We start from the raw sequence: 124,266 nt of genomic DNA, 5'->3' as shown, positions 1-124,266 counted from the left end.
ACCCACACTATTGAAGAGCAAGCATAGAAACAGTATATCATCATGGGTCTTCATATCATTGTCATGGACTTCATCAAAGAGAATGGGAGAGCACTTCTGTAATCAGGAAGAAATAGAGTTGGAAAAATCACCACCTTTAAATGGTGGCATGAAATCATATTTTCTTTGTGACTCATTCCCTTGGCTCCAAACCCCTGGCTGGGAGCAATGGGGGTGGATACTAGATACTGGATACCTGAAACAGGCAACAGGCTCCCCCCTGTGGTCAGATAGCACACTGAACCAGCATACTGTTTGTCTTAGAATACCTTTTCTACTCAAGATGAAGCAGGGGTAAAATAAATGCCTGAGCGGAGTTCCCACATCCGATTTTCAGGGCAAACAGAAGCAAAGATGGTGGATAACGATGGTGATCCAGCTTTTGTCAAATTAACAAATGACTTTTTAGCATTTCAGCTAACCTTCCTAACCTTAACCTGCCATTTACCATTGAAAGAAAATGGACAATAAGTAGTCCAGAGTGTCCTCTCCCCGATCATAAAAAAGTGAGGGAATGGGGTGTCACACTTAATGGTTGTGTTTGAGAGCATCAAAACTGTAATATATCATGGGTAAATTGTGACTCACTGACGGATCGACAAATAATGAGTAGTTGATGCAAGGTGATTTGTAGATCAGTCAGTCGGCAGCCGCCTGCATCGTCGGCTGAGCTGTAGTCAATGAATAGCATTCTCATGTAGGTGTTCCTTTTGTCCAAGTGGGAAAAGGCCGTGTGGAGTGCAATAGAGATTGCATCATCCATGGATCTGTTGGGATGGAATGCAAATTGGAGTGGGTCTAGGGTTTCTATTGCATCATCCGTGGATCTGTAGTGGCGGAATGCAAATTGGATACTCGGAGTACACGTCCTGGTAATCTGTCTGGCCTGCGGCCTTGTGAATGTTGACCTGTTTAAAGGTCTTAGTCACATTGGCTACGGAGAGCGTGATCACACAGTCGTCCAGCACAGCTGATGCTTTCGCATGCTTCAGTGTTGCTTGCCTCGAAGCAGGCATAGAAGTAATTTAGCTCGTCTGGTTGGCTCGTGTCACTGGGTAGATCACGGCTGTGCTTCTCTTTCTAGTCTGTAATAGTTTGCAAGCCCTGCCACATCCTACGAGTGTCGGAGCCAGTATAGTACAATTCAATCTTAGTCCTGTATTGATGCTTTGCTGGTTTGGTGGTTCGTCTGAGGGCATTGCGGGATTTCTTATACAGGTCCGGGTTAGCGTCCCGCTCCTTGAAAGCTGCAGCTCTACCCTTTAGCTCAGTGCAGATGTTGCTTGTAATCCATGGCTTCTATGTTGTCTTGGCTGTGTGCTTATAGCTGTTATCATTTTGGAAGGTGAACCTTCACCCCAGTCTGAGGTCCTGAGCACTCTGGAGCAGATTTTCATCAAGGATCTCTCTGTAGTTTGCTCCGTTCATCTTTCCCTCGATCCTGACTAGTCTCCCAGTCACCGTCACTGAAAAATATCCCCACAGCATGATGTTGCCACCACCATGCTTCACTGTAGGATGGTGCCAGGTTTCCTCCAAATGTGACACTTGGCATTCAGGCCAAAGAGTTCAATTAGATCAGAGGATCTTGTTTCTCATGGTCTGAGAGTCCTTTATGTGCTTTCTGGCAAACTCCAAGCGGTCTATCATGTGCCTTTTACTGAGGAGTGGCTTCCGTCTGGCCACTCTACCATAAAGGCCTATTGGTGGAGTGCTGCAGAGATGGTTGTCCTTCTGGAAGGTTCTCCAATCTCCACAGAGGAATTCTGGAGCTCTGTCAGAGAAACCATCGGGTTGTTGGTCACCTCCTTGACCAAGGCCCTTCTCCCCCAATTGCTCAGTTTGCCCGGGCGGCCAGTTCTAGGAAAATTCTTAGTGATTCCAAACTTCTTCCATTTAGGAATGATGGAGGCCACAGTGTTCTTGGAGACCTTCAATGCTGCAGAAATGTTTTGGTACCTTTCCCCAGATCTGTGCCTCGACACAATCCTCATGGCTTGGTTTTTGCTCTGACATTCACTGTCAACTGTGGGACCTTACACAGACAGGTGTCGGACTTTTCAAATCATGTCCAATCAAATTAATCTACCACAGGTGGACTCCAATCGAGTTGTAGAAACATCTCAAGGATGATCAATGGAAACAGGATGCACCTGAGCTCAATTTCAAGTCTCATAGCAAAGGGTCTGAATACTTATGTAAATAAGGTATTTCTGTTTTTTATTTTTAATACATTTTCAAAACTTCTACAAACCTGTTTTTTCTTTGTCATTATGGGGTATTGTGTGTAGATTGATGATTTTTAATATTGAATCAGTTTTCGAATAAGGCTGTAACGTAACAAAATGTGGAAAAAGTGAAGGGGTCTGAGTACTTTCCGAATGCACTGTACAGTCACATCTGGAATTATTTCCTCCCTTGATAAAGTTTAGCAAAAAATACTGAGCTGTAGGCCTTTTGTATACAATTTGTTGTGGGGAATTAAATTATTTTATAGTAAAACAATTGCTCAGAGAAATACATTGGATTTAACAAGTTAAAAATAAAAAAAAATAAAAAAGATAGGTGTCAAAATTGTTGGCACCCCTAATGATTATCATAAATACATTTAATAAAATGTACTCTGCATTAACATTCTACAGTGGCAAGAAAAAGTATGTGAACCCTTTGGAATTATCTTGATTTCTGCATAAATTGCTCATAACATTTGTTCTGATCTTCATCTAAGTCGCAACAATAGACAAATGCAGTCAGCTTAAACTAATAACACACAAATTATTGTATTTTTCTTGTCTATATTGAATATATAATTTAAACATTCACAATGTAGGTTGGAAAAAGTATGTGAACCCCTAGGCTAATGATTTCTTCAAAAGCTATTTGGAGTCAGGAGTCAACAGAAGAAAATAAGCCTTCTGGAGTGGCCCAGTCAGAGTCCTGACTTCAACCCAATTGAGATGCTGTGGCATGATCTCAAGAGAGAGGTTCACACCAGACATTCCAAGAATATTGCTGAACTGAAACAGTTTTGTAAAGCGGAATGGTCCAAAATTCCTCCTGACCGTTGTGCAGGTCTGATCACAACTGCTGAAAACGTTTGGTTGATGTTATTGCTGCCAAAGGAGGGTCAACCAGTTATTAAATCCAAGGGTTCACATACTTTTCCCACCCTGCACTGTGAATGTTTACACGGTGTGTTCAATAAAGACATTAAAACGTATAATTGTTTGTGTGTTATTAGTTTAAGCAGACCGTGTTTGTCTATTGTTGTGACTTACTGTAGATGAAGATCAGATCAAATTGTATGACCAATTTATGCAGAAGTTCAACTTTTCTTGCCACCGTATTTAAAAAAAGTATTCTCAGTTTAAGGAACTGTGGCCTTTCCTGGCTTCTTGTTTCACTGGGGTATAAAATTAATTGTTCTCGATATTTTCTTAGTCACACACACACCCATTTTAACTTGTCTCGACCAAACCTTATTAGACTGATGTTTATCATTCTAATTCATTATACATGTTAAAGAATCTAATAATTACTAATAGTTACGTTTGTCTAATTATTCATTATATATGTTACATAATGTCATAATTGCGTTTCAGGGTGTAATTCTTTAGTCATTACCTTTAAACATATAAATTCCCTTATCAACATGTAAAATCCATTTGTCATCCATCACCGTGGGGAAAGGCAAAGAACTCAGAAAATGAAAAGAGACAAATATACCAATTGCACACTATTATGGTAACAATTAAAACCACTGAAACAGTGATAAACTTGCCTGGTAGAGGACCCAAGTCTATCTTGTTTTTGTGTAAAGATCAGTATTTGTATTATCTATTTTATACAGTATTTTTTTCTTACCTTTATCAAAGGTGCCAATAATTTTGGATGTGACTACAATACATTGCATTGCCATAGTCAAATATGGGTAGGAAGGTGTCTTGTACAAGTCTTTTCTCAATGTAATATGAGGGAAGGGTCAATGCCGCGTTGGTTCTTTTTTATTTAATTCCATTTTCCTCCAAGTGTTGCTGAATCTCCCTTCTACTTAATTTAATATGAGAAACAAGACCCCCCCCCCCAAAAAAAATTATAGTTGGACTTTTAGTTGCTTCAAAGACAGTTTATCATCTAACCATTGTGCATGCTGCAAGTCTTGCAGTCACTTGACAAAAAAGTCATTGTCCAACTGCCCACATAACTGAAAATAACTGCTCAGTTGTCATAAACCTTAGTCAACTCAGATAAATGTCAAATTTCACTCACATCTTATAATATACAATTATTTCAACTTCCAAATGTATGTTTTATCTCAAATGGACCACCCCACATAGGTAACAACAACTAATGACAGATTTAATTTGTAACCCTAATGTACAGCAGTCAAGTTCTGAAACTTTGGCAACAACTTGTTTTTCATCACAGAGTCAAATGATGATGAAGAACAGCAGACGATTTAATCCTTATCAGGACATGACACAACTTCCTGTTTCTCAAGAATCTGAGAGAAAGAATAAAGGAGGAAGAAGGTGATCTCAAATAAAATAAAATGTTATTTGTCACATGCGCTGAATACAACAGGTGTAGTAGACCTTACAGTGACATGCTTACATACAAGCTCTTAACCAACAATACAGTTTTAAGAAAAATAAGTGTTAAGTAAAAAAATAGATAAATAAATAAGTGTAAATAAAAATAAATAAAGAGCAGCAATTAAATAACAGTAGCGAGCCTCTATCCAGGGACTACCGGTACAGAGTCAATGTGCGGTGGCACAGGTTAGTTGAGGTAATTGAGATAATACAGTGGGGAGAACAAGTATTTGATACACTGCCGATTTTGCAGGTTTTCCTACTTACAAAGCATGTAGAGGTCTGTCATTTTTTATCATAGGTACACTTCAACCGTGAGAGACGGAATCTAAAACAAAAATCCAGAAAATCACATTGTATGATTTTTAAGTTATCAATTAGCATTTTATTGCATGACATAAGTATTTGATCACCTACCAACCAGTAAGAATTCCGGCTCTCACAGACCTGCTAGTTTTTCTTTAAGAAGCCCTCCTGTTCTCCACTCATTACCTGTATTAACTGCACCTGTTTGAACTCGTTACCTGTATAAAAGACACCTGTCCACACACTCAATCAAACAGACTCCAACCTCTCCACAATGGCCATGACCATCGGGTAGTGTAAGGACATCAGGGATAAAATTGTAGACCGGCATAAGGCTGGGATGGGCTACAGGACAATAGGCAAGCAGCTTGGTGAGAAGGCAACAACTTGTTGGCGCAATTATTAGAAAATGGAAGACGTTGGGGTGTTTACAGACCTCTACATCCTTTGTAAGTAGGAAAACCTGCAAAATCAGCAGTGTATCAAATACTTGTTCTCCCCACTGTATGTACACTACTGTTCAAAAGTTTGAGATCAATTAGAAATGTCCTTGTTTTTGAAAGAAAAGCACATTTTTGTCCATCAAAATAGCATCAAATTGATCAGAAATACAGTGTAGACATTGTTAATGTTGTAAATGACTATTGTAGGTGGAAGCAGCTGATTGTTTATGGAATATCTACATAGGTGTACAGAAGCCCATTAAGAAAATTATGTTCTCAATGTTCTTAAACTGAACTTCAATTAAAGTACTGGTTGAATGAAACAGACAGAGTCCCAGCCTACAATAGCCAACATGTTTATTCACGAGAGCTAAAATATCATACCATGTACATAGCCTTTTATACCTCACATTTGGTCATATAAATGCCCCTCCTCTCTAACACTGTCAATGCTGTTTACACGTTTTCTCCAACACATACATATATTTAATTTGTAACCCTAATGTACAGCAGTCAAGTTCTGAAACTTTGGCAACAACTTGTTTTTCATCACAGAGTCAAATGATGACGAAGAACAGCAGACGATTTAATCCTTATCAGGACATGACAAGACTTCTTGTTTCTCAAGAATCTGATAGAAAGAGTAAAAGAGGAAGAATGTGATCTATATAAACCCAGTGATGTCTAGATAGAGGTATTGCTCCTGAATCACACTCTGAAACCCCTCTTCAGTTCATCGCCTGATTTTGAATCCAACCAGGTGAGTAAGTCTTCTTCTAATTGTCCAATTCATCCAGATGTGTTATCTTTATTAATCCTCTCTGTCCCATTTTCCCTCTCTATGCATATCTGCTTTTTACACTTGAATACTTGATTACAGTAGTTTAAAAGTGTCAGTTCACAGATCACAACAATCACATTTTTGTTAGTGTACTGTTCATCAAATAATTATTATGTTTCTCACAGCTGCAGCAATGGGAAATACAGGTACCCACATTGCCAATGCAACAGACGACAACATTAAGATTTTCTGCAAAAAGTCAAAGTTGGAACTCCAAGACACCACTGTTGCAATTGGTGGAGAAATCCTTATAGGGCTCATGGACACCCATGCCAAAGCTACAACAGCATCAACGTTGAACTTCGCTCGCAGTAAAGACGTTTCCATCCAATTCATCCCAGCGAGAGACTACATCGACTGCCCTGCCTTCGAGGTCATGTTTGTCACTGGAAAAACAGACAATGGATATCTCTTCCAAAACTACAAGGCGGTTAATGTAATTGAACAGCCTAGATCCTTCATCATCACCGCTAACAAAGCCATCAAGTATGCCAAGTCAGGAGAGATCTGGGTGGATGACCAGGGAAAAGATCACAAGCCTAAAACAGCATTTGACGTTTCTACTCAAATTAAACCAATAACAGAAGATAAGGAAGTACAGATGTCTGAAAAATAATATCTATTCTGCAATCCAAGCCAGAGATTTGCTCCAAAACCTAAATTTGTAAACATTTGTCAAATGAATTTTTCAGTTGCATGTGTAATTTGGGAAAATATATGCTTAATAAACACTATCAAGATGATCTTGCATTCTTGATAGTGTCTGTGATATTGTCACCACTTGAAATTCTAGCTAATAAAAACATTTATGATAAATGTGTGTAAATGTGTTACTCTTAATAATGTATGTCCAACAGGAAATACAGTGCATTCGGGAATGTATTTAGACCCCTTGACTTTTTCCACGTTGTGTTACATTGCAGCCTTATTCCCCTCATCAATCTACACACAATACCCCATAATGACAAAGCAAAAAAAGGTTTTGACCCAGATGCAGACACAGGAGGCGGATGGTTCAGTTCTCAGATAATTTATTATAACACGGGGCAGGCAAAGGACAGGCAGAGGTTTGTAACCAGGTCCGACAGGTACAGGACGGAAGACAGCTCAGGGTCAGGGCAGGCAGAAGTTCATAAACCAGGTCAGAATCAGGCAGGTACAGAACGGCAGGCATGCTCAGGGTCAGGGCAGGCAGAAAGATCAGAACCAAAATGAAACAAGACGAAATGGCAACAGACAAACAGAAATCAGGAGACAAAGGGCTGTAAGACAGAAGTTTAATCCTAGACATGTGAAAGTTGGGATGTATACGGAGGGTGCGGGGCAACAGAAGATGAACAGCAGAGGGGCTAAGAATCTTAGAGATTTGGAAAAGGCAAATAAAATGGGGGGAAAGTTTATGGGAATCCACCCGGAGGAGCAGATCCCGACTGGACAGCCATAGCCTCTGCCCGAGACGATAGTGGAGTGCAGGGGTCCGGTGGCGGTCCGCCTGTCGCAGATACCTGGTGGTGGTCTTGAGAAGAGGGGTGGTGTTGCTATCTGATGGAGGGAGACCAGTAACGAAGTCCAGGGATATATAAAGACCAGGGGCATTGAGGAACAGGTGGCAGACGGAGCTTGCTGCAGTCTTATTCTGAGCACACACAGTGCTGACGGCGACGAACACGGAGACATCAGGAACTATGGTGGGCCACCAAAAACGTTGTCATGAGAGGCCAGGGTCCGACGGGAGCCAGGCAAGTCTGGAGGAACGAGCCCATTCCAGGACCGGGGAACAGGGCAGAGTCCAGGACAAACATCCGGTTAGCCACCCCCCCACCCAGGGAACGCTGCGCCTCACAGACCTGGTTCTCTATACCCCAGATGAACGCAGCCGATAGACAAGAGGTAGGGAGGGTGGTCTCTGGGTCCAACGGTGTAGCAGCGGGGCTATAGAGGTGTGAGAGCGCATCCGGCTTCACATTCTTGGACCCCGGACGGTAGGACAGTTGAACTGAGTGAATAGTGTCGTGGAAATAGTTCTTAAAAATATATCTTAAACACTGGAGTTTGTGAGTTCAGAATAGGCTTTATTTCAAAGTAACAAGCCGAGCTGTTCCGCGGGCAACTGCCGGTCCCAGACTCGGAGATCTCTTTATATACAGTTTCAGTTTGACACATCATACATAGTCACTCCTCTTTATGTAAATGACCAAAACCTTTTGGCTTTCTGCCACTATTGTTTCCTAGTCTTACTTCTAATTTATCTAAGCCCATCGTTTCTTGGTTTCCCCTCCTCTTATTAGTACATACTCCAGGACGTAGATTTTATTGGTGGCGTGACCATAGTAATGATACAAAAAATAATACACATATACACACATAATTTTTTATTTATTTATTTTTTATTTCACCTTTATTTAACCAGGTAGGCAAGTTGAGAACAAGTTCTCATTTACAATTGCGACCTGGCCAAGATAAAGCAAAGCAGTTCGACAGATACAACGACACAGAGTTACACATGGAGTAAAACAAACATACAGTCAATAATACAGTATAAACAAGTCTATATACAATGTGAGCAAATGAGGAGAGAAGGGAGGTAAAGGCAAAAAAGGCCATGGTGGCAAAGTAAATACAATATAGCAAGTAAAACACTGGAATGGTAGTTTTGCAATGGAAGAATGTGCAAAGTAGAAATAAAAATAATGGGGTGCAAAGGAGCAAAATAAATAAATTAATTAAATAGAGTTGGGAAAGAGGTAGTTGTTTGGGCTAAATTATAGGTGGGCTATGTACAGGTGCAGTAATCTGTAAGATGCTCTGACAGTTGGTGCTTAAAGCTAGTGAGGGAGATAAGTGTTTCCAGTTTCAGAGATTTTTGTAGTTCGTTCCAGTCATTGGCAGCAGAGAACTGGAAGGAGAGGCGGCCAAAGAAAGAATTGGTTTTGGGGGTGACTAGAGAGATATACCTGCTGGAGCGTGTGCTACAGGTGGGAGATGCTAAGGTGACCAGCGAGCTGAGATAAGGGGGGACTTTACCTAGCAGGGTCTTGTAGATGACATGGAGCTAGTGGGTTTGGCGACGAGTATGAAGCGAGGGCCAGCCAACGAGAGCGTACAGGTCGCAATGGTGGGTAGTATATGGGGCTTTGGTGACAAAACGGATTGCACTGTGATAAACTGCATCCAATTTGTTGAGTAGGGTATTGGAGGCTATTTTGTAAATGACATCGCCAAAGTCGAGGATTGGTAGGATGGTCAGTTTTACAAGGGTATGTTTGGCAGCATGAGTGAAGGATGCTTTGTTGCGAAATAGGAAGCCAATTCTAGATTTAATTTTGGATTGGAGATGTTTGATATGGGTCTGGAAGGAGAGTTTACAGTCTAACCAGACACCTAAGTATTTGTAGTTGTCCACGTATTCTAAGTCAGAGCCGTCCAGAGTAGTGATGTTGGACAGGCGGGTAGGTGCAGGTAGCGATCGGTTGAAGAGCATGCATTTAGTTTTACTTGTATTTAAGAGCAATTGGAGGCCACGGAAGGAGAGTCGTATGGCATTGAAGCTTGCCTGGAGGGTTGTTAACACAGTGTCCAAAGAAGGGCCGGAAGTATACAGAATGGTGTCGTCTGCGTAGAGGTGGATCAGAGACTCACCAGCAGCAAGAGCGACCTCATTGATGTATATAGAGAAGAGAGTCGGTCCAAGAATTGAACCCTGTGGCACCCCCATAGAGACTGCCAGAGGTCCGGACAGCAGACCCTCCGATTTGACACACTGAAATCTATCAGAGAAGTAGTTGGTGAACCAGGCGAGGCAATCATTTGAGAAACCAAGGCTGTCGAGTCTGCCGATGAGGATGTGGTGATTGACAGAGTCGAAGGCCTTGGCCAGATCAATGAATACGGCTGCACAGTAATGTTTCTTATCGATGGCGGTTAAGATATCGTTTAGGACCTTGAGCGTGGCTGAGATGCACCCATGACCAGCTCTGAAACCAGATTGCATAGCAGAGAAGGTATGGTGAGATTCGAAATGGTCGGTAATCTGTTTGTTGACTTGGCTTTCGAAGACCTTAGAAAGGCATGGTAGGATAGATATAGGTCTATAGCAGTTTGGGTCAAGAGTGTCCCCCCCTTTGAAGAGGGGATGACCGCAGCTGCTTTCCAATCTTTGGGAATCTCAGACGACACGAAAGAGAGGTTGAACAGGCTAGTCAGATCATTTTAGAAAGAAAGGGTCCAGATTGTCTAGCCCGGCTGATTTGTAGGGGTCCAGATTTTTCAGCTCTTTCAGAACATCAGCTGAACGGATTTGGGAGAAGGAGAAATGGGGAAGGCTTGGGCGAGTTGCTGTTGGGGGTGCAGTGCTGTTGACCGGGGTAGGAGTAGCCAGGTGGAAAGCATGGCCAGCCGTAGAAAAATGCTTATTGAAATTCTCAATTATGGTGGATTTATCAGTGGTGACAGTGTTTCCTATCTTCAGTGCAGTGGGCAGCTGGGAGGAGGTGTTCTTATTCTCCGTGGACTTTACAGTGTCCCAGAACTTTTTTGAGTTAGTGTTGCAGGAAGCAAATTTCTGCTTGAAAAAGCTAGCCTTGGCTTTTCTAACTGCCTGTGTATAACGGTTTCTAGCTTCCCTGAACAGCTGCATATCACGGGGGCTGTTCGATGCTAATGCAGAACGCCATAGGATGTTTTTGTGTTGGTTAAGGGCAGTCAGGTCTGGGGAGAACCATGGGCTATATCTGTTCCTGGTTCTAAATTTCTTGAATGGGGCATGTTTATTTAAGATGGTTAGGAAGGCATTTTTTTTAAATATCCAGGCATCCTCTACTGACGGGATGAGATCAATATCCTTCCAGGATACCCCGGCCAGGTCGATTAGAAAGGCCTGCTCACTGAAGTGTTTCAGGGAGCGTTTTACAGTGATGAGTGGAGGTCGTTTGACCGCTGACCCATTACGGATGCAGGCAATGAGGCAGTGATCGCTGAGATCTTGGTTGAAGACAGCAGAGGTGTATTTAGAGGGGAAGTTGGTTAGGATGATATCTATGAGGGTGCCCGTGTTCAAGGCTTTGGGGGAGTACCTGGTAGGTTCATTGATAATTTGTGTGAGATTGAGGGCATTAAGTTTAGATTGTAGGATGGCTGGGGTGTTAAGCATGTTCCAGTTTAGGTCGCCTAGCAGCACGAGCTCTGAAGATAGATGGGGGACAATCAGTTCACATATGGTGTCCAGAGCACAGCTGGGGGCAGAGGGTGGTCTATAGCAGGCGGGAACGGTGAGAGACTTGTTTTTAGAGTGGTGGATTTTTAAAAGTAGAAGTTCAAATTGTTTGGGTACAGACCTGGATAGTAGGACAGAACTCTGCAGGCTATCTTTGCAGTAGATTGCAACACCGCCCCCTTTGGCAGTTCTATCTTGTCTGAAAATGTTGTAGTTTGGAATTAAAATTTCGGAATTTTTGGTGGTCTTCCTAAGCCAGGATTCAGACACAGCTAGAACATCCGGGTTGGCAGAGTGTGCTAAAGCAGTGAATAGAACAAACTTAGGGAGGAGGCTTCTAATGTTAACATGCATGAAACCAAGGCTATTACGGTTACAGAAGTCATCAAAAGAGAGCGCCTGGGGAATAGGAGTGGAGCTAGGCACTGCAGGGCCTGGATTCACCTCTACATCGCCAGAGGAACATAGGAGGAGAAGAATAAGGGTGCGGCTAAAAGCAATAAGAATTGGTCGTCTAGAACGTCTGGAACAGAGAGTAAAAGGAGGTTTCTGGGGGCGATAAAATAGCATCAAGGTATAATGTACAGACAAAGGTATGGTAGGATGTGAATACAGTGGAGGTAAACCTAGGTATTGAGTGATGAAGAGAGAGATATTGTCTCTAGAAACATCATTGAAACCAGGAGATGTCATAGCATGTGTGGGTGGTGGAACTAATAAATTGGATAAGGTATAGTGAGCAGGACTAGAGGCTCTACAGTGAAATAAGCCAATAAACACTAACCAGAACAGCAATGGACAAGACATATTGACATTAAGGAGAGGCATCCTTAGTCGAGTGATCAAAAGGGTCCAGTGAGTGGAGAGGTTGGTTGGGGGTCACGGGGATTTAAACAGCTAGCCAGGCCATCGGTAGCAAGCTAGCATAGGATGGAGGTCTGTTGTTAGCCACCTCTTGCGTTCCGTCAGTAGATTAGTGAGGTTCCGTGTGGTAGAGGGGATTAATCAAAATCACACAAAACATTAAAAAAATAAAATAAACAACAAATAAAAAAAAATAAAAAAAATAAACATTAGATATAGTTATAGAGGCCCAAGAAGAAACATAATAATAATACAAATAAATAAATTGTCCGATTGTCTATTCTGAGAGCAGCCGGTAAGACAGCTAACGGTTAGCAGGCCGCAGATGGGTGTCCAGGTAACGTCGCGACGGAGGAGCCAGCCGGATCTCCTTCGGGTAGATAACGTCGGCAGTCCAGTTGTGAAGGCCCGGTGGGGCTCCGCGTAGGCAGTAAAACGGGTCCGGATAGGTGACTGCAGCCCAGGAGTGATTGATGGAACTCAGGAGTGATTGACGGAGCTGGCTAGCTCCGGAGTAATTGATGTTTGCTCCGGAATCGACGAAAGCAGATAGTCACACGGATAGCAGCTAGCTAGCTGTGAGATCCGGGTATGAATGTCCAGAGAGCAGTTGAAATCCAGGGACATGGAGTGAAAAATTGGTCCGGTATGTTCCGTTCCGAGCTGCGTTGCGCCGTACAAAACTGGCGATAGATTTTCGAGCTAAAGGATAGCTGATGACCACAAACCGTGGTTAGCTGAAAACTAACGATTTGCCAGTAAAGAAGCTAACTAGCTTCTGAACTAGCTTCTGATTAGCTTCTGGATTAGCTTCTGGGCTAGCTTCTGGCTTGCTCCTGGCTAGCTTCTGGCTAGTTTCTGGCTAGCTTCTTGGAGTTTCTGGCTAGCTTCTTGGAGGATTGCAGATTTGAGGTAAATAATACTTATTTATAAATATAAATTGGTGAGGCGGGTTGCAGGAGAGTGTTTTGAAGATGAGTGGATGGAAAATAAAAATAAAATGTATGTGAAAAAAGTTGTAAATATATATATATATATACAGGACACGACAAGACGAGGACAAAAGACGTCTGAACTGCTATGCCATCTCGGACATACACAATAATGCAGGTGCATGTGTGAGGATAATTATAAGATTATGTATTAGCTTCCCTTAAACTCATAATGATTCTGTTTACTACTTTAAGATTTCACAATACATGTACTGGAAAATTACCCATAATAGCAGGGCCCATCGAGCTTGCCTAGAGCCTCCACTCCTCCAACACCATTTTGACGTAAGTAGTTCTCGATTTCCCACGTCGTAGTTTCTCTCAGCGGGGTTAAGACAATGGGAAAGGAAAGCGCAGGGATGCAGCTTTTGGTCCAGGGCAGAGCGCTGGGACAGGACGGCCCCCCCTCCGACGTCCGAGGTGTCAACCTCCATCACGGAAGCTAAGGTGTTGAACCTGGGAGTAAGCGGCGGTAGAAATGAGCAAACCCCAGGAAACGTTGCAGCTGCACTCTCGAGGTGGGTTGAGACCAATCCCCCACCGCTCTCACCTTGTCAGAGTCCATCTTAATATTTCCAGCAGCAATGGCCTACCCTAGGAAGGAGATGGTGGAGTGATGGAATTCCTAATTTTCTGCTTTAACAAAGAGCTGGTTCTCCAGGAGATGCTGAAGGACCTGTCTTACGTGGAGGACAAGTTCTTGAACTGACTGGGAAAAAACAAGGATGTCGTCAAGGTAGACAAGCACGAACCTGTTCAACATGTCATGGAGCATATTGTTGACTATGGCCTAGACAACTGCGGGAGCATTGATCAGTCTGAATGGCATAACAAGGTACTCGTAGTGCCTGCTAGCCATGTTTAAAGCTGTCTTCCATTCGTCTCCTTCCTGTCTCTGAACCAGATGGTAGGTGTTCCAAAGGTCCAACTTTGAGAAGTATTTGCCCCCTGGAGAGGCACGTTTTTTTTAACCATGATGTCATTCAGGCCCAGGAGGTCGATACACGGGCGCAGGGTTTTGTCCTTCTCCACAAAGAAGAACCCTGCGCCGGCGGGGGAGGCAGATGGACGAATACTCCCTGCAGCAAGAGAGTCCCCAATGTACCTTTCCATGGTCTTGGTCTCTGGACCCGACAGGGAATAAAGCCGCCCCCGAGGAATGTGTAGTTTCCGGGAGAAGGTCCATAGCGCAGTCGTAGGGTCAATGCGGAGGGTGAGATGTAGTGTGGGCCTTGTCAAAAACCTCCCGGAGGTCCTGGTACTCTGCGGGAATGGCGGAGAGATCCGAGGAAGACGTCCCGGGGCAGGCTGCGCCGACTTCAGACCAGTAGCCCAGTCGATCAGAGGATTGTGCCTCTGGAGCCATGAAAACCCCCAAACTACAGGTGCGTGAGGGGATTCAATGAGCAGGAACTGCATAGACTCACTGTGATTACCTGACACTCTCAGGTTAATGGGAAACGTATTGTGAGTGACTCTGCCAATAGAGCGCCCATGTAGCACTCTGATGTCCATGGGAATGGAGAGGGGTTGTGTGGGGATTCCCAGCTCCGACACCAGGGTAGCGTCTATAAAGCTCTCTTGTACCCCAGAGTCAATGGGCACCCGGAGAGATTTGGACTGGTCACCCCAAAACAGGATAGCATGGAGAGGGGTACGAATAATGGAAGATGGGAATCTTCCCGTACCTGTACGGCTCAGCAGCGTACCTACTTGATGAGCCTGGTCTTTTAATAGATAGATTGATATGTCCTGTTGTCCACGATACAGACAGCTCTTGGTGTTCCGTCTGCGTAAGCGTTCAGCAGGAGACAATCTGGCCCTGCACAGTTAAATGGGCTCCGGAGGAAGCGATTCGAAAGCACCTTTGTTATTCCCAAGGGTACTCAGGTGACATCGGAATCTCCGGGGACTTCTCAGATTCCTCGGAGGTGAGGTCGGCACAGTGGATGAGCGAGTGTGACCGGGAGCAGTCCTCCTCTCCCTCCTATGTTCCCGTAGCAGCCCATCGATCCGTATGGTTAAGGCTATGAGAGAGTCGAGATCCATGGGAAGCTCCCAGGCTGCGATCTAGTCTTTAAACACCTCCGATAATCCATGCAGGAACATGTAGAACAGAGCTTCAGGGTTCCAGGTACTCTCGGCGGCCAAAGTGCATAAATCTACAGCGTAGTCTGCCATACTACAGGAGTCTTGACGCAGTTGCAGAAGCTTACGAGCAGCCTCTCTCCTGGACAACGAAGAATCAAACACCTTTCTAACCTCCACCACAAACGCCTCCAGACTGAGGCAAACAGTGGATTGTCGTATCAAGTACGCTATCCTCAAGCGATCCGAGAGAAACGAAGAGGGCTGCAGCTCAAAGATGAGAGAACACTGGGAGAGAAATGCATGGCAGGATCCTGGATCCCCAGCGTAGTGCTCTGGAGGAGGTCAACAGGGTTCTCTGGAAGCCGGGGTAGATTGGGGAGAAGCGCCACTGGTAGCTGGGTAACTGAGTCTGGGGGGTTTCTGTTGTGGCTTGCTGCTTAGTAGATAACCCACATAATTGCTCCAGCAACGCAGTGAAAGCGTGGCATTCTGCTGGAGTCCTTCCATAAGGTCTTGAAGTACTTCCTCGTGTTACCAATGGTGACTCCTTGGACGGAGACAGCGTTGCGGAGCTGGTCCGAGTCTGGTGGGTCAGTCATGGCCAGTTCGTACTATCACGACTCAGGATATGACCCAGATACAGACACAGGAGGCCGATGGTTCAGCTCTCAGATAATGTATTATAACACGGGGGGCAGGCAAAGGGCAGGTTGAGGAAATGCAGAGGTTTGTAACCAGGTCAGATTCTGACAGGTACATAATGGCAGGCAGGCAGAAAGGTCAGGTCAGGCAGAAAGGTCAGTACCAGAAAGGCTAGAAACAAAGAACTAGAGAGTAAGGAAAAATATTAAAACAAGATGAACTGGCAACAGACAAATAGAAAATGCAGGTATAAATACACAGGGGAAAACGGGAGCCAACTATTGGGGGTGGAGAAAAGCACAAGACGGTTGAAACAGATCAAGGTTTGACAGGTTTTTAGACAATTTAGCAAAAAAATAAATAAAAACTGAAATATTACATTTACATAAGCATTCAGACCCTTTACTCAGTATTTTGTTGAAACGCGTTTGACAGAGATTACAGCATCGAGTATTTTTGGGTATGACACTACAAGCTTGGCACACCTATATTTGGGGGGTTTCTCCCATTCTTCTCTGCAGATCCTCTCAAGCTCTGTCAGGTTGGATGGGGAGCGTCGCTGCGCAGCTATTTTCAGGTCTCTCCAGAGATGTTCGATGTGCTTTGGGTCTTTGTCTTGTTGGAAGGTGAACCTTCACCCCAGTCTGAGGTCCTGAGCGCTCTGGAGCAGGTTTTCATCAAGGATCTCTCTGTATTTTGCTCCGTTCATCTTTCCCCCGATCCTGACTAGCTCTCTGTCCCCGCCTCTGAAAAACATCCCCACAGTATGATGCTGCCACCACCATAATTCACTGTAGGGATGGTGGCAGGTTTCCTCCAGACGTGAAGCTTGGCATTCGAGTTCAATCTTGGTTTCATCAGATCAGAGAATCTTGTTTCTCATGGACTGAGAGTCCTTTCTGTGCCTTTTGGCAAACTCCAAGATGGCTGTCATGTGCCTTTTACTGAGGAGTGGCTACCACCTGGCCACTCTACCATAATGGCCTGATTGTTGGAGTGCTGCAAAGATGGTTGTCCTTCTGGAAGGTTCTCCCATCTCCACAGAGGAACTCTGGAGATGTGTCAGAGTGACCATCGGGTTCTTGGTCACCTCCCTGACCAAGGCCCTTCTCCCCCAATTGCTCAGTTTGGCCGGGCAGCTAGCTCTAGGAAGCGTCTTGGCTCCAAACTTATTCCATTTAAGAATTGTGGAGGCCAATGTGTTCTTGGGGACTTTCAATGCTGCATACATTTTTTGGTACCCTTCCCCAGATCTGTGCCTCGATACAATCCTCATGGCTTGGTTTTTGCTTTGACATTCACTGTCAACTGTGGGACCTTATACAGACAGGTGTCTGACTTTACAAATCATGTCCAATCAATTGAATTTACCACAGGTGGACTCCAATTATTTTTAATACATTTGCTAAAATTCTAAAAACCTGCTTTTTCCTTGTCATTTTGGGGTATTGTGTGTAGATTGATGAGGATTTTTTGTATTTAATCAATTTTCGAATAAGGCTGTAACATAACAAAATGTGAAAAAAGCGAAGGGGTCTGAATACTTTCCGAATGCACTGTACAGTCACATCTGGAACTATTGCCTCCCTTGATAAAGATGAGCAAAAAATACTGAGCTGTAGGCCTTTTGTATGCAAGGGGAGGGGAATCATATTATTTTATAGTAAAATAAGAGATTTATTTAACAAGTTTTTTTTTAAATCCCCAAAAGAAAGGTGTCAAAATAGTTGGCACCCCTAATGATTCTTATAATTCAAATTAATAAAATGTACTATACATGTCACGTGTGCTCCCTTTCTGGCCTCGACGTTACCAGGCTGCTCCTTATGGCGCACACCTGGCACAATGGTTACGGGCATCTGTGCACAATGAAGCTCATCTGGACTCCATCACCTCCTTGATTACCTGCCTTTAAAATGTCACTCCCTTTGGTTTCTTCCCCAGTTGTCATTTTTTCTGTATCATGTTGGTGCGCTGTTCATGTTTCTTGTTGTGTTTATTTATTAAATGTTTCTTGTTGTGTTTATTTATTAAATGTATTCACTCCCTGAACTTGCTTCCCGACTCAGCGTACATCATTAAAGAATGACGACTCAACAAAGGGAAGCATCAGGGAGTGTTTTTTTGTTTGTTTGGTTTTTGTGTTGGACGTGATGTTGGGTCCGGGTATTGGAGCCGGAGCTACCTGGGAGGGCTCAGTGGGTTTGTGGGCTCCCATGCCTCAGCTGGTTGAACAGGTTCCTGTGCCTCAGCCGGTTCATCAGACTCCCACTCCTCAGCCTGTTCGTCAGGTTTCTGCACCTCAGCGGAGGCGATCGGCTCACTCCTGATCCCCGGGATCGTCCCTGTGGTTGGCGTCCTGCGGCTGGAGCCGAACGCACCGGGAGGGGGTACTGTCACGTATGCTCTCTCTCCAACGCTCTTGGTCTTCATGCTCCCGCGCCTCAGCCGGATCGACAGGTCCCCGAGCCTTAGCAGAGGTGACTGGTCCGCTCCTGATCCCCGGGATTCGGCGTCCTGAGGCTGGGGCCGAGCGTCGGGGAAGGGGTACTGTAACTTGTGCTCCCTCTCTGGCTTCTAGGTCACCAGGCTGCTCGTTATGGCATACACGTGTTACCAGCGTTACGCACATCTGCGCATAATGATACTCACCTGGACTCCATCACCTCCTTGATTACCTGCCCATATGTCACTCCCTTTGGTTTCTTCCCCAGTCATTGTTTCTGTATCGTGTTGGTACGCTGTTCGTGTTTCTTGTGTTCGTTTATGGGGCAGTAGGGTAACCTAGTGGTTAGAGCGTTGGACTAGTAACCGTGAAGGTTGCAAGTTCAAATCCCCGAGCTGACAAAGTACAAATCTATCGTTCTGCCCCTGAACAGGCAGTTAACCCACAGTTCCTAGGCCGTCAATGAAAATAAGAATTTGTTCTTAACTGACTAGTTAAATAAAGGTAAAATAAAAAAATATTTATTTTTCAATCCCTGAACTGAGTACATCGTTATACTACATTAACATTCTACTTTTAAAAATTAATCTTAGTGGGGGGATCACGTGACCCTTGAACGAGATGGCCGCATGAACTAAGAGCTCCGCACAAGCAGTTTCCAATTCCTAATCTTACCTCCACTCCAAGTTCAAACTCATTTAGCTTTAGTAAGAAAAAGTCATGGCGGCTACAAAAGGTGACACTACAGGTGACATTTTTACCCGGACTCGAGTATTAGCGACGAAAAAAGCCTCCAAGAAGAAGCTAGCTTCAGAAAAAACTAGCGCCATTAGCCAGGAGCAAGAGAACCCGCTCCCCCCCGAGGCACAACGAATGCCAACCTCGCACTCTGTCGAAGACATCCTTTCTGAGTTGAGATCCCAACATACAGAACTAAACACTAAATTAGATGCCATTAACTCTCAGCTCAGTGCGATAGGAGGCAAGGTGACAATCCTGGAAAACGCTTTGCCTGACATCAACAACAAGAACCATAAACGCGGGGCGCCTGGACGAGGCAGAGGGGCGAATCCTATCCATGGAAAACTTATTGACAGATGCCATGGAAACAATAGCATATGCTAAAAAGAAAATCGAGCATCTGGAAGAGAAAACAGAGGACCTGGAAAACAGGGGGCGAAGGAATAATTGTGTTCTATTCAATCTGGGCGAAAAAGAAGAGGGAAACATGCCACTGATCCGTTACCTGCAAGACACACTTCCCGAGTGGCTCCACATGTCCACCGACAGGCCCATAGAACTCGAGAGAGCTCACCGAGCACTGAGGCCCCCACCAGTAGCCAGACAACCACCGCGCCCAATCACCATACGGTTCCTGAGATTCACCGACAAGGAACGAGTCCTACAGGCGGCGAAAAACAACACCATCACAGTGGGAAACGCCAAACTCGCTTTACACCAGGACCTGTCAGCTGGAATACGCCGAAAGCGGCGAGAATTTGACGAAGTGAAGAAATACTCCATCGACCGTGGAGCCACTCGGGAAGTTTGTCTTGCAGGTAGCGGATCAGTGGCATGTTTCCCTCTTCTTTTTCAGGGGATTCAAATACCCAAACGAGCTCAGGATTCTTCACCAAGGAGCCTTGCGACACTTCAAAACTCCCGAAGAGGCAAAACGTTTTTTGAAAGACAATCCTGGCCAATGAGAAACAGACCAATGACTAAATGCGATTAATTCCATTACTAAAGGAGGTAAGACGACATATAGCCGATATCCAGAGACCCACCCCCTAAATGTCATTATAGCCGTCCAATTTATACTTATTTTCCTTTAACTGAGAGGGATGGGCTGTATAGCCTAACCTAGGCCTACTAATGTTTCAGCCTACTTTTATTTCCCTGTTATTTTGTTGCTATTATTACTTGGGGTTCCCTATGTCCCTTGGGGGAGGTATATGTAGGCTGGGCTATTGATTTTATTTTTCTCCCTCTTTTACTGTGGTCTGGACGAGGGCAACTGTGTCATTTACTCAATGCGGGGTGGAGAGGATGAGGCATTTCTTTGGTGGGGAGAGGGAGATGTTGTGCGTTGCTATTACAAGAGACACACCTCTGTGATGCTGAACATGCCAAACTCCCCAGAGCTTGGGTGGGACAGGTGTATTTCTCATCTTTCAAATCAAACAGTAGAGGCACAGCCATACTTATCCATAAAAATGTTCCATTCATAATTGACAAAAACATATCTGATCCGGAGGGGAGATTTATTTTGATAACTGGGTCACTATTTGGTCAACCAATTACTATATTAAACATATACGCCCCTAACACAGATACTCCTGCCTTCATGTCAAAAATTATAACCCTGTTCAATGAGCATTGTGTCTCCTTTGGCGTGGTGGCCGGAGATTTTAATTGTACCCTTAACCCAACCCTAGACAAATCATCTCAAGTCCCCACCACAAATCCTAGATCTGCAAAGATGTTGAACTCTCTTACTAAAGAGATGGGACTGATAGATATCTGGAGAGAGACTAATAGCTCATCTATGGACTATACATACTACTCTAATGTCCATAACACCTACTCCCGTATAGATTACATTTTTATCCCAAAGAGTTTCATAAATTCAGCCACTTGTACAATCGGACCCATAGCACTTTCAGATCACGCCTTTGTCCACCTCCGCTTTGACCTCTGCAAAAACATCCCGAGGTCAAAGAGCTGGAAATTCAACACCTCCATGCTATCAAATGACGCATTCCATACATTGGTAACTACATGGATAGACAACTACACACAAGACAATAAAGATTCTCCTGTTTCTCCGGCCACAATGTGGGACGCTGCTAAAGCCACACTAAGAGGTCATCTAATTGCATATGCTTCCTCTAAGAAAAAGCAATGGAAGCACACAGGCTAGATCTTGAGAGGGAGCTGGAATGCTGTGAAAAAATACATAAACAATCCTTAGACAGCACCTCCTGGAGTCATCTTAAAGCAGCCAAAGCCAAACTGAATTTGGACTACACTCGGGAGATAAAAAAAAGAAGTTTTCTTTACTAAACAGAAATACCATGAGTATAGCAATAGGCCCAGTAGATTGCTTGCTTACCAATTAAAAAAGGAGCAGTCAGAGCGTACAATCATGGCTATCCGAACAGCAGAGGACGAGGTCACATATGACCCAAAAAAGATCAATTTAACTTTTCATGATTTTTACTGCAAACTATATACCTCTGAGAGAAAACACACGGAGGCAGAACTCCACTCTTTCCTAGAGGGAATCTCGCTACCTAAACTATCAGAGACCGACCAAGAAGATCTCAACTCCCCTTCACTCCTGAGGAGATCCTGGAGGCAATTACCTCCATGCCACCTAATAAGTCCCCAGGCCCAGATGGATTCCCCAGAGAGTTCTACAAAGCTTTTGGCCCCAGCTCAGCCCTATCTTCATGCCAATGCTGGAGGATTTTTGCAAAAACGGAGTTCTCCCAGACTCAATGCACACAGCTCACATTACAGTGTTGCTAAAAAAGGACAAGGACCCCCTATCCTGCTCGTCCTTCCGGCCCATAAGCTTGTTGGATTTCGACTATAAAATAATTACCAAATTGCTCGCCAAAAGACTAAACACTCTTCTTCCCAAAATAATAAAAGCGGACCAAACTGGATTTATTAGAGACAGATACTCTTCTGATAACATTCGCCGTCTTTTTGATATTATTGATCAAGTAAACGCACAGAAGACCCCTGTCCTGCTGGCTTCACTGGATGCTGAGAAGGCGTTTGACAGGATGGAGTGGAGCTTTCTGTTTTCAGTCTTAGAAAAGTTCAATATGGGCCCAAATTTTATTAAATGTATCAAATCACTATACTCTCATCCAAATGCCATGGTGACTACTAATGGACTGAACTGATAAGGAGCAATCCAAGTATTATGGGTGTTTCTGCAGGCAGCCTGCAGCACAAGATTTCGCTTTACGCGGATGATGTCTTGCTCTACATATCCAAACCTGAGAAATCCCTCCCTCTCATTTTAGACACAATTGCTCAGTATGGCAAGTTTTCAGGTTATAAGATCAATTTTAACAAATCCACTGTCTGCCCTCTCAATATTACACTCACCAGCTCTATGAAGACACTTTGTCCTTTCCAATGGAAAACACAGGGGTTTCAATACCTCGGGATCTTCATAACACCAGATCTGAATAGCCTTTTTAAGGAAAATTATCTTCCACTCCTGGATCGAATCAAGAACGATCTCCAAACCTGGATCTCCCTCCCAATTAGCTTAGTAGGAAGAATGAATGTAATCCGTATGAACGTCCTCCCTAGACTGAACTACTTATTTCAGATGCTCCCATGCTATCTCCCAGTTTCCTTCTTCAAAACAACTAACCAAAGCATCACCAAATTTATATGGGGCAATAAAAACCTAGGATCAAGTTTTCCACTCTATCGAAACCTGAATCTAAGGGTGGTCTTGCCCTTCCCTCCCTTCAATTGTACTACTGGTCTGCCCAAATCCGCAACATGCTAACATGGATCACAAACAGACAAGAGTCAACGTGGATTCAGATAGAAGCCCAATCCTGTGGTTCATTGCCCTTAAGCTCAATTATATTCTTTCATAACTTTAGTGAAGTGGGCAACATAGCCAAAACCTTTGTGATTTACAGAACCCTACTAGCGTGGAAGGACTGTAAGAAATACCTGGGCATTTCCTCCCAAATATGTTCTCACTCGCCTATAGTAGGCAACACAGACTTGCCAAAAGCCCTGAGGGATGCCAACTTTAATCTTTGGCATACTCTAGGAATCAGGACCTTTTCAGACCTATTTCATCAGAAAACCACTACACTGAAATCCTTTCAAGAGCTCTGCAGTGAATTCGATGTGCCAAGATTCCATTTATTTTTAAATATCTTCAAATTAGACATGTCATTTCCTCACCTACCTCCAAGAAGAGGTTTAGAACTCAGTTGAATGAAGTTGAAGCCCTTCTTGTCACAGCACAATCCATTAAAGGCTAAATATCTTACATCTATAGACTCCTTTCTGAGAAAGGAAGCTCCTCCTTTACTCCTTTGAAAATAATCTGGGAAAAGGACCTTGGTCTGACTATCAGCGATGAGTTATGGGCGGAGGTTTGCGACAGGGTATACTGCTCCTCTACCAGTGTAAAAATGAAAGAATCTAATTACACATTTTTGTTATACTCCTTTGAGACTCCATAGAATGAAAACAGATATGTCTCCTAACTGTAAAAGATGAACCTCTGAAAGTGGAACCTATATGCATGTATTTTGGAGCTGTAGAGAGATTGCCAGATTCTGGCAATCTGAACATACTGCTGCACAGAAAATACTAGAGGTACAGTTTGATATGACCCCGTGTATCTATCTTCTTAATGCCCAGCAGGACTTTGTTCTTGATCCTGACAGAGAAAATTTGCTTATGACTATTATATACTTTGCTAAGAAATGTATTCTTCTATTGTGGGCCTCTAATACCCCTCCTACATTTAAAATGTGGATTGACCAGATTGTTGACTTTCTTCCTCTTGAAAAGCTCACTTATGACCTCCACAAGAGACAGCCCAAGTTTGATGGACTCTGGTCTCCACTATTCAACTATATTTCAAACTGGACAGAGTGAACGGGGTGACTAGGGAAATGCGCAGATACATGTTGTGTAAGGTACTGTAAAACCTAAAAACAAATTATTGGCCCATCGTCTCAGCGAATGCTTGAAATAGCTGATAAGAACCTTGATAGTGCTGCTGCAAGTGGTATGTTTTTTTTTTGTGTTTTTATGTTAATTTCGTTTTTGAGTACGTGTGCGTGCGTATGTGTGTGTGTGTATGTATATATATATGCACCAAGGAAAATAAATAGATTAAGAAAAATAAATGTTTTTATTTGACTTTAGCATTCATTTTAATTGTATTTTTATTTTTTCAAATGTATTATTACATTTGAATGTGGAATGTGTTTTGTTGGTTGATTGAAAAACAAGAAAACTTTAAATTGGAAAAAAATATATAAAAAAATAATCTTAGTTTAAAGGAACTGGCCTTTCATGGCTTCCTGTTTCACCGGGGTATAAAAATGAGGTAACACATGTAAAATCCATTTGTCATTCATCACCATGGGGAAAGGCAAAGAACTCAAATGAAGAGACATGCCAATTATACACTGGCAACAATTAAAACAACTGGAACACCACTTGCCTGGTAGAGGACCCAAGTGTATAGATCAGTATTTGTATTAACTATTTTATACAGTATTTTGTTGCTTATCTTTATCAAGGGTGCCAATCATTTGGGATGTGTCTGTACAGTACATTGCCATATTTAATTATGGGTTGGAACCTTCCCAACAAGTCAGTTCATCACATTTCTGTCCTGCTAGAGCTGCCCAGGTCAACTATAACTACTGTTATTGTGAAGTGGAAACGTCTTGGAGGAGCAACAGCTCATCCGCTAAGTGGTAGGCCACAAAAGCTCAGAACTGGACTGCTGAAGCGAGTAAAAATCGTCCGTCCTCAGGTGCAACACTGACTACAGAGTTCCTGCCTCTGGAAGCAACGTCAGCAAAATAATTGTTCATCGGGAGCTTCATGAATTGGGTTTCCATGGCCAAGCAGCCCCACAAAAGCCTAAGATCGCCAAGCGTCAGCTGGAGCTGACATTGGACAAAATGCGTTCTCTGGAGTGATGAATCACACTTCACCATCTGGCAGTCCGACAGACAAATCTGGGTTTGGCAGATTACAGGAGAACACTACCTGCCCCAGTGCCTAGTGGCAACTGGAAAGTTTGGTGGAGGACAAATAGTCTGTGGCTGTGAAATTCTAGACGATTCTGTGCTTCCAACATTGTGGCAATAGTTTGCGGCAGGCCCTTTCCTGTTTATGTCAATGCCCTGTGCACAAAGCGAGGTCCATACAGAAATGGTTTGTCGAAATTGGTGTAGAAGAACTTGACTGGCCTGCAGAGCCCTGACCTCAAAGCAATCGAACACCTTTGGGATGAATTGGAACGCCAACTGCAAGCCAGGCCTAATCGGCCAACATCAGTGCCCAACCTCACTAATGCTCGTGGCTGAATGGAAGCAAGTCCCTGCAGCAATGTTCCAACATCTCGTGGAAAGCATTCCCAGAAGAATGGAGGCTGTTATAGCAGCAAAGAGGGGAACCAACTCCATATTAATGACCATGATTTTGGAATTAGATGTTCGATGAGCAGGTGTCCACATACCTTTGGTCATGTAGTGTATACTGTATATGAAATAGAAAAACATAGTAATCTAAAACAGATGTTTATACACATGAATCACTTTATTAAGGGAATGATTAGAGAAATGTGTTGTAGGGCTGATTTTACATGGTAAATATTTCATTAGACATGACACAGCCAAGCAGTGACCCTTCACAATGCCCATCTTAGAGTTCTGGCAGGGTTTGGAATGGTACAGTACAGGTGGCTCCTTACAGGCTACAGGCCTGCAGCTTCTTGTCAGCCTGCTTCAGAGACACCCAGGTGTTGAGCATGGAGGCCCGCAGTTTGGACCACACCAGGTGGTCACTGAGCCCAAAGATCTGAGCTGCAAACTGGGCTGCAGCGTCAGGGGAGAGGACTGTGGAGCAGCCAAGACCTTTGGGAGAGAGGAGCAGTCAGGGTTAGGGTAAACACACAGATTCATTTCAAGGAGAATAACCATACATTACTGTACACACACAGCAAGACAGACCACATGGAGGGATGTACTCACCGCTGGGCATGCGAAGAGATGACCAGATGTCCTGTGCCCCCCAGTCAGGGGTGATAGGAGGGCAATTGATGACTGGGTAGGCGGTGTTTCCTGACATCACTGGACCAAGACCATTGCTTCTGCCCGCCACAGCCACAAACATAGTCGGTACTCCATCTCCTGGGAAAATACTGCACATTAGCCCACCCATACAGAAGAGTAAAATGTATAATGTTTTATATTAGATAGGCATTTTAGCCAGTATACTGCACAGTTACTCCACATACCGAGCCATTATTCAAAATGTATGTACCACATAATCTTCCACTTTCAATAAACATAAGCAGGCAACGGCTTGTACAATACTTGAACAATCTATGTAGAGAGGGGTAGCTATGTTCTTGTTTTTTTGTCCACCCACACCAAACACAATCAGGACACGCAGGTTGAAATATCAAAACCAACTCAGAACCAATTATATTAATTTAGGGACAGGTCAAAAGGCATTAAACATTTAGGGAAATTTAGCTTGCTTGCTGTTGCTAACTAATTTGCCCTATTTAGCTAGCTAATTTGTCCCCGATGTTACAGGAAGGCCATAAAGATCATCAAGGACATCAACCACCCGAACCACTGCCTGTTCACCCCGCTATCATCCAGAAGGCGAGGTCAGTACAGGTGCATCAAAGCTGGGACCGAGAGACTGAAAAACAGCTTCTATCTCAAGGCCATCAGACTGTTAAACAGCCACCACTAACATTGAGTGGCTGCTGCCAACACACTGTCATTGACACTGACCCAACTCCAGCCACTTTAATAATGGGAATTGATGGGGAATGATGTAAATATATCACTAGCCACTTTAAACAATGCTACCTTATATAATGTTACTTACCCTACATTATTCATCTCATATGCATACGTATATACTGTACTCTAGATCATCGACTGCATCCTTATGTCACAAGCCACTTTAACTATGCCACTTTGTTTACTTTGTCTACATACTCATCTCATATGTATATACTGTACTCGATACCATCTACTGTATGCTGCTCTGTACCATCACTCATTCATATATCCTTATGTACATATTCCTTATCCCCTTACACTGTGTATAAGACAGTAGTTTTGGAATTGTTAGTTAGATTACTTGTTGGTTATCACTGCATTGTCGGAACTAGAAGCACAAGCATTTCGCTACACTCGCATTAACATCTGCTAACCATGTGTATGTGACAAATAAAATTTGATTTGATTTGATGTGTCCTGAAATGCACAAGGTTCTATACTCTGACAATTAGTCCACAGATAAAATGGTCAACCAAATTCATTTCTCGTCATCTCCCCTCCTTACTTCAGGCTTCTTTTTCTTTGGACTTTATATGGCGATTGGCAACCAACTTTAATAAGGTGCATTACCACAACCGACCTCCGTTCATCTTTCAATCACCCACGTGCGTATATACTCCTAAATTCCAACGAGGAGATGGGAGAGGCAGGACTTGGAGCACATTGAGCGTCACAAATAGAACTAACTTCTATTTTAGCACCTGGCAATGCAGATGCTCGTTGGCGCGCGCGAGCAGTGTGTGCAATGATCGAATATCATGTATGTGTACATTTATTTTGCAACGCTCGCACATGCAACACAAGCGGCATGGTCAGCATGTTAGGGGTTGCCAGTAAGGTTAGGGCTATAAGGCCCTAACCTTCGTATTCAGCTTTGATGCGAAGAGTCTCGTCTGGTCCTTTGTGTGCAGAGGTGACTCGGAGGACACAGTGGATTCCGTAGGAGCCACAGGCCTTCCTGATCTTCTCACAGTGGGCTAGGTCAGAGGTGGAGCCCATCAGAACCACCACTCTGCCACAGGCCTTGGGCTCCAGCAGAAGCTAGGGACACACACAGACACCCCATCAGTCTCTACTGAATGCCAGACCTAAACTATTTCACTATGGGCTGTACTTGTATCATGTCTCTGTGTGTGTCATGTGACAGATTAAAACAAACTGGGTTAAAATTGACAGATGTTGTGAGGGAGTATGCAAATCTGAGATTACTCGGGTTGATCAAAGACTGGTCACAAAAAGGTTGAGCTATTTTAAATGCTGGGATTCACGTGAGAATCGCATAATGTCTAGGTTATAACACTGGAATGGACCTCAATTAACAGACAAGTTCATGTTAAACTCCCTGGGCCCAGATTCACAAATTTCTTAACTGCCATTTTTTCCTTAACAATAGATTTAAATTACTATTCTTCAAAAAGGTTCTTATGTATTTACATTTCGCCTTATAAATTAGATTATTGAAAATAAAGTTATTGGAAATGTTAATTCCAAGATAGCTAAACCCTTGTCTTAAACTAAGGGCAGTGAGATAAAAAGCTCATGAAAGCAATTGTTTAATTCAAACTTAATCTGAAAGTTTCAGTACTGATCATTTTAAACCCAAGAACATGTTTTAGAACAGTAATCTCAGTAAGAAATAAGATAACATGATTGCCATTGCTAGCTAAAATAGTTGAATAAATGCATTCAATTATGTGTTTGTGTTTGTCCTAGGGATAGTAGTCTGTAATGACAAAAAAAATCCAGAGAGGCAGGGATGTTTATATTGTAGTGTTCCTGAGGTCAACCAGAGGGGAGCTGGGCTGAGTCACAGCACAGAGTCACAGCACAATAAGAGAATAAGAGGTGCTTCAACATGTAACTAATATGGATGAACCTGTGACAACAGCACATCACCGTGTACCCAATCTCATCCGCAATGCCCTCATCCTAAATGGGTAATGCGTTTACCACTGACAACTGTGCTTATTCTTATTCTCTCTCTCTCTCTCTCTCTCTCTCTCTCTCTCTCTCTCTCTCAGAGGCCTTCACCAGTGCTACTCTGTTTGACTGTCTGTATGTGGAAATGTCAACCTCTCTGGACCACCGCACAGTGGAGCTCCTGGAGTCTGCTGTGAGGTTAGCCAGAGGCCTCAGTCCGGTGCCCCCAGGGGCCTATGGGCACGACATGGCTGGCGGCCTGGAGAGCATCACCCACCGGGCCAAGCGTTTCCTCGCTAGCCTGGTCCCACGCTACCCCCGCGAGAGGGAACGAGACGGGGGCAAGTTCTTCAGACAGAAGTCCCGCTCCTGCCATGACCTGGGAGCCCTGTGATCAGGGATGAGGGAAGGATAGAATGAGGGATGTATAGAAAGAGAGAGGGGTGGCTAGAGAGCGAGCAAGAGGGAAATAGAATGTAAGCAATTGCAAAATAGAGAGAGGGGTTCAGAGGTAAATTACGGTGAAGAGAAAAGTTAATGTAAAAGTGAGTGATGAGAGGAGGATACAGTAATGGGGATGACACATGGATGAAGAGAGAATGGCATTAAAGGAGCGATGGACGTATCTGGGTTGATTCATGTAGAAATGTTGTAGTAGAGAACCATAGAGAATAGAGAATTAGCTGTTGAACCCCTGTAAATACAACCCTAAGCATCATACTGCAGTAGTTTGACTGATTCTCCATCTCCATTCCCATGTGATTTCATTGAGGGCCAAATAAAATACTCTGAGAAGTCATGAGAAAGGAAAGTGACTCTTTTTTATCTGGATATGTATCTCTGTGTGTTGTGATACTTCAAAGCCCAGAAACTTAATTGCATGCTTTTTGCAAGTGCAAGAGAGCAATCACAGTAACAGCCCTGATATAACATGGTTTTCACAGTGATTCAGATTTTGAGGATTCACTTGCTTTTTTTAGTATCCAGACAATCTTGTATCCATGGGGATACAGAGAGGGGGTAGAGAAAGGGCCAGAGAAAGACTAAACTTAGAAAAGGCATAAGATAGAAGGATTGAGGCGATGGAGAATGGAGCCAGGATTTATTGTATGTAGAGTGATCATTGCCAGGTTACTGTTGTCAAGGAGACAAGGAGAATCTTTGTGCCATATGAATTTTGTGTTCAACATTTCCCTTATAAAATTAGGGTACACTTTAAGGAGAATTAATTACATTTCAGAATGTGTTTATTTTGGGGAGGAGGAGTGCCAGATGGCACTTTGTCAGATATCAGTATCACACAGCACCACTGTACCACCCTTAGTTCCACTCTCCATTCAATCCCACTCACACCCACACTATTGAAGAGCAAGCATAGAAACAGTATATCATCATGGGTCTTCATATCATTGTCATGGACTTCATCAAAGAGAATGGGAGAGCACTTCTGTAATCAGGAAGAAACAGAGTTGGAAAAATCACCACCTTTAAATGGTGGCATGAAATCATATTTTCTTTGTGACTCATTCCCTTGGCTCCAAACCCCTGGCTGGGAGCAATGGGGGTGGATACTAGATACTGGATACCTGAAACAGGCAACAGGCTCCCCCCTGTGGTCAGATAGCACACTGAACCAGCATACTGTTTGTCTTAGAATACCTTTTCTACTCAAGATGAAGCAGGGGTAAAATAAATGCCTGAGCGGAGTTCCCACATCCGATTTTCAGGGCAAACAGAAGCAAAGATGGTGGATAACGATGGTGATCCAGCTTTTGTCAAATTAACAAATGACTTTTTAGCATTTCAGCTAACCTTCCTAACCTTAACCTGCCATTTACCATTGAAAGAAAATGGACAATAAGTAGTCCAGAGTGTCCTCTCCCCCGATCATAAAAAAGTGAGGGAATGGGGTGTCACACTTAATGGTTGTGTTTGAGAGCATCAAAACTGTAATATATCATGGGTAAATTGTGACTCACTGACGGATCGACAAATAATGAGTAGTTGATGCAAGGTGATTTGTAGATCAGTCAGTCGGCAGCCGCCTGCATCGTCGGCTGAGCTGTAGTCAATGAATAGCATTCTCATGTAGGTGTTCCTTTTGTCCAAGTGGGAAAAGGCCGTGTGGAGTGCAATAGAGATTGCATCATCCATGGATCTGTTGGGATGGAATGCAAATTGGAGTGGGTCTAGGGTTTCTATTGCATCATCCGTGGATCTGTAGTGGCGGAATGCAAATTGGATACTCGGAGTACACGTCCTGGTAATCTGTCTGGCCTGCGGCCTTGTGAATGTTGACCTGTTTAAAGGTCTTAGTCACATTGGCTACGGAGAGCGTGATCACACAGTCGTCCAGCACAGCTGATGCTTTCGCATGCTTCAGTGTTGCTTGCCTCGAAGCAGGCATAGAAGTAATTTAGCTCGTCTGGTTGGCTCGTGTCACTGGGTAGATCACGGCTGTGCTTCTCTTTCTAGTCTGTAATAGTTTGCAAGCCCTGCCACATCCTACGAGTGTCGGAGCCAGTATAGTACAATTCAATCTTAGTCCTGTATTGATGCTTTGCTGGTTTGGTGGTTCGTCTGAGGGCATTGCGGGATTTCTTATACAGGTCCGGGTTAGCGTCCCGCTCCTTGAAAGCTGCAGCTCTACCCTTTAGCTCAGTGCAGATGTTGCTTGTAATCCATGGCTTCTATGTTGTCTTGGCTGTGTGCTTATAGTTGTTATCATTTTGGAAGGTGAACCTTCACCCCAGTCTGAGGTCCTGAGCACTCTGGAGCAGATTTTCATCAAGGATCTCTCTGTAGTTTGCTCCGTTCATCTTTCCCTCGATCCTGACTAGTCTTCCAGTCACCGTCACTGAAAAATATCCCCACAGCATGATGTTGCCACCACCATGCTTCACTGTAGGATGGTGCCAGGTTTCCTCCAAATGTGACACTTGGCATTCAGGCCAAAGAGTTCAATTAGATCAGAGGATCTTGTTTCTCATGGTCTGAGAGTCCTTTATGTGCTTTCTGGCAAACTCCAAGCGGTCTATCATGTGCCTTTTACTGAGGAGTGGCTTCCGTCTGGCCACTCTACCATAAAGGCCTATTGGTGGAGTGCTGCAGAGATGGATGTCCTTCTGGAAGGTTCTCCAATCTCCACAGAGGAATTCTGGAGCTCTGTCAGAGAAACCATCGGGTTGTTGGTCACCTCCTTGACCAAGGCCCTTCTCCCCCAATTGCTCAGTTTGCCCGGGCGGCCAGTTCTAGGAAGATTCTTAGTGATTCCAAACTTCTTCCATTTAGGAATGATGGAGGCCACAGTGTTCTTGGAGACCTTCAATGCTGCAGAAATGTTTTGGTACCTTTCCCCAGATCTGTGCCTCGACACAATCCTCATGGCTTGGTTTTTGCTCTGACATTCACTGTCAACTGTGGGACCTTACACAGACAGGTGTCGGACTTTTCAAATCATGTCCAATCAAATTAATCTACCACAGGTGGACTCCAATCGAGTTGTAGAAACATCTCAAGGATGATCAATGGAAACAGGATGCACCTGAGCTCAATTTCAAGTCTCATAGAAAAGGGTCTGAATACTTATGTAAATAAGGTATTTCTGTTTTTTATTTTTAATACATTTTCAAAACTTCTACAAACCTGTTTTTTCTTTGTCATTATGGGGTATTGTGTGTAGATTGATGATTTTTAATATTGAATCAGTTTTCGAATAAGGCTGTAACGTAACAAAATGTGGAAAAAGTGAAGGGGTCTGAGTACTTTCCGAATGCACTGTACAGTCACATCTGGAATTATTTCCTCCCTTGATAAAGTTTAGCAAAAAATACTGAGCTGTAGGCCTTTTGTATACAATTTGTTGTGGGGAATTAAATTATTTTATAGTAAAACAATTGCTCAGAGAAATACATTGGATTTAACAAGTTAAAAATAAAAAAAATTCAAAAAGATAGGTGTCAAAATTGTTGGCACCCCTAATGATTATCATAAATACATTTAATAAAATGTACTCTGCATTAACATTCTACAGTGGCAAGAAAAAGTATGTGAACCCTTTGGAATTATCTTGATTTCTGCATAAATTGCTCATAACATTTGTTCTGATCTTCATCTAAGTCGCAACAATAGACAAATGCAGTCAGCTTAAACTAATAACACACAAATTATTGTATTTTTCTTGTCTATATTGAATATATAATTTAAACATTCACAATGTAGGTTGGAAAAAGTATGTGAACCCCTAGGCTAATGATTTCTTCAAAAGCTATTTGGAGTCAGGAGTCAACAGAAGAAAATACGCCTTCTGGAGTGGCCCAGTCAGAGTCCTGACCTCAACCCAATTGAGATGCTGTGGCATGATCTCAAGAGAGAGGTTCACACCAGACATTCCAAGAATATTGCTGAACTGAAACAGTTTTGTAAAGCGGAATGGTCCAAAATTCCTCCTGACCGTTGTGCAGGTCTGATCACAACTGCTGAAAACGTTTGGTTGATGTTATTGCTGCCAAAGGAGGGTCAACCAGTTATTAAATCCAAGGGTTCACATACTTTTCCCACCCTGCACTGTGAATGTTTACACGGTGTGTTCAATAAAGACATTAAAACGTATAATTGTTTGTGTGTTATTAGTTTAAGCAGACTGTGTTTGTCTATTGTTGTGACTTACTGTAGATGAAGATCAGATCAAATTGTATGACCAATTTATGCAGAAGTTCAACTTTTCTTGCCACCGTATTTAAAAAAAGTATTCTCAGTTTAAGGAACTGTGGCCTTTCCTGGCTTCTTGTTTCACTGGGGTATAAAATGAATTGTTCTCGATATTTTCTTAGTCACACACACACCCATTTTAACTTGTCTCGACCAAACCTTATTAGACTGATGTTTATCATTCTAATTCATTATACATGTTAAAGAATCTAATAATTACTAATAGTTACGTTTGTCTAATTATTCATTATATATGTTACATAATGTCATAATTGCGTTTCAGGGTGTAATTCTTTAGTCATTACCTTTAAACATATAAATTCCCTTATCAACATGTAAAATCCATTTGTCATCCATCACCGTGGGGAAAGGCAAAGAACTCAGAAAATGAAAAGAGACAAATATACCAATTGCACACTATTATGGTAACAATTAAAACCACTGAAACAGTGATAAACTTGCCTGGTAGAGGACCCAAGTCTATCTTGTTTTTGTGTAAAGATCAGTATTTGTATTATCTATTTTATACAGTATTTTTTCTTACCTTTATCAAAGGTGCCAATAATTTTGGATGTGACTACAATACATTGCATTGCCATAGTCAAATATGGGTAGGAAGGTGTCTTGTACAAGTCTTTTCTCAATGTAATATGAGGGAAGGGTCAATGCCGCGTTGGTTCTTTTTTATTTAATTCCATTTTCCTCCAAGTGTTGCTGAATCTCCCTTCTACTTAATTTAATATGAGAAACAAGACCCCCCCCCCAAAAAAAAATTATAGTTGGACTTTTAGTTGCTTCAAAGACAGTTTATCATCTAACCATTGTGCATGCTGCAAGTCTTGCAGTCACTTGACAAAAAAGTCATTGTCCAACTGCCCACATAACTGAAAATAACTGCTCAGTTGTCATAAACCTTAGTCAACTCAGATAAATGTCAAATTTCACTCACATCTTATAATATAAAATTATTTCAACTTCCAAATGTATGTTTTATCTCAAATGGACCACCCCACATAGGTAACAACAACTAATGACAGATTTAATTTGTAACCCTAATGTACAGCAGTCAAGTTCTGAAACTTTGGCAACAACTTGTTTTTCATCACAGAGTCAAATGATGATGAAGAACAGCAGACGATTTAATCCTTATCAGGACATGACACGACTTCCTGTTTCTCAAGAATCTGAGAGAAAGAATAAAGGAGGAAGAAGGTGATCTCAAATAAAATAAAATGTTATTTGTCACATGCGCTGAATACAACAGGTGTAGTAGACCTTACAGTGACATGCTTACATACAAGCTCTTAACCAACAATACAGTTTTAAGAAAAATAAGTGTTAAGTAAAAAAATAGATAAATAAATAAGTGTAAATAAAAATAAATAAAGAGCAGCAATTAAATAACAGTAGCGAGCCTCTATCCAGGGACTACCGGTAGAGTCAATGTGCGGTGGCACAGGTTAGTTGAGGTAATTGAGATAATACAGTGGGGAGAACAAGTATTTGATACACTGCCGATTTTGCAGGTTTTCCTACTTACAAAGCATGTAGAGGTCTGTCATTTTTTATCATAGGTACACTTCAACCGTGAGAGACGGAATCTAAAACAAAAATCCAGAAAATCACATTGTATGATTTTTAAGTTATCAATTAGCATTTTATTGCATGACATAAGTATTTGATCACCTACCAACCAGTAAGAATTCCGGCTCTCACAGACCTGTTAGTTTTTCTTTAAGAAGCCCTCCTGTTCTCCACTCATTACCTGTATTAACTGCACCTGTTTGAACTCGTTACCTGTATAAAAGACACCTGTCCACACACTCAATCAAACAGACTCCAACCTCTCCACAATGGCCATGACCATCGGGTAGTGTAAGGACATCAGGGATAAAATTGTAGACCGGCATAAGGCTGGGATGGGCTACAGGACAATAGGCAAGCAGCTTGGTGAGAAGGCAACAACTTGTTGGCGCAATTATTAGAAAATGGAAGAAGTTGGGGTGTTTACAGACCTCTACATCCTTTGTAAGTAGGAAAACCTGCAAAATCAGCAGTGTATCAAATACTTGTTCTCCCCACTGTATGTACACTACTGTTCAAAAGTTTGAGATCAATTAGAAATGTCCTTGTTTTTGAAAGAAAAGCACATTTTTGTCCATCAAAATAGCATCAAATTGATCAGAAATACAGTGTAGACATTGTTAATGTTGTAAATGACTATTGTAGGTGGAAGCAGCTGATTGTTTATGGAATATCTACATAGGTGTACAGAAGCCCATTAAGAAAATTATGTTCTCAATGTTCTTAAACTGAACTTCAATTAAAGTACTGGTTGAATGAAACAGACAGAGTCCCAGCCTACAATAGCCAACATGTTTATTCACGAGAGCTAAAATATCATACCATGTACATAGCCTTTTATACCTCACATTTGGTCATATAAATGCCCCTCCTCTCTAACACTGTCAATGCTGTTTACACGTTTTCTCCAACACATACATAGATTTAATTTGTAACCCTAATGTACAGCAGTCAAGTTCTGAAACTTTGGCAACAACTTGTTTTTCATCACAGAGTCAAATGATGACGAAGAACAGCAGACGATTTAATCCTTATCAGGACATGACAAGACTTCTTGTTTCTCAAGAATCTGATAGAAAGAGTAAAAGAGGAAGAATGTGATCTATATAAACCCAGTGATGTCTAGATAGAGGTATTGCTCCTGAATCACACTCTGAAACCCCTCTTCAGTTCATCACCTGATTTTGAATCCAACCAGGTGAGTAAGTCTTCTTCTAATTGTCCAATTCATCCAGATGTGTTATCTTTATTAATCCTCTCTGTCCCATTTTCCCTCTCTATGCATATCTGCTTTTTACACTTGAATACTTGATTACAGTAGTTTAAAAGTGTCAGTTCACAGATCACAACAATCACATTTTTGTTAGTGTACTGTTCATCAAATAATTATTATGTTTCTCACAGCTGCAGCAATGGGAAATACAGGTACCCACATTGCCAATGCAACAGACGACAACATTAAGATTTTCTGCAAAAAGTCAAAGTTGGAACTCCAAGACACCACTGTTGCAATTGGTGGAGAAATCCTTATAGGGCTCATGGACACCCATGCCAAAGCTACAACAGCATCAACGTTGAACTTCGCTCGCAGTAAAGACGTTTCCATCCAATTCATCCCAGCGAGAGACTACATCGACTGCCCTGCCTTCGAGGTCATGTTTGTCACTGGAAAAACAGACAATGGATATCTCTTCCAAAACTACAAGGCGGTTAATGTAATTGAACAGCCTAGATCCTTCATCATCACCGCTAACAAAGCCATCAAGTATGCCAAGTCAGGAGAGATCTGGGTGGATGACCAGGGAAAAGATCACAAGCCTAAAACAGCATTTGACGTTTCTACTCAAATTAAACCAATAACAGAAGATAAGGAAGTACAGATGTCTGAAAAATAATATCTATTCTGCAATCCAAGCCAGAGATTTGCTCCAAAACCTAAATTTGTAAACATTTGTCAAATGAATTTTTCAGTTGCATGTGTAATTTGGGAAAATATATGCTTAATAAACACTATCAAGATGATCTTGCATTCTTGATAGTGTCTGTGATATTGTCACCACTTGAAATTCTAGCTAATAAAAACATTTATGATAAATGTGTGTAAATGTGTTACTCTTAATAATGTATGTCCAACAGGAAATACAGTGCATTCGGGAATGTATTTAGACCCCTTGACTTTTTCCACGTTGTGTTACATTGCAGCCTTATTCCCCTCATCAATCTACACACAATACCCCATAATGACAAAGCAAAAAAAGGTTTTGACCCAGATGCAGACACAGGAGGCGGATGGTTCAGTTCTCAGATAATTTATTATAACACGGGGGCAGGCAAAGGACAGGCAGAGGTTTGTAACCAGGTCCGACAGGTACAGGACGGAAGACAGCTCAGGGTCAGGGCAGGCAGAAGTTCATAAACCAGGTCAGAATCAGGCAGGTACAGAACGGCAGGCATGCTCAGGGTCAGGGCAGGCAGAAAGATCAGAACCAAAATGAAACAAGACGAAATGGCAACAGACAAACAGAAATCAGGAGACAAAGGGCTGTAAGACAGAAGTTTAATCCTAGACATGTGAAAGTTGGGATGTATACGGAGGGTGCGGGGCAACAGAAGATGAACAGCAGAGGGGCTAAGAATCTTAGAGATTTGGAAAAGGCAAATAAAATGGGGGGAAAGTTTATGGGAATCCACCCGGAGGAGCAGATCCCGACTGGACAGCCATAGCCTCTGCCCGAGACGATAGTGGAGTGCAGTCTATAGCAGTTTGGGTCAAGAGTGTCCCCCCCTTTGAAGAGGGGGATGACCGCAGCTGCTTTCCAATCTTTGGGAATCTCAGACGACACGAAAGAGAGGTTGAACAGGCTAGTCAGATCATTTTAGAAAGAAAGGGTCCAGATTGTCTAGCCCGGCTGATTTGTAGGGGTCCAGATTTTTCAGCTCTTTCAGAACATCAGCTGAACGGATTTGGGAGAAGGAGAAATGGGGAAGGCTTGGGCGAGTTGCTGTTGGGGGTGCAGTGCTGTTGACCGGGGTAGGAGTAGCCAGGTGGAAAGCATGGCCAGCCGTAGAAAAATGCTTATTGAAATTCTCAATTATGGTGGATTTATCAGTGGTGACAGTGTTTCCTATCTTCAGTGCAGTGGGCAGCTGGGAGGAGGTGTTCTTATTCTCCGTGGACTTTACAGTGTCCCAGAACTTTTTGAGTTAGTGTTGCAGGAAGCAAATTTCTGCTTGAAAAAGCTAGCCTTGGCTTTTCTAACTGCCTGTGTATAACGGTTTCTAGCTTCCCTGAACAGCTGCATATCACGGGGGCTGTTCGATGCTAATGCAGAACGCCATAGGATGTTTTTGTGTTGGTTAAGGGCAGTCAGGTCTGGGGAGAACCATGGGCTATATCTGTTCCTGGTTCTAAATTTCTTGAATGGGGCATGTTTATTTAAGATGGTTAGGAAGGCTTTTTTTTTTTTATATATCCAGGCATCCTCTACTGACGGGATGAGATCAATATCCTTCCAGGATACCCCGGCCAGGTCGATTAGAAAGGCCTGCTCGCTGAAGTGTTTCAGGGAGCGTTTTACAGTGATGAGTGGAGGTCGTTTGACCGCTGACCCATTACGGATGCAGGCAATGAGGCAGTGATCGCTGAGATCTTGGTTGAAGACAGCAGAGGTGTATTTAGAGGGGAAGTTGGTTAGGATGATATCTATGAGGGTGCCCGTGTTCAAGGCTTTGGGGGAGTACCTGGTAGGTTCATTGATAATTTGTGTGAGATTGAGGGCATTAAGTTTAGATTGTAGGATGGCTGGGGTGTTAAGCATGTTCCAGTTTAGGTCGCCTAGCAGCACGAGCTCTGAAGATAGATGGGGGACAATCAGTTCACATATGGTGTCCAGAGCACAGCTGGGGGCAGAGGGTGGTCTATAGCAGGCGGCAACGGTGAGAGACTTGTTTTTAGAGAGGTGGATTTTTAAAAGTAGAAGTTCAAATTGTTTGGGTACAGACCTGGATAGTAGGACAGAACTCTGCAGGCTATCTTTGCAGTAGATTGCAACACCGCCCCCTTTGGCAGTTCTATCTTGTCTGAAAATGTTGTAGTTTGGAATTAAAATTTCGGGAATTTTTGGTGGTCTTCCTAAGCCAGGATTCAGACACAGCTAGAACATCCGGGTTGGCAGAGTGTGCTAAAGCAGTGAATAGAACAAACTTAGGGAGGAGGCTTCTAATGTTAACATGCATGAAACCAAGGCTATTACGGTTACAGAAGTCATCAAAAGAGAGCGCCTGGGGAATAGGAGTGGAGCTAGGCACTGCAGGGCCTGGATTCACCTCTACATCGCCAGAGGAACATAGGAGGAGAAGAATAAGGGTGCGGCTAAAAGCAATAAGAATTGGTCGTCTAGAACGTCTGGAACAGAGAGTAAAAGGAGGTTTCTGGGGGCGATAAAATAGCATCAAGGTATAATGTACAGACAAAGGTATGGTAGGATGTGAATACAGTGGAGGTAAACCTAGGTATTGAGTGATGAAGAGAGAGATATTGTCTCTAGAAACATCATTGAAACCAGGAGATGTCATAGCATGTGTGGGTGGTGGAACTAATAAATTGGATAAGGTATAGTGAGCAGGACTAGAGGCTCTACAGTGAAATAAGCCAATAAACACTAACCAGAACAGCAATGGACAAGACATATTGACATTAAGGAGAGGCATCCTTAGTCGAGTGATCAAAAGGGTCCAGTGAGTGGAGAGGTTGGTTGGGGGTCACGGGGATTTAAACAGCTAGCCAGGCCATCGGTAGCAAGCTAGCATAGGATGGAGGTCTGTTGTTAGCCACCTCTTGCGTTCCGTCAGTAGATTAGTGAGGTTCCGTGTGGTAGAGGGGATTAATCAAAATCACACAAAACATTTAAAAAAAAAAAAAAAATAAAATAAAAAAAAATAAAAAAAATAAACATTAGATATAGTTATAGAGGCCCAAGAAGAAACATAATAATAATACAAATAAATAAATTGTCCGATTGTCTATTCTGAGAGTAGCCGGTAAGACAGCTAACGGTTAGCAGGCCGCAGATGGGTGTCCAGGTAACGTCGCGACGGAGGAGCCAGCCGGATCTCCTTCGGGTAGATAACGTCGGCAGTCCAGTTGTGAAGGCCCGGTGGGGCTCCGCGTAGGCAGTAAAACGGGTCCGGATAGGTGACTGCAGCCCAGGAGTGATTGATGGAACTCAGGAGTGATTGACGGAGCTGGCTAGCTCCGGAGTAATTGATGTTTGCTCCGGAATCGACGAAAGCAGATAGTCACACGGATAGCAGCTAGCTAGCTGTGAGATCCGGGTATGAATGTCCAGAGAGCAGTTGAAATCCAGGGACATGGAGTGAAAAATTGGTCCGGTATGTTCCGTTCCGAGCTGCGTTGCGCCGTACAAAACTGGCGATAGATTTTCGAGCTAAAGGATAGCTGATGACCACAAACCGTGGTTAGCTGAAAACTAACGATTTGCCAGTAAAGAAGCTAACTAGCTTCTGAACTAGCTTCTGATTAGCTTCTGGATTAGCTTCTGGGCTAGCTTCTGGCTTGCTCCTGGCTAGCTTCTGGCTAGTTTCTGGCTAGCTTCTTGGAGTTTCTGGCTAGCTTCTTGGAGGATTGCAGATTTGAGGTAAATAATACTTATTTATAAATATAAATTGGTGAGGCGGGTTGCAGGAGAGTGTTTTGAAGATGAGTTGATGGAAAATAAAAATAAAATGTATGTGAAAAAAGTTGTAAATATATATATATATATACAGGACACGACAAGACGAGGACAAAAGACGTCTGAACTGCTATGCCATCTCGGACATACACAATAAATCAGGTGCATGTGTGAGGATAATTATAAGATTATGTATTAGCTTCCCTTAAACTCATAATGATTCTGTTTACTACTTTAAGATTTCACAATACATGTACTGGAAAATTACCCATAATAGCAGGGCCCATCGAGCTTGCCTAGAGCCTCCACTCCTCCAACACCATTTTGACGTAAGTAGTTCTCGATTTCCCACGTCGTAGTTTCTCTCAGCGGGGTTAAGACAATGGGAAAGGAAAGCGCAGGGATGCAGCTTTTGGTCCAGGGCAGAGCGCTGGGACAGGACGGCCCCCCCTCCGACGTCCGAGGTGTCAACCTCCATCACGGAAGCTAAGGTGTTGAACCTGGGAGTAAGCGGCGGTAGAAATGAGCAAACCCCAGGAAACGTTGCAGCTGCACTCTCGAGGTGGGTTGAGACCAATCCCCCACCGCTCTCACCTTGTCAGAGTCCATCTTAATATTTCCAGCAGCAATGGCCTACCCTAGGAAGGAGATGGTGGAGTGATGGAATTCCTAATTTTCTGCTTTAACAAAGAGCTGGTTCTCCAGGAGATGCTGAAGGACCTGTCTTACGTGGAGGACAAGTTCTTGAACTGACTGGGAAAAAACAAGGATGTCGTCAAGGTAGACAAGCACGAACCTGTTCAACATGTCATGGAGCATATTGTTGACTATGGCCTAGACAACTGCGGGAGCATTGATCAGTCTGAATGGCATAACAAGGTACTCGTAGTGCCTGCTAGCCATGTTTAAAGCTGTCTTCCATTCGTCTCCTTCCTGTCTCTGAACCAGATGGTAGGTGTTCCAAAGGTCCAACTTTGAGAAGTATTTGCCCCCTGGAGAGGCACGTTTTTTTTAACCATGATGTCATTCAGGCCCAGGAGGTCGATACACGGGCGCAGGGTTTTGTCCTTCTCCACAAAGAAGAACCCTGCGCCGGCGGGGGAGGCAGATGGACGAATACTCCCTGCAGCAAGAGAGTCCCCAATGTACCTTTCCATGGTCTTGGTCTCTGGACCCGACAGGGAATAAAGCCGCCCCCGAGGAATGTGTAGTTTCCGGGAGAAGGTCCATAGCGCAGTCGTAGGGTCAATGCGGAGGGTGAGATGTAGTGTGGGCCTTGTCAAAAACCTCCCGGAGGTCCTGGTACTCTGCGGGAATGGCGGAGAGATCCGAGGAAGACGTCCCGGGGCAGGCTGTAGCCCAGTCGATCAGAGGATTGTGCCTCTGGAGCCATGAAAACCCCCAAACTACAGGTGCGTGAGGGGATTCAATGAGCAGGAACTGCATAGACTCACTGTGATTACCTGACACTCTCAGGTTAATGGGAAACGTATTGTGAGTGACTCTGCCAATAGAGCGCCCATGTAGCACTCTGATGTCCATGGGAATGGAGAGGGGTTGTGTGGGGATTCCCAGCTCCGACACCAGGGTAGCGTCTATAAAGCTCTCTTGTACCCCAGAGTCAATGGGCACCCGGAGAGATTTGGACTGGTCACCCCAAAACAGGATAGCATGGAGAGGGGTACGAATAATGGAAGATGGGAATCTTCCCGTACCTGTACGGCTCAGCAGCGTACCTACTTGATGAGCCTGGTCTTTTAATAGATAGATTGATATGTCCTGTTGTCCACGATACAGACAGCTCTTGGTGTTCCGTCTGCGTAAGCGTTCAGCAGGAGACAATCTGGCCCTGCACAGTTAAATGGGCTCCGGAGGAAGCGATTCGAAAGCACCTTTGTTATTCCCAAGGGTACTCAGGTGACATCGGAATCTCCGGGGGACTTCTCAGATTCCTCGGAGGTGAGGTCGGCACAGTGGATGAGCGAGTGTGACCGGGAGCAGTCCTCCTCTCCCTCCTATGTTCCCGTAGCAGCCCATCGATCCGTATGGTTAAGGCTATGAGAGAGTCGAGATCCATGGGAAGCTCCCAGGCTGCGATCTAGTCTTTAAACACCTCCGATAATCCATGCAGGAACATGTAGAACAGAGCTTCAGGGTTCCAGGTACTCTCGGCGGCCAAAGTGCATAAATCTACAGCGTAGTCTGCCATACTACAGGAGTCTTGACGCAGTTGCAGTAGCTTACGAGCAGCCTCTCTCCTGGACAACGAAGAATCAAACACCTTTCTAACCTCCACCACAAACGCCTCCAGACTGAGGCAAACAGTGGATTGTCGTATCAAGTACGCTATCCTCAAGCGATCCGAGAGAAACGAAGAGGGCTGCAGCTCAAAGATGAGAGAACACTGGGAGAGAAATGCATGGCAGGATCCTGGATCCCCAGCGTAGTGCTCTGGAGGAGGTCAACAGGGTTCTCTGGAAGCCGGGGTAGATTGGGGAGAAGCGCCACTGGTAGCTGGGTAACTGAGTCTGGGGGGTTTCTGTTGTGGCTTGCTGCTAGTAGATAACCCACATAATTGCTCCAGCAACGCAGTGAAAGCGTGGCATTCTGCTGGAGTCCTTCCATAAGGTCTTGAAGTACTTCCTCGTGTTACCAATGGTGACTCCTTGGACGGAGACAGCGTTGCGGAGCTGGTCCGAGTCTGGTGGGTCAGTCATGGCCAGTTCGTACTATCACGACTCAGGATATGACCCAGATACAGACACAGGAGGCCGATGGTTCAGCTCTCAGATAATGTATTATAACACGGGGGGCAGGCAAAGGGCAGGTTGAGGAAATGCAGAGGTTTGTAACCAGGTCAGATTCTGACAGGTACATAATGGCAGGCAGGCAGAAAGGTCAGGTCAGGCAGAAAGGTCAGTACCAGAAAGGCTAGAAACAAAGAACTAGAGAGTAAGGAAAAATATTAAAACAAGATGAACTGGCAACAGACAAATAGAAAATGCAGGTATAAATACACAGGGGAAAACGGGAGCCAACTATTGGGGGTGGAGAAAAGCACAAGACGGTTGAAACAGATCAAGGTTTGACAGGTTTTTAGACAATTTAGCAAAAAAATAAATAAAAACTGAAATATTACATTTACATAAGCATTCAGACCCTTTACTCAGTATTTTGTTGAAACGCGTTTGACAGAGATTACAGCATCGAGTATTTTTGGGTATGACACTACAAGCTTGGCACACCTATATTTGGGGGGTTTCTCCCATTCTTCTCTGCAGATCCTCTCAAGCTCTGTCAGGTTGGATGGGGAGCGTCGCTGCGCAGCTATTTTCAGGTCTCTCCAGAGATGTTCGATGTGCTTTGGATAAGAGCGTCTGCTAAATGACTTAAATGTAAATGTAAATGCTTTGGGTCTTTGTCTTGTTGGAAGGTGAACCTTCACCCCAGTCTGAGGTCTTGAGCGCTCTGGAGCAGGTTTTCATCAAGGATCTCTCTGTATTTTGCTCCGTTCATCTTTCCCCCGATCCTGACTAGCTCTCTGTCCCCGCCTCTGAAAAACATCCCCACAGTATGATGCTGCCACCACCATAATTCACTGTAGGGATGGTGGCAGGTTTCCTCCAGACGTGAAGCTTGGCATTCGAGTTCAATCTTGGTTTCATCAGATCAGAGAATCTTGTTTCTCATGGACTGAGAGTCCTTTCTGTGCCTTTTGGCAAACTCCAAGATGGCTGTCATGTGCCTTTTACTGAGGAGTGGCTACCATAATGGCCACTCTACCATAATGGCCTGATTGTTGGAGTGCTGCAAAGATGGTTGTCCTTCTGGAAGGTTCTCCCATCTCCACAGAGGAACTCTGGAGATGTGTCAGAGTGACCATCGGGTTCTTGGTCACCTCCCTGACCAAGGCCCTTCTCCCCCAATTGCTCAGTTTGGCCGGGCAGCTAGCTCTAGGAAGCGTCTTGGCTCCAAACTTATTCCATTTAAGAATTGTGGAGGCCAATGTGTTCTTGGGGACTTTCAATGCTGCATACATTTTTTGGTACCCTTCCCCAGATCTGTGCCTCGATACAATCCTCATGGCTTGGTTTTTGCTTTGACATTCACTGTCAACTGTGGGACCTTATACAGACAGGTGTCTGACTTTACAAATCATGTCCAATCAATTGCATTTACCACAGGTGGACTCCAATTATTTTTAATACATTTGCTAAAATTCTAAAAACCTGCTTTTTCCTTGTCATTTTGGGGTATTGTGTGTAGATTGATGAGGATTTTTTGTATTTAATCAATTTTCGAATAAGGCTGTAACATAACAAAATGTGAAAAAAGCGAAGGGGTCTGAATACTTTCCGAATGCACTGTACAGTCACATCTGGAACTATTGCCTCCCTTGATAAAGATGAGCAAAAAATACTGAGCTGTAGGCCTTTTGTATGCAAGGGGGAGGGGAATCATATTATTTTATAGTAAAATAAGAGATTTATTTAACAAGTTTTTTTTTAAATCCCCAAAAGAAAGGTGTCAAAATAGTTGGCACCCCTAATGATTCTTATAATTCAAATTAATAAAATGTACTATACATGTCACGTGTGCTCCCTTTCTGGCCTCGACGTTACCAGGCTGCTCCTTATGGCGCACACCTGGCACAATGGTTACGGGCATCTGTGCACAATGAAGCTCATCTGGACTCCATCACCTCCTTGATTACCTGCCTTTAAAATGTCACTCCCTTTGGTTTCTTCCCCAGTTGTCATTTTTTCTGTATCATGTTGGTGCGCTGTTCATGTTTCTTGTTGTGTTTATTTATTAAATGTTTCTTGTTGTGTTTATTTATTAAATGTATTCACTCCCTGAACTTGCTTCCCGACTCAGCGTACATCATTAAAGAATGACGACTCAACAAAGGGAAGCATCAGGGAGTGTTTTTTTGTTTGTTTGGTTTTTGTGTTGGACGTGATGTTGGGTCCGGGTATTGGAGCCGGAGCTACCTGGGAGGGCTCAGTGGGTTTGTGGGCTCCCATGCCTCAGCTGGTTGAACAGGTTCCTGTGCCTCAGCCGGTTCATCAGACTCCCACTCCTCAGCCTGTTCGTCAGGTTTCTGCACCTCAGCGGAGGCGATCGGCTCACTCCTGATCCCCGGGATCGTCCCTGTGGTTGGCGTCCTGCGGCTGGAGCCGAACGCACCGGGGAGGGGGTACTGTCACGTATGCTCTCTCTCCAACGCTCTTGGTCTTCATGCTCCCGCGCCTCAGCCGGATCGACAGGTCCCCGAGCCTTAGCAGAGGTGACTGGTCCGCTCCTGATCCCCGGGATTCGGCGTCCTGAGGCTGGGGCCGAGCGTCGGGGAAGGGGTACTGTAACTTGTGCTCCCTCTCTGGCTTCTAGGTCACCAGGCTGCTCGTTATGGCATACACGTGTTACCAGCGTTACGCACATCTGCGCATAATGATACTCACCTGGACTCCATCACCTCCTTGATTACCTGCCCATATGTCACTCCCTTTGGTTTCTTCCCCAGTCATTGTTTCTGTATCGTGTTGGTACGCTGTTCGTGTTTCTTGTGTTCGTTTATGGGGCAGTAGGGTAACCTAGTGGTTAGAGCGTTGGACTAGTAACCGTGAAGGTTGCAAGTTCAAATCCCCGAGCTGACAAAGTACAAATCTATCGTTCTGCCCCTGAACAGGCAGTTAACCCACAGTTCCTAGGCCGTCAATGAAAATAAGAATTTGTTCTTAACTGACTAGTTAAATAAAGGTAAAATAAAAAAATATTTATTTTTCAATCCCTGAACTGAGTACATCGTTATACTACATTAACATTCTACTTTTAAAAATTAATCTTAGTGGGGGGATCACGTGACCCTTGAACGAGATGGCCGCATGAACTAAGAGCTCCGCACAAGCAGTTTCCAATTCCTAATCTTACCTCCACTCCAAGTTCAAACTCATTTAGCTTTAGTAAGAAAAAGTCATGGCGGCTACAAAAGGTGACACTACAGGTGACATTTTTACCCGGACTCGAGTATTAGCGACGAAAAAAGCCTCCAAGAAGAAGCTAGCTTCAGAAAAAACTAGCGCCATTAGCCAGGAGCAAGAGAACCCGCTCCCCCCCGAGGCACAACGAATGCCAACCTTGCACTCTGTCGAAGACATCCTTTCTGAGTTGAGATCCCAACGTACAGAACTAAACACTAAATTAGATGCCATTAACTCTCAGCTCAGTGCGATAGGAGGCAAGGTGACAATCCTGGAAAACGCTTTGCCTGACATCAACAACAAGAACCATAAACGCTGGGCGCCTGGACGAGGCAGAGGGGCGAATCCTATCCATGGAAAACTTATTGACAGATGCCATGGAAACAATAGCATATGCTAAAAAGAAAATCGAGCATCTGGAAGAGAAAACAGAGGACCTGGAAAACAGGGGGCGAAGGAATAATTGTGTTCTATTCAATCTGGGCGAAAAAGAAGAGGGAAACATGCCACTGATCCGTTACCTGCAAGACACACTTCCCGAGTGGCTCCACATGTCCACCGACAGGCCCATAGTACTCGAGAGAGCTCACCGAGCACTGAGGCCCCCACCAGTGGGAAACGCCAAACTCGCTTTACACCAGGACCTGTCAGCTGGAATACGCCGAAAGCGGCGAGAATTTGACGAAGTGAAGAAATACTCCATCGACCGTGGAGCCACTCGGGAAGTTTGTCTTGCAGGTAGCGGATCAGTGGCATGTTTCCCTCTTCTTTTTCAGGGGATTCAAATACCCAAACGAGCTCAGGATTCTTCACCAAGGAGCCTTGCGACACTTCAAAACTCCCGAAGAGGCAAAACGTTTTTTGAAAGACAATCCTGGCCAATGAGAAACAGACCAATGACTAAATGCGATTAATTCCATTACTAAAGGAGGTAAGACGACATATAGCCGATATCCAGAGACCCACCCCCTAAATGTCATTATAGCCGTCCAATTTATACTTATTTTCCTTTAACTGAGAGGGATGGGCTGTATAGCCTAACCTAGGCCTACTAATGTTTCAGCCTACTTTTATTTCCCTGTTATTTTGTTGCTATTATTACTTGGGGTTCCCTATGTCCCTTGGGGGAGGTATATGTAGGCTGGGCTATTGATTTTATTTTTCTCCCCTCTTTTACTGTGGTCTGGACGAGGGCAACTGTGTCATTTACTCAATGCGGGGTGGAGAGGATGAGGCATTTCTTTGGTGGGGAGAGGGAGATGTTGTGCGTTGCTATTACAAGAGACACACCTCTGTGATGCTGAACATGCCAAACTCCCCAGAGCTTGGGTGGGACAGGTGTATTTCTCATCTTTCAAATCAAACAGTAGAGGCACAGCCATACTTATCCATAAAAATGTTCCATTCATAATTGACAAAAACATATCTGATCCGGAGGGGAGATTTATTTTGATAACTGGGTCACTATTTGGTCAACCAATTACTATATTAAACATATACGCCCCTAACACAGATACTCCTGCCTTCATGTCAAAAATTATAACCCTGTTCAATGAGCATTGTGTCTCCTTTGGCGTGGTGGCCGGAGATTTTAATTGTACCCTTAACCCAACCCTAGACAAATCATCTCAAGTCCCCACCACAAATCCTAGATCTGCAAAGATGTTGAACTCTCTTACTAAAGAGATGGGACTGATAGATATCTGGAGAGAGACTAATAGCTCATCTATGGACTATACATACTACTCTAATGTCCATAACACCTACTCCCGTATAGATTACATTTTTATCCCAAAGAGTTTCATAAATTCAGCCACTTGTACAATCGGACCCATAGCACTTTCAGATCACGCCTTTGTCCACCTCCGCTTTGACCTCTGCAAAAACATCCCGAGGTCAAAGAGCTGGAAATTCAACACCTCCATGCTATCAAATGACGCATTCCATACATTGGTAACTACATGGATAGACAACTACACACAAGACAATAAAGATTCTCCTGTTTCTCCGGCCACAATGTGGGACGCTGCTAAAGCCACACTAAGAGGTCATCTAATTGCATATGCTTCCTCTAAGAAAAAAGCAATGGAAGCACACAGGCTAGATCTTGAGAGGGAGCTGGAATGCTGTGAAAAAATACATAAACAATCCTTAGACAGCACCTCCTGGAGTCATCTTAAAGCAGCCAAAGCCAAACTGAATTTGGACTACACTCGGGAGATAAAAAAAAGAAGTTTTCTTTACTAAACAGAAATACCATGAGTATAGCAATAGGCCCAGTAGATTGCTTGCTTACCAATTAAAAAAGGAGCAGTCAGAGCGTACAATCATGGCTATCCGAACAGCAGAGGACGAGGTCACATATGACCCAAAAAAGATCAATTTAACTTTTCATGATTTTTACTGCAAACTATATACCTCTGAGAGAAAACACACGGAGGCAGAACTCCACTCTTTCCTAGAGGGAATCTCGCTACCTAAACTATCAGAGACCGACCAAGAAGATCTCAACTCCCCCTTCACTCCTGAGGAGATCCTGGAGGCAATTACCTCCATGCCACCTAATAAGTCCCCAGGCCCAGATGGATTCCCCAGAGAGTTCTACAAAGCTTTTTGGCCCCAGCTCAGCCCTATCTTCATGCCAATGCTGGAGGATTTTTGCAAAAACGGAGTTCTCCCAGACTCAATGCACACAGCTCACATTACAGTGTTGCTAAAAAAAGGACAAGGACCCCCTATCCTGCTCGTCCTTCCGGCCCATAAGCTTGTTGGATTTCGACTATAAAATAATTACCAAATTGCTCGCCAAAAGACTAAACACTCTTCTTCCCAAAATAATAAAAGCGGACCAAACTGGATTTATTAGAGACAGATACTCTTCTGATAACATTCGCCGTCTTTTTGATATTATTGATCAAGTAAACGCACAGAAGACCCCTGTCCTGCTGGCTTCACTGGATGCTGAGAAGGCGTTTGACAGGATGGAGTGGAGCTTTCTGTTTTCAGTCTTAGAAAAGTTCAATATGGGCCCAAATTTTATTAAATGTATCAAATCACTATACTCTCATCCAAATGCCATGGTGACTACTAATGGACTGAACTGATAAGGAGCAATCCAAGTATTATGGGTGTTTCTGCAGGCGGCCTGCAGCACAAGATTTCGCTTTACGCGGATGATGTCTTGCTCTACATATCCAAACCTGAGAAATCCCTCCCTCTCATTTTAGACACAATTGCTCAGTATGGCAAGTTCTCAGGTTATAAGATCAATTTTAACAAATCCACTGTCTGCCCTCTCAATATTACACTCACCAGCTCTATGAAGACACTTTGTCCTTTCCAATGGAAAACACAGGGGTTTCAATACCTCGGGATCTTCATAACACCAGATCTGAATAGCCTTTTTAAGGAAAATTATCTTCCACTCCTGGATCGAATCAAGAACGATCTCCAAACCTGGATCTCCCTCCCAATTAGCTTAGTAGGAAGAATGAATGTAATCCGTATGAACGTCCTCCCTAGACTGAACTACTTATTTCAGATGCTCCCATGCTATCTCCCAGTTTCCTTCTTCAAAACAACTAACCAAAGCATCACCAAATTTATATGGGGCAATAAAAAACCTAGGATCAAGTTTTCCACTCTATCGAAACCTGAATCTAAGGGTGGTCTTGCCCTTCCCTCCCTTCAATTGTACTACTGGTCTGCCCAAATCCGCAACATGCTAACATGGATCACAAACAGACAAGAGTCAACGTGGATTCAGATAGAAGCCCAATCCTGTGGTTCATTGCCCTTAAGCTCAATTATATTCTTTCATAACTTTAGTGAAGTGGGCAACATAGCCAAAACCTTTGTGATTTACAGAACCCTACTAGCGTGGAAGGACTGTAAGAAATACCTGGGCATTTCCTCCCAAATATGTTCTCACTCGCCTATAGTAGGCAACACAGACTTGCCAAAAGCCCTGAGGGATGCCAACTTTAATCTTTGGCATACTCTAGGAATCAGGACCTTTTCAGACCTATTTCATCAGAAAACCACTACACTGAAATCCTTTCAAGAGCTCTGCAGTGAATTCGATGTGCCAAGATTCCATTTATTTTTAAATATCTTCAAATTAGACATGTCATTTCCTCACCTACCTCCAAGAAGAGGTTTAGAACTCAGTTGAATGAAGTTGAAGCCCTTCTTGTCACAGCACAATCCATTAAAGGCTAAATATCTTACATCTATAGACTCCTTTCTGAGAAAGGAAGCTCCTCCTTTACTCCTTTGAAAATAATCTGGGAAAAGGACCTTGGTCTGACTATCAGCGATGAGTTATGGGCGGAGGTTTGCGACAGGGTATACTGCTCCTCTACCAGTGTAAAAATGAAAGAATCTAATTACACATTTTTGTTATACTCCTTTGAGACTCCATAGAATGAAAACAGATATGTCTCCTAACTGTAAAAGATGAACCTCTGAAAGTGGAACCTATATGCATGTATTTTGGAGCTGTAGAGAGATTGCCAGATTCTGGCAATCTGAACATACTGCTGCACAGAAAATACTAGAGGTACAGTTTGATATGACCCCGTGTATCTATCTTCTTAATGCCCAGCAGGACTTTGTTCTTGATCCTGACAGAGAAAATTTGCTTATGACTATTATATACTTTGCTAAGAAATGTATTCTTCTATTGTGGGCCTCTAATACCCCTCCTACATTTAAAATGTGGATTGACCAGATTGTTGACTTTCTTCCTCTTGAAAAGCTCACTTATGACCTCCACAAGAGACAGCCCAAGTTTGATGGACTCTGGTCTCCACTATTCAACTATATTTCAAACTGGACAGAGTGAACGGGGTGACTAGGGAAATGCGCAGATACATGTTGTGTAAGGTACTGTAAAACCTAAAAACGAATTATTGGCCCGTCGTCTCAGCGAATGCTTGAAATAGCTGATAAGAACCTTGATAGTGCTGCTGCAAGTGGTATGTTTTTTTTTTTGTGTTTTTATGTTAATTTCGTTTTTGAGTACGTGTGTGTGCGTGCGTATGTGTGTGTGTGAATGTATATATATATGCACCAAGGAAAATAAATAGATTAAGAAAAATAAATGTTTTTATTTGACTTTAGCATTCATTTTAATTGTATTTTTATTTTTTCAAATGTATTATTACATTTGAATGTGGAATGTGTTTTGTTGGTTGATTGAAAAACAAGAAAACTTTAAATTGGAAAAAAATATATAAAAAAATAATCTTAGTTTAAAGGAACTGGCCTTTCATGGCTTCCTGTTTCACCGGGGTATAAAAATGAGGTAACACATGTAAAATCCATTTGTCATTCATCACCATGGGGAAAGGCAAAGAACTCAAATGAAGAGACATGCCAATTATACACTGGCAACAATTAAAACAACTGGAACACCACTTGCCTGGTAGAGGACCCAAGTGTATAGATCAGTATTTGTATTAACTATTTTATACAGTATTTTGTTGCTTATCTTTATCAAGGGTGCCAATCATTTGGGATGTGTCTGTACAGTACATTGCCATATTTAATTATGGGTTGGAACCTTCCCAACAAGTCAGTTCATCAAATTTCTGTCCTGCTAGAGCTGCCCAGGTCAACTATAACTACTGTTATTGTGAAGTGGAAACGTCTTGGAGGAGCAACAGCTCATCCGCTAAGTGGTAGGCCACAAAAGCTCAGAACTGGACTGCTGAAGCGAGTAAAAATCGTCCGTCCTCAGGTGCAACACTGACTACAGAGTTCCTGCCTCTGGAAGCAACGTCAGCAAAATAATTGTTCATCGGGAGCTTCATGAATTGGGTTTCCATGGCCAAGCAGCCCCACAAAAGCCTAAGATCGCCAAGCGTCAGCTGGAGCTGACATTGGACAAAATGCGTTCTCTGGAGTGATGAATCACACTTCACCATCTGGCAGTCCGACAGACAAATCTGGGTTTGGCAGATTACAGGAGAACACTACCTGCCCCAGTGCCTAGTGGCAACTGGAAAGTTTGGTGGAGGACAAATAGTCTGTGGCTGTGAAATTCTAGACGATTCTGTGCTTCCAACATTGTGGCAATAGTTTGCGGCAGGCCCTTTCCTGTTTATGTCAATGCCCTGTGCACAAAGCGAGGTCCATACAGAAATGGTTTGTCGAAATTGGTGTAGAAGAACTTGACTGGCCTGCAGAGCCCTGACCTCAAAGCAATCGAACACCTTTGGGATGAATTGGAACGCCAACTGCAAGCCAGGCCTAATCGGCCAACATCAGTGCCCAACCTCACTAATGCTCGTGGCTGAATGGAAGCAAGTCCCTGCAGCAATGTTCCAACATCTCGTGGAAAGCATTCCCAGAAGAATGGAGGCTGTTATAGCAGCAAAGAGGGGAACCAACTCCATATTAATGACCATGATTTTGGAATTAGATGTTCGATGAGCAGGTGTCCACATACCTTTGGTCATGTAGTGTATACTGTATATGAAATAGAAAAACATAGTAATCTAAAACAGATGTTTATACACATGAATCACTTTATTAAGGGAATGATTAGAGAAATGTGTTGTAGGGCTGATTTTACATGGTAAATATTTCATTAGACATGACACAGCCAAGCAGTGACCCTTCACAATGCCCATCTTAGAGTTCTGGCAGGGTTTGGAATGGTACAGTACAGGTGGCTCCTTACAGGCTACAGGCCTGCAGCTTCTTGTCAGCCTGCTTCAGAGACACCCAGGTGTTGAGCATGGAGGCCCGCAGTTTGGACCACACCAGGTGGTCACTGAGCCCAAAGATCTGAGCTGCAAACTGGGCTGCAGCGTCAGGGGAGAGGACTGTGGAGCAGCCAAGACCTTTGGGAGAGAGGAGCAGTCAGGGTTAGGGTAAACACACAGATTCATTTCAAGGAGAATAACCATACATTACTGTACACACACAGCAAGACAGACCACATGGAGGGATGTACTCACCGCTGGGCATGCGAAGAGATGACCAGATGTCCTGTGCCCCCCAGTCAGGGGTGATAGGAGGGCAATTGATGACTGGGTAGGCGGTGTTTCCTGACATCACTGGACCAAGACCATTGCTTCTGCCCGCCACAGCCACAAACATAGTCGGTACTCCATCTCCTGGGAAAATACTGCACATTAGCCCACCCATACAGAAGAGTAAAATGTATAATGTTTTATATTAGATAGGCATTTTAGCCAGTATACTGCACAGTTACTCCACATACCGAGCCATTATTCAAAATGTATGTACCACATAATCTTCCACTTTCGATAAACATAAGCAGGCAACGGCTTGTACAATACTTGAACAATCTATGTAGAGAGGGGTAGCTATGTTCTTGTTTTTTTGTCCACCCACACCAAACGCAATCAGGACACGCAGGTTGAAATATCAAAACCAACTCAGAACCAATTATATTAATTTAGGGACAGGTCAAAAGGCATTAAACATTTAGGGCAATTTAGCTTGCTTGCTGTTGCTAACTAATTTGCCCTATTAAGCTAGCTAATTTGTCCTGAAATGCACAAGGTTCTCTACTCTGACAATTAGTCCACAGATAAAATGGTCAACCAAATTCATTTCTCGTCATTTCCCCTCCTTACTTCAGGCTTCTTTTTCTTTGGACTTCATATGGCGATTGGCAACCAACTTTAATAAGGTGCATTACCGCAACCGACCTCCGTTCATCTTTCAATCACCCACGTGCGTATATACTCCTACAATCCAACGAGGAGATGGGAGAGGCAGGACTTGGAGCACATTGAGCGTCACAAATAGAACTAACTTCTATTTTAGCACCTGGCAATGCAGATGCTCGTTGGCGCGCGCGAGCAGTGTGTGTGCAATGATCGAATATCATGTATGTGTACATTTATTTTGCAACGCTCGCACATGCAACACAAGCGGCATGGTCAGCATGTTAGGGGTTGCCAGTAAGGTTAGGGCTATAAGGCCGAGCGCAGCCCACCTTCGTATTCAGCTTTGATGCGAAGAGTCTCGTCTGGTCCTTTGTGTGCAGAGGTGACTCGGAGGACACAGTGGATTCCGTAGGAGCCACAGGCCTTCCTGATCTTCTCACAGTGGGCTAGGTCAGAGGTGGAGCCCATCAGAACCACCACTCTGCCACAGGCCTTGGGCTCCAGCAGAAGCTAGGGACACACAGACACCCCATCAGTCTCTATTGAATGCCAGACCTAAACTATTTCACTATGGGCTGTACTTGTATCATGTCTCTGTGTGTGTCATGTGACAGATTAAAACAAACTGGGTTAAAATCGACAGAGGTTGTGAGGGAGTATGCAAATCTGAGATTACTCGGGTTGATCAAAGACTGGTCACAAAAAGGTTGAGCTATTTTAAATGCTGGGATTCACGTGAGAATCGCATAATGTCTAGGTTATAACACTGGAATGGACCTCAATTAACAGACAAGTTCATGTTAAACTACCTGGGCCCAGATTCACAAATTTCTTAACTGCCATTTTTTCCTTAACAATAGATTTAAGTTACTATTCTTCAAAAAGGTTCTTATGTATTTACATTTCGCCTTATAAATTAGATTGAAAATAAAGTTATTGGAAATGTTGTTAATTCCAAGATAGCTAAACCCTTGTCTTAAACTAAGGGCAGTGAGATAAAAAGCTAAAAAAAAAAGCAATTGTTTAATTCAAACTTAATCTGAAAGTTTCAGTACTGATCATTTTAAACCCAAGAACATGTTTTAGAACAGTAATCTCAGTAAGAAATAAGATAACATGATTGCCATTGCTAGCTAAAATAGTTGCATAGCAACACACATCTTAAAGACATAAGAAGTTTGTATGAAAATCATTCATTCTTAAAATATTGAGGAATTGCACTTACGAAGTTCTTATTTTTTCTTCTTAAGAATCTTTAAGTTTTTGCGTAAGAAGTGTTTTGTAAATCTGGGCCCTGATCCTCTATCATTACAGTATGTTGATTCAAAACAAACTAGTGGCTGTCGTCCTGATAAGAGCTACAGCTAGTCAGCTCCTGTTATTTTAGGCTAAAGGGCACCGGACTAGTGGGATACACAAAGCTAGCCTACCTTCACTCTTTCAGAGACCCACTCAAAGTTTTTCTTCACCATCTGCATGGCCTCAGGAGTCACCTCCTTCAGGTCCCGGTACACCTGCAGAGAAGAGGACACAGGTTTATACTACAGTTAACATGGTACAACTCAAAATCTGTGGTGGTTAAATTATGGCAACATTAGCATTTTTCCATAAAGGGAAGGCAGGATAGCAGCATTAGACAGAGCTATGCAGCAGACCATCTCACCTGTTTGTCTTTCTGCTGACTCCGATCTCCTGCAGGCCATAGCCTCCAGGAATCATTGTCAATCACATCAGCAAGCACAATTTCTTTGGTGCGCACATTCACACCAAACTCAATCTGTCAAACAGTCAGAGAAATGCATGCTAATTAACGGGAAGACATTCAATTCAAAACTTCCAGAACTAACTAAGAGCAAAACAATGGTCCACTTCATTACCTCCCCTGACCATCTGAGGGTGGTGCTGAGCCACATACCTTCATGTCCACCAGTGTGCAGTTCTGGGTGGCCCAGGCCCTCTCCAGAACCTCAAAGATGGCAACAGTGCTGCGGTTCATGATGTCCACCTCACAGCGGCCGATGTTGAGCCCAGCCAGATAGAACTTAGTCTCCAGCAGCTGCTCCTCCGACCACTGAGGGTCATTGTTGGCATCATCCTAAGACAAACAAATAGTAACCAAGATTTCAGATAACGATGTAAACTGTAGAACACGGAAATATTTGTATTAAGATTGATGATGGATGAAGCACCTAACTTGCAATGTTTTCACTTGAGCAGAAAATGAATGTGTGCAAATGAAGCAGGAAGATAGGATTATCAGAGACTTTCTCTGCTGGGCATGATTGGACAGATACAAATACACACAAACACCTTGAAGAACATCTCCATTTTCAGAGGGGAGAACCTGTAGCCCTCCTTGACGCCTGGGTTCCTCTTCAGGAAGGATCCAGTAGCCACCCGCCGGCAGACCCACTCAATGGGGATCATCTCACAGTGGGCTGCCACGAACGCAGTCTCCGACTGCTGCCTTACAAAGGCTGTCTTAATGCCTGAGGTATAAAAAGAACACGAGGACTTATTCAGCCATTGGTGATTAAACAGCACCACTACTACAGCTGTGAAGGAAGCCAATTATCAGTCATTCAGGGAAGCCATTGTCTTAGATGAAGGGGAGGAAAGGGGGCTGGGGTGAGTCACATTCTGTTTGATTAACAGAAGCATGTTCCGAGTCACAAGGAATTCATTTCCACGGTTTAGCTTACATCATGAGGGACACACTGGATGCAATTACCCCCATTTCTTTTAAAATTGTTGTGATATGGAGAGTCATTTCTGAACAGAGAGTGTTTAATAATGGACTACTGTGATCAAGGTCAAAATACAGGAATGCAACATGACCTGGATACCCAGGACAGCCCCCACTGTGGTCAGTTACAGACAGAAAACTCACTAATCATAGCTGTGTTTGCATTCTAGCCTGTGGACAAATGCACTCATGAACGTTGGCACAGCCAGACAATATATAATATATATTCTCACATTACCATAAAGCTTTAAAATTGATTACAGAATATTATGAATATATGGAGGAGGGCACATCTAAACTAGTTATCACACTCATCGACACATAACCAAACTAATCATTAACATTAACAAACTACAATCATGAATGATAATTGAAAACACTGTAGCCAGAAGACTCACCCGCTTCCTGCAGTAGCTTGAAAACACAGCTCGTGGTTCTGTTTGCTATCGCGGCCTTACCCTCCATCTGGTCCTTCCTCACCGCATTCCCGGCCGTGATTTGGTCCTTGGACTGGACCAGAACATGGCCTGGCTCATCCACGAGCTCGAATATCTGCTTGGTCTTTCCCTCATTTAGTTTCTGTCCAAGTTTCAGCACTTTAACAGAAAGCAGAAAAACATCAGTACGAAATCGACGCTGAAACACTTATTTACGGAAACGCGGGTTTACAGTGGGAATCCAATTATATTGTCACTCCGACTTGATGCTGTTTGCAACTGAAGAAAAATATGTTGTACAAGTTTTATTTTACATGAAAGCATACCTGATGCAGGTGCCATGTTGGTAGATAATCTGAAAACCTGAAAAACAAAGCAAGTAAAGTTAAATTAAATCAACAGTGTGGGAAATGTACACCAACAATATCTTACTTTCATCTATAATTCTCGCCACTTTACCTGCAACTCGTGGATTCCGCGCAAAAAGAGAAATGTGCTGCAGGAGTCACGACTGATTTTCTGAATCCAGAAAAGCCAATTACAATTGAGTATTGATTCAGGAATAACCAATTATAGTAATGTAGGCCTCACCACGTGGGGAACACTTTTTTTCTTCCGCTGCTCACCCCAACATATCAGATCATCCCAAACACTGACATAGTGTCTTTTGAATGCTTTCAAATAAATCTAATAACTTTATCACCAAAAAACATAGGGTGAATGTCTACATATCGGTGCTCAGTCAAAGTCCTAATCGATATGAGTTTGTATTACTTTCGCAATTTGACACGGAGTACTCCGTCTGTTGTCAGGGACGTCAAAGAAGTTCCCCATTTTGTATCCCTGTAGGTTGAGCCCGTTCGTTAAGCCGTAGCTCTGTTGTCAACACGTGGCCAGTGTTTGAAGCGTGGAGATAGATACACGCTGTGTGAAGTAGACAAGCACCGGAGGCCCAGGAATTTAAGAATGAGCGAGTTCGAAGAATCTGGCATCGGAGAAGAGTGCGGAGTTTTCGGCTGTGTTGCAGCAGGAGAATGGCCAACACAACTAGAAGTTGCCCAAGTGTTAACTTTGGGACTTGTCGCACTACAACATAGGTGAGTTGATGTTTTCTAGGTAGCAAATTTAAATAGCGTCGTTTTGTATAGCCATCCGCTAATCACAAATTCCCACTATCTTGCCCATAATTGATTAGCTACACTGCTATAATGGTTACAACTTCCATCACTTAAAGAATGCATTGTAGTTCGCAATGTCTCAAAACAACGTGTAGGTGTGACGTCAACGTTCCACATTGCTTTTCAACTTTTTTATTTATTTAACTATAAGTCAGTTAAGAACAAATTCTTATTTTCAATGACGGCCTGGGAACAGTGTGTTAACTGCCTGTTCAGGGGCAGAACGACAGATTTGTACCTTGTCAGCTCGGGGGTTTGAACTTGCAACCTTCCGGTTACTAGTCCAACTCTCAAACCACTAGGCTTCCCTGCCGCCCCAACTTTGTACATTGTGTTACGTTGTTTCCCGTTAAAGTATGGCGATCTCTGGACTTATTTGGATTCCAGACTGCTACATTTCTCCAATGCAGACTCTACTCAATATCTTTTTTAAAGGTATTGTGTGCCACAACTTTCAGACATATTTACTCCTATTATATACAACAGTCAACTGGTTACAATGATGTTAACATCATTTGTAACATTCGGACGTGATTAGGCCTACCTGTTTTTGTCGGACAGAGGCTGCCATTGAGTAGACTGAGTTGATCTCTGTAATGGGAATGTTTTGTTCCTCCTCCAATTTGCACTGGAAATCAATACTCTCAGCACAGCTGCTCCCAGTATCATTTTTCTTCACAATTCTACAGGTATCTAAAGAAAACAAGGATTCAAAAGGGCTAATACATGAGAGATTGAGTTGAGGGGTTAAATGCCTTCATCATTGATTCATCAATCACTTTTGTGTAGAAGTCTGATTCTTGACCTTGGTCCTCTCAAGTTGATTGTGCTGATGTGTTCTGAGAAAACATTTTCAAAATGTATACTAAAGAATGTGCAGATTGCAATCTTATTGCTCTGCGTTTTGAGCACATGGATACACTGAATTCAAATTTCAGTTTTGTAAAGAAGGCTAGTGTTTTTGCACATTCTCCTCTCACCAGCCCACTCTCCCATGATTAGATCAGGACTCTTATTGGTAAGTCACAGGACTGACTCACAGTCACACGTCCATCATTATTCTGTTACTGAGCCTTTGGTCGCGAGTGGATTTAAAAATGAGATGATACATAATTGTGGAAGGAGGTACAATTTCAAACCTTGAATCATTGCTTTCCTTTTCAGTCCTCTTTTTGCAGTCAGATCCTGTCTTTTATCGGTATCAGAATTGTCTGGAAGGAACACAGAGGCATGCAACATCACTAATGCACAATTTCAGAACTTATTTTCCCCAACCAGGTTCTACTGGCTCAAACTACCAGCATTGGGGTTGATAGGGTTTATTTTTTTTAATGTTATAGTTTAGCTTGTTATAGGCAACAAAAGATGTGGGATATGTCTGAAGATGTAATGGCTTGCGTTGGAGTGTCTGCTATATTTTTTTTATGGTCACCACTAAACTACAGCTATGAAGGAAGCCAATTATCAGTCAATGTCTTAGATGAAAGGGGGCTGGGGTGGGTCACGTTCTGTTTGATTAACAGAAGCATGTTCCGAGTCACAAGGAATTCATTTCCACAGTTTAGCTTACATCACGAGGGACACATTGGATGCAGTTACCTCCATTTCTTTTTAAATTGTTGTGATATGGAGAGTCATTTCTGAACAGGGAGTGTTTAATAATGGACTACTGTGATCTCAAGGTCAAAATACAGGAATGCAACATGACCTGGATACCCAGGACAGCCCCCACTGTGGTCAGTTACAGACAGAAAACTCACTAATCATAGCTCTTTGTTTACATTCTAGCCTGTGGACAAATGCATTTAGTGGTGACTTTTATATAGTCACCACTAAATGATTTGGAGTGACCTTAGGTTGCTCTACAAAGGAGTCACTTTCTTACCTGTGTGTGTTTGTTTGTCCTCATTCTTTGGGATAACCTCATAGCTTTGAGCTGTGTAAGAGTTAACTGGACAAGTCATGGCATCTGTGTCATCCTCATACCCCATCATGGCCCCAGCCAAAATGGCGCCAGCCTCTGCTTGTTCCTCATATCCCATGGCCGGTCCACTATCCGACCTGGTCAAAATGGCATCCACCTCATCATAGAACCTCATGAGACGGCGTGGGTCTGTGCTGTCAGCCCTGCCCCTCTGTAGGGAGCGATACAGGTACTTGAGGTTCTTGTATTTGGTGTGACACTGCTTCCAGTCGCGCTCCACCCCCTGCTGCAGTAGCCGGCAGGAGATCTGCACAAAGATATCCCTCTTCCTGGTGGAGCTCTCCAGCTGCCTGCACACACCCTCCTCCGACCACACCTGGATCAGAGCATGCACCTCCTGGTCACTCCAGTTCCGGCCTGTGTCAGACACCGTTACCACGTGGAACTGCTCGGAGCTAGATTGATCCAATGGTGATAGATGGACTTCTAGGATGGGAGACAGAATGTAGAATAGAGTGAGCATAAGCAATTATGCCAAGCCCATGTACTGCACAGCATTTTAGAAGGCTTTTCTGCTATAGGTTATTTGATTATACATACCTGATTCCCTTTGGTTTTGGTCTGTGTCTAGCTCATAATCGTCACTGTTGTCATCTGAAAGATGCATTGTTCTAGAAATGTTAAAAGTAGGTCTAAGCAATGTATTCGTTCAGTATCTTATCACCAGCTATAAATTTGTAGTATTATTTTTTTTGTTAAAATCTCACCATCGTCTATCTCAATGACCAGGTCTCCTTCAGGTTCTTTAGACTGAGTCTTGCCTTCCAGAGGGGCCAGCCTCACAGCTCCCTGGTCCCCTTCAGGTCCTCTCTGCATATCCTGGCACCCTTCAAATCCCCTGTCCAGCACTATGGCCTCTACCTCATCAAAGAACTTCATGTACCTTCCTGGGCCACTTCCACTGCTGCCTGCAGCATCCTGGGCACTCTTGGCTGTCTTGTACTCATACTTGAGGTTCTTGTATTTAGTGCGGCATTGTTTCCAGTTGCGCACCACTCCGAAGCCCCTCTGCATGCAGCGGGCCATCTCCTGGAAGATGGCCTTGTTGCGTAGCGTTCCTTTGAGGCGTTGGCGGACGTGGCGGTCAGACCAGACACAAAGCAGAGCTCGCACCTCCTCATCTGTCCAATGGCGGCCTACGTATTGGGCATAAGGGAGAGCCTCGTGAAGAATCTGACACAGGCCTCATTAAACAAACACACATGCATTTTTAAAGGAATGTCAATCAGGGGGTCCATTTTTGATATTGTCTGTTACTGATACTCTGGTTTATTTAGATTCAGTGTAACCCTTTTTCTTGGCTAATGGTATGTGACTCCAGTTATGTCTGAGTCAACATTTCTGTCATGAAGCGGCCTCTTTATCTAAATGAGGGATACCTCAAAGATTATGCTAATTAGACTACTTTTGTATATACTAAACATCTTCCGATTTTATTCTATTGTAAATTAGTCCAGGGTGTCAGCATTATACTATTTTTTTTCTCAGCCAGTACATTGTTCCAGTTACCTTCCTGTATTATGACTGAGGAAGAGTGAGCCTCTTTCTCACTGGTAAGATCCTCCTTTTCCTCCCAGTCACTTTGGTTCATTTGGGTGTCCATCATGGCTGCTTCCCCCTGGCTGTAGTTGGTGGATGTGCCTGGCTGTTCAGCCTTCGTGCCCTGAAGTCCCAGCTGCCTGCACTGGGCCTGACACTCCCTCCAGCCACGCAGCACGCTCAGCCTTTTCAGCTGCTCTGAGATGCATTCAAATGTGGCTCTACTGCATACACCTGAATTCTGAGCTGCTCCCAGCTCCCCCCACACTGACAGAAGAGCCAGCACCTCCGTTTCCCTCCACTGCCCTGCTGCACCTGTCTCCTCCACCTCTAGAATCTCCTCCTCTTCACCTCCTCTTTGTCTCCCTGCTCCTTTCTCCATGTTTGAGCTGACCTGGAAATGCTTCTTTCTCTCCCAGCCCCCCTTCCTCTGGTGCCTGGTTCCCAAGGCAACCAGGCGGTTAAGCCGAGAGGAACGCCCACCAAATCAGAGCAGCCTCACTACTGGCTTAAGCTGTGTGGTGTGGGGGAGGAACGGATGGACTGTAATCCGAGAAGCAGTTTGGCAAATTGGCTGAGGCTGCAGTGCAAGGCCACTCCATATAAGGCAACTCCACTGCAGATACACATACCCCATCATTTTTCCTCTGTTCTAAAACACTTCTCCTTTACCAAACCGGTTAAGTCTGCCCTAAGACAGTATACATACAGAAAAGCTAGCCTCAAACATGTTGCATTAAGCAAATTGTCTTAAGACTAGAACCTAAATGTTATTCAAGCAATTTATTTGTCTTTGTTTATTTAGGGGTCAGGAAAGTGCTGGAATCGTCACAAGTAATGGAGTCAACCCACCAACGTACAACACCCTCAAGGTAAAAATGTGTGACGTACAGAACCATTCAGTAAGAAAACATGAAAGAGAAACATGGCTATAATCACTCATTCCAGATAATGATGATTACTCAACATCCTTTCAGTGTCCTCAAACTAAGCACAATACCACCACTTTTCCCCCAAAACACATTAACATGTCAACTAATGTCTCAGACGGGGAGGTAACCTGCTGTACAGAAATAAGACAACAGTTATGTCATCACGTTAAAGCTTTACTAATCACATTTTGGCTACAATTTGTATTTATTTTTATGAATGCACACACTTTTAGTTCAGTATGTGTGTCCAAGATGTCTGCATGTGTTATTGTTCTGATTTGGTATGTCGCTTCCCTTCACAGGGGATGGGGTTAGTGAACAATGCCTTTCCACCTGAGGACCTTCTGAAGCTGCGCTATGGTAACCTGGGCATCGGGCACACACGCTACTCCACCACGGGCATCTCTGAGCTGCAGAACTGCCAGCCCTTTGTAGTGGACACACTGCACGGCAAGATAGCTGTGGCACACAACGGGGAGCTGGTCAATGCAGCCGCACTGCGTAAAAAGGTGGGCCATGCTGTCATATGCAATGACTGTGTGCATTTGTTTATATTGTAGTTGATTATTGTGTATTTGTGTATAAGCATACATAACTGTGTGTGTATGGCAGGTGATGCGTCACGGCGTGGGTCTCTCCACCAGCTCAGACAGTGAGCTCATCACCCAGCTGCTGGCTCTGACTCCGCCCATGGAGGAGCTTGATGCCCCTGACTGGGTGGCCAGGTCCATACTATGGCCTTCTAATCCATTCCAATAATACCCCCATTTCTTTTACGCCCTGTAAAGATCATCATCTTGATTGATTGTTATTCTTTCTATTGCAGGATAAAGAACCTGATGCATGAGACCCCTACATCCTACTCACTGCTGGTGATGTACACAGATGTGATCTATGCTATCCGTGACCCGTACGGAAACAGACCGCTCAGCATCGGACGCCTCGTCCCCATTTCTAAACTCCACACTGCAGGTGTTTTTGGTGCTTCCTTAGCGCTGCATGGTATTTGTGTGTCTTTGTCATGTGTATTTTTGATTTAACTCATCTACGAGCAGAGTTACTAATCTATGTAAAGTTAGTCAAATATATTAGCACACCAAATTATGATTCAGGCATTTTTTTGACTAAAGTGGTCCTGTGACTAAAGTGAAAATTCTAAATTGTATTTTTTGGTCCTGTGCAATTTGTAAATCAAAAAAATACTTGTGTGAACACAAAGTAAAAAAATATATATAAATAAGTCATATTATTTTAGAAGAAATAGTGAGTCGTGCAAGTGTGCCAATATATTTGACCGCAACTATATACAGCTCTGGAAAAAAGAGACCACTGCAAAATTCGGTTTCTCTGCTTTTACTATTTATAGGTATGTGTTTGGGTAAAATGTTTGTTTTATTCTATAAACTACTGACAACATTTCTCCCAAATAAAAATATTGTAATTTAGAGCATTCATTTTCAGAGAATGACAAATGGTCAAAATAACCAAAAAGATGCAGTGTTGTCAGACCTCGAATAATGCAAAGAAAATAAGTTCATGTTCATTTTTAAACAACAAAATACTAATGTTTTAACTTAGGAAGAGTTCAGAAATCAATATTTGGTGGAATATCCCTGATTTAAACAAAATAAATGTACCCCTCTTTTCTCCCCAATTTCCGTGGTATCCAACTCGGGAGAGGCGAAAGTCGAGAGCCATGCGTCCTCCGAAACACAACCCAACCAAGCCGCACTGCTTCTTAACACAGCGCGCTTCCAACCCGGAAGCCAGCCGCACCAATGTGTCGGAGGCAACACCGCACACGTGGTCAGCGTGCACTGCGCCCGGCCCGCCACAGGAGTCGTTAGTGCGCCATGAGACAAGGATATCCCTGCCAGCCAAACCCTCCCTAACCCGGACGACGCTAGGCCAATTGTGCGTCGCCCCATGGGCCTCCCCGTTGCGGTTGGCTGTGACAGAGCCTGGACTCGAACCCAGCCACCCGGGAGGCCCCATAACCCTGATTTTCAATCACAGCTTTCATGTGTCTTGGCATGCCCTCCACCAGTCTTTCACATTGATGTTGGGTGACTTTATGCCACTCCTGGCGCAAAAATTCAAGCAGCTCGGCTTTGATGGCTTGTGACCATCCATCTTCCTCTTGATCACATTCCAGAGGTTTTCAATGGGGTTCAGGTCTGGAGGCTGGGCTGGCCATGACAGGGTCTTGATCTGGTGGTCCTCCATCCACACCTTGATTGACCTGGCTGTGTGGCTTGGAGCATTGTCCTGCTGGAAGCATTTTCCTGCTGGGAAAACCGATGTTAATTTAAATGCATTCCAGGTGACTACCTCATGAAGCTGGTTGATAGAATGCCAATGTGCAACGCTGCCATCAAGGCAAAGGGTGGCTACTTTGAAGAATCTCATGTGAAATGTTTTTATTTGTTTAACATTTTTTGGGGGATTACTACATGATTCCATATGTGTTATTAAAAACCCTTGAATGGGTAGGTGTGTCCAAACTTTTGACTGGTACTGTATATAAAATTGAGAGGATGGATGATTGACAAGGCCATATTGTGTCCTCTTTCAGGTGCTGGCGAGGGAGACACAGAGGGTTGGGTGGTGTCATCAGAGTCCTGCAGCTTCCAGTCAATCGGTGCCAAGTGAGCTCTCATCACCAGTGACCAACCCCTTATTGCCATGGCAACGTGTGGTCCTGTTGCTCACAAGCTTCTCTCTGTCTGTCTGTTCCTTAGGTACCACAGAGAGGTGATGCCTGGAGAGATAGTCCAGATCTCCAAACACGGTGTGAAGACCCTAAGCATCGTCCCTCGCCCCGAGGGAGACCTCCCTGCCTTTTGCATCTTTGAATATGTTTACTTTGCCAGACCAGACTCCATATTTGAAGGTAGGCATAGATAGTAGTTGTCCTGGCTAATAACACAAAAACGTTTTAAGTTGTAGTACTGAGTCAGTGAGAGTAGTAAATAGTTTGGCTGGGAGGTTACAGCACATTACTTGCTTTTTAGCTGATGCCAGACTAGCTATAGTTTCCTCAGTGTTTCCACCTGGTGTTGCAGGTCAGATGGTGTACACAGTCAGGCAGCGCTGTGGACGGCAGCTAGCCATTGAGGCCCCTACAGAGGCAGACGTGGTCAGCACTGTGCCTGAGTCTGCTACTCCTGCTGCACTGGGATACGCGGAGCAGGTGAGTTGTGGCACCTATTGAATGTTGATAGCAATAGGGTGCATATTCTGACTCGTGCATATTCATACAATATTCTAGGCTTCAGTTTGTACTCTTCTGTTCCATCTCTGCAGTCGGGACTGCCATACGTAGAGGTTCTGTGTAAGAATCGCTACGTTGGGAGGACATTTATTCAACCAAACACACGCCTCAGGCAGTTGGGGGTGGCCAAGAAGTTTGGTGCGCTGACAGACAACTTTGCAGGCAAGCGGGTGGTGCTTGTTGATGATTCCATCGTCAGGGGCAACACCATCGCCCCCATAATCAAGTTGTTGAAGGAAGCAGGAGCCACAGAGGTGAGTGGCCCAGAGTTGATCATTATCAGTCCTGCTCTTAATATCAATTATACAGCATGTTAGTCTCTCTCTCCTGTTTATAATGGTTGATTACTCAAGTTTCAGTTAAGTTTTATTAGTCTTATGTATGTGATACGCATGGTATACATCGTCCAATGAAATGCTTACTTGCAGGTTCCTTCTCGACCATGAAAGACGACATCGGGTCTCACATTGTCTGTCTGTAATGACCACTCATTTTGGTTGTTGACCTCCCCTCCCATAGGTCCACATCCGCGTTGCCTCCCCACCCATCAGGTTCCCCTGCTACATGGGCATCAACATCCCCACAAAAGAGGAGCTCATTGCTAACAGGCCAGAGTTTAAGGACATTGCTGGCTACATTGGTGAGATTCGGAATACTTATTATTCAATGTACTTATTATTTGACGTGTGTGTGGTCCAGATCTTAAAACGATGTTCTGTAATGTAGGTGCCACCAGCGTGCAGTATCTGTCAGTGGAGGGCCTGGTGTCGGCGGTGCAGGGGGGAATCCCCTCCCTCCAGAAGGATGAGCGGATCAGCACCAACACCAAGGCCAGCAGGAGGGTGGGCCACTGCACTGCCTGCCTCACAGGCAAATACCCTGTGGAACTGGAGTGGTGACCTCTGACCCCAACCTCAAACCACAACCACTATCTTGACCACACTACTGCTGTTATTGTACTTAACCTAATGTCTAAAGTGTGAACCTTAACCATACTCTAACCAAGGAAGTGCCTCTTGGTGCCTACTTGGTCACAGTATGGGTGCCTAGGGCACGGCCTCACCTTGACAAGTAAACACAGAATTGCTGTAGCTACTACATTTTTCCTGAAAGCTGTTACGGTTTGAGTGGTGCCTGGCCTGCTTTGGTCTGAAACCGTTGGGCCTTGATGCTTCCACTCTGGCAACACAATAACCTTATGCACGTCAATGTATTACATTTCAACCCAGCCTTTTCATTCCACATAATATTCCATTGTTATTAAAAACTAGCATTCTGACTCCTTTCTCTCATTGGAGAGATTAGTTACAAGTGGCCGTATCAGCTGTAAGACGCACAACTTCAAACCAAAAACGTTATGTGAAAACAACTTGCTTCCATTTAATTTAGCCTTAAACCTCTACTAAATTGACCTGCAAATGTATTTTGCTTATTTCCTGTATACAAAGTGGTTGAATCCTGTTTCCCTACTTTCAGACTAATCACTGTCCCTCCTGTAAAGTGCATACTACACTGAACAAATATAAATGCAACAATTTCAAGTATTTTACTGAGTTAGAGTTCATAAGGAAATCTTCAATTGGAATAAAATCATTAGGCCCTAATCTATGGATTTCACATGACTGGGAATACAGATATGCATCTGTTAGTCACAGATACCTATCCTTTTGCATAGAGTTGATCAGGCTGTTGATTGAGGCCTGGCGAATGTTGTCCCACTCATCAATGACTGTGTAAAGTTGATGGGTATTGAGAGGAACACGCCGTCGTACACATCGACCCAGAGCATCCAAAACATGCTCAATGGATGACTTGTCTGGTGAGTATGCAGGCCATGGAATAATGTATAGGCCATTTTCAGCTTCCAGGAATTTTGTACAGATCCTTGCGACATGGGACTGTGCATTATCATGCTGAAACGAGTTGTTGGCAGCGGATGAATGGCACCAACGGGCCTCAGGATCTCATTCAAATTGCCATCGATAAAATGCAATCATGTTCGTTTTCCGTAGCTTATGCCTACCCATACCATAACCGCGACCATGGGGCACTTTGTTCACAACGTTGACATCCGCAAACCGTTCGCCCACACACCATACACTGCCATCGGCCGGGTACAATTGAAACCAGGATTCATCTGTGAAGAGCACACTTCTCCAGCATACCAGTGGCCAGTTACGATGCCGAACTGCACTCACGTCAAGACCCTGGTGAGGACGCGCTTGCAGATGAGCTTCCCTGAAATGGTTTCTGACAGTTTGTGAGGACGTTTTTCAGTTGTGCAAACCCAGTTACATCAGCTGTCCTGGTGGCTCATTTCCGACCATCCTGCTGGTGAAAAAGCCGGATGTGGAGGTCTTGGGCTGGCATGGTTACACGTGGTCTGCAGTTGGATGTACTGCCAAAATCTCTAAACTGCTGGAGGCAGCTTACGGTAGAGAAATAACATTCAATTTCTGGGATCTTTTATTTCACCTCATAAAACATGGGAACAACACTTTACATGTTGCATTTATATTTTTGTTCCATGTAGATTGAAAGACTGAACATTTAATTTGTTAATTGTGCTTTCATTTTCCCCATCGTGATAAAACAATTCATGAATATGTAAGAAAACAAAAGCAATTAATATAAAATACTTTTGAAAACCTTGTATTTTTTTATTACAATTTAAGTCATTCAGTATTTATTATGCACTCAGTTATGAAACAACCATGGCAGTTATAACATCTGTAGGAAATTCAATATACACTGCTCAAAAAAATAAAGGGAACACTTAAACAACACAATGTAACTAAGTCAATCACACTTCTGTGAAATCAAACTGTCCACTTAGGAAGCAACACTGATTGACAATACATTTCACATGCTGTTGTGCAAATGGAATAGACAACAGGTGGAAATTATAGGCAATTAGCAAGACACCCGCAATAAAGGAGTGGTTCTGCAGTGTGGTGACCACAGACCACTTCTCAGTTCCTATGCTTCCTGGCTGATATTTTGGTCACTTTTGAATGCTGGCGGTTCTTTCACTCTAGTGGTAGCATGAGACGGAGTCTACAACCCACACAAGTGGCTCAGGTAGTGCAGCTCATCCAGGATGGCACATCAATACGAGCTGTGGCAAGAAGGTTTGCTGTGTCTGTCAGCGTAGTGTCCAGAGCATGGAGGCGCTACCAGGAGACAGGCCAGTACATCAGGAGACGTGGAGGCCGTAGGAGGGCAACAACCCAGCAGCAGGACCGCTACCTCCGCCTTTGTGCGAGGAGCACTGCCAGAGCCCTGCAAAATGACCTCCAGCAGGCCACAAATGTGCATGTGTCTGCTCAAACGGTCAGAAACAGGCTCCATGAGGGCCCGACGTCCACAGGTGGGGGTTGTGCTTACAGCCCAACACCGTGCAGGACGTTTGGCATTTGCCAGAGAACATCAAGATTGGCAAATTCGCGACTGGCACCCTGTGCTCTTCACAGATGAAAGCAGGTTCACACTGAGCACGTGACAGACATTACAGAGTCTGGAGACACCGTGGAGAACGTTCTGCTGCCTGCAACATCCTCCAGCATGACCAGTTTGGCGGTGGGTCAGTCATGGTGTGGCATTTCTTTGGGGGGCCGCACAGCCCTCCATGTGCTCGCCAGAGGTAGCCTGACTGCCATTAGGTACCGAGATGAGATCCTCAGACCCCTTGTGAGACCATATGCTGGTCCATTGATAATTTTTGTGTGATTTTGTTGTCAGCACATTCAACTATGTAAAGAAAAAAGTATTTAATAAGAATATTTCATTCAGATCTAGGATGTTATTTTAGTGTTCCCTTTATTTTTTTGAGCAGTGTATATACAGTACCAAACATTTGGACACTACTCATTCCAGGGTTTTTATTTTTACTATTTTCTACATTTGGAGAATAGTGAAGACATCCAAACTATGAAATAACATATGGAATCATGTTTTAACAAGTGTTAAAAATATTTTATATCAAAGTAGCCACACTTTGCCTTGACAGCTTCGCACACGCTTGGCATTCTCTCAACCAGCTTCATGAGGTAGTCACCTGGAATGCATTTCAATTAACAGGTGTGCCTTGTTAATTTGTGGAATTTCTTTCCTTAGTTCTTTTAAGCCAGTCAGTTGTGAGAAGGGTGGTATACAGAAAATAGCCCTATTTGGTAAAAGACCAAGTCCATATTATGGCAAGAACAGCTCAAATAAGCAGATAAACGACATTCCATCATCACTTTAAGACATGGTCAGTCAATACGGAAAATTAAGAACTTTGAAAGTTTCTTCAAGTGCAGTCACAAAAACGATCCAGCGCTATGATGAAACTGTCTCTCCTGAGGACCGCCACAGGACAGGAAGAACCAGTTACCTCTGCTGCAGAGGATAAGTTCATGAGTTATCAGCCTCAGAAATTTCATCCCAAATAAATGCACCCGAGTTGAAGTAACAAACATCTCAACTGTTCAGAGTAGACCGCGTGACTCAAGCCTTCATGGTCAAATTACTGCAAAGTAACCACTACTAATGGACACAAATAAGCAGAAGAGACTTGTTTGGGCCAAGAAACACGAGCAGTGGACATTAGACTGGTGGAAACCTGTCCTTTGGTCTGATGAGTCCAAATGTTTGATTTTTGGTTCCAACCGCTGTGTCTGCGAGACACGGAGTAGGTGAACGGATGCTCTCTGCATGTGTGGTCCCCACCGTGAAGCATGGAGGAGGTGTGATGGTGCTTTGCTGGGGACTTTGTGATTTATTTAGAATTCAAGGCACACTTAACCAGCTTGGCTACCAAAGCATTCTGCAATGATATGCCATCCCATCTGGTTTGCGCTTAGTGGGGCTATCATTTGTTTTTCAACAGGACAATGACCCAACACACCTCCAGGCTGTGTACGGGCTATTTGACCAAGGAGGAGAGTGATGGAGTGCTGTATCAGATGACCTGGCCTCCACAATCACCCAACCTCAACCCAATTGAGATGGTTTGGGATGAGTTGAACCACAGAGTGAAGGAAAAGCAGTCAAGAAGCTCTCAGCACATGTGGGACCTCCTTCAAGATGGTTGGAAAAACATTCCAGGTGAAGCTGGTTGAGAGAATGCCAAGCATGCACAAAGCTGTCATCAAGGCAAAGGCTGGCTACTTTGAAGAATTTAAAATATATTTGGATTTATTCAACTTTTTTGGTTACTACATGAGTCCATATGTGTTATTTCTTAGATTTGAAAAAATCTTCACTATTATTCTACAATGTAAAAATAAAGAAAAACCATTGCATGAGTAGGTTTGTCCAAACTTTTGACTGGTACTGTATATAAAAAGACATTGCATAAACATTTCATTATAACAAATTAGTTAATGGTTATTGGGACATCCTAAGTATGTTTTCAAATGCAGATAAACAGCAGAGATGTTTTCAACTCTGGCATATAAAAAAACTCAGGTAGAGGTGCAGGACAGGACAGCCTTTCTGTGGGTTGACATCATTTATACAGAAGCTGTCTCCTAGAGAAACTGGGGGAAAGAAGGGAGGGTGGTTAACGTGACAAACAATGAAATGCATATATTAAATATTTAAACAACAATGCAGAACATATTACTTTCTGAATAAGGTCATGGTTACCTTGGCGAACAGCCACATTGGCACTCTTCCTTGACAATTGACTTTCCTGAGGGGAGGAATAAATTATCATCAGAACTGAATCCAAAGTAGTCAATCAAAGATTAGACAAGTAGATTTTTTCCCCCTGACTAGACAAACCTTGATGAATTCCAACAAATCGGCTGTATTTCTCTCTCTAGACAGCAGACATAGATGAAAGCAATGTTAGAAAATAAGACATACATTATCATTTCTCTTGGACTGCATGTACATTGTTTCTGTGAAAGACCCTTACCCAAGCAGGAGAGTACTGATCAACATGCAGGCCAGGCCAGGAGCCTTCAGCTTTCCTGACTGCTACATTTGATGAGTGATATTGGTGATGGGGGCTGTGGTGGGTATGAGCCAGACTGGCCCTGCGGGGGCTCCAGTTGTGGGAGTCACAGGAGATGTCCCACTGGTTGGAGGACAAATGGCTGTCTGAGCGGTTCTGGCACCTGAACATTTCTACCCTCTGGCGGAGGGATCCTGGGGAGTAAGCAAAGGAGCTATCCCTGTAACGTTTGGACTCTGGGGACTGTTCTTGGACCAGCTCCCTGCGACGCTTCCTCATGACAGAGTGGTGAGGAGACAGGGCCAGGGCAGCCAGAGCAGAAGAGGAGGTTCCTCTGGTGGTCTCTGCTCTCCTCTCACAGGTACGGCAGGAGGAGGAGGAGGATTTGCCCTGACAGACAAGCTTGTGGTAGAGCTTCTGGAAGTCCTTGTCAATCTGCTTAGCAGAGTTTCGTAAGAGACTGACAGATGGGGAGAAGGAATCCAGGGAATAGTGTCGCCGGAGCCTTGGCTGGCCTGCCCCAGACTCATGATCAGATGATAATCTAGACGATTGGAGTTTCAGCTGGGAGGGATTGCAGGAGTCCAGGTGGTGGGGCTTCCTGGGTGGCATCAGAGGCCTATGAAGAGAGGAGGGTGAAGACTCAGGGGAAGATCTGGGCTCCACAGTGTTTCTTTGATGATATCCAGCAAAGCCTGACTTGGGGCTTCTATGGTGGGCGTTAGATGCTGCACGCTGGCCATCCCAGATCAGCAGTCTGGCTCTGTAGGGACTCTGTGCTACTGGGGAGCGGTAGTCTGAAGACATCTCCATACAGACCACAGGGCATACCGCTGTGAAAAACCTCTGATGGGGAAATGTGGGTAGGGCACACTTCCTTAGAGATGGACTGCTCAACCCTCCTGCTGTGAAGGTGTCTTCAGATCTGGCAGGACTGAAGTCCAGGGTAGTATGTCTAACCCTGGGGGATGGGGAAGAGGGCATGGACACCATGAAGGTTTGGTTTAAGGGGGGCTCCTCCGGCTCAGGGCTCTCCTGTAGGGAGGAGTCTGCAGAGGAGAGAGAAGAGGGAAGGGAGGCTGCAGAGGAGGGAGGAGAGGAGTCTGCAAAGGAGGGAGCAGAGAGAAGGGAGGGGGCTGCAGAGGGAGGGGAGGAGGCAGGACTGGAGCCTGCAGAGGAGAGGCGAGAGGAGAAGTCCATCACTAGAACAGGGTGGGACGGTTGTCCGTTCCCTGAATCTGTACCCTTCCTGTGGGACAGCCTCTCTGCTGGCCATTCCTGGAGGTTGACCTTGGTCTGTGGAGGAAGATGGGTGTGGGTTGTTGTCATTTTGAGGTTCAACTTTGGACTCTTTGGGTTACTCACATTCAGTATGGTGTTCTGAAGTGTTTGGAGAAAGGATTGGCCATTGTTGAGGGTAGTCTTTCTGTGAGCAGGTCTGATGTTGAAATTGAGGTTTCTGTTAGAGAACCACCTGAGCCTGTGGTACCTCCTCAAAACCCCTACAGCCACGTCGGACATATGTTGGCGCCGCCAGGCCTCTCCTACCTGGCTGACCATGCTGGGATACTGGTCCAGTAGAGTGCTACGTTGACTGCTCAGAGAGCGCGCCAGCTCCTCTGGCGCACCCCACAGGCTACTCCTAGTCCCATTCAGTTTGGAATTATCCACCACTGATGGAGGCAATATAAAGACAATTTATTAAATGAGAAATGTGTAAATGAACATGAAAAATGCTGTAATTGTATTTGATGTGTTTACTTTGACATGCTCAATATATACACTACCGTTCAAAAGTTTGGGTTCACTTAGAAATGTCCTTGTTTTTGAAAGAAAAGCTAATTTTTTGTCCTTTAAAATAACATCAACTTGATCAGGAATACAGTGTAGACATTGTTAATGTTGTAAATGAGTATTGTAGCTGGAAACGGCTGATTTTATATGGATTATCTACATAGGCGTACAGAGGCCCATTATCAGCAACCATCACTCCTGTGTCCCAATGGCACATTGTGTTAGCTAATCCAAGTTTATAATTTTAAAAGGCTAATTGACCATTAGAAAACCCTTTTGCAATTATGTTAGCACAGCTGAAAACTGTTGTCCTGATTTAAGAAACAATAAAACTTGCCATCTTTAGACTAATTGAGTATCTGGAGCATTAGCATTTGTGGGTTTGATTACAGGTTCAAAATGACCAGAAACAAATAACTTTCTTCTGAAACTCGCCATTCTAATTCTTGTTCTGAAAAATTAAGGCTATTCCATGCGAGAAATTGCCAAGAAACTGAAGATCTCGTACAACGCTGTGTACTACTCCCTTCACAGAACAGCGCAAATTGGCTCTAACCAGAATAGAAAGAGTGAGAGGCCCTGTTGCACAACTGAGCAAGAGGACAAGTACATTAGAGTGTCTAGTTTGAGAAACAGACACTTCACAAGTCCTCAACTGGCAGCTTCATTAAATAATACCCGTGAAACATCCAGTCTCAACGTCAACAGTGAAGAGATGACTCTGGGATGCTGGTCTTCTAGGCTTGTCCTCTTGCTCAATTGTGCACAGGGGCCTCCCACTCTTTCTATTCTGGTTAGAGCCAATTTGGCTGTTCTGTAAAGGGAGTAGTACACAGCGTTGTACGAAATCTTCAGTTTCTTGGCAATTTCTCACATGGAATAGCCTTCATTTTGATGAGGGGGTGCATTGCTTGTGCATTTCGCCCCGTGGCCAAAGAGGGCCAGTAAAAGAAGGCTAGTTGGCGAGAGACTACTAGCTAGTTACAATAATACGATTTCAAAAATGTGCCTCTGCTCTGTGCTACTACTACTTGTTGGTTAACGCTAGCTGGGTTAGAGAACATCAATAGGGTGTCTTTGCTAATATGTTTGATTATCTAACCACATCGTCAGAAGAACACTAGCTAACTAGTTACAATGCTAGTAGGCATCTGGCTAGCACGGTTAACGTTAATTATTTAGGTAACTATCAGCACATTTCCCACATACCTTTTGAACTATTCGCGCCAAAGTGTTACTGTAAATCTTGGCATTGCTCTTAAGCTTATTTTTGACCACGTCATCCATTTCTTCAGACAACGTTTGTCAATTAAACATTACAATTCAAGCACTTCATTCCCCTCATTCGTTTGGTTCTCTTCGGGCCCAAAGCCGACGGACGTCTTACGTTAGTCTCGAAAACCCGACGTTGGCAACAAGGATCGGGTTTTCGAGATTAACGGATGTCGACTGCGACCTGAAACATTTTCAAATTTGCCGCAATAAAATACTAAATTATGATTGGATATTTCACGATGTGACGCAATATTTTCTACACGCTGTCATCTTCATGCGACAAAACGTACTGTAATGAAGCAGGCAGGGAGCAAGTCTCAACCCTCGACCTTCTAGCCCGAAGTCCAGCGCGCTAACGACTTTGCCCCAAGAGCAAGCTCAAGCGGAATAGTCGATATACGCGCTTATAAACCCAGGGTCGTTACAATACTCCCTCCTTTCAAACAGCGCGACCTCGCGCTAGCTTGCGATTCTACGTCTTTTAGGAACGCCCCGAAATACTTTAAAGTATTACTTAACCTCTTGAAGCTATGGGGGCGCTATTTCATTATTGGATAAATGAGCTCGAATAGTTTCCTGAGATGACATGTATGACATCATGTATTTTTGTACTATGTTATAATATTTAAAAGTAATATAGGAAACAAATGCAAACTATTGATACTAATTTGGAGGAGAAATATGACTTGAGGCTTTGAGTTCAGACATCAGTATTTAATTTATAATTCATAACATTTGCATCACTTTAAAGATGTTCTCATGAATACCTTTTTTAAGTGGGACAAAAAAGTGCAATTATTACCCCAATTATTTTTACATACACCACTTTGTATACTACACTATTGCACACGACCAAATGTAAAAAAAATAATACAAATAAATGACAAAGTGACTGACTGAGCCTTGCAGGCTTTTTTCTGACCAATGTCCTGGTAAAACCGCCTCTAACATACATCCATACTTACATCCATACATACAGATCATTACATTGAGTAGTGAGAGGAAAATAATGATGGAAGAAATATCCATACGCTGTCAGTCACCAACAGACAGCCCAGCAGAGGTTCTTACAGCAGGGCTGATTGGTTCAAATCACATTGAGGTAAATTAAGAGGATGTGATAGAGTTTAACTTGTCCAATGATGGGATTCAGAGAATGTGACTTTCCAAATGCTGGAGGACCATGTAAAGGCCTTATGGATCATCACATTAGCAGTGACTTGAGCACATGGGATGTTAGAGCAGGCAGGTAGTCTCTTTCCATAGCAAAGCAAAATCCATGACACATTAGAATGGTGAGAATACTGTGCAATTCAACCACTTGAACCTTGGTCTTTAGTGCTGTGTTTCAGTGAAGTCGACATTTGATTCTGACAGATTTTAGTGTTATTTTACAAACTGCGGTGATTTTCAAACAACTTTGTTAAGGGATTTTTTTTTCTTTTTTTCCCCTGCAATATAGTATCTTAGACAGCTGTCACAGTCATCACGGGCACAGTGAGAATAGTTATACTAAGTACTGCTTTTGAATACAAGTTTTTAAAAAAGAAGCTTTTGTACAACGCAGACAAGGCTCAGAGATTACAAATATATTGTTTCATCACTGTTAAAATCAGTGCTTGAAATAATACCCATGAGATAAGGTAACAGAAATATTGTGGTTCTAAGGGTGATACAACTGGGTGATCATCTGTCATGTTGGTTTATTGGTTACTGGTAGCCCTTAAGACACTGTTCCCAAAGTACCCTTGAATGAAGAATCTATATCCCTTTTCAGACCTGTGGGATTGATCTTTTCAATACATAAGCTTTTTTTCTTGTATTATGTTAAGTGCATGATCTATTTACAGCCGTGGTGCTTTGATTGGCTACTGTTGGGAAGTAAGGGTTGGGATTGGCTATTGCAAAGGCCAGCAGTGGCCATGATTGGCTACAGTAGGATCTTTTGACTTGTTGGAAGATATTATATAGTTGATAACATACAGCCAGGTAATCTTAAACTTTGTGTTTTCAGGTGTTTGTATAAGTGCATGCTTGTACTGAGTGTTCGTGTTTGTAAATGTGTGACTGTGTTTATATTATGAATGTGAAACACACTTTTAATCATACAAGTACATGGTTATGGTGAAATAGGGGGAGGCTTGGGTTGAGGTTAGAGTGCAGGGGCAGAGAGGAGAGGTCGGGAGGGTTTGGGACAGGGGTCATAGTTCATGGGCAGTGTGTGTACAGTACTGATGCAGTGTAGAGGTTAGAGAGGAGGTTATTTGATGATCTGAGGGCAGTCACTCCAGGCCTTGGCCTTGCGCTTGGCCAGAGCTAACCAGGCCGGCTCAGTGGACACCTGGGGAGAGTCAGTGGACGGGAAGCGCTTGGTCACCTCCTTCACTGCAGGGGGCGATGGTGTGGAGTCTGCAATCTCAACTGTAACACAAGACCCAGAGAGAAAGGGTTATAATGCATGCTGAGGACACCATAAAAGTGTATAACCCAGTTTGATAACAGATTTGTTTGATTATGATGATCCAGATGTAATAGAATCATGTTTCATATGTGAGATATCCTAACTGTCTGATCTGATCTTGGGAAAGTGTGATGACAAACAGTTGTGAATATGAAAGCTCTTACCTGTGACTGTGCTGGGCAGAGTGTTGGCTTTCTTCAGGTGGTCCCGGCGCTCAAAGCAGCCCAGGAGGGTGTCTGGTCTCTTGGCCTCTTCCGGTGTCTGTGATTTGGGAGGGCTGGTGTTTCCACTCCCCTTACCCTCTGAAGGACTAACCAACACACACTGTGAAACACATGTACCTTTTAGCGGACTGTCCCAGTCTCTCCTACTGCCCTGAATGCATTTCTCTCTCTGCATAAGCATAATCATAATGGAATGAAGGTAAGGACAGTAATGTGTGTTAAAGTGCAGTATCATACGCTGTCTTTGTCCTTGGCCTGTTTCTCAGGCAGTTTGGCCTCTCTATTGCTGCGGCGCTCGTCTCGGCTCTGCTGGTGCTCTTTGAAGCCCTTTTGTTTCTGCAGCGCCAGAGTGATCCACGGAGGGCCCGCCTCCTTGTCCTGGACCCGTACGCTGTCTAACGAGTGCCTGCTCTGCAGCGATGGCTTCCCCTCTGTAAGTGGTGAGATGAGACAACCATCATACTTGACATCATACACACAAAATCACTCAAGTAATTAAAATGCAGGTGTGACATCCCTACTCGCTTAAAAAAAAACAATCCATAAAATCTCTGTCATGGAGATTGGAGCACTAGCAGTACATGCGCTTCCCAAGATGACACTAACCTTTCCTGATGAGCTCCGTTTTCCTGTCAGCCTTCTCCCTCCAGGGCATACTGATGGAGGGGAAGAAGGACCTCTTCTCCTTGGGCTCCTCCTCCCTCTGACCCCCCTGTCCCTGGCCGTTCCTGTGGAGCTGGGCCACAGCTGAGGTTTCTTCCCTCCTCTCATCTCGCTCCTCATGGCCAGCTGAATCAGCCCCCACCCTCGTCCTCTGGACCACTGCATCGCTTGAACCCCCTCTGCCCACCTTGAGGAGTGGAGAGGGGGGAGGGGTGGCAGGTTTAGGTGATGTGCTCGGTCTTTGGTAGAGTGAGGGTTTGGAAGGCTTCTCCTCCTCGCTGTGCATGGAAGGGGTGGGAGACTTGCCTGCCTTGGCCCGGGGCTTTGGAAGAGATACAACCATATGTCCAGGCTTTACCCCGGGAATGCTCTCTCTGAATGGAGACGCAGGGCTGGATCTATCAGAGAAAACTGAGGTGTCAGAGTCAGGGTCAATGGGGGTCAGAGGTGAGGGGACACCGTTGAAGCTGTCACCGGCGCTATACCTCTTCTTCCTCTTATCTGTCGACTGATCACTGTGGAAGCGGAGGGAGTAGTTGGTCCTCCTCAGCTTGATCCCAAACGGAGAGGGCTGGCCCTGCTCCCTCCCTTCCTCCCGGCCGTCAGAGTCCTCTGATTCTCCTCCCAGGCTCACAGCGTCTGTCACTGACCCCTCAGGTCTGGGGGACCACTGGGAAGACCTGGGGACTATGAACGATGGGAGGTCTTTGGCAAACATGCACTCCCCTTTTCCGTCTGCGATCCGGACGGTCTTACCATCCCTGCTCTGGGCTTTGCTGCCTGGGGCTGGTGAGGCTGCAGAGGGAACAGAGGTGCTGGAGGAGGTGTTGGAGAGAGCAGAGGCTGGGCTTCCTCCTTCCTTCTCTTCCGGATTCAACACCTCAGAGTTCCTGCTGGAGTCGGCAAACTTCTTCCTGGCCGGAGTGATGGAGAACTTGGCGCTGGCGGACATGGTCTTCCTGAGGTTGGTATGGGGGAACGGACTCTGGTCCTCACTGCTGGGTCGGCTTTGGCTATGGGGGTCTGGGTATTCCTCATACTTCCCCTCCTCTGCCCCCTTAAATATCTTGCAGCGGATACTGGCCCACTCTGCAAGAACGGCTGCACTGGACTGGTCTGTGGGCTCACTGAGGGATTTGGTTTTTCCAGACTTACGTACTGGTGGGGTCTTGCTCTTGGTTGGTGGTGGGGTTCCCATGGCAGCTTTCTTTTCATCTGCCAGACCCAGGAGAGACTTACAAGCAATTTCGTTGATATGGTCCAGGTTGACAGCAGTCCCACATAGCTGGGCACCTGTCACCGGGATGGCTGTGTGGCGGACATACTGAGAGGACAGGAGGGTGGGGGAGTCAGCTCCTCCAAGCGATGAGGCCTTGGCTCTCTCTCTGTGTTCAGTCACAGCGCTCCCCTGCTGACTGGAGGCCGGTATAACAGGCGTTAGGTTGACCTTCTGGAACAGGATCTGCTTCTCCCCAGAGGACCCTTTGATGGTGAACGGCTTCTGTCTCTTCTCCATCTCTCTCCAGCGCAGCTCCTCAGCCCTCCTCTTCCTCTCAGGGTCCGAGCTGCTCGCAGCCGCTTCTGCACACAGCCTCTTCTCCTCCTCCTCCTCCTCATTTTTCTTCCTCTCCTCCTCTGCAAGCAGTTTTCTCTTTTTCTTCACCTGCTTTGTCATTCTCTCCTCCTCTTCTGCCTCTTTTAGTCTCTTTTCCTCATCTACACGAAGACGCTCTGCCTCCAGTTCACACTGCTTCCTCTCCTCTTCTTCTTTCCTACTCCTTTCCTCTTCCTCTTTCTCCTCTTCCTCCAATGTCCTCTCCTTCTCCTCTCGTTGCATAAGCTCCAAATCCTCTCTCATCCTTCTTTCTTCTTCTTTCTCTATCCTTTCTTCTTCTTTCATCCTCCTCTCCATCTCCGCTCTCTGCCTCCTCTCCTCTTCTTCTTTCATCCTCCTCTCCATCTCCTCTCTCTGCCTCCTCTCCTCTTCTTCTTTCATCCTCCTCTCCATCTCCTCTCTCTGCCTCCTCTCCTCTTCTTCTTTCATCCTCCTCTCCATCTCCTCTCTCTGCCTCCTCTCCTCTTCTTCTTTCATCCTCCTCTCCATCTCCTCTCTCTGCCTCCTCTCTTCTTCTTCTTTCATCCTCCTCTCCATCTCCTCTCTCTGCCTCCTCTCCTCTTCTTCTTTCATCCTCCTCTCCATCTCCTCTCTCTGCCTCCTCTCTTCTTCTTCTTTCATCCTCCTCTCCATCTCCTCTCTCTGCCTCCTCTCCTCTTCTTCTTTCATCCTCCTCTCCATCTCCTCTCTCTGCCTCCTTTCCTCCTCCTTTTTAAGTATACGTCCCTCCTCTTGTTCGCAACATCGCTCCTCCTCTAACTCACACAGCCGCCACTCCTCTGCTTTCTTCTTCCTATCTTCCTCTTCCTCTCTGTGCCTCTGTTCCGCCAGTTCTCTCTTTCTCCTGGACTCCCATCTCTCCTCCTCCTGCAGTTTCTGCTTCTTGGTTTTCTCTGGGGGTGTCTCCTCCTCAGCGTTCCTGTATTGGCTGTCTGCTGCATCTTTCTCCTCCTGCTGTATGCCAGGGATATCCACCTCTTGCAGATCCTGGAAAAAAATATGTATTTTGATTTCTATTTCTCACTATATTCAGTCTACATGACAATTCTATGTATGCACATTCAAACCAAAGAAAGACCACCAACTGTAAGGACCATGACCCCCTCTCACCTGTGTATACCGGTGGTGCTTGCGGGAGATCCTCTGGTTTTTGGGTTTGACAGACAGCTTATGCTTGGCAGCGGTGTTGTCCAGCCGAGGGACAGACTGTGAGACTTCATCCAGGTCGATGGACTCAATGGTGCCGATGGCTGGAAGAACTTGTTTGGACCTGGAAGATTTCACTGGAGTGCTGGGGGCTTCAGCCTGGGGAGCTCCATGGCTCTCACCGGCCTCTTGGTCCTGACTGGCCCCCTGGTTGTCATGGAAACATAAAATTTTCATTCTCTTCCTATATTTCCAACAAACATTCTTTTAGTTAATACGGTATCATTATAAGCTAACAGTGAACCAAACATTATGCAATTAATGATCTGCTATTACCTTTGGCTCTGTGTCCACTGGCTCAGCCTCCACTTGGGCTAAGACCCTCAGAGGGCTATTGGGCACCTCCTCTTCATCCGAGCTGCCCTCGTCTCCCTCACTCTTCCTCAGAGAGGGGTGCTTCTGGCCAAACTTGATATTCTGTGCTATCTGCCGCTGCATTTTCCACACACACACACACACACACACACACACACACACACAGTTAACATTGAAGACAGCAGTAACGTTAAAGTGTCTGTTATCTGGGAGCAACAGTTGACTTTTGAGTACATGGTAATTAGAGTCATCAACCAAGACTGTGAACATACATCTGAATGTGTGTTTAAGGCCCACCTGCAAGTTCCTGACTTTATCGGAGACGTTTTCCTGGGACATGGTTTGTTCTGGGCTGAGCTCCTGTACTGCTTCTTCTGGGATAAACACACTGTCGTGGGAGAGGGCTTGAGACCCAATGGAGTTCAGCTCCCTGCAAAGACATAACGGGAGCTACAGTTATAGCATGCTATTACAGTCAGTCACTCATTCATTCCTGACAAGATGTAGTATCCCTGAGCAAATTAATTTGCACAAACAGAAACCATTTCACACACTCTAAACTCCACCAATTAAAATCTAAAAGTCAGTCAAGCAGTTTATAGACCACATTTCAACTGAACTGCACCCCTTTCTCACCAGACTGAGATTTAGTCGAATCTGTTGACTCGAAAATAGATAACATTGCATGCCAAACAAGAAGCCACATGATAATATATGTGGGATCCACGTTGGGTCTTAGCGGAAATAGTATTAGAGGCTTTCTCTGTGGTCTGGGTGTGGCTTACTGGAAGGGATTAAAGACAATGTGCTCAAGTCCATGCAGTCTAAGTTATTGATAAGACCTGTGTTCAGAGCTTGTTTCAGTTTGAGGTGGGGACCTGTACAAGCAATAGGGGGAAAACGGCAATGTAGACCAACTCAACTGCATTGCATGTCCTCATGACAACATTATGAACAGTGTATAAATGCAACCTGGACTACTGGAGTATTTCTCATAATATCAAACAGAATGCATGGATGTCCTGTTTACCTCAGATGTTGATTGGTCTCCTCATCATCTGAGATGACTCCGTTAGACACTTCCCCTGTGGAGAAGCTAGCCTTCAGCTCTGCTGTATTGAAGACCTGCTCTGCTGCCTTCTTCTTCCTCTTCCCAAACAGGCGTCTGAACGGCTGGAATTTGCCCTGTCGTCGCCTCTCTGCAGGCAGAAAGAGAAATGATAACCAAAGCTACACACTATCACCTTATCGCTCTTTATTATCACATCCGTGGTGGACTGTATAATTACATCTAAATGAGTGGCCTGTAGTGTGAGTGTGTGTATCTACACAAAATAACTCCACAGCAGATGAGGTGAAGAGAAAACCTTGGATCGGTTGATAATACTTACCTTGAATAACAGAATGTGCTAAATAAAGTAGGAATAGTCATAAGGACATGGAGGAAAACCAACATTCGAATCATAAAAAGGCGGAATCATTCTGACCTGAGTGGACCATTGGAAGTCATTCAGGAAATCACTCACTCATTGAACGACTGTCTCTCTTTCTCATATGCAAACATACATTTGTTTCACTTGAACAGATACTCAAGGCTACACAGATACTCTTATCCAAAGCAATTTTAGACAGTTCAATACTGTTCATGTTATCTACGCACCATGGTGTGCTGTGGACCTTTGAGGCTCCAGGTAGTCTAATTCCACATAGATGTGATTTATCACTGACGTTTGCACATGCTCCTTCATCACATAAATACTCTTCTATCGTGGCTTGTGCCAAATTGATTCCTAAATTGTCCCCAAGGAGACTTATTATACCAACTTCACTAAACCAACAGCTGGGTCGCTTGGAGTAGAGTATTCACCACCACAATTACTCATTACAAAATCCACCTTGAAAATCCCAGCTATGTAATCGCATAACCCGAAGTTTACTACAAACACAGAAACAATGGCGGTGAAGCTCATCATGACTGTCCTGTCTCTTGTGACCTTGTCAGATGGTGTTTCATCTGAGCAGCAACTTAGCTGACCAACAGATCTCTTATTAAAGTGTAGGGAGCTCCCAATGTCAACAGTAAGGTTATTATATTTTTGTGTTTTTATTTCCATCCGTTTTTTTTTTTTTTTTCCCCAAATCAGTTTAGTTTCAGTGAGTTTTCAGACCTGATTTTCTAGTTTTTATTTAGTTTAACTTCGTTTTTATATTATTTAGTTTCAGTTTTAGGTTTAGTGTTAGGGACAGAAAGCATGAGTGGGAGCCTAGGAGGCATTTGGGTTATATTGTTTTTTGTTTGTTTTTGGGTTGTTACTTTATGCAACTGCACGTAAGGTCAAAGACAGAAGAGAAAGCGAGACATCTCACTGACACATTGTTTTCTGGTCGGGCAGGTATGGCGACTAGGGAGAGTACACAAAGTAGACCAGAGCCAGCTGTTTCCTCTCTCCTGTGAGCATGTCAGATACTATGGAGGAACTGTGTGTCATGCCCTGATCTGTTTCACCTGTCCTTGTGATTGTCTCCACCCCCTCCAGGTGTCGCCTGTGTTTCCTGTCTCTCTGTGCCAGTTCATCTTGTATGTTAGTCAAGTCAACCAGCATGTTTTTCCCATACTCCTTTTGCTCTTCTCTTTTTGATAGTCGTCCTGGTTTTGACCTCTGCCTGACTCTGGACTCTGAACTGGTTTTGACCCTTTTGCCTGTCCATGACCATTCTCTTGTTATTCTCTTAATCCTATTGGATTAAGAAATATTCTAAGACTCCAACCATCTGCCTCCTGTGTCTGCATCTGGGTCTCGCTTTGTGTCATGATAGTACGAACTGGCCATGACAGACCCAGCAGACTTGGACCAGCTCCGCCTAGCTGTCTCCCTGCAGGGAGCCACCATTGGGAGACATCAGGAGTTGCTATAGGGCCTTTTGGAAGGGCTCAGTTCCTTGATGGAACGCCACAACCATGGTTTAAAGGCTATTTTGGAGCAAACCAGGGAGTTAGCTCAGAGACTGTCTGCCACCTCTGAAAAAAAAACAATCACCCATTAATTTTTCCCCCTTTAGGTGGTGAGTTTGTACAGCCTATCCCGACTCCCCGTCAACCCTGCTTACCACCTCCAGAGCGATATTCGGGAAATCCTGGTACCTGCCGGGGTTTTCGTTCTCAGTGCTCGCTTATTTTTTGAGCTACAGCCATCTTCGTTTTCTTCAGACCAATCGAAGATAGCGTATATAATTATGCTAATGTCGGGAAGGGCGCTCTCCTGGGCTCCGGCAGTTTGGGAACAAGTATCTGTCATTTGGAGGAATTCATGGCAGAGGTGAGAAGTTTTTGAGTCTCCGGTACCCGGGAGAAAGGAGGCCAGCAAACTGCTTGACTTACGTCAAAACTCCCGTAGTGTGGCAGACCAAGCAGTGGATTTTCGCACGTTGGCCGCCGAGAGTGCCTGGAATCTGGAGTCTCTTTTCGATACTTTTCTGCACGGATTATTTGAGGAGATAAGGGATGAGTTAGCTGCTCGGGAACTGCCGGTGGACCTCGCCTCTCTTATGGTTAAGGGAACTCAAGAGTGAGAGGAGGTCTGGTCTCTGGCACACTCGTGCACCTGATATGACGTGTTCACCTTTGGAATCTGGAAGTTTCCGAAGGCAGCTTTTCCGAGAGGAGTCGAGGTCACCCGAGCTCTCTCGTGAATCTACGACAGGTGAGTTGGATACTCCTGACTGGGAGTTCCCTAATTCCCATCACCTGCACACTCCTTTTTGCTCTTGTGCTGTGGGGAGACCAATCTAAGTCTCTCTGGGTGCTCATTGACTCTGGGGCTGATAAATGACTTATGGATGCCACGATAGCTTCGGAGCTTGTTATTCCGACTCAGCCTCTCTCTGTGCCCATGGTTGCTAGGGCACTGGACGGTCGCTCTATAGGGTAAGTCACCCATAATAGTGTGCCCGTTCAATTACGGGTTTCTGGTAACCACAGTGAGACAATACAGTTCCTCCTCATTGCATCTCCCATGTTCCGGTTGTTTTAGGATTATCCTGGCTCCAACAGCACAATCCTGTGATTGACTGGACCACAAGCTCCATCCTGGGTTGGAGCACATTTTGCCATTGTCACTGCCTTCAAGCAGCACAGCCTTCCCATAGTCGTCTTCCTCAGGAGGTTAACAAGACGGTGGATGTCTTTGTTATCCCCACGGAATACCATGACCTCCTGGAAGTGTTTAGCAAGGCACGTGCTACTTCCCTTCCCCCGCACCGTCCTTATGATTGTGCCATTGATCTTCTCCCAGGCACTACACCACCTCGGGGTTGGTTGTACTCTCTGTCCGAACCAGAGACCATTGCTATGGAGGAGTACATAGTCTCTGGCCACTGGGGCCATCCGTCCTTCTACATCTCCTGCCGGCGCAGGGTTTTTCTTTGTAGAGAAGAAAGACAAGACCCTGCGCCCGTGCATTGACTACCGGGGGCTTAATGATATCACTGTCAAAAATCGTTACCCCCTACCGCTCCTCTCGTCAGCGTTTGAACATCTTCAGGGAGCTACCATGTTTTCCAAGTTGGACCTTCGGAATGCTTACCAACTGGTTTGAATATGCGAGGGGGATGAGTGGAAAGACAGCCTTCAACACAGCCAGTGGCCACTATGAGTACCAGATCATGCCATTTGGACTCACCAATGCCCCCGCTGTCTTCCAGGCTTTGGTCAATGATGTGCTTCTGGACATGCTAAACTGGTTTGTGTTTGTCTACCTGGACGACATCCTGTTTTTTTCCCGATCTGCCCATCCTGGAAAACCAATTGTTCGTGAAAGCCGAGAAGTGTGAGTTCCACCTTTCTTCTATCCCCTTTCTGGGATATGTCATTGCTGAGGGCAATGTTCAGATGGATCCTGGAAAGGTGAAAGCAGTGGTGGATTGGCCTCAACCAACGTCCAGGGTGCAGCTGCAAAGGTTCCTTGGTTTTGCAAACTTCTACCGCCGTTTCATTCGTGATTACAGCACCCTGGCGGGCCCCCCTGTCGGCACTCACCTCCCCCAAGGTACTGTTCAAATGGTCTCCAGCTGTCGACAAAGCCTTTGTGGAACTGAAGCATCGGTTCACAACAGCGCCCATCCTCATCCATCCGGACCCCTCGCATCAATTTGTGTTGGAAGTGGATGCTTCGGATGTTGGAGTGGGGACCAGCCTGTCCCAGCGATCTGTCCAGGACCAGAAGCTTCATCCCTGTGCCTTCCTGTCCCATCGTCTCAATCTTGTTGAGAGGAACTATGATGTTGGCAACCGAGAACTCCTGGCGGTGAAGATGGCGTTGGAGTGGAGGCACTGGCTGGTAGGAGCAGAACAGCCATTCCTGGTCTGTACCAACCATAAAAACTTGGAATATCTCCGTTCAGCCAAGCGCCTTAACTCAAGGCAGGTCCGGTGGGCCCTCCTGTTAACCAGATTCAACTTTACCATTTCCTACCGTCCTGGGTCTAAAAATGTGAAGGCTGATGCTCTCTCCCGCCTATACAGTTCATCTGCCACACCCTCGATTTCTAAAACCATTCTCCCTACCTCATGCCTTGCTGCCACTGTGGATTGGAGTATTGAGAACCTGGTTTGCGAGACGCAACGCTCCCAACCTGGACCTGAAGGGGGCTCGGCTAACCAGCTGTTTGTCCCTAACCCATTCCGGTCCCGGGTCCTGGAATGGGCTCATTGCTCCAGGCTGACCTGTCACCCAGGGTCCCATCGTACACTAGCCATCCTTCGACAACGTTTCTGCCCAGCTTATGGTGCAGCATGTCTTCCGGATCCATGGACTCCCGGTAGACATGGTCTTCGATTGCTGCCCACCGCTGTCGACGTACCTGGAGAAGAGCCAGGGTGGCTATTCTCAAGACCAACTCTAGGTATCGTCGTCAAGAGGACCGTTGCCGAACCCCAGCTCCCAGCTACCGCAATGGGCAGAGGGTATGGCTTTCCACTCGGGATCTGCCCCTTCGGGTAGAGTCCTGCAAGCGGTCTCCACAGTTCATTGGTCCTTTTTCCATCTCCAGAGTCCTGAGTTCCACCGCTGTCCGTCTTGTGTCTAGGATTAAGCCTGTGTCTCACTGTCATTTGTCTGCTGTCTCCAGGCCCATCCTTCTATCGGTGGCCGACCAGCGTATACGATGAGACACTACCTGAAGGTTCGACCATGGGGCAGGGGTTTCCAGTACCTGGTTGACTGGGAGGGTTATGGCCCGGAGGAGAGGTGCTCATTGCCGATTTCCACCGACGTCGGCCAGGTATGCGCCGAGGTAGGGGGGATGGGGGATGGGGGGGGGGGGGGGTACTGTCACACCCTGATCTGTTTCTCCTATCTTTGTGATTGTCTCCACCCCCTCCAGGTGTCGCTTATACTCCCCTGTGTATTTATCCCTGTGTTTCCTGTCTCTCTGTGCCAGTTCATCTTGTATGTTAGTCAAGTCAACCAGCATGTTTTTCACGTTCTCTTTTTGATAGTCATCCTGGTTTTGACCTCTGCCTGACTCTGGACTCTGAACTGGTTTTGACCCTTTTGCCTGTCCACGACCATTCTCTTGCCTTACCCTATTGGATTATTTAATATTGTAAGACCCCAACCATCTGCCTCCTGTGTCTGCATCTGGGTCTCGCCTTGTGTCATGATATCATGAGCTCATGCGGGAAAGCATGCTCACGCGAGAGAGGGAACGCCCACTTACACAGACGGAACCTTAAAAAACATTTAAATGGTAAATGGCCTGAGTAAACTATCTTATTTATCCACCATCTTTGATAAGGTGATGGGTCAAGTCATAGGTTAGGTTAGCCCTTCTCATGACGCCAATGCTATATTGGAGTAATTCCACATCCCATTTGATTAGCTGAGGTGATTTTCTCAAGTGTGAAACAATTGATCCTGGATTGCTATACGGTTTTGGAAACCCTGAACGCTCAACTTAATTATAATCCAAAACAAATTTACACTTGCTGTTTTAGCACAGATTTTTTTTTTGTGTTACACAGTTTTGAATTAACAGTTTTTTTTGTTCCCTCCCGAGTTTCCATTAGCTCAGGAAGTGCAACACAAAACACCTCTGTGGGAATCTGTGTTAAAATGGTGCACAGTAAGTGTATCTTTGTATTTGTAAAATTATTTTGGTGATATGATTATTTTTTTCTAAAACTGCATTGCACACAGTGATTAACGGTTAGACAGTGTCGGGACTGTTGTACACATTGGCCCTGCTGTGGTGGTCAGTTCAAATGAAAACCATATGGCTGTGTAGCTTTGCGTAAGTTGGGTTCTCGAGGGCTAAGGTTAGGTTACTTGGATTTAAAAGGAATAGCGCGCCAATATGGTGGAAGGATTTAAAAAAAACTTAAGTAGTACATGTAAGAAGAATCAAGTTAACTAGACATTTTTCCGTGATAGCTAGTGATAGTGATGCACACGCTAGGACTATTTAAAACATGGCTATATACTAGCAGCATTTACCCTCCAGATTCAGTAGCTTGAAACCCCATTAGATTTTTGCCCAAAGTTGAGAAAAAACTCAAACTGAACATAATTCATTAGAGTTATTATTTTAGTTTGTTTTGGAGTCAAAGATAATATTATGATTTGTTTTCGTTTACTATAATAACCTTGGTTCACAGAGCATTTCAGAGCTGCCATGTTGTAGAATGCTAGCACTCCAGGTAGCCCACAAACAAAACAAACCAATATATCTACAGAATCCTCTGTAATAATATAGAGTAAAGCTCCACCACACAGGAAATTATATTAAGATGAATTTCCTGTTTATCTGAGAACAAAATGCGGTTCCCTGAGTAAAGAAGTTTATCTCTGGAAATGACAATGACAATGTGCACAAGGAGACATCAGTGTCCATATAGTTTCTATTCTCTACAAATTCATTTGAAAACCACACCCAGAGATATTAACCTTATATTGCACAAATATTACTGCTATTTTAGTTACAGCTCTTATGAAGGAAGCTTGCTGTTAGTTTATCTACAAGGTGGTTGCTTACTGCTACTATAGCATAATGATTACATTACAAGAGCAAAATATAATTTTGTTAGTATTGGCTATGTGATTGATTGACCAATAACCAGGTGTGAAATATTGTATCAGTAAATTACTGTCAAAAACATAAATCATAGCTACCTGCTACACAACCCTGGCCGATGCAACCCCCTTCACTAGCAGACACTGACAGGGCATTATTTCAGTTGGTAGTGATTGAGTCTTGACAACCAAGCAGTTTCCATGCCACGGAGCTGAACTGGAGATAAGAGGACCTTTGCTTCCTATCTTTATTTCCTCATTATCTTTCCTTGCCAGTCAGTTATACACTCCCAGTCATATAAGATACACATTTCCGTGTCTAAAATAAAACGTCTGACAGTTGTCTCTCAGGGATCTCCTGACTGCTGTTGAAATGATGGGGAAATCAGTGTAGATATGCTATTCATAGATATTATATTGTTACTGTATCTCAAGAGTGGAAGGAGCAGTGCTTGACTTGGGCAGGAGCTCACTGGCGCTGAGTACACCTCAAATGTTCTACTGCTTGACCTCCTGTTCCTCTTCTAGAATTTTAGCTAAAAAGTATTGCGGAGCTCCTGCACCTAAATATAAGCAGTACCGGTACCCAAAATGAGTACCAGCCCCTATTTCCATCTAAGTCAAGAACTGGGAAGGAGGTTATCACTTCTCCCACGAAAATGCTTTTCTATCCTCACTGAGTGTCCTAGTTGAAAACTACACTGCTCAAAAAAATAAAGAGAACACTAAAATAACACATCCTAGATCTGAATGAATGAAATATTCTTATTAAATACTTTTTTCTTTACATAATTGAATGTGCTGACAACAAAATCACACAAAAATGATCAATGGAAATCAAATGTATCAACCCATGGAGGTCTGGATTTGGAGTCACACTCAAAATTAAAGTGGAAAACCACACAACAGGCTGATCCAACTAGGCTTGATTACCAACAACGACGAGACGGCCTACAGGGAGGAGGTGAGGGCCCTCGGAGTGTGGTGTCAGGAAAATAACCTCACACTCAACGTCAACAAAACAAAGGAGAAGATTGTGGACTTCAGGAAACAGCAGAGGGAGCACCCCCCTATCCACATCGCCGGGACAGTAGTGGAGAGGGTAGTAAAGTTTTAAGTTCCTCAGCGTACACATCATGAACAAACTGAATTGGTCCACCCACACAGACAGCGTTGTGAAGGACACATACACCACCCGATGTCACAGGAAGGCAATAAAGATCATCAAGGACAACAACCACCCGAGCCACTGCCTGTTCACCCCGCTATCATCCAGAAGGCGAGGTCAGTACAGGTGCATCGAAACAGGGACCGAGAGACTGAAAAACAGCTTCTATCTCAAGGCCATCAGACTATTAAACAGCCACCACTAACATTGAGTGGCTGCTGCCAACATACTGACTCAACTCCAGCCACTTTAATAATGGAAATTTATGTAAATTGATGTAAAAATGTATCACTAGCCACTTTAAACAATGCCACTTAATATAATGTTTACATACCCTACATTACTCATCTCATATGTATATACTGTACTCGATACCATCTACTGCATCTTGCTTATGCCGTTCTGTACCAACACTCATTCATATATCTTTATGTACATATTCTTTATCCCTTTACACTTGTGTGTGTAAGGTAGTAGTTGTGGAATTGTTAGGTTAGATTACTCGTTGGTTATTACTGCATTATCAGAACTAGAAGCACAAGCATTTCGCTACACTCGCATTAATATCTGCTAACCATGTGTATGTGACAAATAAAATTTGATTTGAAAATGGTCAAAGACCCCAGACATAGACTGTTCTCTCGACTACTGCATGGCAAGCGGTACCGGAGTGCCAAGTCTCGGACAAAAAGGCATCTCAACAGTTTTTACCCCCAAGCCATAAGACTCCTGAACAGGTAACCAGATGGTTACCCAGACTATTTGCATTGTGTGCCCCCCCCAACCCCTCGTTTACGCTGCTGCTACTCTCTGTTTATCATATATGCATAGTCACTTTAACTATACATTCATGTACATACTACCTCAATTGGCCCGACCAACCAGTGCTCCCGCACATTGGCTAACCGGGCTATCTTCATTGTGACCCACCACCCGCCAACCCCTCTTTTTACGCTACTGCTCCTCTCTGTTCATCATATATGCATAGTCACTTTAACCATACCTACATGTACATACTACCTCAATCAGCCTGACTAACCGGTGTCTGTATAAAGCCTTGCTACTGTTATTTTCAAATGTCTTTTTACTGTTGTTTTATTTCTTTACTTACCCCCTGACACACACACACACACACACACACACACACACACACACACCTTTATTTCACACTATTGGTTAGAGCCTGTAAGTAAGCATTTCACTGTAAGGTGTATTTGGCGCACGTGACAATAATAAACTTTGATTTGACTGTTTCTCCCTCTGGGGAAGTACTGAGTGTTCTACTGTGGATGATGCCCTATTTTTCCCAGCATTAGGGCCTGTCCTGCACTGCCTCTGCTCTGTTTCGCTGGCTGGCCCATACTACACTGCTTCTGCTCTGTTTCACTGGCTGGCCCATACTACACTGCTTCTGCTCTGTTTCACTGGCTGGCCCATACTACACTGCTTCTGCTCTGTTTCACTGGCTGGCCCATACTACACTGCTTCTGCTCTGTTTCACTGGCTGGCCCATACTACACTGCTTCTGCTCTGTTTCACTGGCTGGCCCATACTACACTGCCTCTGCTCTGTTTCACTGGCTGGCCCATACTACACTGCCTCTGCTCTGTTTCACTGGCTGGCCCATACTACACTGCCTCTGCTCTGTTTCACTGGCTGGCCCATACTACACTGCTTCTGCTCTGTTTCACTGGCTGGCCCATACTACACTGCCTCTGCTCTGTTTCACTGGCTGGCCCATACTACACTGCCTCTGCTCTGTTTCACTGGCTGGCCCATATACTACACTGCTTCTGCTCTGTTTCACTGGCTGGCCCATACTACACTGCCTCTGCTCTGTTTCACTGGCTGGCCCATACTGCACTGCTTCTGCTCTGTTTCACTGGCTGGCCCATACTACACTGCTTCTGCTCTGTTTCACTGGCTGGCCCATACTGCACTGCTTCTGCTCTGTTTCGCTGGCTGGCCCATACTACACTGCCTCTGCTCTGTTTCGCTGGCTGGCCCATACTACACTGCTTCTGCTGTCTTTCACTGGCTGGCCCATACTACACTGCCTCTGCTCTGTTTCACTGGCTGGCCCATACTACACTGCTTCTGCTCTCTTTCACTGGCTGGCCCATACTACACTGCCTCTGCTCTGTTTCACTGGCTGGCCCATACTGCACTGCTTCTGCTCTGTTTCGCTGGCTGGCCCATACTACACTGCTTCTGCTCTGTTTCACTGGCTGGCCCATACTACACTGCTTCTGCTCTGTTTCGCTGGCTGGCCCATACTACACTGCTTCTGCTCTGTTTCGCTGGCTGGCCCATACTGCACTCACTGCCCCTGGCGTGCTCACACACTCATGCATGGGGCAGCAGATAGCCTAGTGGTTAGATTGTTGGGCCTGTAACCTAAAGTTTGTTAGATCGAATCCCCAAGCTGACAAGGTAAAAATCCGTTGTTCTGCCCCTGAACAAGGCAGTTAACCCACTGTTCCTAGGCTGTTGTAATTAAGAATTTGTTCTTAACTGTTAAATAAAGTTTAAAAAATGAAACAAGAAAGGACATGTTTTCAGCAGAGTAGAACAACCAGTAGCATTCCACACGTCTACTTTAGGGTTAAGTCTGAATGATCAGCATGAAACATACTCGACTGCATAGTAAAGCTATTATTACTCTCTACTATCAACACAGACCTATATTTTGAACTATAGCCTAACATCACATTGGGCTGTCTGTAAATGCAGAAAGGAAATGCTTCAAGCCTAAGCCTAGAGTGAAGAGATATGGGCTCAGGCTGTGTATTGATTTATGGAGGTCCATATTCAGAGTTGTTAACTAAAACTATTCCACTGATCAATTTCAGTTATTTACTTTAGCTTGGATAATCAATCATCTACAGTGCTGCACGCTGTCCCGATACGTTGCTTTATTTCCTTTAGTTTTTGTCCTTTCAATTACATCCTTTCAGAATGTATTAATTCACCATAGGAAAGTAGATATCAATAGGTGATAAACATAGGTACAGAGTGCAGAAATCACACACAGGGTCACACAGAGGCCTTAAACCATCAGTCTAAGATACGCCCTGTAAGCTTTTGATATCAGTTACTGTACAACCCATCACTGCATCACCACACCATGCATTTCTTAAAGAGACAGTTAAAAAGAGGTATAAATATAAGCCAACAAAGGCCTCCTTGTATTCTCCCAAGGTTATCATTAATTCTAGTCTGAGTCCAATCACTTTAAGGCCTTGTCTAAAATCACTTTAAAATATATATACAGTGCCTTGCGAAAGTATTCGGCCCCCTTGAACTTTGCGACCTTTTGCCACATTTCAGGCTTCAAACATAAAGATATAAAACTGTATTTTTTGTGAAGAATCAACAAGAATCAACAAATGTGGGACACAATCATGGGAGTCCCAACTTCTGTCGGGTTGGGCTGTCAAAATAAGAATTTGTTCTTAAGTGGAACGACATTTATTGGATATTTCAAACTTTTTTAACAAATCAAAAACTGAAAAATTGGGCGTGCAAAATTATTCAGCCCCTTTACTTTCAGTGCAGCAAACTCTCTCCAGAAGTTCAGTGAGGATCTCTGAATGATCCAATGTTGACCTAAATGACTAATGATGATAAATACAATCCACCTGTGTGTAATCAAGTCTCCGTATAAATGCACCTGCACTGTGATAGTCTCAGAGGTCCGTTAAAAGCGCAGAGAGCATCATGAAGAACAAGCAACACCTCTCATCAGTCTCTGCACTTTGTTGAGCCACCGGCTTTCACATGTACAGTGGAAACACATGGTGTGTAAATCCCAATCCCTTGGGCCAGAAGCTTGGCATGTGTGAGACAGTATTGAGAAAGCGAGGGGGGGAAGACAGAGCTGGAGAGAGGGGGTAGAGGGAAAGACAGAGAGAGAGAGGGGGTAGAGGGAAAGACAGAGAGAGAGAGGGGGTAGAGGGAAAGACAGAGAGAGAGAGAGAGGGGGTAGAGGGAAAGACAGAGAGAGAGAGGGGGGTAGAGGGAAAGAGAGAGAGAGAGAGGGGGTAGAGGGAAAGACAGAGAGAGAGAGGGGGTAGAGGGAAAGACAGAGAGAGAGAGGGGGTAGAGGGAAAGACAGAGACAGAGGGGGTAGAGGGAAAGAGAGAGAGAGGGGGTAGAGGGAAAGACAGAGAGAGAGGGAAAGACAGAGGGAAAGACAGAGAGAGAGGGGGTAGAGGGAAAGACAGAGAGAGAGGGGGTAGAGGGAAAGACAGAGAGAGAGGGGGTAGAGGGAAAGACAGAGAGAGGGGGGTAGAGGGAAAGACAGAGAGAGAGAGAGGGGGTAGAGGGAAAGACAGAGAGAGAGGGGGTAGAGGGAAAGACAGAGAGACAGAGGGGTAGAGGGAAAGACAGAGAGAGAGGGGGTAGAGGGAAAGACAGAGAGAGGGGGTAGAGGGAAAGACAGAGAGAGAGAGAGGGGGTAGAGGGAAAGAGAGAGAGAGAGGAGGGTAGAGGGAAAGACAGAGAGAAAGACAGAGGGGTAGAGGGAAAGAGAGAGAGGGGGTAGAGGGAAAGAGAGAGAGAGGGGGGTAGAGGGAAAGACAGAGAGAGAGGGGTAGAGGGAAAGACAGAGAGAGAGGGGATAGAGGGAGAGGGAAAGACAGAGAGAGAGGGGGTAGAGGGAAAGAGAGAAAGAGGGGGTAGAGGGAAAGACAGAGAGACAGAGGGGTAGAGGGAAAGACAGAGAGAGAGGGGGTAGAGGGAAAGACAGAGAGAGGGGGTAGAGGGAAAGACAGAGAGAGGGGTAGAGGGGGGGGTAGAGGGAAAGAGAGAGAGAGAGGAGGGTAGAGGGAAAGACAGAGAGAGAGGGGGTAGAGGGAAAGACAGAGGGGGGGTAGAGGGAAAGACAGAGAGAGGGGGGGTAGAGGGAAAGATGGATAGAGAGAGATGAAGAGAGGGATATAGACATGGAGAAAGAGAGAGAGACAGACAGAGAAAATGATCCCATCCCCAGAAGGATCAGCAACGTGCTGTACTCCCTCTGCTCAATGCTTCTCCTTCCTGAGGGTGACAGAGCCTCTCAGAAATGCCTCACTCAGAATGGCTCTTTCTACTGACTGACTCTAGTTAGCACAGAACAAGGAGATGTATGTGGAGATGTAAGAGAGGGAATGTGTTGGAGTATACTGTGTGTATTGATGTGTGAGAGAGAGATTGTGTTATTGATTGTAATGACGTGTGTTAGTGTACTGTATATTTATGTGAATGGTGTGAAAGCGTGTACAGTATGTGTGTACAGTATGTTTGTGTACAGTATGTGTGTGTTCAGTATGTTTGTGTACAGTATGTGTGTGTACAGTATGTGTGTGTTCAGTATGTGTGTGTACAGTATGTGTGTGATCAGTATGTTTGTGTACAGTATGTGTGTGTTCAGTATGTTTGTGTACAGTATGTTTGTGTACAGTATGTGTGTGTTCAGTATGTTTGTGTACAGTATGTGTGTGTACAGTATGTGTGTGGATATGGATGTATATATGCGGTGTGTGAGTATAATAGCTTTAGCTGAACTGACCACATGAGAGTATGTTGAGCAGGTGTCTGCGTGGCAATGAGACCGTGTGTGTGTCTGTGTGTGTGCGTTTGTCTGCATGTGTGTGTCTGTGTGTGTGTGTGTGCGTGCGTGTATGTGAGTGTGTACATGCGTGTGTGTGTCTGTGTGTGTGCGTGCGTTTGTCTGCATGTGTGTGTCTGTGTGTGTGTGTGCGTGCGTGCGTGCGTGTATGTGAGTGTGTGCGTGCGTGCGTGCGTGTATGTGAGTGTGTACATGCGTGTGGGTGTCTGTGTGTGTGCGTGCGTTGGCACGCAGTAGACAGACTTGAGAGCAGAGCTGCAGATAGGATGAGAGAAGCACGAGGAGCGGCTATGTGCTCTGCAGAAGCAGAGAGAGAGAGAGATGCCTTTGACAAGGGTACAGCTGCAACACAGAGTGGCAGTGGTATAGCATCACACTGCTGTGTAGCCACCCAACAGCTTCACATCCCTCCTCTGTGACACAGCCCTACACCATGGCTTCATAGCACTGGTTATAGCCATAAGCATAGTGGGACAGCTAACAGCCATAGCTCAATAGCATAACTCAGTGCCATGATAGCGCAATGGGTCGGCTAAAGTGCCGTATAGCTTTTCAGCGTAAACAGCTTGTTGTCATTGTCGAAGCGCATAGATGCGATGCAGCAGTGTAACCCATTACCTATTTCAACGGCACAACTCGACAGGGCTGCGCACCACTGCAGTAAAATCTTAGGGAACATCGATCTGCCCTTCTGCACAATGTCTGTCTCTTTTACCCAGACCACGCCAGCGGCACTGCTGCTGTTGCCTCCTCTCTCTGGGGCTTTGGGAGAAACAAAGGGAAATACAAACAGAAAGGTAAACAGCAGCCTTGGGGTTGTTATTAAAGTTATTAGGGTTGCTTAAGGCACTCTATTGAGAGTTAGGGATATAGGATGGAGATAAGGTATGACATCAAGGCAACTAAAGTAATTGAAGGTATGGACGAGGAAGAAGTCTGAGTCAGTAGTACTACATGTACTGTAGCATGGTGGGAGCGGGGGACAAGAGGGATATAGAATCCATAGATTCAGGTAAGGGCCTCTTCTTGGTTCCAGAATATCAGTTGTTATTGACTAAAGTGCTAATAATGTCTGCAATGCTTCACAATACATGACAACAGGGTTGTTAGTGTAACATTTATCCCTCTCTTTGCTGCCCTCTCTCTTCTCTCCATACACTGATGAAAAATACCTGAAGTTTAGCAACCTCCGGTTTCCATGGCAAAATCCTCTTGGCAAGTCAGTAATGAAGGAGACACCAAAGAGATCAAGAAGCTTGTCCAGACGAGTTTCAGAAGAACGTTCTTTGTTTCTGGCCATTTTGAGCCTGTAATCGAACCCACAAATGCTGATGCTCCAGATACTCAACTAGTCTAAAGAAGACCAGCTTTATTGCTTCTTTAACCAGAACAACAGTTTTCAGATGTGCTAACATAATTGTAAAAGGGTTTTCTAATGATCAATTAGCCTTTTAAAATTATAAACTTGGATTAGCTAACACAACGTGCCATTGGAACATAGGAGTGATGGTTTCTGATAATGGGTCTATGTACGCCTATGTAGATATTCCGTTAAAAGCCAGCCGTTTCCAACTACAATAGTCATTTACAACATTAACAATGTCTACACTGTATTTCTGATCAATTTATGTTATTTTAAATGGACAAAAAATGTGCTTTTCTTTCAAAAACAAGGACATTTCTAAGTGACCCCAAACGTTTGAACGGTAGTGTACATACACAGAAGTATGATGGCCAAATGATATGGTCTGTCACCATACTGCAAGTATGGGTGGATCAGCTTAATATTGAGCAAGTCTTACCATATGCAAGTATATATGATCTATAAAACCGAGAGCGACAACATCAGCTTTAATATAACAGTTGGAGTGAAAAAGATAAAAGGATAGGCTAGAGAAAGAAAGATAGAAGGGATGAAAAAATAACATGAAGTTGAAGTCTAGATGTGAAGAGTAGCAGAAGAGAGATGGTTGGATTGTGGGACAGAGCGTGAGACACACAACGCAGCAGTCACATGACCAGCAGGGTTATCGTTGCCCTACTGACCACTAGTGAGGTAATAGGCTTCCATCGTGTGCCATGCAACGACAACGAAAACAAACAAATAGGCTTTTTTTCTCTCACTGGACATCTCACAATGGCACAGTGATGTGAGGCTGACACTTCATGTGCAAACCGGTTTTCATGTTACCTACTGCAGCATACCACCCTGCATTCTACTGCTGGCTTGCCTCTGAAGTTAAGGCCAGTTGGTCCCTGGATGGGACACCAGATGATGCAGAACATAGTGTTGGAGGAACAGTAGTAGGCACTCTTTGCTCTGGTCTAAAAAATATCCCAATGCCCCAGGGCAGTGATTGGGGATGTTGCCCTGTGTCGGGTGCTGTCTATCGGATGGGACATTAAACGGGTGTTCTGATTCTCTGTGGTCACTAAAGATCCCGTGGCGCTTATAGTAAGAGTAGGAGTGTTAACCCCAGTGTTCTGGCTAAATTCCCCAGCTGGCGTCATACCATCATGGCCACCTAATCATCCCCAGCTTCTAATTGGCTCATTCATCCCCTGTAACTATACCCCAGGTCGTTGCTGTAAATGAGAATGTGTTCTCTGTCAATTTACCTGGTAAATTATTTTCATCCTATGAACTTGGAGGATACAGTATACAGTATTACATGATCTATTTACCAGGAAGAAATGTAAAATGCAGTTTTGTTCAAATATGATTTAATGTTTTTGTGTTGAGAGCATTATACAATCCTGCTATTTGTTGATTAGAGTCAAGAGCAAGCTAACAGTGCTTCTATCATTTTGTACTGTGCATACATTAATGTTAATTAATGTTAGATGATCTTGAATGATGTTTAAAGAGCAATAATGTCAGTTTCTGTGCATTAGAATGCAGTCTTACCTTGCTGCTGTCATATCGGTGTGCAAAGATATCTCTATGTGAGTGGTGTGTATGTGTGGCTGTTCCACCCTCCTGCTGTGTCACAGTAACACCATCCCTACCATGAAGCATGGTGGTGGAAGCATCATGCTATTGGTATGCTTTTCAGCGACAGTGACTGGGAGACAGGTAAGGATAGAGGGAACAATGAATGGGGCCAAATACAGGCAAATCATTGATGAAAACCAGCTTCAGAGTGCAAAAAAACTTAGACTGGGGTGAAGATTTACATTCCAACAGTAAAAATTACCTCAGAGCATACAGCCAAAGCAATGCTGGAATGACTTCAGAACAAGAATGTGAAAGTCCTTGAGTGGCACAGCCAAAGCCCAGACTTGAATCCCATTACAAATCTTTGGAAAGACTTGAAGATTGCTGCTCACTGCAGCGTCCCATCTAACTTAACAGCTGCTTGAGAATATCTGCAAGGAAGAATGGGAGAAAATCCCCAAATCCAGATGTGCAAATCTGATACAGTCATACCTAAGACGACTCAAATCTGTAATCGGATCCAAAGCTGTATCTACAAAGTATTGACCCAGGGGTTTGAATAGTTATGTAAATGAGATATTTCTGAGTTTCATTTTCAATAAATTTGCTAACATTTCTAAAAACATGTTTTCACTTTGTCATTATGTGTAGACATGTGAGAGAGAAAAAAAGGATTGAATTCAGGTTGTAACACAACAAAATGTGGAATAAGTCAAGGGGTATGAATACTTTCTGAAGGCACTGTAAATGTGTGAGTGGGCAGGAGAAAGTGTCTCTGAGGAGAGGGAGGGGTGGTCTTTTGGCCTGTGATAGGCTAGATGCCATGTGTTCTGCTGTGTCTGTTGCTGAAGAGGCACAAAGTAATACTTTGTTTCTTAGCCAGATCAGCCAGTGCAGGGTGAGAACAAAGTGGCATTCATCATTTCAACTGGCTGACGCACGCACACACAGCCAATCATTGTAACTGTAAATGTGTGTGTAACTGTATCTGTACCCATTATAGTCCTCATGCTTCATAATGTTATTGCAGTCTCCCATAGAACTTCTCTAATGTCAAGAGACCTGCCTTGTAGTCTTGAGGAATTCAGAGCCTTTGTGGACTCCTTCACTGAGAATATGCTGGTGGAATCATTATGTTGTCAAAGGGTTCTAACAGTAACATGATATTTCATCAGATTATACAATTCTGAGCGGGTTAGAACTCATGAGTTCTAAAGTGATGTCACAGGATGATCATAGACTCACAATGCTTTATTGGACTTAACACCAAATTCCATTATAGGGTAAAGCTATACGAGTTCCATCGAGTAATATGTTTTATTGTAATCTGAGATCATTTACAGTAACCTCAACAGATAACAAATAATCTTATTTAGCTACAAGTCATCCATAATCATTTCACAGTTGTAACGGTCTCCTCCAGCATCATAATGGGGTTGGAACGGTGTCATGTTACAGGAGGGAATTGGCAGTAGTATCACACTACAGCCTCATAGGGATATACAGTACAGTAGTAATGATGGGGCTTTACCAGCCTGGAGGCTGGCTGACATTACAAAAGTATAACACATCATAGACTCACTGCTCTCTGACTGGCTTAATTCATAGAAACTCCCACAAAACACAGAAGGGGAATGAGAGGAGAATAAGTCTAAATCATTCAACATTACATGAGCTGGGAGGTTTACAGGCCAAGATCAACAGCCTGCAGCGATGATTCTTAGTCATACAGTTGCAGCCTTTTTTTCTTATATCGTATATCGCATTAATTCATTCAGGGATCATAAGTGTGGCTTTTAATTTGAACGCAAATGTGTAATTATTGGAATTCCTCCAGTATGATTGGCCTGTCCGATGATGCATTATGATAAGCTGGTCCAATTCAGGAATGTCCTGATGGATTTAAGTCTGTGGTACTACAGGGATTTTGTCGTGTTTGAATAGTGTGATTGGATCAGATGCCATTGCAAGAGGCTCATGGATCATACTTCATAGGAAGGGCTTAGATCCACTTATGGAAGAGTACTGAATGTATATATATTTTAAAAACTCCATAGAGTAGTTTGTAGGCAATGCTGGGAAAACAGGATGCATGTCAATTCACCAAATCGGTCAAAACGTAATATTATAGTTTTATTTAACTAGGCAAGTCAGTTATGAACAAATTCTTAATTACAATGAAAGCCTACCCCAGTGACGCTGGGCCAATTGTGCACCGCCCTATGGGACTCCCAATCACGGCCAGATGTGATACAGCCTGGATTTGAACCAGAGACTGTAGTGACACCTCTTGCATTGAGATGCAGTGCCTTAGACCGCAGCACCACTCAGGAGTCCAAAACTTACAGCACAGCGGGCCAGATAACAATTAGGACAGACCTGGGAAGGAATCAAGTGATGTAATTACACTGTGTGCCACAGAGATATCATTTTCTGACATACCCTCAATATGCTATTTTAAATATACCAAGCTCATTTCCATTTGTATTTTCTTACAGTATATCAATAACACTATTTGCTACATGTAGCCTGCCTCACCATAGATGCCAAGGGTTACAGACCCAAATGTATAAACAAACAACATAGCAATACTGTATGTCTTTGACAAATTATGTTTCTGTCTAGCAAGAGACGACTTGACTGTACAATCTGAGAAACAACAAGCACTTTGGTCAAAGGCAGAGGGACCTTACACCTTCGCAAGGTAGTTACTGAAACTTTGGTTTTCCTTGATATTTGCTTTAAAGCAGTATCCAAATCCATAGGATGTAGTGATCACCAAAAAAAACAAAGTTCCAAAGACTGGGAATATATAGTGTATAAGAGGTCATACAAGAAGTTTTGTAGTGATTCATATGTTGATGATGTAAAGAATATTTGCTGGTCTTTGGTGTGTAATGAGGAGCAACCAGACGCTGCACTTGACGCATTTATGAAACTACTTATTCCAGTTACTAATAAGCATTACACCCATTAAGAAATTACTGTAAAAACTGTTAAATCCCCTTGGATTGATGAGGAATTAAAAATTGTATGGTTGAGAGGGATGAGGCAAAAGGAATGTCAAATAAGTCTGGCAGCCCAACTGATTGGCAAACGTACTGCAAATTAAGAAATCATGTGACTAAACTAAATAAAAATAAACTACACTATGAAACAAAGATAAATTATACAAAGAATGATAGTAAAAAGCTTTGGGGCCAACTCAGCTCCTTCATTTATTGAATCAGATGGCTCATTCATCACAAAGCCCACTGATATTGCAAACTACTTTAATTACTTTTTCATTGGCGAGATAAGCAAACTTAGGGATGACATGCCAGCAACAAACGCTGACACTACACATCCAAGTATATCGGACCAAATTATGAAAGACAAGAATTGTACTTTTGAATTCTGTAAAGTCAGTGTGGAAGAGGTGAAAAAATTATTGTTGTCTATCAACAATGACAATCTAGATGGAAAACGACTGAGGATAATAGCAGACGATATTGCCAAACCTATTTGCCACATCTTCAATTTAAGCCTACTAGGGAGCGTGTGCTCTCAGGCCTGGAGGGAAGCTAAAGTCATTCCGCTACCCAAGAATAGTAAAGCCCCCTTTACTGGCTCAACTAGCCGACCAATCAGCCTGTTACCAACCCTTAGTAAACTTCTGGGGAAAAAATGTGTTTGACCAGATACAATGCTATTTTACAGTAAACAAATTGAAAACAGATTTTCAGCATGCTTATAGGAAAGGACACTCAACAAGCACAGACTTACACAAATGACTGATGATTGGCTGAGATAAATTGATGATAAAATGTTTGTGGGGGCTGTCTTGTTAGACTTCAGTGCAGCTTTTGACATTATTGATCATAGTCTGCTGCTGGAAAAATGTATGTGTTATAGCTTTACACCCTGTGCTACAATGTGGATAAAGAGTTAATTGTCTAACAGAACACATAGGGTGTTCTTTAATGGAAGCCTATCAAATATAATCAATTTAGAATCAGGAATTCCCCAGGGTAGCTGTTTAGGCTCTTTTCAATTTTTACTAACTTTCATGCCACTCACTTTTAGTAAAGCCAGAGTGTCTATCTATGGGAATGACTCAACACTATACACGTCAATTACTACAGTGACTGAAATGACTGCAACACTCAACAAAGAGCTGCAGTTAGTTTCAGAGTGGGTGGCAAGGAATAAGTTAGCCCTAAATATTTCTAAAACTAAACGCATTGTATTTGGAACGGAACACTCACTAAACCCTAAACTTCAACTAAATCTTGTAATAAATAAAGTGGAAATTGAGCAAGATGAGATGACTAAACTGTTTGGAGTAACTCTAGATTGTTAACTGTCATGGTCAAAACATATTGATGCAGTAGTAGTTAAGATGGGGAGAAGTCTGTCTATAATAAAGCGATGCTCTGCCTTCTTAACAACACTATCAACAAGGCAGGTCGTACAGGCCCTAGTTTTGTCGCACCTTGACTACTGTTCAGTCGTGTGGTCAGGTGCCACAAAAAAGGACTTAGGAAAATTGCATGGATGTACACAAAGAGCTAATATTAATAATATGCATGTCAATCTCTCCTGGCTCAAAGTGGAGGAGAGATTGAATTCATCACTACTTTTATTAATGAGAGTTGTCTGTCTAAACTACTGGCACACAGCTCGGACACCCATGCATACCCCACAAGACATGTCACAAGAGGTCTCTTATGGGAGGCACACAGTACTACATAGAGCCATGACTACATGGAACTCTATTCCACATTAAGTAACTGACGCAAGCAGTAAAATTTGATTTAAAAACAGATTAAAAAAACACCTTATGGAACAGCGGGGACTGTGAAGCAACACAAACATTAGCACAGGCACATGCATACACACACACACACGCACTATACATACACATGAATTTAGCACTGTAGATATGTGGTAGTGGTGGAGTAGGGGCCTGATGGCACATAGTCTGTTGTGAAATCTGTGAATGTATTATAATGTTTTAAAATTGTATAAACTGCCTTAATTTTGCTGGACCCCAGGAAGAGTAGCTGCTGGGGATCCATAATAAATACAAATACAATTTATCAACTACCTACCCAACCATCCATCCAAGCAGGGATATCATTATTCTCGCCAAAGCACTTTGGTCTTATTTAAGACATGGACCTAGGCACTCTAAGGTCATTTAGGGTTCGATGTACACTACCGTTCAAAAGTTTGGGGTCACTTAGAAATGTCTTGGTTTTTGAAAGAAAAGCACATTTTTTTGTCCATTAAAATAACATTAAATTGATCAAAAATATAGAGTAAACAATGTTAATGTTGTAAATGACTATTGTAGCTGGAAACGGCAGATTTTTAATGGAATATCTACATAGGCGTACAGAGGCCCATTTATCAGCAACCATCACCCCTGTGTTCCAATGGCACATTGTGTTAGCAAGAATAGACAAACACGTTTCAGAAGAAAGTTATTTGTTTCTGGCCATTTTGAGCCTGTAATCGAACCCATAAGTGCTGATGCTCCAGATACTCAACTAGTATAAAGAAGGCCAGGTTTATTTCTTCTTCAGTCAGCACAACGGTTTTCAGCTGTGCTAACATGATTGCAAAAGGGTTTTCTAATGATCGTAGCCTTTTATAATTATAAACTTGGAGGTTTATAACACAACGTGCCATTGGAACATAGGAGTGATGTTTGCTGATAATGGACCTCTGTAGACCGAATGTTGAAGTCGGAAGTTTACATACACCTTAGTCAAATACATTTAAACTCAGTTTTTCACAATTCCTGACATTTAATCCTAGTAACAATTCCCTGTTTTAGGTCAGTTAGGATCACCACTTTATTTTAAGAATGTGAAATGTCAGAATAATAGTAGAGAGAATGATTTATTTCAGATTTAATATCTTTCATCACATTCCCAGTGGGTCAGAAGTTTACATACACTCAATTAGTATTTGGTAGCATTGCCTTTAAATTGTTTAACGTTTCGGGTAGCCTTCCACAACCTTCCCACAATAAGTTGGGTGAATTTTGGCCAATTCCTCCTGACAGAGCTGGTGTAACTGGGTCAGGTTTGTAGGCCTCCTTGCTCACACATGCTTTTTCAGTTCTGCCCACAAATGTTCTATAGGATTGAGGTCAGGGCTTTGTGATGGCCACTCCAATACCTTGACTTTGTTGTCCTTAAGCCATTTTGGCACAACTTTGGAATTATCCATTTGGAAGACCCATTTGCGACCAAGCTTTAACTTCCTGACTAATGTCTTGAGATGTTGCTTCAATATATCCACATAATTTTCCATCCTCATGATGCCATTTATTTTGTGAAGTGCACCAGTCCCTCCTGCACCAAAGCACCACCACAACATAATGCTGCCACCCCCGTGCTTCACGGTTGGGATAATGTTTTTCAGCTTGCAAGCCTCCCCCTTTTTCCTCCAAACATAACAATGGTCATTATGGCCAAAGAGTTCTATTTTTGTTTCATCAGATCAGAGGACATTTCTCCAAAAAGTACGATCTTTGTCCCCATTTGCAGTTGCAAACCATAGTCTGTCTTTTTTGGCGGTTTTGGAGCAATGGCTTCTTCCTTGCTGAGTGGCATTTCAGGTTATGTCGATATAGGACTCGTTTTACTGTGGATATAGATACTTTTGTACCTGTTTCCTCCAGCATCTTCACAAGGTCCTTTGCTGTTGTTCTGGAATTGATTTGCACTTTTCGCACCAAAGTACATTCATCTCTAGGAGACAGAACGCGTCCCGTTCCTGAGCGTTATGACGGCTGTGTGGTCCCATGGTGTTTATACTTGCGTACTATTGTTTGTACAGATGAACGTGGTACCTTCAGGCGTTTGGAAATTGCTCCCAAGGATGAACCAAACTTGTGGAGGTCTACAATTGTTTTTCTGAGGTCTTGGTTGATTTATTTAGATTTTCCCATGATGTCAAGCAAAGAGGCACTGAGTTTGAAGGTTGGCCTTGAAATTGATCCACAGATACACCTCCAATTGACTCAAATGGTGTCAGTTGGCCTATCAGAAGCTCCTAAAGCCATGACATAATTTTCTGGAATTTTTCAAGCTGTTTAAACGCACAGTCAACTTAGTGCATGAAATAATCTGTCTGTAAACAATTGTTTGAAAAATGACTTGTGTCATGCAGTAAGTAGATGTCCTAACCAACTTGCCAAAATGATAGTTTGTTAACAAGAACTTTGTGGAGTGGTTGAGAAACGTGTTTTAATGACTCCAACCTCCAAGTGTATGTAAACTTCTGACTTCAACTGTATGTAGACATTCCATAAAAAAACAGCCGTTTCCAGCTACAATAGTAATTTACAACATTAACATTAACAATGTCTACACTGCATTTCTGATCAATTGTATGTTATTTTAATGGACAACATTTTTTGCTTTTATTTAAAAAACAAGGACATTTCTAAGTGACCCCAAACTTTTGAAAGGTAGTATATGTGCTATGAGATATGAAACTCTCTCAGAGGCCTAATGTCAACAATGCTCCCCTCCCTGGCTTGGAGACATAAACATGGCTGGCCATTTAAAATGATGTTTTTCTACAGGCTACATCACACATAAAGGTATGGGGCCTTACTGGATCATCAAATTGCTTACTCTGCAATGTGTAAGCTAATGAGTTACTCAAAAGAAGCCAACCATAACTGATAGGAACACAACTCAGCATCACCCAACCAAGATACAGTGTATTTACTGCAGATAACAGCTCTGAATGTCAATTTCTGGCTAAATTCAATTATTCATGTTCTCTATATTAAGATCAAAGGAAAAATTGCCATTTATAACGGTACATGCTGCATTGAAGAAAACGAGGCCAAAACCATTGGCAGAAACTCAACAAACCCGCGTTTAAGCGCCTTCCGTGTTACAAGGTTTGAGACAATGATTTCTGTTTTTAGACATTCCATCTGATTCCTGGGGATACGAGTAGAAACAATATTGCGTGAAAAGCATAATGCCATCTCTCTGGTCCATGACACAATAGGATATGGCACAGCACAGGTAGCCTACAAAGAGATGCAGGGATAAAACATAAGGGTTTATAATATAACGTAGGAGCTGCAATCCTGGTTATACATTGATATAAAAAGGCTGTCTTAAGCATATGGAGAACAAAGCATCTATCGTTTATTTCATATTTGATCACAAATATGCTTTCTGTAAATTGAGACAGTAGCCGACATAAACGATCTCCACAATTCGAGCCATGCCAAATATATTTACGCATTTATAATCAAATGAACCGAAACTGTCCTTTTCCAGTGCACACACATCTCTGAACGATGGAGCATTCGTCAGCAGGTCAATGAAAATGAAAGGCTGTGACAAGGTCAGCATCTTATTGAAAATAAAGACACCATTTATGCCTAAGAAAATATGGAAGAGTAAAGGACAAGCTCCCACCACCTTATAAGTGATCTTGTTTGCCCGCAAATCGGTCTTGAAGTTGCCCACCGCGCCTTGTATCTCCCATCCACAGCTCTTCGACCCTCTTTGTGTTACTGATGCTGCGGGTGCTCGCACCGACACGCACGCATGGCAAAGCGCACAGACAATCGAACAGAAACCTGCAAGCACATGAGGCGGGAGGGTGGGGCTAACGTCCACAACCGATCTCCGCTGCGATGCGGCTCATCTGTTGGTCGAAAATGGTTGCCTGTATATAGCATATATTCACACAAATAGTTTTGGCTATTGATCTTGTATAGGCCTAATATTTTATTCGGAGTGGAGGTGCTTGTTTGTCTCAGTCTGTTACGGTGCAGTGGCTATCATATTTCTGTCTTGTATAATTAGTATTGCACTAATCACAATTTCCCTTCAGCCGTTGTGCAATGGATCTCAAAATATTATGAAAAAAATTATATGTGAAGAATGTGCGCTTTCTCAATTCATTTATGAGGCATAACGTATTCACATCGTTATTGTTCTCTGATCAAGACTGGCATGACTGACTTCTTTGTACTGTGCATCTTGAGCCAACCCTGGCAAAAGGAACCAGATTAATTACTATTTTTACTTGCAATGGGAGCGGGTGCTTTAATAATTCCTAAAGCATAAAGGCCTAAAGAGTTTGGGACCATTTCAGTGATTTAACACCACCCTGATAGTTCTAGGCTTAAAGTCATTAAAAAAATGTAGGCAAACTTTTATCAGATCAATGTGCAAAAATGCTGCTGGAATGGCATTCATAAACTAATGCAGTCAGAAACTGAAAACAGCTGCTTGCAGCTGTAGGTAGGCTGGTCTTCCAGTAGGAGTCGGTATAGGATCAATCATTTATATATACACAAGTCCTTCACTTCCTCTGTCAGCTCCCAGACTCAGGGAGAATATCAATACATTCCCTTGATTCCTCATATCCTGTCTCCTTGCTTTCTTCTCAAAACCCATTGGATGAGAAGGTCAGAGGGCCCTCCCTCTGTGGCAGCTATCTGCTCCCCCTTTCTCCCTCCTGCCCCCGTGACTTCCTACCCCCCAACAAACATTTACCCTGCCCACACCCCCCAATGGACATTGTTACAGTTGTAAATGTGTATATTATTATTATTTGCATTATTGTCTCATTGACTTCACACTTCACTCCCGGGCTTCTCCCCCTATGGGCATTCTACACCCCCAACAGACACTTCCCCTGCCCCCACCCCCCAATGGACATTTATCATTGCTACAGTTGTAAATGTGTATATTATTATTTTTTAATTATTATTTTCTCATTCATTTCTCTTTTTTTGTACCCTGCGTACGCTGTGCATGTGACTAATAAACAAATCTAAATAAAATCAAATCGTTTTTGCCACTTGCTTTGGTAACAGGAGTAGATTAACAGTGAAATGTTTACTTTCGGCCCTTCCCAACAATGCAGAGGAAAGAAATATAAATAATTTGAAAGAATAACATGAGGAATAAATACAAAATGAGTAACAACAACTTGGCTATATACACAGAGTACCAGTACTAAGTCGATTTGCAGGGGTACGAGGTAATTGAGGTAGACATGTACATACTGTATAGGTAGGGATAACGTGACTAGGCAACAGGATAGATAATAAGCAGTAACAGCAGCGTATGTGATGAGTCAAAAGAGTTAGTGCAAAAAAGGGGTCAATGCAGATAGTTAAATAGTTAACCAATAGCTACCCAGACTACCTATTCAGCAGTCTTATGGCTTGGGGGTAGCAGAGAGAACAGTCTATGACTTGGGTGGCTGTAGTCTTTGACAATTTTTAGGGCCCTTCTCTAAAATCACATTTTATTGGTCACATACACATGGTTAGCAGATGTTAATGCGAGTGTAGCGAAATGCTTGTGCTTCTAGTTCTGACCGTGCTGTAATATCTAACATCTAATTGGGTCGGCAGGGTAGCCTAGTGGTTAGAGCGTTGGACTAGTAACCGAAAGGTTGCAAGTTTAAATCCCCGAGCTGACAAGGTACAAATCTGTCATTCTGCCCCTGAACAGGCAGTTAACCCACTGTTCCCGGTAGGCCGTCATTGAAAATAAGAATTTGTTCTTAACTGACTTGCCTAGTTAAATAAAGATTTAAAAAATAATCTAACCATTTCACAACAACTACCTTATACACACAAGTGTAAAGGAATGAATAAGAATATGTACATATAAATATATGGATGAGCGATGGCCAAACGGCATCGGCAATATGCAGTAGATGGTATAGAGTACAGTATATACATATGATATGGGTATGTAAATATTATAAAGTGGCATTGTTTAAAGTGACTAGTGATACATTTATTGCATCCAATTTTAAAATATTGATGTGGCTAGAGATTTGAGTCCGTATGTTGGCAGCAGCCACTCAATGTTAGTGACGACTAACATCTAATGGCCTTGAGATATAAGCCGTTTTTCAGTCTCTCGGTCCCAGCTTTGATGCACCTGTACTGACCTCGCCTTCTGAATGATAGCGGGGTGAACAGGCAGTGGCTCGGGTGGTTGTTGTCCTTGATGATCTTTTTGGCCTTCCTGTGACATCGGGTGGTGTATGTGCCCTGGAGGGCAGGTAGTTTGCCTCCGGTGATGCGTTGTGCAGACCTCACTACGCTCTGGAGAGCCTTACGGTTGTGGGCGGAGCAGTTGCCGTACCAGGCGGTGATACAGCCCGACAGGAAGCTCTCGATTGTGCATCTGTAAAAGTTTGTGAGTGTTTTTGGTGACAAGCCAAAATTCTTCAGCCTCATGAGGTTGAAGAGGCGCTGCTGCCTTCTTCACCACGCTGTCTGTGTGGGTGGATCATTTCAGTTTGTCTGTTATGTGTACGCAGAGGAACTTAAAACTTCCCACCTTCTCCACTACTGTCCCGTCGATGTGGATAGGGGGGTGCTCCCTCTACTGTTTCCTGAAGTCCACGATCATCTCCTTTGTTTTGTTGCCGTTGAGTGTGAGGTTATTTTCCTGACACCACACTCCGAGAGCCCTTACCTCCTCCCTGTAGGCCGTCTCGTTGTTGTTGGTAATCAAGCCTACTACTGTAGCGTCGTCTGCAAACTTGATGATTGACTTGGAGGCGTGCATGGTCACGCAGTCATGGGTGAACAGGGAATACAGGAGAGGGCTGAGAACACATCCTTGTGGGGCCCCAGTTTTGAGGATCAGCGGGGAGATGTTGTTTCGTACCCTCACCACTGGGGGCGGCCCGAAGGTTTTGGTGGCGGGCCGTGTCAGTGGCACTATATTGTCCTCAAAGTGAGCAAAGGAGTTGTTTAGTTTGTCTGGGAGCAAGACATCAGTGTCCGCGACGGGGCTGGTTTTCTTTTTGTTGTCAGTGATTGACTGTAGACCCTGCCACATACCTCTCATGTCTGAGCCGTTGAATTGTGACTCTACTTTGTCTCTATGCTGACGCTTAACTTGTTTGATTTCCTTGCGGGGGGAATAGCTACACCGTTTGTATTCGTCATGTTTCCGGTCGCCTTGCCCTGATTAAAAGCAGTGTTTCATGCTTTCAGTTTTGCGCGAATGCTGCCATTAATCCACGGTTTCTGGTTGGGGAAGGTTTTAATAGTCGCTGTGGGTACAACATCACCGATAAACTTTCTAACAAACTCGCTCACCGAATCAGGGTATACATCAATGTTGTTGTCCAATGCTATCCGGAACATATCCCAGTCCACGTGATCAAAGCAATCTTGATGCGTGGAATCAGATTGGTCGGACCGGAGCACGGGCGTTTCTTGTTTTAGTTTCTGTCTATAGGCTGGGAGCAATAAAATAGTCATGGTCAGATTTGCCGAAAGTAGGGCGAGGGAGGGCTTTGTATGCATCGCGGAAGTTAGAGTAACAATGATCCAGAATTTTGCCTGCCCGGGTCACACATTCGATATGCTGATAAAATGTAGGGAGCCTTGTTTTCAGATTTGCCTTGTTAAAATCCCCAGCTACAATAAACTCACCCTCAGGATATGTGGTTTCCAGTTTACATAAGAGTCCAATGAAGTTCTTTCAGGGCCGTCGAGATGTCTGCTTGGGGGGGATATACATGGCTGTGATTATAATCGAAGAGAATTCTCTTGGTAGATAATGCAGTCGACATTTGATTGTAAGGAATTCTAGGTCCGGTGAACAAAAGGACTTGAGTTCCTGTATGTTGTTATGATCACACCACAACTCGTTAATCATGAGGCATAAGGCATAAGGCCCTTTTTCTTACCAGAGAGATGTTTGTTTCTGTCGGCGCGATGCGTGACTAAACCAGGTGGCTGTACCGACTCTGATAACATATCCCGAGTGAGCCATGTTTCCGTGAAACAGAGAATTCAGATGAATATAGGGGAAATACTGTCACTGATTCGAATACCCTATTAGGTGAGAGAAAATAAACAGTCAATGTGCCCTCGAGCAAGGAACTTACCCCTAATTGAGCCAGTAAGTCACACTGGATCAGAGCGCATGCTAAATTACGAAAATGTTAATGTGAGAGAGGAAGCGAGGAATCAAAGAAATACCATTGAGTCACCCCCATTGGGACGATATTTAGTCCACAACTACAATTCCTACAATCCCCTCTGACGCTTTCGTATTTTTGGTTGTAGTGGCCTACTGCAGTCAGAAGTTATGGTACGTGGTAGTTTTTTCTCCTCATAGAAACAAAACAATAACATAGGCTACCCAACAGATATCATTCAGCGACCGATGATACCTCCAGTGAAAGCAGAATTTCGGAATGAAAAGCTCTGGAGGGGCCAGGAGCAGGTACGTGATAAACTTCAGACGAACAGTAAACTCTGGCTCTTTGCGCAGATCCGCTGTCGGTGCTGACGTTCGCTGTCATCGTCGCGTCTGGGGGGCTTCTGTTCATGATAGAGAAAGGAATGCTGAATAGTATGGAGACACCTCCACATCAGGGAAGCAGCAAGGTCATACTACCTCAGACAAGCTCGTCATCCTGATCCATCCGTGGATGCAGAATCTCAGGTAAACGGAAGACTTTTAAAACCATTACGATTTCCAGCAGTAGCCCACTTGAGGTACTCCCGTTACTCCTATTTTAAATTGTCTAATTTACTAATTTCTCATAATCAGCTGTATTTTTCATCATTCTATAAACATTTAGGATATTCTTGGTTGGTAATTTTTAACATACTTCCATGTCGCCTTAATCAACAAACTACATCATACCTAAAAACACTTGGATTCTAAACATAAAAATGTTAGCATGAACAGACTGTCACATAGAATTGTACATCACGATTATCAGCCGAAGAGACTTCTTCTTCGAAGAGGTTTACTGGCGGTTGGCATACAATAAATGTTGCATTACCGCCACCTACTAGACTGGAGTACAACTCTCTTATACATTGCTTGAAAAAATAAACCTAGCATCTAACACTACACTCACAAAAAAAAATACCACCCTACACCACTATTTAAATATATTTAGTCCTACCTCAGTTCAACAACCTGAAAGGATGGGACACCACCATTTAACACACCCTGTAACTCGCACACTCAAAAACCTCTGCAGCTGTCACCACAACTTCAATTTTCTGCGACTTGCATTCCATCCCTGCTGTACAGTTGATAACCATTGCTAGAAATCCTACTGAAATCCTACTCACTTGTTGACCTATCCCTCTGTACTGGTACATATCTACTACTCACACCACTCCTCTCAGGATCCCTCCCCCTTGACCCATCTTTCTTCACTGCCTCAACGTATGACAACTTCTGCACTACTCTAACCCTGGAAACCTCAACCTGCCTCTCTTGCACGGGACATTTCTGATCCCGAGCCCCCTACAATTAACACATACCACTACGTTCCCTAATGCAACACATTCCTTTGTCTCATTCCATTCTGAACACTTCTCACACCTAGGAACATCCCTCCTACACGCTGTTGCCACATGCCCATAAACTTGACATCTAACAGCGTATTGTATTCGGCACAAAAGCTTGTATAGGATAAATTATATATCATGACATCACTTTGCTGGGCAAAAAATCAACATCAAAACTCAAAAGAACAGACAACTCTTCTGTTTCACCACTCACGCCACCCTGTTTGCGTCGCACCACTGACAAAGAGACGATTCCAACTGACTTTCTTAACTAGCTAACCTTGCTTTTAAAATAACAAAAAGCTGTGGCGTGCCGTTTTGTTTGAAAAATAGTAGGCGAAAAAGACCACCAAATTAAGTTTGATCAACTGCCCAAGTACCATGTTAGACGAACCTCATGATTTCAGGCTATTACTCCGCGATGCACCTCATGATTTCAGGCTATTACTCCGCGATGCACTTCATTACCGGTAAGTCGCCCGTACTTGTTTGTATCGAACTAGCAATGTGTATTGCATAAAGCTTGCTAGTTAGATTGTAGTAAGGACTAGTGAGCTATATCCATCCAAATATCAGCTATACTATTCTTCTGCATGTGGAGATTTGGAAATGGAAATCTGGAGATTCCACCAAGTAGGTGGATTTGGTAGGATTTTCTCCCCAGCTGGTCTCCGGCAAGTTGAAAGGACATAGGCAAGCCAACAATAATACATTTTTCTAAATAGCCCTTGACCGTTCAATTTGCAAAGACTGCAAGTAGTTAGGCAATTTATCAAAGACTAGCGAATTAGATCTAGATTGACTGGCTATCGAGAGAAGTTAGCTAACTGGGAAAAAAAAGCTGGGGGTAAACAAACAGTGACGTAAGTATGATACGATAGTTTCTGTTAGTCAGCAGGTCGGGTAACAAATTAGTGGCAGAACAAGTGTCATGCAAATCATTTGTTGTTGTGACAGCCACGTATGTTAACACGTGAGGCTGCTGGAAACATTTATTGAAACGTCAAAAGTGTCAGTTTGCTTAGGATGCCAGCAGAAGTTAGGCTAATTACAATGGAGAAATAGGAGTACCCTACGGGGGCATGGTCACGTTAAGCCAAACCTCGCCATGTATCTATAGTAGAATACAGGTGCAATTTCGAAATTTGGTTGTGCATCCGCAGTTTCTGTTATATCAGTCACTCAATTAGATGAGTTGCCTGGTTAAATAAAAAGTCAGCAAACACATTTTTAGATTGGTCTTACCAGCTATCTAAACTTGTAATCATGGTCAAATTACCTTACTCCATTGATTTTGTTAATCAGTCTCAATCAGATATCATATTCAAAACTGCAAACAATTCTCTCCGCTCCATGGCAAAATGTTTAGAATTGCAGCAAACTTTCTTTAAACCTGCAACATTTTCTCTGTGCCCCATGGCAAGATGTGTAGAATTGGGCTATTGCCGGGTGTGATGATGGGGTGGTGAGTCGGAAGCAGGTGCAACATTTTAATAAAACCAAGAACATGACACTTACATAACGCAGTACGCCAAGACACAAGAACAATACCAACTAGTGAGTGAACATGGGAGAGTGACATATAAAGGGGAGGAAATGATGAAGGTAATGATGTCCAGGTGTGAATCATAATGATTCACAGGTGCACGTAATGATGACTGCCAGGTGTGCGTAATGATGAATCTCAGGACTGGTGGTTAGTACTCTGGTCACGTCATACGCCGGAGGGGAGGAGCAGGAGCAGACGTGACACTGGCTGACTGGATGTGTGGGTACGCAGACCCATGAGCCACTGTTGCCCCTCATGAGTTTAGATTTGTTGCGGCTCCCACCCCATCAAAGTTGCCCATCCCTGGGCTATATCATGAAAATGTCATGATGCATTTGCTACATTGTTTACATTTTGTTAGTTGTCCACTCTTTGATGGAATGCATATCATAACATGTTGTGTAGGTATTATATTGACGTGAGTGATATTGTATTATACATGCATTATTATTTTGTGTAACTCTTACATAATAATAGTTATATGTCAAAACATTTTCATGTCCCCAATCAGATTCTCCAGGAGATCCGTAACCGCACCATCCGGACCATATGTGGTCAGAAGAACATGCCTCACAGTGTGAGGTCCCTGACCCCCTGCAGAGGAAAACCCTGCTGCAGCACGTCCTGGTGAATGACGAGCACTGCTTCCTCTGCTGCTACGTCCCCAAGGTGGCCTGCTCCAACTGGAAGAGGGTTCTGAAGGTCCTGAGTGGGACTCTGGAGAACGTGGACGTCAGAGTGATCTGCTATTCCTGTCCTCCCTGAAGCGCGAGGAGATCCGCTACAGGCTAAAACACTACTTCAAGTTCATGTTTGTGCGGGAGCCCATGGAGCACCTGCTCTCCGCCTACAAGTTTGGGGGGATCAAGGCCTACCAGGAGAAGTACGGTGCTGAGATCATCCGGTGCTGAGATCATCAGGCGCTACAAAAAGTGTCATTCCAAGGATACAGCAGTGGCTGGGGATGATGTGACGTTTTCAGAGTTTGTGCGCTATCTGCTGGACGAAGATGTGGAGCGCAAGAACGAGCACTGGATGCCCATCTACAACCTGTGCCAGCCATGTGCTGTGTCGTATGACTTCATTGGCTCCTATGAGCATCTGGAGAATGATGCTGGCTATATGCTACAGCGTATTGGTGCACCTCCACACATCCACTTCCCTGAGAGACAGATGTGGTACAAGCCTGTCACCACGGAGATGCTGCACTATAACCTGTGCAGTCTGCCACTGAAGCTACTCAGGGAACTCCTACCCAAGTACATTCTAGACTTCTCCCTGTTTACTTACCCCCTCCTCAACACCACCACTGAATACTGCAGACATTAACTGCAAGATTGAATCTTGTAACTGGAAATGATGTGTATGTGTGTGTGGTGTAAGTTTCCACCGTTGCTAAATCATTACGGGAAGTGAAAAGGGTGGTGGATTGGGATGCAGTCAGAGGGTTTGCTCTCCCCTGGGCCTCCTGCAGTGCCTTCTCCAGCTGGGACATGCCCCTGGCCTGGCCAGGGATGACACCTGGGCCTCGTATGCCTGCAGGGCACTTGTGCTGTATGGTGGGGACAGAACAGGGGTCCTCATCACTAATTGCAACAATGCAAGTGAATTCAGTTTAGTAGGATGTTGGTTAGAGGTGAGCAAGGACAGACAAGATTTAACATATTAAACAGAACTCAAACTCTCCCCACTCGACTCTTTTCCTACAGTATTTGTCTTCATAAAAGCTCTTGGATATCAAACTTTGGTCTGTACCTGGTTCTCTCTGGTCATAGTGGCTAGGTCATCCTGTAGTCTCCTGTTCTCTCTCAGGGCAATCTCCCTGTCTCTCCCCACTCCAGACAGCTCCTCCTGGGCAGAGTCAAGTTGTCTGCGTAGACTGGCTGTCTCCCTCTCAAAGCTGCTCAGGTACAACACAATATAACTGATTCACTCTCCACGCACACACATTCGGGCGACATGCCTCTCACACAAATGCACAAACGGAATATTCTCCCTCATACTGAAAAAGGTTACACTTACTATAGAGAGTTCTCCATGTCTGTAACAGAGTATTTTCCTGCAGAATGAAAGACAGAACAGTGTCCCCGTTTGACTGATCTTATAACTGTACTCAGGCTCACATATACAGGTCTGTCAGTGGTACCTAGTGCCCTACCATCCTGGACAGCTCATCCTGCAGCAGGGCCAGGCTCTTAGTTTTCTGATCCACGTCATCCTGCCGGGCATCCTTCTCCCTGTCCAGAGCAGAGATCGTATTCTGAAGCACAGTCACCTCGTCCCTCTGGGTAGCGCCATGCCGATAATTACATTTTATCACTGAATAAACCAAGAGCAGAGTTTGATAACAATGTCTAATTAACCCTTTCATCCACCAAAACTCACCTATTTCCTCCTTCAGTTTCTCTATCTGCTGGTGGGCAGCATGGACCTTGTTTGTCTTCACAGAGAGCCTGTGTTGAATGTCAAACAAGGACTGTTTCATCTGCTCTTGCAACAGCCTGAACAGACAGATAATTAACCATTTCAACACAACAAATAAATATGAACAGCACATAATGACATCATGACACAATTACCAGACAAAGACAGACAGACAGTACCGTAGTGCACTGGACTCAGCTCTCCTCTACAGTCTGGACCAGGGCGGTGGACCGAACCTTCAGTGCTTCATCTACAGCCATCCTCTGCCCTCCTTCAGCACTGACACCTGAGGATGCAGGTCCAACCGCTCCCTCTCCGACTGGGGACCAAAACACACCATAACTCACACTACTCTTGGTACAGTATGCATGCAAGATCAGCTGAGGTGGCAATAATGGCTGACATGATTGATAGCACAGTACAGTGGTGGTAACATCTTTGTAAGGTGTTATATCTACAAAAAGTAATATAGTCAACTGTAACAGAATCCTTTTGCTTTGATATGGTGAAAAGTTGATCAGTCTCACAGTCTTGATGGTGTTTTCAAGGTCCAGGATCCTCCTCTTCCTCTCTGTCTGTCAGAGCGCAGGTCTGAGCAACCTTTAGTCTCTCTGAGTGTGTCTCTCACTGAGGTGATCCTTTTGCAGTGGTGGTTCTAGCTTGTACGGCTCCCTGGGCGAACCACCCCTTCAAAACATTTATTCAGACATTTGGAACAACACAAATAAATAATCATAACATTTAAAACTATATAAATATAAAACTATATACAAAAATAAGACTCATAAATATAAAAAAGTAACAAAGACAAATAGAAACAAATTATAGTATACAAATACAAATAAAAAAGACAATCAAATTATTACACTATTACCCTATTGCTAACAATAAACACACAAATAACGCACAAATCCTACATCACACAAATATACACATAGAATAGCACACTTTTATAAAGAAGAGAACCTAATTATTACACGATTGCACTTCAAACAAGAAACACACAAACTAAATTGCACAACTGCCATCTAAACCCTGACCTTTCTTGCCTTCCTTGATGCAAAGTCATCAATTACATCATCATAGGAAATCTGCCCAGCAATTGCATGGTTAATACTGATGACAGCAAGACCACTAAGGAGTTTTTTAAAAATCTTTATTTAACTAGGCAAGTCAGTTAAGAACAAATTCTTATTTTCAATGACAGCCTAGGAACAGTGGGTTAACTGCCTGTTCAGGGGCAGAACGACAGATTTGTACCTTGTCAGCTCGGGGGTTTGAACTTCCAACGCTCTAACCACTAGGCTACACTGCCGCCCCTGTGGCATGGTGGACCTCAGGTAGGATTTGATGAGCTTCAGCTTTGAAAAGCTCCTCTCTGCTTCAGCTACTGTCACTGGAAGAGTAAGACCAATTCTGAGAGCAGTTCACAAATTTGTATACATTTCTGAGAGCTCCCTTTCGTGTATAAATATCAGCAGCTCAAACAGGGTCATGGTCTTCAATGGCAAGTCAGGCAAGTTCTTCTGTTCCTGTGCAAGCGCTGTGTGGAGGCTGAGGACAAGGTGTACAGTTTGTGTAAGATGCCAAAGTAACCTGTGGCATCAACAGAACTTTTAGCAGCATCAGCCACGACCAGGTTCAATGTGTGAGCCCCACATGGCACAAATAGAGCTCTTGGATTCATTTCCAGGAGTCTGGCTTTGACACTTTTGTTTTTGCCTCTCATGTTGGCCCCATTATCATAAGACGGTCCTCTACAGTCCTCAAAATGAATGTTTAGCTCCTCTAATCTTTTGAGAATCAGGGATGCCAAATGTTGGCCCGTGGACTCCTCTGCCTCCAACAACCCCATAAAATGTTCCTTTAGGTGGGGCTCCTCCTTGAGTGACACAATTCTAATCACAACTGACAACTGTTCAGTGTGGCTGATATCTGAGGTGCAATCTAGAACGATAGAGAATCATTTTTCCAGCGTGATGTCACTCACCATTATTGAAATGACCTTGCTGCTCAACAAATCAATGAGTTCATTCTGTATTTGGTTAAAGTGTTATTTCATGACTGGATCAAATTGTGCCATCAGTTCCTCTTTGAGGAAATGTCCATTTGATGGAGAGTATAGTGTTTCTGTGTGTCCCCTTAGTGCCAGATTTCTAATTGCCAGACTGCACAATTGCAGTCAGACATGTCACTACCTCTCTCCATCTTATCCTCCATAAGTGCCATCTTATGTTTATCAATCCCCTTTTTTGATCCTCATTGCCAGTTCATTCCATGTTTTCATGCAGTTTTGGTGTCCTGGACTGCTGTCGTGTGAAGTCAGCAAAGAACTTGCATGTTTCCAGTCTGTCAGTTCTGAGATTGCTAAATTCATTTTCTTCTTAGAAAATAGTTTGTAGCAGAAGCAGAAGAGGCTGTTGTTTCTTTCAGAATACATCAACCAACTTCTAGGGATTTTTTCACCACTCACCAAGGTCTTCCTGAAATACTGGTGGTGACAACTTCTTCCATCACTCTCATTCCTTGGGAAAACAAAGTTAGGTGGTACCTCACTTGGTCCTCTGCAAACTAGTTGTGTCTGAATTCTGTCAGTCAGAACTGAAGGCCAGTCAGCAGGGTCATTAGACAGTGGTTCCTCCTCAGCAGCAGGGTCTGTAGACAGTGGTTCATCATCAGCAGCAGGGTCTGTAGACTGGTTCATCCTCAGCAGCAGGGTCTGTAGACTGGTTCATCCTCAGCAGCAGGGTCTGTAGACAGTGATTCATCCTCAGGAGCAGGGTCTGTAGACAGTGGTTCATCCTCAGCAGCAGGGTCTGTAGACAGTGGTTCATCCTCAGCAGCAGGGTCTGTAGATAGTGGTTCATCCTCAGCAGCAGGGTCTGTAGACAGTGATTCATCCTCAGCAGCAGGGTCTGTAGAAAGTGGTTCATCCTCAGCAGCAGGGTCTGTAGACAGTGGTTCATCCTCAGCAGCAGGATTTGGTGGGGATGCTGCTACAGGCATTTCTAATGGAGAGCACATTGGAATTAGTTTACACACATCATTCACATCATTTATAGTGGTGGAACATCCCACATACATACCCAGTAATAATAAAATCAGCATTGTTACCTACAATATGGAAACTTAAAACTTTGCAAAAGGGATATTATTTATTGTTTATGTTATGCAGGGATGCACACAAATGCATGTGCGTGTACCCACAAACACACCTGAAGAATCCTACTGGGGAGAAGTGGAAGCAAACAGGTGTTCGTCCTCATCCTCAGGCTCAGACAACATGTGTGAAGACACCTGTGTGGCTGAGGAGGTGGATGGCTCCTCATCCTGAGGCTCCGAGATCATTTCTGAAGAGGCCTGTGTGACTGAGGAGGTGGATGGCTCCTCATCCTGAGGCTCCGAGATCCTTTCTGAAGAGGCCTGTGTGACTGAGGAGGTGGATGGCTCCTCATCCTGAGGCTCCGAGATCATTTCTGAAGAGGCCTGTGTGACTGAGGAGGTGGATGGCTCCTCATCCTGAGGCTCCGAGATCATTTCTGAAGAGGCCTGTGTGGCTGAGGAGGTGGATGGCTCCTCATCCTGAGGCTCCGAGATCATTTCTGAAGAGGCCTGTGTGACTGAGGAGGTGGATGGCTCCTCATCCTGAGGCTCCGAGATCATTTCTGAAGAGGCCTGTGTGGCTGAGGAGGTGGATGGCTCCTCATCCTGAGGCTCCGAGATTATTTCTGAAGAGGCCTGTGTGACTGAGGAGGTGGATGGCTCCTCATCCTGAGGCTCCGAGATCATTTCTGAAGAGGCCTGTGTGACTGAGGAGGTGGATGGCTCCTCATTCTGAGGCTCCGAGATCATTTCTAAAGAGGCCTGTGTGACTGAGGAGGTGGATGGCTCCTCATCCTGAGGCTCCGAGATCATTTCTGAAGAGGCCTGTGTGACTGAGGAGGTGGATGGCTCCTCATCCTGAGGCTCCGAGATCATTTCTGAAGAGGCCTGTGTGGCTGAGGAGGTGGATGGCTCCTCATCCTGAGGCTCCGAGATCATTTCTGAAGAGGCCTGTGTGACTGAGGAGGTGGATGGCTCCTCATCCTGAGGCTCCGAGATCATTTCTGAAGAGGCCTGTGTGACTGAGGAGGTGGATGGCTCCTCATTCTGAGGCTCCGAGATCATTTCTAAAGAGGCCTGTGTGACTGAGGAGGTGGATGGCTCCTCATCCTGAGGCTCCGAGATAATTTCTGAAGAGGCCTGTGTGGCTGAGGAGGTGGATGGCTCCTCATCCTGAGGCTCCGAGATCATTTCTAAAGAGGCCTGTGTGGCTGAGGAGGTAGATGGCTCCTCATCCTGAGGCTCCGAGATCATTTCTGAAGAGGCCTGTGTGTCTGAGGAGGTAGATGGCCAGTGCCAGAGGGTGCTCCAAAATATTTCAGAAGAGCCCCTGAATTTGCATTGAAATACAGTATATGAGTCTGACACCCTAAATACATTTGCTGCACAATTAAAGATACATGTCATTATGCACAATTTATCAAATTTTCAGAATAGGAACCAAATGAACCATACAACCTCCTTGGCTAATTTTAGGCATAAGACACCCCAAAAGACTCCATATATCACAAAATATACAAAATATCAGCATAATATCGATGTATTTTAAGTTAGCCTACAGCATTGGAAATTCCCCTTACTGAGCTCAAGACCTAGTCAATACAATCACAGAAAACCTTTGATGTCACCTCAATGAAAGTTAACCGAATCAATAATGTGCTATTTAGGTTGTAATCGTTTTGCTGCAGGCTACACATATTATCATGATGAAACTGTGGGAAATTATATCCAAAGTTATGTAAGCTAGTTGGACAGAAAATGGAAAATTGTCACCCTATGTGCAGGTAGCCTAGTGGTTAGAATGTTGGGCCAGTAACCAAAAGGTTGCTGGATCAAATCCCTAAACTGACAATGTAAAAATCTGTCATTCTGCACCTGAACAAGGCACAAGGCCAGTGCCAGAGGGTGCTCCAAAATATTTTGGAAGTGCCCATCAATTTGCATTGAAATACGGTATATGAGTTTGAGACCCTAAATACATTTGTTGCACAATTAAATATGCATGTCATTATGCACAATTTATCAAACTTTCACTGTTCCCCGGTAAATAAGAATATGTTCTTAACTGACTTGCCTGGTAAAATAAAGGTTAAAAAATGGGTGATATGTATAGCAACATAGGCTAACAAACATAAGTGTTATATTAGCCAATTTCAATACATGCATAATATTATACTCATAAAGAGATGACATAGCTGCATATCTTTATCTTTTTCTCCTCTTCCTCTTTCCTCTTTTTCCTAAACTGGGCACCTGATGGCTTAATACTTTTCTTATCCATTTGTGTTGATTTGGCACTCGAGCATCTAATACATTACCCATCCCCCAACACTGTCGAGCAAAAGTCAAGACTAAACCAATTCACCTTGGTGGTGTGCAGACTGGTTATATATTATTCTTAACAACTTCACATAAACCAGAAAAAAAACAACAGTATGTCTGTGAAACTATATATTCACAGTATTATGAATGAATTGTGGTTTATTTGGTAGCATTTCATAGTGTGACTGATTTTACTAATTGCATTAGTACTGTATAAGGTGTGCTATTTGATAGATTCCTCTGCTCCCCCTACCTCGGGTTTCCAGTGGGGAGACCTGAGGTCAACCTACCCCCGCCATCTCGTACTTCTGAGAGGGAGACCTTCCCAGGCATGCCTAGCTCAGAAACTAGAATCAGGACGCCCACTCCGACAAGGTGAATTGACCCTCAGTCCCACATGGTGACATGATATCATTGACGTGACGTGCAAATGAGCGATAGAAAACCGATAGTGCAAATGTCACCATTCTGATTTTTTTTGTGCGGGTGCCCATACCTAAATCCGCTAAGGTTTGTAGGTCAGTATCAGCTTCCTCTC

At 44.0% G+C, this 124,266-nt stretch overlaps 5 protein-coding genes, 2 long non-coding RNA genes and 1 pseudogene across 12 annotated transcripts; 4 read left to right on the top strand and 4 right to left on the bottom strand.

Annotated features, from left to right (window-relative positions):
• Window positions 1-5,911: 5,911 nt before the first annotated feature.
• On the top strand, window positions 5,912-7,040 carry LOC135564408 (uncharacterized). Its single transcript, XR_010460995.1, has 2 exons — window positions 5,912-6,143; window positions 6,350-7,040. It is a non-coding gene; the product is annotated as an uncharacterized LOC135564408 (long non-coding RNA).
• Window positions 7,041-25,796: 18,756 nt separating this feature from the next.
• Window positions 25,797-62,898, bottom strand: LOC115108542 (multifunctional protein ADE2-like). Of its 5 annotated transcripts, none has more exons than XM_065009131.1 (15): window positions 62,472-62,898; window positions 61,670-62,098; window positions 61,503-61,556; window positions 60,864-61,388; window positions 60,118-60,189; window positions 59,523-59,671; window positions 58,127-58,163; window positions 57,762-57,959; window positions 56,928-57,106; window positions 56,533-56,712; window positions 56,281-56,394; window positions 56,048-56,131; window positions 27,941-28,121; window positions 26,250-26,408; window positions 25,797-26,132 (listed from the first exon to the last, which is right to left on the bottom strand). In XM_065009131.1, exons 1-15 carry the CDS (start codon window positions 62,881-62,883, stop codon window positions 25,966-25,968), a joined length of 2,940 nt encoding a protein of 979 aa, XP_064865203.1. In that variant the 5' UTR covers window positions 62,884-62,898; the 3' UTR covers window positions 25,797-25,965. The 5 variants fall into 5 exon arrangements, with proteins under 5 accessions (XP_064865203.1, XP_064865202.1, XP_064865205.1 ...); XM_065009130.1 differs by lacking the exons at window positions 25,797-26,132; window positions 26,250-26,408; window positions 27,941-28,121 and adding exons at window positions 53,484-53,819; window positions 53,937-54,095; window positions 54,947-55,127; XM_065009133.1 differs by lacking the exons at window positions 25,797-26,132; window positions 26,250-26,408; window positions 27,941-28,121; ... (4 more) ...; window positions 61,670-62,098; window positions 62,472-62,898 and adding exons at window positions 53,484-53,819; window positions 53,937-54,095; window positions 54,947-55,127; window positions 58,260-58,319; window positions 58,392-58,475.
• On the top strand, window positions 36,264-37,389 carry LOC115117876 (uncharacterized). Its single transcript, XR_003861750.2, has 2 exons — window positions 36,264-36,492; window positions 36,699-37,389. It is a non-coding gene; the product is annotated as an uncharacterized LOC115117876 (long non-coding RNA).
• Window positions 58,767-69,355, top strand: LOC115108543 (amidophosphoribosyltransferase-like). The gene is made up of 11 exons (XM_029633015.2): window positions 58,767-58,897; window positions 63,307-63,373; window positions 63,736-63,942; window positions 64,046-64,158; window positions 64,260-64,405; window positions 66,009-66,081; window positions 66,175-66,326; window positions 66,499-66,626; window positions 66,740-66,961; window positions 67,227-67,347; window positions 67,434-69,355. The coding sequence occupies exons 1-11, from the start codon at window positions 58,767-58,769 to the stop codon at window positions 67,604-67,606; spliced, it is 1,533 nt and encodes a 510-aa protein (XP_029488875.1). The 3' UTR covers window positions 67,607-69,355.
• LOC115108540 (serine/arginine repetitive matrix protein 2-like) lies at window positions 69,344-76,114 on the bottom strand. Of its 2 annotated transcripts, XM_065009135.1 has the most exons (6): window positions 75,655-76,114; window positions 74,017-74,324; window positions 72,613-73,947; window positions 72,477-72,513; window positions 72,339-72,384; window positions 69,344-72,229 (listed from the first exon to the last, which is right to left on the bottom strand). In XM_065009135.1, exons 2-6 carry the CDS (start codon window positions 74,209-74,211, stop codon window positions 72,199-72,201), a joined length of 1,644 nt encoding a protein of 547 aa, XP_064865207.1. In that variant the 5' UTR covers window positions 74,212-74,324; window positions 75,655-76,114; the 3' UTR covers window positions 69,344-72,198. The 2 variants fall into 2 exon arrangements, with proteins under 2 accessions (XP_064865207.1, XP_029488873.2); XM_029633013.2 differs by having other exon boundaries at window positions 72,613-74,324; window positions 75,655-76,113.
• Window positions 76,115-76,419: 305 nt separating this feature from the next.
• LOC115108755 (capping protein inhibiting regulator of actin dynamics-like) lies at window positions 76,420-83,402 on the bottom strand. Its single transcript, XM_065009129.1, has 8 exons — window positions 83,235-83,402; window positions 82,502-82,634; window positions 82,166-82,321; window positions 81,794-82,036; window positions 79,012-81,670; window positions 78,643-78,836; window positions 78,346-78,505; window positions 76,420-78,141 (listed from the first exon to the last, which is right to left on the bottom strand). Exons 2-8 carry the CDS (start codon window positions 82,541-82,543, stop codon window positions 77,981-77,983), a joined length of 3,615 nt encoding a protein of 1,204 aa, XP_064865201.1. The 5' UTR covers window positions 82,544-82,634; window positions 83,235-83,402; the 3' UTR covers window positions 76,420-77,980.
• Window positions 83,403-86,779: 3,377 nt separating this feature from the next.
• On the top strand, window positions 86,780-117,640 carry LOC115108754 (carbohydrate sulfotransferase 14-like; annotated as a pseudogene).
• Window positions 117,641-121,529: 3,889 nt separating this feature from the next.
• LOC115108753 (uncharacterized) lies at window positions 121,530-122,660 on the bottom strand. Its single transcript, XM_029633369.2, has one exon. The coding sequence runs from the start codon at window positions 122,658-122,660 to the stop codon at window positions 121,530-121,532; it is 1,131 nt and encodes a 376-aa protein (XP_029489229.2).
• Between the last annotated feature and the right edge of the window lie 1,606 nt (window positions 122,661-124,266).

The sequence above is a fragment of the Oncorhynchus nerka genome, linkage group LG24 (assembly GCF_034236695.1).
Source record: "Oncorhynchus nerka isolate Pitt River linkage group LG24, Oner_Uvic_2.0, whole genome shotgun sequence".
NCBI classification, from domain to species: Eukaryota; Metazoa; Chordata; class Actinopteri; order Salmoniformes; family Salmonidae; genus Oncorhynchus; species Oncorhynchus nerka.
This window is presented reverse-complemented; position numbering and strand designations above follow the sequence as displayed.

What these genes read in the sequence shown, in the direction of transcription:
- LOC115108543 (XM_029633015.2), top strand. Translation starts at nt 58,767, where the DNA reads ATGAGCGAGTTCGAAGAATCTGGCATCGGAGAAGAGTGCGGAGTTTTC. An exon ending in CACTGGGATACGCGGAGCAG is followed by an intron (nt 66,627 to 66,739) that starts GTGAGTTGTGGC and finishes CCATCTCTGCAG; the next exon opens with TCGGGACTGCCATACGTAGA. An exon ending in GGACATTGCTGGCTACATTG is followed by an intron (nt 67,348 to 67,433) that starts GTGAGATTCGGA and finishes TCTGTAATGTAG; the next exon opens with GTGCCACCAGCGTGCAGTAT.
- LOC115108542 (XM_065009131.1), bottom strand. Translation starts at nt 62,883, where the DNA reads ATGGAGAAAGGAGCAGGGAGACAAAGAGGAGGTGAAGAGGAGGAGATT. An exon ending in GGTCATTGAGATAGACGATG is followed by an intron (nt 61,557 to 61,669) that starts GTGAGATTTTAA and finishes TGCATCTTTCAG; the next exon opens with ATGACAACAGTGACGATTAT. An exon ending in CCTCTGTCCGACAAAAACAG is followed by an intron (nt 58,164 to 59,522) that starts GTAGGCCTAATC and finishes TTTGTTTTTCAG; the next exon opens with GTTTTCAGATTATCTACCAA.
- LOC115108540 (XM_029633013.2), bottom strand. Translation starts at nt 74,211, where the DNA reads ATGGTCAGCCAGGTAGGAGAGGCCTGGCGGCGCCAACATATGTCCGAC. An exon ending in ATCAGTACTCTCCTGCTTGG is followed by an intron (nt 72,514 to 72,612) that starts GTAAGGGTCTTT and finishes TCTGCTGTCTAG; the next exon opens with AGAGAGAAATACAGCCGATT. An exon ending in CAATGTGGCTGTTCGCCAAG is followed by an intron (nt 72,230 to 72,338) that starts GTAACCATGACC and finishes TCTTTCCCCCAG; the next exon opens with TTTCTCTAGGAGACAGCTTC.
- LOC115108755 (XM_065009129.1), bottom strand. Translation starts at nt 82,543, where the DNA reads ATGTCCCAGGAAAACGTCTCCGATAAAGTCAGGAACTTGCAG. An exon ending in CAGTGGACACAGAGCCAAAG is followed by an intron (nt 82,037 to 82,165) that starts GTAATAGCAGAT and finishes CATGACAACCAG; the next exon opens with GGGGCCAGTCAGGACCAAGA. An exon ending in AACGGAGCTCATCAGGAAAG is followed by an intron (nt 78,837 to 79,011) that starts GTTAGTGTCATC and finishes CACCACTTACAG; the next exon opens with AGGGGAAGCCATCGCTGCAG.
- LOC115108753 (XM_029633369.2), bottom strand. Translation starts at nt 122,660, where the DNA reads ATGATCTCGGAGCCTCAGGATGAGGAGCCATCTACCTCCTCAGCCACA.